The sequence below is a fragment of the Uloborus diversus genome, chromosome 2 (genome assembly GCF_026930045.1).
Source record: "Uloborus diversus isolate 005 chromosome 2, Udiv.v.3.1, whole genome shotgun sequence".
NCBI classification, from domain to species: domain Eukaryota; kingdom Metazoa; phylum Arthropoda; class Arachnida; order Araneae; family Uloboridae; genus Uloborus; species Uloborus diversus.
Window position 1 is genome coordinate 86,529,341 of NC_072732.1, and position 144,179 is coordinate 86,673,519.

Sequence of the window (144,179 nt, forward strand, 5' to 3'; positions counted from 1 at the left end):
GATCTGGGAAGCTGAAAATTAGCATCAGGTTAGTTTCAAAAACATCTCTACGCCTCTATAAAATTCCATCCCATTCGGGGATGATCAAGCGGGGACAGTTGTAAAAATCAGGTCAGTTGACGTAGAATCACTCTGATATAAACATTATGCACAATGCACATTCCACCCGCATCTTTTGTTATTGTCTAACAAACTTGTGTTTTTTTTTTTTTTCCTGTTTTTTTTTTTTTTTTTTTTTTTGAGCCAAATTTAATAAATTTGTTTATTTATAAAAGTTTGTTACTAAGTAGTGTATATGCAAATTCTACTGTAATTATGAACTCAATCTCTTACCTAATTGCAATCCTCTTCCTAAAGTATAGCATTGATTTATGATTATAATTAAGTCAAAAATAACCAAAGATGCATGTGAATTGTCACAATGTTATATCAGAGTGATTCTACATCAACAGACATAAATTTTTAAAACTGTCCCTGCTCGTTCATCCCCGAATGGAATGAAATTTTATAGAGGTGTAAAGATGTCTTTGAAACTAACCTATGCAAACTTTCAGCTTCCGAGATCCAAATCCTGAGGATCTAGGATCTAGAAAATGGCGGATCAGCTGTGTGAGAAGAATTGCCATGTTGTGGTCAAAGTTACAGAAAACTTTATTACAATGGAAAAATGCAATTTTGGGAGCTTAAAGTACATTTGGCTGTTGATTCGTTCTAGTATTTATGTGAGTTTGAGCTCATAAGATTTTGAGTAGCAACTCATGAAAAAACGATATTTTATACTGAAATCATCATTTTTGAGATCATTTAATTAAGTAATATGATCAGATCCCATGGTTTTCTCACATGAGTCTTAAACTACACCACATAGAGCATAATTACAGCTCTTGCTCAAAATTATTGGCTCAGGCGTTATAGAGTAATTGAACTAAAATTTTGATTATTGTTGTTTCAAATTATCAACTTTGAGACCGCGTAATTAAAAAAGTTAATTAGTTGCCATGGGTTTCTAACATGAACCTTAAACTATAACACTCGGACTATAACTACAGCTGCGTCCCAAAGTTGTTGACCTCTAAACTTGGCCATTTTTTGAAAATCATATACTTTGAGACCATTTAACTACTAAAGTCAAGAGACACGAAAGCTAGTTTATGGTTTTACTTAGTACTATACTGTAGTGAGTAGTTAATCATATATTTATTTCCAAAGGTTAATCACGGCTTTAGCAGATATCCGGACTTAAACAAGGCAAAAAATAGTTTAAAAAATTGCATTTTCAATTGACCTTTGCCGTCAAAGCCATGAGTGAGTCAACAAAATATTTATAGTAGAATGTACCTAGTATCAAGTAGTATCCTTATTTAAAGGAATCCGCTCGGTTCGCTCATTGCTTTTGAAGCAAAGCAATCATATATTTTGCTCTTTTTTTTCACGACCCTAAACTTTGACCTCCATTCGAGAGCCAACAAGTCAAATTAGAGAGGAAAGAAGCTTCACTTTTTCTTATCACAATACTAGTAAAATACCCTGAAAGTTTCAGGAAAATTGAAGGTGTCAACTATCAAGCCCCCATTCACTTCGTTTAGCTTTTAAAAAAATGACTCATAATCATTTCGACAAATGCCCGACGTGCATAAAAAACATGAATAAACTTACTGTTCACAAAAATTGCTGGTTATAATAGTCTGTTGGCACTCATAATCATTTTTATCAGAAGTTCTTTATAGGGCACTAAAGTATCTATGATTATTCGCGTTCCTGCCATGACGAGATCGTCATTCACTGTGAAACCAGATGGATCATTAGCCATCTTCGTTTGCCATTGTCAAGTTCGACTCAGAACGTTCATGTGGAAGTTTTTTGGTTATGTATCATTGATGTCGGTACCCTCATTGGTTTCGTCTTCTTTGTAATTTCAATCAGGAGTGCCCAACTAAAAGGGGGGAGCATGTCGCAGGCTGTGCCATTAAAATTTTAAAGACGTATGGTTTTTTTTTTTTGGGAGGGGTCTTGTGAGGGGGAGAGGGGTTTTGATCTTGGAGCGTCTTTGTATTACACGGGGGAAGCCCTTGATCCACAGGGAAAAGGGCACGCCAGCTATATTATAGTCTGAAATCTCTTTTCAGTAGGCAAGGGCATATGCTCGTATTTTGTCATTCGGTAAAATTCGGAGATTCAATCGACAAATTGTTAAACGTCCCCTCCCTAAAAATTAAGTTCGTGGTACTTCTGAATATGATAAAACTTTTTGAGTATATTGTAGTATTCGAGACCGAATCAAGTTAGTGTAACTTTAAACCATATTTTTCTCAAAATACAATGCGTGTGTGTTGTATTTTTCCTTTTTCTTTTTTTCAATAAGGGAAGCGCCACTTCTGTCACCAGTGAATACACATATGCATTACCTTTACATAAAAAGATGAACATTTTTATTGACGATTTGTAAAACTAAGAACTCGTTTCATAGCTTCCAACTTTGAAGGTCAATGAAGATTGATAAACGGACGCTACAAAACCAAGAAGTAAAAAATGGCAAAAATGGCCGGAAGGATTCCAACGTCTATTCCGGGCGGATCCTCATTCGTTTTCTTTTTAGGTCGGCTCATAATGGAAATCGAGACCTAATTCTCCAATATGTCTTCAAGCCGAACTATTAATCAGGTTTGGTTACAATATTCAGTCGTTCAAGTATGAGTTTTTTTTTAAAGCGATTAGAATTGCTTGTTCTCACATCATAACTGCGTAAATTACGTATAGTTCATGCAAGTAATTTTCTAATGTAAAATATCAACACAAAAAAGTAGTTACGATATTTTCTGATATTGAACTTATATTATTTTGGCCATTCTGAAATTTTATGGAACTTGAGTAGGGAAAAAGACCTTTCTTTAATGAGGGTTTGAATATTAAAAGAGAAAGTTCATAACAGAATTAATGAGGTACCATATAATAGGAGATATTCCGTGAAAACAAAGCTTTTCAGATAATTTTCGAAATTCAAATTCACAGCTAAAATTTTTGTTTTCCTGCTACGAACCTAACCCCATAACCAACTCGCTTAATTTTATCATGGTTTTCCCTTAATCAAGACAATTGTAAGTGAAGAAAGCAAAAAGTACGCATTATTCTGCGCCTTTACCCTACATACATGCGTATACCTATAAAGCATACATACGTAAATGCCCGGTAGCAGCACGTCGCAGATTCTTCAGAAAGCCTGCGAACTATTTCTTAGTAAGGGTTAAAAAGAACAGAAGGTGAGGGGAAAAAACTTAAAATTTCAGCGAACGAAGATTTGTACCTTATTTTCTGAGATTCAAATGTCTGCGGTACTACATAATTCACAGGTAGCATGTGTGTACAGGTAGCATGTGTGTGCTTATGATTTTTAGGTTTGACATCATTTTTTAAAAACATATTTTACATATTAGCTCAGTACTGATTTAGATTTAATGATAAATCGATTTATCTAACAGACTATTTTTGGGTTTTAAATAGTCCCGTTATTTCAAAGTTTTCGAGGGGGTGGGAGGCAAAGGGTATAAAATCAATGCGTTTTTATTTTTATTTTTCTTTTTAACAGTGACTATTTTTTTTAATGATCAATTTTTTTAAACACATGTAACTTGTTATCACTCTTAGAAGCATGAACAAAAAAGTTTTGAAATGAAAAATGGTAATTTAGGTGCATAATTATGGATCAGGAACCGGCGAAATGTAATGACCGGCGAAATTGTAATGTTTAGCTTAGGAATGCTTTAAAACAGTTTAAGGGGTGTTTAACAGTATCTAGAATTCGATATGTTTCTAAAAAAATTGAATACGTACATTTTTCTACAACGCGAAATTTAGACTTATTCGAAGAGTCTTGGAACGCATCCCTCGAGAGTCGATCCCTCCCGTAAGTCGATCCCTCCCGTAAGTCGAGACTCGACTGTACTTCATTAAAATTTATGCCCCCCCCCCCCCCCGCTTCCCTTCTGCGCGACGCCACTATCATCTTTGTGCTAAATTTTTTAAGAAATAAAATCAAAGAAATATCTTTAATAAAAGACGATTTTTATTAAACTTGGGAAAACTTTCTAATGTCCCCCTGCACCCCCGTGAATTTCCTTTACTGCAAATAATTAAAGGGCATAACCACAAAAAATAACCTAAATTCAGTCTGAATGTTCAGGAAAACAACTAGATATTCATGCAATCGATTGACAAGAAGAACAAAAAACATGCAGCACGCTGTACGAAAAGTTTGGGCATAATGCATGCACCCGATCTATTCTATTCTATTCAAGAGTCAGAACTGACCACAACTGTATTTATGTCGAGGACTGCATACTAGTGCCTTGCCTCCATTATTTTATATACCGATAGATGGCAGCACCATCACCGGATCGAACAGTTAATGAGAATTTAGAACTAGTCCAAGAGCTAATAGCTACCTGGTACTAGCACCCCCAGAGGTATCGTTTCACTTGGAGGACATTGAGACCACGAGCATATTTAACGTCGCCCAGTCCCCTTTAATGACGACGGTGGGTCTTCGACCAGCGGGGATCGAACCCGAGCCCCTCCGGCCCCGAGTCCAATGCCCTACCGATCAGGCTACCACGGCCCCATGCACCCGATCAAAAATCAAATTTGGAAGCATTGATCTGCCATTTTACAAGATACGAGTAATTAACAAATAACTAAGAAAGAAAATAAAATCTATTTACTTCTGGGTAAAATGACCTTTTCGACAAAAATGCACCTTATCGAGATCAATTTTCGTCGATTCACTACCTAACCCGCATTTCGAAGACTTCTATCAGGACATTTGCAAAACAATTCAAAACGATTAACGTTTCGTATCATTTTCCCATTAGGAGATTTTTTTACATTTTTATTTTTTTAAACGCGCCAAAGGGGCGATAAACTTTCATAATTGTAAATTTACTTCATGTAACATAACAGCTGAACTGACGGAACGAAACGAGTGTCTACAACTCTGTAATTATCTTAAGCGTTATCCATTGTTGAACGAGACGAAAATTACATGTATCCCAAGGAATTCAATGAAGTGAATTGATCGTTTCCTCCGAGTTTTAAGTTTTCGTTTCGGAATGTAAGAAGCCCGAACTTTCTATACGCCCATTTTCATAAAGCGAGATTTCCGCTAACCTTGGTTTTCCAAGTCTATTTGACCTACTAGATGCTGCAGGGGAGAGAGGTAACAATTTATTTCTCAATTATTTCTTCTCGGGGAATTCCCAATGAATGCAATATTTGTGGACAACCAAAAAATAATGGTTCTTATTGTTGTTATTGGTTTAATGCTGTAAACATTGTTTTCAGTTTCCAAATAATTGTTCCTTTTTTTAATTTGAAAAAAATTATTTAATTTCGACGACTATTATGAAACGCAACTCAAAAACTAATGGATTTTGTATGAAATTAGAACAACTAAGGTTGTTGATAAAATAGTAATTGAATGTTAATTCGCATGCTTTCTTGGTCAAGGGATTTCCCCTTTGATTGTAAACAGAGAACTATATCAGCGCCATCTATTGTTGAGTTATGGATTGAAACGAAAGAATTACATAAAATTTTGTCTCATTTAAATTTGAAGATAATTAACGCGAGTTTTTAAATGTTTTAATTCTATAGTTTTGTTTGAACTGTAAAGGATACTTTTTATGTTTAAATTCATATATTCAAGCTAGACCTTGAATTATCTTTATGCATTTATAAATAAAAAATCCGATTCTACTTGTTAGGTACAAATTTTCTGTACAAAATGCCCAACGAAAGATCGGTGCAAAAAAATTAAGCTGGCACTTGACGGTTCGTGACATTTCAAAATTTTCTACGGAGTGAGGCATGGGAAAATGCATGCAATGTTATCATATATTTTTAAAATAATTTTAAAAGAGAAACTAAAAGAAATAAAAAAAAATTAAAAATATTAATTTGAATTCTTAAATTTTGAATTCAAATTATGTTTTTCGCAATCACGAGTTGCGACAGGACCCTACTCATTGGTTACTACTCTACTCACTTGTTTCTAGACACGGCTCTTGTCCCTCCAATTCTACCCTCCTGTTGAACGGAGACATATGTGTATTAGTTGTGTATGTGTAGGCTTTTGTGTGTGCGTAGACCTGTGTGTATGCACGTTGGCGTGTGTCTATGTGTGTGAGTGCGTATGTGTATGAGCGTGCGTGTGTCTAGGACATGGACGCCACCGACCAGGATCGGCTACCGGAGGACGGAGCCGCGCCTGCAGGTGGCGGTGGTGGTTGAAAAAGGCACGGAACATCAAAGACGGTCAAATGAGAACAATAAGCAAGCAATCGTGATTGCTCAAAAATGCCTACAAATACTCAAATACATTTCACAAAGTTGGGGGAAGAGCAGTTATTCTCCTCTCCTGAAATAAAAAGGCCTGGCGAGAGCCTCACTTTTTGACATGCATTTTCTTAATGCAATGTAAATTCATTTCATTATCAGAAAAAAAAATCACTTACAAACATACTAACTCTTCTGCATAGTTTTAAACTTCACAATTTCACGTGTTAGAATTCTCTTAAGTTGGGCTTGTGGGCTATAACTTACTGTTTATTAGGGTTGGTCAATTTTAACTTTTCTTAAAAATTGAAGATGCTTGTGATGGGAAAAGTTATCAAATCTGTACTTCAGAGCCAGACTGACGTAAGTTCGAAAATTGCGATTTTCCGCTTATTATTTCATTGTATGAAGAAGCCGCATCGAGTGATGTGAGCGTAATTCTTTAAAAAAAATCGTTTTCAATTTTTTATCAGGGTTAAAAGATCGCGCTTCCCATCCTCCGCATGGGCCAGAAAAAAAGTTTTTCCTCTCTCTTGTAAAATTATCATAATGTGACTAACATTCTTCTGGCCCTAATGTACAGAAATGCTTTTAAAAAAATGTTTTGAAATCAGAATATATTTAGACCCTCAGCCAGGCCCTTAAAGTTTCTCCATATGTGTAAAAAAAGCATTTTACATATATGGAGATGTACGGTATTACATACATTTTTAAAAGTTTTATGATTTTTTTTTAATCGCCCGCCGGTAGTGAAAGTAGTAAAGTTCTCTTTGTTCACGAGAAAATATATTCTGATATCGTATAATATTTTAGCCTTCCGCCGGGCAGGAGAAATTTTCAAAAACTCGTAGATTCATTTGGTTCGTGATTCATCTCCTTGAAGGGAGGGGGGGGGGGGTCATCCTGCGCACAAGTGCCTCCCCTCTTAACACCTCAGTGATGCTATTGACCTTGATAGATTTATGTAATTTAAAATACTGGGGGAGTTTTCCCAAAGGAAATCATATTTATATTTTGCAAAAACTCATAAATACATGTTGAGTGTTATCTCCACCCCAGGAGGTTGAAACCCGGGTCAGACCCCCCCCCCCCTCCCGACCCTTAAAGACTCCACTGATAAATCTTAAATACGCTTTTCAAATGATTTTTTTTTTTTCAGTGCAAAATTTTAAAAACCACCCTGAAAAATATTTATTTTGCTCTTGAAAGAATATAATCAACTTTTTCTTTCTTTTTTATTTCCCAGATTTGAATGAAACGTTTCATTTTAATAAGAGAAGGAAGCAATCAAAATGGAAAGAAATGTTTCATCTGATGTCATAAAGCATAATGATCGCACTGGTTACCAAAGCATTAAAAATGATGAGGCAGAAATTGAAAAGAATACAGACTGCGAAAAACCATCAGATTCTATTCATTCCGCAAATTCAGCTAGGTTTCATCGTTGTATCGAATTAGTCAAATCGTTAAGGACAGAGCCGGTTATGTTCCTATTTATGTTCTCTTACATCCTTAATTCAACTTGCTTAACCAATATGATAATGGAAAAAGGTTGTTTGTATTATTTAAACTATTCCAAAGAGATTTGTGCCAATCTTTCCCATCACAAAAACGCAAGTGATGATGCAGAAATTCTAGCAAACAATTACAATCTTTATATAAATTTGCTGGCTCCCATCGGAGCTGTCATTGTAATATTCTTGGCTCCATGGAGTGATAAGCATGGAAGAAAACCACCCCTGATAGTAGCCTTGTTTGGGTACTTTATCTACGATGTCGGAATTATTCTTTGCACCATATATTTCAATTCCTTGATAGAATACATCATAGTTTCGAACTTGGCCATTCAGATAACAGGTGGCTTTATCTGTATTATGACCGTTATATATAGTTTGACATCAGAGACCTCATCTACAGAATTCAGATCGTTAAAGTATACTTTCCTACAAATTGCTTTTGGACTTGCCGTTACTCTTGGTGCCTTAGCTGGTGGGCAAATATACGATCATTACGGATATTTGGCAGTTTTTACAACGATGACAGTTGGACATCTTCTTGCTATTGCGTGGGTCATATTCTTCGTGCCAGAAACGCAAGGCCTTGAAAGTGGTTTGAACTGTTGTGAGAAATTTCGAGACTTGTGCTCATCCCAGAACTTCACTGATGGACTGAAGACATGTTTAAAATCCCGTGAGAACAAAGGCAGAACGCAGTTGTGGCTTTTGCTCCTTTCTGCTTGCACTATTGCCTTGACGTATGAAGGTAGGTTCTACAACATTTATGTTTCCCTATTTTAATTAATTTCATTGTTGTATTTACCCTATTAATGTTAGCTGCATGAATTTTACAGGTAGAACTAGAACATTTGTATGTTTAGGGAAAGAGAGTAGTAACTCCTCGTTATATCGCGCCTCAATTAATCGCTCATTCGGATATATCGTGCTTTACCTCTGTCCCCTGAAATTTAAACTTAATCTAGCTTCGTTCGAAAGTTGAGATAACCTGATTAAAGACATTATATTTCTCAGGAAAACTCTTTACTTTTTAACTATAGTGCCTAGAAAGAGTAGTGTGCCGATCGGCGGGGAAAAAGTGAGGTCAGATCTGAGGAAAATCCAGGTGGCGCTACACTCGAGTAGTACGTTATGCTCCTCAATCAGACTCGTTTTAAATCAGCGATTGCATGCTGATTTCGCAGTTTAAAAGCCCCGTTTTTCGGATTAAACTTATTTTTGCGCATAAGACAAATTCTGTAATAAGTGCTAATTGTTACATGGGTGTTCGTTTATTTTTTGAAGCATATAAAATTACCTTATTATAAAACTACCTTACTTCAATGAAAATAGTAGACTATAAGGGCCCATTCATTCAATACGTAAGGGTCCCGAGGGGGAGGGGGGTTGGAAAAGCCTCTACGTACCCTTACTTGGGGGAGGGTCAAACTCATTCTTACATAATATTTTCCAAATCGATATTTCACATTAGAAATTGCGCGGTCAAGTGATTTGGCAGAGATTATGTTCCATTTGCGTCTGGAAGGTAAGACACGTGTTAGGATAAGATGTTTTTTTATTTGTTTTACAAAGAATTTATAGTGTAAAATATAATAAAGAAGTCGCATTGCGTACTGCATGTTTTATTTGTAATTAATATTACATCAAAAAAAAAAAAAAAAAAAGTCGAAAAAACATTCAGTTTAGATTCTTTTCAGTAACTATTTCTTTACGCAAAAGGTTTAATTTAATAATGTGAATTTAATAACGATTCCAGTGATGTAACGATTCAAGATTTGTTATTTTATCATTTTGAAAAACAAAATGGAATCTTACATAAAAATGGGGGGGGGGGGGAATTCTTACGTACCCTTACATGGGGGAGGGGGGTCAAAAATTGCCAAAATTATCCTTACGTAATTAATGAATGGCCCTTAAGTATTCAATAACAGCGTGTCTCTTATTTCTCTACTAATAATAAAAATGAGTCTCTCTGTCTGGATTTCTGTCTGGATTTCTGTCCGGAATTCTGTCTGGATCCCTGTGATGCGCACAGCGCCTATACCGTTCGGCCGATTTTCATGAAATTTAGTACAAAGTTAGTTTGTAGCATGGGGGTGTGCACCTCGAAGCGATTTATCGAAAATTCGATTTTGTTTTTTTTATTTTTAAATTTTAAAAACAGTTTCCGAAGTTAACTGTAAAGGTTTCGAAAGTTTCGCCTTATTCTTAATTTCCTTAACTTTTAATTTGTTTGATAAATCCATTGATTTTTTCTTCAGACGGTAAGTTACTTGATGCATGTTTTTAATTTTTCCGCAACCATACTTCTTTGTAAATTTGCTATATTTCTTTTGTTTTTCAGAGCTCTCTGTGTCAACAAATATTTACGTTTCTTTTTACAAAAATTACAACTTAATTTTTCACTCAATACAAAACCTTGACATTTACAGTGTCTTAAAGATGAACCATCAGCAAAATATTCAGTTCGTTTCATTACAGGCAACACAAATTTGAATTCCTCTGATGTACCCATCCCATTGCACACGATTCTAGCATCAACGTCAATAAAAAGTTTTCTGACATCCGACACTGATTTAAGAACAGGATAATCTACTTTTACACCTTTGACTAAAATAGTAGCATTGATTTGTAAATTTTCTTCTACTTCAATAATGATCTTTTTATCGTCAATATTATTTTCCACATAATTTTCATTATATACAAAAACTACAATATTTGGAGATTTTTTAAATTTCATACAAACCCAATATTCGTTAGGCAAATTAATATGAACAATTTCATCTATAATAGATTTATACGTGGTTATTTCAGTTTCATCTGCGGAAAGATCAAGTCTTATTTTTTTCAAACAGGGAACATTTTTCTTAACTGCATAATTCCTGATGGACCTTTGCTTTGGTATTTTTTTAGTTAAGTATGTTGGCAGATTTGGGAAAATTGTCGGAATTGCCTCATCTTTCAAAAAAGGTCTTCCTCGAGGAATTAAAACTTCCTCACCATTTATAATATGCTTATAATGCGTTTCAATAAAATGTTTTTCGAAATGCAGAGCAAAAATTGAGCAATATTTATTAAAAACTTTATCTAACCTGGGAATTAACGAGTTCCACTTCTTTAGTTTTTCTTTATCTGCTGGAGCTTTAAAAAGCGAAACTTTTTCTTTGCATGTTTTGTATCCACTTTTGCACCCTGGTACGAAACAAGATGAAGCTTTACTTCTTCTAATATTAAACTTTGATGCCTCCATTAAAAGCCTTAAACGCTGTTTCATGAAATATTCACGAAATAAAGGTAAAAAAGAGAAACGCGGAACTAAATTGCAACAAAATCCCGCGTCTACTAATGTAAACACCGCGAAATTGAACGTACACCTCGACCGCACTGCCCTCTAGCGGTTTTCATACATTTTGTCTTCAAGAATCGAAGGGGAAAAAGCGCCGATCGGCACACTATTCTTTCTAGGCACTATATTTTTAACTCAAAAATAAACCACGGATATACTTCATTCTTCCGACTTCGCTACATTATTACACTCTTAATTCAAAAGAACGAAAGAATAATTCTTAAAAAGAGTGAAATCTATTGCGGGTGCATTCATTCTTTCTGAGTGCTAGCTTTATCGAAAAAAGACGCTTTACGAAAAAAACCAAGACTAAAACTTTTCCTTTATTGGCGTGAAATTCGGAAACACTCCCTTTGAAGAGCGAAAAATAAAAACATTCTTTAAAAGAAGGACTCAAAAACATTTTCATTGGTTCGATTCTGTCACGTGATTTTGTTTAGGGAGAATCTCCTATACCTCCACGTTCGGCTTAACTAACGTTGGTCGCGAATACCAAGTGAATGTTGCTATCTAAATGTCTTCATTTAATGAATTATAACAATATTCTTTGCCGAATGAGGTTTCTGAAGGAAATGCACAAAAACTGCATGGTAAGTGCGAAGAATTTTCTTTTTTATTAAAACTTGTAACTGTTAATATTTCTTGAACTGCTCGTATATCGTTACAAATCACCCACGTGCAATGTTACGGCGAACTTTTTGTAACTTTTTCTTCCATATTAATGAAACTTGCATCAACAATTTTGTTTCGGTCATCGAATCAAAAATATGACATTTGAAACAGTCGTTACCATCTTTGGTGTGTGTGTGTACTGTATATATATTTTAGGCAGGTTTTACAGACCCGACCATGCGCAAATCTATAGGTCGGATACCGAATCCGCTCCCGATGGTCGGAGCTCCAACCACTGCGTATATTTTAAATTAATCAAATATTGTTTTTGTGTATAATAAACTTTAAACAGTATCATAAACTTTGTATAATACACTCATTCATATGTGTAACGGGTCATTCATTAATTAAGTAAGGGTCCTGAGGGGGAGGGGGTGGAAAATTCTCTACATACCCTTGCTTGGAGAGGGGGGGGGGGGGGTAGATCCATTCTTACGTAATATTTTCTAAGCCGATATTTTATATTAGAAATCCGCGGCCAAGTGGCTTGGCAAATATTATATTTCGTTTGCTTCAGGAAGGTAAAAGTAAGTATTATAGGATGAGCTGTTTTTTACTTGTGTTTCAAACAATGAAACGTGTAAAATATAATAAAATAATCGCACTGTGTTTTGCATGTCTTATTTTTAATTATTATCGCATCATATACAAAAATTATTTGTCGGAAAAACATTCGGTCTAGAATCCTTACAGTAAACATTTCTTTACTCAAAAATGTTTAAAAAAAAAAAAAGATAGTTAATTTAAGAACGATCCTAGTGATGTAATATATGTTATTTTATTATTGTGAAGAAAAAAAAATCTTACGTAAGATGGGAGGGGAGTCTTACATACCCTTACATAGGGGGAAAGGAAGGTCAAAATTTGCCAAAATTGTCCTTACGTAATTAATGAATGGCCCCGAAGAAACAAAATTGAATTCAAACGTATCTTGTCACACTTTATGAGTGACTTTTAAAATTAATTTGGACTGATGTAACTTTTAAAACATTATTAATGTTAAAAGGCACACCGAGAATATCAATATAGTTATATAGTTTCAAAATTTTTAATCTATTTATTTGGAACTGTGTGGGTTTTTTAATTTTATTTCAATCTTTAGATTCGGAAATGTACGTAATATTGCACGTGGGTGATTTGTAACGATATACGAGTAGTTCAAGAAATATTACCAGTTAAAGTTTTAATACAACAGAAAATTCTTCGTACTACTTAAAGTACAGTTTTTGTGCATCCTCTTCTCTTCGGAAACACTAAAAACAGTTTTTTTTTTCATTTTTTTAACAAAAAACTAAATTTTCTTTTCCAAATGAAATAACAGTTTGGAAAACAGTTTTAAATTCAAATACACAGCATAAGCACATGAAAACACATTTAAAAAACAATTTCACCAAATGAGAGTGAAATGATTTTACCTATTTTATTCTAAAAAAGAGTGAAATAGCGGCTTTCCAAAACGGAAAGCAGCCACTCATTTAGGATATTAATTTAGTCTTAAAAAAGAGTGAAAAACACTTATCAAAAGGGAGTGAAATTAGCTTATCCAAAAGGAGTGAAAATAACCGCTCTGCAAAAGGAATGAAATTCACTCCTTTAAGGAAAGTGCGTTTTCGACACTGGAAAGGAGTGAAAATTTACTCAGTCTGAGTTAAAATCGCTGGAATTTTTTAAGAGAGTAGCTATAACGGTTTAAATTCTTATTTCACTGAAAAACCATTAGAACCTTTTAAATTGTTTTTTATGCTATTAAAAAGCAAATGGTAAGAAGATTTTCTTTGGTTGCTTTTATTCAAAAGTTCATCCTAATATAAGAATTAGCAGGGTTGGAAAATCTGTCCAAATTTTCACCTTCTGATACAATTGGCCAAATTCGCAATTTTTGCGCCAAAAATGCGATTTTAGTATCCAAAAAGATTCACTACAAAAAAAAAAAAGCAGTTGCATTCATTTTTTGTTATTAAAAGCTAAATATAAGCAAATAAGTAAAAGAGGGGGGGGGGGAATTCGTTATATTTCTTCTATTCGGCGAAAATTGCAGGCTGTGATTTAAGTTCCAATCCTATTGCATCCTGTACAATTTTGAATTTTTTTGAAAAATGGGAGTTACTTTAACCTATGTTACTTTAAATTGACTTATTTTATTTCTTATTTTTAATGAATATTTCATTTTTTGAGTGAAATTAAGATATAATTTAATAATGCGTGTAGAAAAAATGTCTTAGCAGTGCATAAAAATCTTTAAATTTATTATTTTTTTAACTGCATTTAAGAAGTATAATCTCTACTGTGTATACATGCATCTATTTCATTCAAAGTATGTTAGGAGACTCCTCGATTTCATTCTGACCATATTTTTATCTGTGAGATTGAACATATAGGTACAAGAACTAACTCAAAATATCTACATACGGACTTTATTGATGTCTGCCATCCACATTACAACGCGCAGAGTTGCGCTTCCACTGAAACAAAAAAGCAGTCGACTACCTGTCAACAGAAGGTATTATTTTATCTGGCGCCACCTGCCAGATAAATTTCTTTACATCAAAATTTACATAAATTACGATAAATAAAGAATTGAATAATTAAAAATACAAAACAGTTAAAAGTTCTTTTGTGATCAGTTTCACAACAAAGTATGAAAAAAAAGTATTTTATTTAGCACGTTATCTACTGCCTATCTGCACATATTTCTTTTTAAATTATTATAAAATATAGATTGTTTAACGCAGAATTTACCCGATACTACTGATGTTTGTTAAGAAAAGTTTCTGTGGTACCGTGTGGAATTCGAACTGATCAAAAGTAATCCATGAACATTGAGTGAAGTTAAATAAAATGTAAATATTTGGTCACGGCAGGTGAAATGTATGAATAAACGTACAAAGTAGCAACATGGGCTCCATATCCATATTTTTTTTTAAAGTTAAGCCAATGAAATGCTATTTCAAAATTGTGCTGATTAATGAAGTAAAAGATTTAAATCTATTGCATGAAAAGAATCAGTGAGCTTTCTTTTTATATAAATGTTGATTAATAATTTCTCCAACAATTGTAAAGTAAAATTTTGGGACACTTCAACCTCTTTTCAAGAGTTTTAAAAATCTTCAAGGGGCTGAAAAAAGAACTGAAAAAAGTATTCAAAGTTTGAATAATTTTATATATTTATTGATTGATTTTTTAAAAAGATTATGTTCGTCAGCTTGATTTAAATCATGATTAAAATCATGATTTAAATCAAGCGATTTTTTAAAAACAAATCATTAATTTAAATCAATTGATTTGAATTAAGCGAGAAAAGAAAGTCATCTTTAAAGAAAAAAAAATCAAATAATTAAAATCAGTAAATTTTATTTCTATAAATTAATTTTGTATTTTTTAAAAAATACAAAAAAATTGTAAATTTTTTAAAAGTTTTTCCCCCTTTTTTTGTTTTGTATATATATGTTAAATGTAATATATTAAAGGCATTTTTTAATTTAAATGCTATAGGTGTTGTCTGTGTCATGTAATGCTATAAATAAAAATATGATAAATGTTTGTAACAAAGTTCTATGAAACAACTAAACCAAGATACGGATTATGTATTATAGTTAATCATACATTTACCAAAAGTATTTCTTGCACACTTGTTTTACGTGACAATACTACCACCAAATTGGGTTTTAAAAATTACTATTTTTGCGCTTTTTGCTACAAATATTTCGTATTTGTTTCAAATTGTGCAGTGATCATGTACAGAATTAAACATTCTGTTACGAAACCGTGACACAAAACTGATCATTGAACTACAAAAACGGCATTTTTACTGATACCAAACATTTTTTTCTAATACAAAATTGACATTTTTGCTGATAGAAAGATGATACAGAAATGAATTTTTGCTCTTCCAACCCTGGGATAAGTTATACAGTGAAACCTCTGTATAACAATACTATCTATAACAATAAACCTGTCTTTAACGATATTTTCCTTGGTCCCTCCAGCAAAATGTCAGCATTTATAATCAAACTATCTGTAACGATAACCTGTTTATAACAATACTTTTTTAGCTCCCAACAGTATCGTTGTAGACAGGTTTAACTGTATTTATTGTAGACGCACTTATCAGTTTCTTGAATTAGTTCAATCCTTGGCTTTAACGACCTCGGTTACATCGCATTTTCTGATACATCGTGCATTTTTATTGTCCCCTGACAAGCGCGATGTAACGAGGTACTACTGAATTTAAATATGTTTAACTGAATATTTTAAAAACGTCCTCACAGCTGACGTTCACGTATCACTATTTCGAAGAATTAAATCATTTTTTTTTTTTTTTTTTTTGTATCTTGCTTATTGTACTCTCTACTCTTTTTGTAATGCAAAAACATGAGTATTTTAGGATTGTCAGGATATAAACTACTACTGTAAACTCTCGATTATCGGCGGTAGCGTTATCCGCCGGTCTTTTCACTTTTTTTTTTTATAGTATGTACTAATTTTATAGTTCCTAAATGTTTTTTAACTCGTTTTTAGCTTGTACTATATTTTTTTACGTTCTTTGTTAATTTTTTAGCTATAATTTATATGTATGTGTGAGTGTTATGCATATTTTTAAACTATTGTATGCACTAGTGTCGTTTTCTACGTATTATTCGAATTATCCGCTATTTTCGGTATCTGCGGATAATCTGGAGCTAACCGTACTTCTCGCTGGTTCATACGTGTTTCCTTCTACGCTAAATAATTTTCCTCTTTATTTCATTGTCTTACTTCTCACTTGTTTTTTTTTTAAAAATCATACACGTGATTTGTTATTATTATTTTTTGTTATTTTACAAAAATTGATGTTTGAGTTATGTTAAGTTTGTCACTGTAAGTTTTCTGTTTTGAATAAATACTGTCAGCCCCGCTTAATCGGGTAACGGGTAAATGAATAAATACCCCGCTTATACGAATAAAGCCTCCCGGAAACGAATATTTCCCAATAGACTCAATGTTAAGGATCCCCGCTTAATCGAATAATTTCCGCGGATAATCGAATAATATTGATCATCTTTCGCAAATATTTTTGCTGAGAAAAATTTTGAATAAATTGGAAAGAAATTAAAGTAAGAACAATTATTGACGTAAAAATATAAAGTAATATTTTTCGCCGACAATGGGCGAGAAAAACAACATTCATATTCCTTCAAAACATTTCCACCATCCTATCAAATCTCTTCTGCCCTTGCCATTGCAAAACAAAATGATACATAGCACAGTCGATAATTAAATTAAATAACACAATTAAAGATCGCCCAATCCAAAAAAAAGTGGACATGAGGATGAAAATTCAAATTTCATTCAATGTGGTTGAAATTTTGCATACACACTGTTAAAAGTATACTATTTCATATTTTATTGAAAAAAAATTTCATTTATGTCATTAACATTCTTATTTTAATTACTAAAGTGGAACTATATCAGTGCAAACTAGACTGCACCAAAACTGCTTATGTTGCATGGTCTATTACAGCTGAACAAATAATTCTAGAAATCTATAAAGTTTCACACATAATCTGACATTCATTAGCAACAGTTTTTTCCCGAAGAGAAATGTCTACTAATCTTCACTACAAAAGGTAAGCATATTTAATTATTCTTAATTATTGTGTCACACCCGCAACAAAAAAATGCATTTATATTTCCACAGAAAAATTTATTTGCCTAAAAGTTTTGAAACTTTGTATTCTAAAATAGTTTACCAAAGTACTTTGAATAACAAACAGAAAAAAAATTAATTAATGTTTTAATTGGAGTTATTAAGCGTTGCGGGTGTGACATGTTCCTGTTGCGGGTGTGACATTTAGTTAAAGTCACACCCGCAACATCTTTTTAAATTAAACACAAATGTAATTCTGGAATGCATGTAGATGACAGCACTAATGTTTTAACCTTTGACCTAACCTTTGGCCTTTGACTTATTTGTCTAGACACCAGTTAATTCAAAATTAGTATCTTTAGAGCATGTGCAGTTGATTTATTTAGCTTGGTATTCTATATTATTGGTTCTCCTAAGAAACATTTTTGTATTTTTTGATTTATAATTAAAGCAACTATTCAATAAGGTAAGATTTTTTTTTTTAAATAAAACTTTAAAAAACCAAAACAATATTTTATCTTTTTTAATATGTATAAAAATGTATAATTTTGCTTTCAGCATTTGACTTTTTCCCCCTTTACTTTTTAAAACAAATAATGTAATATTAGGGACAGATTATTTTTTACTTCAAATTCAAAATAAATATAAAGAAATAATAAAAATAGTAATGAAACTTTTATTAAAATATTTATTAAAAAAAACTTTGTATAAAATTCTGTCAGTTAAAGTTTTAAATGAATCAAAACTTAATGTTTTTAATTTCAATTGGGGTTAAAAAATTCAAAGAACTTCAAAAAAAAAAAAGACATGTTCAACAATATATTTTGGGACTTGTAGTGCTATATTTATTCACTTTACACATTTTTTTTTTTTTTTTTTTTTTTTTGCAGAAGAATGAACAGCATTGAAAGATTCCGAAATCATCGTAAAAAGATGAAAGAAAACTCGGCTAAATACTCGGAATATTTTCTAAAAGAAAGGGAAAGAAACAAAGCAAGAATAGAAATTACAAAGAAACTACTTTAAAAAATTACATCTGTGGCCATGAAAGAAAAGAAAATGTAGAGGCAAAACCAGAATGAGAGGCAGAGAAAGTGTAGAGAGAGAAAGAAATCTTCGACAAAAGGGGCCACACCATCTCCAGCTGTAGAAGCAGAGTCGATGGCAATTTTTTGAAGAGCTCAAACCTTTGGTAATGCAATCCATAGACAGGTACAATCTTCTGTTAATGTCATACAACCATAAAGACTACAATATTAAAATTGCATAGTCATACTTTGCAAGGACTCATAGATAAGGAGCTGTGGATGGTGTTGGTGCGGTAACAAATAAAAAATGTTGTCACTTGCCGTTACAGCGTAGAGCAACAGTCAATTCTGCATCGGATTTTGCCATTTGAGCAGAAAAGGCTCTTAAAAAAATCAGAGTACTTTATTCTGCGGAGAGCGACATCACAAAAGATGTTGCAAAAATGCTTCACGCACGCTGCTGTCTTGTACAAAGCTATACCAAACTTACAATCGGTACACCATGTTGTACCGATCGATATGGGTACAATTCAAGTGGCAGGCACTAACTGCAGAAAGTGCACTGAAGATAGTTTCATTGCTGCCTCAGTCGGAAACGATCTCCCTTGGTAATATAAATGCTATTGGAGATTTTGTAGAATTAGTTTTGTTTTCTACCTCAAAAAAAAAAAAAAAAGGTCATATCAAGCAAATAGATGGAGAAGACATACAAGTAGAATACTTGGAAAAAAAACCTTCAACATGTATACATCAGGCCCAATTAGTCAGACATATCATGGAAGAAACAGAACATTGTAATAAGAAAACTAACACCCCCTGAAATCATCAATTCTAGATTGGAAATGAGATTTATGTAAAAAAAATTTCCTTAGTTATTTGCAATTTCTCTTATTTATTACTGTGCTAATCATAAAATGTCTGATTGATAACTATTTGTGTATGTTGTTATTTTATTGGCCACACAAGTCACACCCGCAACGGGTTGTCACACCCGCAACGGCAACTTTGAATATTTTTTACAATGAAACTAATTGAGTGAGTATCTAAATTTTTGTATGGAATAATTAGTTAAGTATTACTGTCTAACATAAAAAAAAACCAGTTCGATCAGTTGATATAATTCACAGAGTTTTGAATGTTTTGATCGCAAGGTGAAAATGCATGTCCTTTTTATGTCACACCCGCAACGGGTAGAAATTAATTTTTTAAAAAATAAATAAAATATCAATCAACTTGCAAATTGGCATCAATGTACCTGCAAGTGATCTTTATTGAAAAATATAAAAATTGAAACCTATACTCTAAAATATTTTTGCTGATGACTAATTTAGTTAGTGTAAATGTCACACCCGCAACTTTGGATTGGGCGAGATACACATTTTTGACTATAATAATTTTTTTAATATTAAATGTAAAATACGGTAGACGAGGAGGGGAAAAAGGGAGTCAAAAAAGTGTTACTAAAAGGCTATGAGCAAGCAATCCACCAGGGTTCGAAAATATCGAAAATATCCAATATATATATATATATCCGATATTTTAATATATATTTGATATTTTCAATCAGCACAAACTAAAGTCCTCAAAATAGTAAATGCATCCTCAAATTACTCTTTATTTTCTTATATTATTATTACAATATGTAGACTTAAAATTAAGGTTTCTTTCATTACTTATATCTAATATTTCATTTTAAATTTTTATCAGTTTTTAGTGGAGTTGATTTAGCATTAGCTGTTTTACTCATTTTTCTTATGTTGCTACTTTTACAGTTATATGATTCAGAAATAAATAATATGCATTAGCCGGTGCACACTCATAAGACATTCTCTTTTTTTCTGAGCAATGTTTAATATTTAATTAGGCCCTTTTAAAATGAATTACAATTGTTGCATTGCTAATATATTTATGAACATGAAATAAAAAGGAATATTATGTTACTTTGTTATATTAATCATGTATTAATGAATCATAAAAATATTGTACATAACTTTTTGGTTGTTTTTAATAAAAAATAAACAAAATTACTATGATTAAAAATTTTTATATTGAAAATACTGTAGTTGAAAAAATAACTATTGAAAATATCAAAATGTTATGATATTTCAATGATATATATCGACTGATATATATCGGCGAACCCTGCGATCCACTGTTATGGAATTTTTCAAAAATTAATGTTCTGAAAAAAAGTGGCCAAAACAAAGATTTCATGACTCAAGCTGGAAGTTACTTTTATAATTTTCATACTAGCCTAGTCAATAAGGGTTTCGTGTCGCAACTAATTTAGGGAAAGCTGAATTTTTGCAGGATGTTAGCACATAAAGCAAACACTAAAAAAACACAAAGTCCTGACCCCCACCCCTTTTGCCTTTTTCCCCACCCCCTCCGAAACTTTTCAAGCGCAGTACTATTATTATACGTTTTTTGTGTCGCAACTAATTTAGGGAAAGCTGAATTTTTGCAGGATGTTAGCATACAAAATATACACTAAAAAAACACAAAGTCCCGACCCCCACCCCTCTTGTCTTTCTCCCCACCCCCTCCGAAACTTTTCAAGCGCAGTACTATGATTATATGTTTTTTGTGTCACAACTAATTTAGGGAAAGGTGAATTTTTGCAGGATGTTAGCACATAAAGTATACACTAAAAAAAACACAAAGTCCCAACCCCTCCCCCTCCTGCTCCCCCTCCCACCCCCCAACCTTTCCGAAACATTGCAAGAGCAATACTATGATCATACGCTTACATCTCAAAAATTAATGATGTTACCGAGGAGTTCCTTTTTTTATTCACTCCTAACAATATGAGACACCAGTGGTGCCCAATCTACGGCCCGCGAAGCTAATCCGCGTGGCCCGCTGTTTTGTGAAATCTTACAACTCGAAGAGTACGATTGATGACAATGTTCCAAATTTGTAGCCAAATATTTAGAAATTAGGTTACGAAAAACAGGTTGCATTTAACAAAAGAAGCATCAAGTAATGAAAAAGAAAATTTGTTTGCAATTTTCCTTCCTTTTTCGTATTTTCCCATGCCATTTAGAAAAAAGTAAAACATTTTGAAATTTTATGTGTGCTCCAGTCCGCGAGAACGATTTTAGTATGATCTTCTGCCCTTATGGAAAGAAAAAGATTGGGGACCACTGTTATAAACAAATTACTTTACATACACTTTTTTATGTAGATGACTCAGTTTCACTGTATTACTAACTTAATCACATACAGAAAACTCACCACAAAAAACAAAAAATAAATTCAACTAACAGCTTTTTATCATTACGAAGAAATGTTTGAACAAAACTTATAGATAATAATACAATGATGATCTGCAATAGTCATTTAGCTGAAATGGAGCATCAATGTAATTACGTTCACTTTAAGGTTTTACAACGAAAATGCACTATTTTGTAACAAAAGTTTATAGTTCGTTTGTGTCGCTGATAGTCTAAAAAATGTTTGGTCCAAAAATATTGTTACAGTGCATTCCACTACAGTGTCCACAAATAGACGTGCAATCGAACCCAGCTTTACGACAGCTACAGCTTTGTAACACACAATGTTTTACAACTGCAAGATTATTAGTAGGAGAAGTTCATTTGGAGCAGGGGTAATTGTCATGGACTTAGATGTCAGTCAGTTGCTTGAAGTATATTGTCAACCCCATTATTCTGCTGGAAGTTTAAAATCTAACCAAGTTTGAATAAAAGTTTGTTTACAAGCAAGTAATAGCAAAAATGTCTCTAAAGTCAAATTTTGATTAAGCAAAACTTGAACCAACTTCAGACGCCGCACGTCAACATCTTTTCAGGGTTTACCACCAGATTCAAACTTGGTTAGGTTTTAAACTTCCCTCAGAAGAGTCGGGTTGTCAATTTACTTCAAGCAACAGACTGATTCCTAAGCTCATGGCGATTACCTATGCTCTAAGAGAATTTTTCTGACTAATATCTTGCAATTGTAAAACATTATGAGTTACAAACTGTATCTGTCGTAAAACTTGGTTCAATTGCACGTCAATGTGTGGGCACTGTAGTGGAATGCACTAACAATATTTTCGGACCAAATCAACGAAATATTAGAAGATGACACCTTAAGACTAAAAAATAATAACCAAAAATAATATTAAACATTAATAATATCCGGTGCGAGGAAATAATCAGTTGAAATATACTACAGTGAAACCTGTGAAAGTTGACCACTTGCGGTGCACTATTTTAGTGGTCAACTTAAACAGGTGGTCAACTTATAGAGGTTAATTTATATGATATAGGACTAACTCTGAACCTGAAAAAAGTAGTCAACTTAGACAGGTGGTTAACTTACAAGGGTGGTGAACTTGACAGGTTTTACTGTATTCTTGATTTATTTAATGCAAGACTTAAATAGTTAGCCAAACATTGACCATTATTTTGTAGGCTACTATTGGCGATACGAACGAACTATAAACTTTTGTGACGAAAAATTGTACAATGGTAGTAAAACTTAAAGTGAACGTCATCATATTGTTGCTCTATTTTAACTAAACGACTGTCATAACATTATTAACTATAAACTTTGTCCAAACATTTCTTCCCAAGACGTATAGATAAAAAGCTATAATTTGTTGAAGTTACTTTTTGTAGTGAGTTTTCTGTATGTGATTAAGTTATTAAAATGGTGAAACTGATTTATCTACATAAAAAGTGTATGTAATATAATTGTTTTTAAGAGTGGTCCCCAACATTTTCTTCCCGAGGGCCGCAGATCATACTAAAATCGTTCTCGCGGGCTGAAGCACATATAAAATTTCAAAATATTTTACTCTTTTCTAAATGAAATGGGAAAATACGGAAAAGAAAAAAAAATGGAAATCAATAATTGTTGTTATCATTACTTGATGCTTGTTTTGTTAAATGCAACCTGTTTATCAGAAACTTATTTCTAAATATTTGGCTCGTAATTTGTAAGATTGTCATTAATCGGACTCTTCGAGTTGTAACATTTTAAAACAATGGGCCACACGGATCAGCTTCGCGGGCCCGGATGTGTCCCGCGTACCGTGGGCTGGCCACCACTAGTTTATAATATTGTTAGGAATTAAATAAAAAAAGGAACTCCACGGCAACATCATTAATTTTTGAGCTTTAAGCGTATAATCATAGTACTGCTCTTGCGATGTTTCTGAAGATTTGGGGGGGGGGGAGGAAGCAAGAGGGGTAGGGGTCTGGACTTTGTGTTTCTTAGTATGAAATTTAAGTACTAACATCCTGCAAAAAATCAGCTTTCTCTTAATTAGTTGCTACACTAAAAGTGTATAATCATAGTACTGCGCTTGCAAAGTTTCTGAGGGGGTGGGGGAGAAAGGGAAGAGGGGTGAGGGTCGGGACTTTGATTTTTTTTAGTGTATACTTTATGTGCTAACATCCTGCAAAAATTCAGCTTTCTCTTAATTAGTTGCGACCCGAAAATGTTTAATCATAGCACTGCTCTTGCAATGTTTCGGAGGGGGGTGGGGAGGAAAGCAAGAGGGCAAAAATTCAGCTTTCCCTAAATTAGTTGCGACAAAGCCAACTTTTTTACCTTCATTGACTGGACTATACTTGTAATATCCTATATATACACTAATTTTGAACTATTTTATTGTTTATTTAGCTTATTTCAAAAACTTTTTACCGATTGCATTAGTTATTTTCTTTATTTAGCTATTGATTTATGTATACGTATTGCGTTATAAAACAAATGTTGTCTATTTAAAAACGGAAAAAAAATTTCCCCGCTTAATCGAATAATATTTCCTGGAACCAACGATATTCGATTAAGCGGGGCCGACAGTATCCAAAATATTTTGAACGTATTTTCAATGTTGCAACGTGCTTCTTATGCCAATACTTTTCTCTGCCTTTAGCTTGATGCTTCAAGATTACCTCATAGTTTGTATAACGAATAAAAGTTTTGAGTTGAATGGTTACTAATAACGAAAAAGTAGCTACTAAGTTAGATGCTTCTTTTGAATATAGAAAACTAAGTATTTGTATTGAATTTTCATGTTTAGTTAACATGATGGAGTTTAACAATAATATGAAAATTTGTTCACAGAAATTGAATTAAATTTTAGGATAAAAGAGAAAAAAACGGCAGCGGAGACATTGTAGTATTAAAAAAACATCATGATCATTAATCGGCAGATTATTAAGAGTCGATTAATTGATAATCGGTCAATGCTTATCGGCGTTTGTCTAATATAATAAATAGTATATTTTATTCAAGTGTTTGCAGAGCAATTGTCCCTCTCGGAGCCTAAAGTGAGAGGTCACCCTGTTGTCCCAAGAGATTGGCGCCAAGGGAAAATCAATCTACTCCCGTAATCAAAATCAACAGCAAATAGCCTCCCGATCTTTGTTGCATACGACATGATTTTCAGTCTAGAATGGATTGAGATAATATTGTAGAAAATGTTTGCGTTTTTTTAATTTAAATTAATTTTAAATGAAAATCTCACTTGGCGACGGTTTCAGAATAGCAACCATACACGCACTAAAAACTGAGCAACTTTGCTTCCTACTACAAATCCTGTAATACTATTAGGAAAAAAAAACAGTTATCGATGATTCATAAGACTTTGAGGGTCTTAATGATAATTTTTAAAGTTCATTTTAATCAATTTTTATATTTTAAAGTGTGGATGTTTTAAAAACTTGTTCAATCTACGGACATTTAGTTCCAACTTCCTCATGCAGATGTCGCTGAAGTAAGAAATCTGAAAAATACCAGTGTCTGGCACTTTTCCTAATTAACTCTACCATAAATCACTTTAGCTTTCTCCCCTTTTTCCCAACGCGAGCCAGATAACGATGTTTCCCGAGGGCCCAGGGAATCGACCCCCCATCGAGAAGTGGTTGAATGCGTTCCTTTTGCTAATTTCAGCTTTTCACTGAGGCATTTCGCAATTTTTAATTCTGTCGGTCTGTATTTTGTTGTTGTGAATGCCATTCTCTAATAAAATGAAAAAAAAAAAAATAATAATAATAAAAGCGATTTTTTGGCTATTTTGAAACGAAAAACATTTATATATGTTTTTTTATTTTTATTTATGAGATAAATGAAAAATCATAGTGTATTCGACTATGTGTGAGCAAAAATTTTTAATTTACCTAAATCTGTCACGTTTGCTGTAATTGTATAGTTTGGTTTGAAGTTACCGGTTTATTAACGACTGCTTCGGTTTAGTCACTTAATAAGGAGGATTTCTTCTCTGGAAAAAGCAGGCTCCATCAAATATCTGTTGTTCGATCGACACTCAGAATAATTTCTGAAATTTCAACTTTTCATCATAGTTTTCCTAAACATTCTTGACTTAATATCTGAATAAGAAATAGTATATGATTTACACAAACACAAACATCGTATATGGGCGATAAAAGAGAAAAACGAAAGGTGAAAAAATGTGCAGACCAAATCCAAGAAGCTTTCCTGTTTTGAAAGTTTTAGGGTTGTGACTATTTTTCAAGAAAATGAGTAATCTCCTTTCAATAATGGTTTGGAAAAGGATTTGATACTGTTAAATTTAATCTTGTCCCCCTTTTCTTTTTCTTTTTTATTTTTCCTCATGCAAATTGATCACTAACTTAAATCTCTTCTAAATATTTAACATTTATGACTCCTTTTTGTTCAGTATTTCCGTAATAAATACCTACTCAGCACATAACTGTAAATTTTAGTTTTTACATTTCAAATCCAGTGCAGATTTTCGTGGATGGTATTCTTATTCATTTACTATATCTACATGACAGTGGCACTTACTCCCTGGAACCTGAGGGGGCCCGAGCCCCCCTCCCAATAAATCAAGAAAATTATTAGTTACATTATGTTTTCAAAACTCATAAATTTATCTTTTATTTTTCTTGTTTGAAGATAGTTTACCTTGTAAAATACATTCAGTAATGAGTTAAAACAAATAATTATTACGGTTGTGTAAGCAGGTTAACTGAAAACGAGTGGTGTGAATAATAATAGTGTTACAGTGCTGCGAGCACTGTAAACATTTGTCCCAGTGCGCGAACTTACGGGTCAAGTCTGTTGCCGGTGGGCAGCGCTGCGGCACACTCACCTAAGTGTTGCTGATCTGGGAAAAAATAGATGAGAGTTTGATATATTATATGGGAGGCGTGATAGTTTTGAACACTTTTGGGAATTGTGTTTAAAAGAAAACCTTCACAAAATGATGATCCTTCCCTTCCTCGGAATCGACGTATACCAAAGAAACATGAAAACAACGAAGGCAGCTCACCGCACACTTTCAAAATCCCAAAGGAATACAGTTGACTCCCGCTACTTACGCGATATGGCTATAACGTGATTTTTTCTCCTGTATTCAGACCTAACGCGAATTCCTCACCCGCAACACGAAAATTCTCGGAAGGGAATCGTGGTGTGTTCGTATCGGCTTTATTATTGGGTACTAAAAAAATGTTTTTTCCATGAATGGATCTTCATCCTTTCAGCATCGCTGAGAGTGGAATTTTTCTTTTCATTTTAAATGCGAGAGTTAATGAAATATAATGACACCTAAGAGCGCTGTTTCATCTAAAGTTTATGAAGATAAAAAGAGAAAGTTTCTGACAGTTAAAGAAAAGTTAGAGCTTCTGAAAAGCTGAAGCTCAACTAAAAAATGCGTTGAAGGTAGCACGAGAATTAGGTATGAGTGAATCTTCCATACATACAATTACAAGTTAAGAAAAGGAAATCCGTAAAAATTCACCGAGTAGTGTCTTAGTAAAATGAAAAATTTATGAAAATGGAAACTGCTCGTGTATTGTGCACAAATGTCAATAATGGATCGACTGTATAGTACAACTAAAGATGCATTTGCTTTTCTTACTATATATATACTGCATCCCTCGCGTAAGTCGGAACTCGACTGTACTACAAGGCAATATATATTGAGGTTTGTAAAATGGTGTAATTTTGCATTATTGGGCGATTTACATTAACTGGACGCACACAGGTCATTGCAGTTGAACAAGAGTGCTTGCTTTTATTAAGCAGAGGTGAAAGAGAGGAGAACATTTTGAAAAATCAACTAAGTTTTTCAAAACTGATCTAGACATTGATTGACTGCGTTTACACTTAAATATGTTAGCCGATATCATTAATGAAAAAACAACTGGCCTTAAAAAGCATGCGTAAATTAAATTACCTTTTTGCAAAAATACTGTGTGTATTTGTGTTTATTTTTTCCTTTTTTCAAAGCCAAAAAATATGTGTCGGGCTTGTCGAGTTTTCGTGGTTCTAATGTTGATTATATGACTTTAAAATGCTTTAAATAAATCTTTAAAACTCACTATTTTTCATCTCAAATTTAGAAAATTTCCTGCGGCATGCCCCCCCCCCCCCTCCCGACAGTTTTTAAGTCGGCATCTCTGGGAGTGCCTTCAATGCAAGTCAAGCGCCCTACCTTTTCCATGTCCAGCTACGGCACTGCATGACTCCCCATAAAATAGAACAAAAAAATGTCTCTTACTAAGACAAGTGACATGATCTAGTTGAACCAGAAAAATTTGTATACCAACTTTTGGATTGTTTTACTATGAAAATGCCATGTCACATACTGTTTGTTTTTTTAAATTATACACATCAGAAAATATGTAAATTGGCATTTTCAAGGCACAAAAATCGACCTTTATTTGGGAGGGGGGGCACCTCCGTGGGATTACATACCCCCTAAACCCCCCGGTGATGATTGGCACAGCCCCCTCCCCCCCAATAATTTTTGCAAGTCAGCGCCCATGCTACATGGGCATTGCGGAGTTAGGGGTGGGGCAAAGGGCTAAAACCTTCTATCTCCTCACACATACACCAGATCTGAACATACACCAGGTAATGTATAATAATTTATAAATATGGTAGGGTGGGAGGAGGGGTTCTCCTATGTAATCAAAACTTACAAAAGAGTAAACAGTCATCTGCAATGGTACGGAAAGGCTTGGAGGAAGTAAGGTGGAGGTATTTTTATCTGAAGTTATTACCTTCAAATTAAATCAATCAAATATAGATTACTTTGTTCCCAGGATGAGGGGGTTGTATCCCCCACGCCCCTCCCGCCGCCATTTAAGAGGTCAGCCGCCGTTTAACTTACAAAAGATTAGACCGAAATTCCGGAGATTCTAATTACTGCAACACTTTTCGAATTTAAGTCGGTGCTCAGAGAGAAATATATAAATATATATGCTATGTTTAGCGACATATTAATGTTGGAGGGGTGGGGGTTAGAGGGATGTAGCCCCTTCTCCAACTTGATAAAATTTAAAACAGATTCAGTCGTGATTTGTAATGACACGGAAAGGATGAGTTTACACTTTTATCGGCTGACTTTTCATCTTAAAGCTCACACATTCAAACTAGAAATGGGATTCCTTCGAACCATGCACTACGTAAGTTAGTTCTGTTTAGAACTACCTCTAAGGGATTGTACACAATGCAATGTGTAGTTTATGCAGTAAATATGCATCACACCTGTCAAGATAAATATATACATATCATACAAAGGGGAAAATGTTACATTTAACCAGAAAATAAAACAAAATAAGAAGACGGTTTATACTTCAATAAAAAGACGGTTCGTCGGATACAAAGTAAGTAGAAAAATATCATAATTATGAAATGGACTTACTTAATATTGACAATTGTTTCACATAAAATTTGAAGTGCGGAAAATGTTTCACTAAACTGGAATTGATAATTAAATGCTGCTCGAAATTCATTCACTTCAATATAAAAACGGTTCATTGGATATAAAATAAATATAAAATCAGAAACATAATTAACTTATTATTGACAATTTTTTACATGCAGTTTGTTAAGTAATGATAATAAAAAATGTTGCGATCACTATAAATAAACATTCATACACGAAATAAACGGCTACATTTTGTTGATGAGTGCCTCAAAGGGATTGTACACGAGGGACTCTGCAGTTTATGCAGTCAATATGCATCACAACTCACAAGATGAATATATATATCATACAAAGCGGAAATATAAAATAAAATCAGAACAAATATAAAATCAGAAACATAATTAACTTAATATTTACATTTTTTTGCATTCAATTTGATGACTAATGATAATGAAAAATGTTACGGTGACCTAGATAAACATTCGTACACGAAATAAATACAGATACACTTTGCTGAGGAGCGCCTCAAAAGGATTGTATACGAAGAATTCTTCAGTTTATGCAATTCGTATGAAAACAAACACCTTTTGCGCATCGTTTTGCGCGCAATCTAAGAGTTCTACAGTTTTTTTCTGTTATTTAGCAGAGCACTATTAAACTGTAGGAAAAAACAGTATATTACTATAAAAACAACAACTATTTTTTGCATTGTACATATCATACAAAGCGGGAAATGTTTCACTCAACTGGAATTGAAAATTAAATAATACTCGTAATCATTCATTCTCTTCAATAAAGAACGTTTCATCGAATATAAAGTAAGCATAAAATCAGAAACATAACTTAATTTTGACATTTTTTTTACCTGCAATTTGATGACTACTGATAATGAAAAATGTTGCAGTGACTATAAATAGACATTCATACTCGAAATAAACGGCTACATTTTGTTGATGAGGGCCTGAGAGGGATTGTACGCGAGGAACTCTGCAGTTTATGCAGTCAATATCACAGGTCACAAGCTGAATATATACATATCATACAAGGAGGAAAATGTTTCACTCAACTGGGATTGATAATTAAATAATACTCGAAATGCATTCTCTTAGAAACTGTTCATCGGATATAAAGTAAATATAAAATCATCAGGTACTGAATTTTAGCGATAAAAGTTCCTAGATTTGCAAGATATGTAATTGGCAGAAATTGGGCACATCAGCTGCCCATTATTTTCCTAGAACGTTTCTGAACCGTTTTTACAGTGTATAGGTGTGCAATTGTGAAATTTACTAGTGTATTTTTTTTAAAGCCTTGATAATCTCGACTTTTTTTTTTTTTTTTTTTTTTAATCTTTTCAAGAGATTCGCAGTTGCACTCTGGGCCGCCGATAGCTGAGGCGTGCCTCAAACCAATTTGGTCGCCGGGCCCGACTCCAGCCCTAAAACTGGCCAAATTTATACTGCTCCGATTCCGAGCCGGGCCCCCTCAAGGGACGGATCCCTAGTTTCAGATTAGGCTGGCATGGCCTCTCGTCGTTAGACGTATAGGGAAAATATAATAAAAAATGGGGAGATAAAGAGCAACTGAGATTTTTCTTGAATGCTAAGCATGTTAGTATGTTTCACATAAGACAGCACCTTTATTTTCAGAAAAAGAAAAAAAAACTAACTTCTTTGTTGTTTCATTGTTTGCTCAAAAAAACATTTTGGATTTAGAAGAAAAAAAAGAAAAAAAAAACACGATTACATTCCGAATGAATTTTGTTACTTTTTGGAAAAAAGTTACGTTTACGTGCTCTTTTGATCAAAACTGTTTTGAAATCAAACCTATAGCTTAATGATTTAATATCTATATCTCTGAATCTTTGATGATAACTGAACTTTAATGTCTTGTGTGTTAACCATTTTATCAGTTGTTATCTTTATTTATAGCAGGATCTTTATTCTATTTTTATTTTTTTCATCTACGAATCAACGATTTGAATAATTTACTCAGTTATTACGTTCACTCTCTTGTGGTCTTACCACTCCTCACTGTTCAATGGTATTTCATTAGTAAATTGTAACTGGGATTACTTTGCAAAAGTTTCCGCTTTCGAAAACTGCCCATTTGAAAAAAAAAAAAAAGCATATCATGTTGAAAAAAAATTTAATGACTCTTTTTTTGTTCTTTGGTTTTTAATTTAGCATGTTTCCTTTATTTAAAAGCAGTCAGCCTTTTTCGCTCGTCATTCATTTTTATTTATCTCCGAGACTTAATATTAACAGAAAAAGTTTTTTTTTAATATTAATAATGTAAAAAAAATAAACGTCAATCACTCAAGAAACCAGCCCTGAATAAACTTAAGTATAGCACTAAAATTCTTAGTCAAACTCCAATCTCTTTGCGACTTCTGGATAAACGCAACGACACTTTCTGAAAGTTTTGACAATTTGCTCCTCAACTACATCCTGAGAAATATTGAGAGAGCAAACCGGTCTTCGTCTTTGCATTTGCCTGAAGGGAGAGGGGTTCGGTTCCCGTGACAGCTATCAACGCCTAATTACTCCCCTCTGTGTGAAGCTGTTTAGAGAGGGACCTTTATTCCCCCCCCCCCCCTCCCTTTAAACCGAGTGAAATTCTGCGCCATCTACATTTGAAAGTTGGCAAATGAAGGTAGGAAAAACGGGCCTTAAGGATATTGAAAATGTACAAGTCATTAAACTCCAAAATTAGTTAATCGGGGAAAATATTTTTAAATGTAAACGCATGTTGTTTTGATGCAAAAAAGCGTCAGCGAGGAATGTGAAGGACATAAATAAAACTGCAGTAAATATACTGCTAGGGGTCCGAAGTAATGTTTAGAAAGATTCAGGGTTAGCTTCTTAAATGAATTTAAATTTGATTTTATTTTTGAAATAAAACACAAGTAAGCTGATCTTTGATACAAAACTTTTAAAACATACTGTACAGTCTAATGAAAATGTGACATGTTCTGTTAATGTTCCACTTCGTTCACCACGTAACATACAATCTCGAATTCCCTATTTCAACTTCAAAACATATAGTAAAAATTTATTAAACGAATAGTATATTTCTGTAAGTTATTCTTACTTATCAATATGTTTTTTTTAGTGTACACAAATATTGCTTACGTGTACGCCCACCATATGTACAAATGGGGCCCCACTACCTATTCTTTGATGTGGACTGTCTTCAGCTTGCTGGAAATGATTGTGTTCTTGGTATGCACGCCTCTGCTCATCAAGGTCTTCAAACTTAGTGATCCGCTAATTGGAATCATTGGAAGTGTATCTATAATAGGAAAAAATATTTTCTTGGCAGTAGCATTCCAGCTCTGGCTCTACTACATGAGTAAGTACTTTGATCACAATTTTCTGCTAAGAGGTCTTTTAAGTCGTTGGCGTAAGTGGTGCATACACTGTAGTAATTTTCAATGTGTTGGGTTGAATAGTACTTATGCTGGTTTCACACGGTCATGACAGAGATGAAGTCTCTGCCGGCGTCCTTCTGCCACTGCTGTTCTAGGACTTCCTTCAGAATTTTAGGTTTATGGAGATTATCAAACTTTGCTGGGCAGAGGCATTGTTGTCTTTATTTTCAGAAGAATAAGTAAAATGTTTATAACGGCATGAACATATTTTAGTATTGCTTACATTTAATTCACTCGAAATACTTTTGAACATTGTATATGTTGTTGAATATCATTATAACCTTTTTCTAGGTAACATTTTTGGATCTCTTAACGGCATGGGAAATTTAGCTGTGAGAGCACTTATTTCCAAATTAGTAGAGGAAGACGAATTAGGTAATTATGATGTTTTGTATCTTTAAAGCTTTAATCTCAACTAAGGATGCGCCAACTCATTGGCCATAATCGACCACTTTGCCGATTATTTATAATCGGCCAAATTTTGCCGATTAAGCAGCGGAAAAAATATTTTCTAAAATATTTTTTAAGCATACCTTCAACAAGAAACTATGATAATTACATTTGTTAACAATAAATAAATAAAGTTTTCTACAAACATTAGTATAGCAAGTAGTATGAAAGTGTACAGAGTAAAAACAAAACAAATAGTTTAGAAAATGTGTAAAAGTGAATGAAATATAAAAGGATCATTTAATTAGCTTTTGTTATGGTATACTCACTCCAGTTCTTGATGACACTTTTTTTTTTTCAGTTATTTTGTTGATAGCATCATACATTGCCAGACGTCCCGGTTTGATCGGGACAGTCCCGGATTTCAGACAAAATCCCGGTGTCCCGGTCGGTTTACTTGGCGTCCCGGAAAAAAAATTTATTTGATTATAGACTACCAAAAATGTTTTGAAATAATAACTGAGAAGGATTATTTAGAATAATTACTTTCTCTTTGTTTTCTCCCCACTGTATGAAAACTGAAAACTATAGAAGAGCGATATTCTGCTAATAAATTGTAATGCTGCATTCGTATTGTCTTGTCTCGCAAATTGCTATCATACGGTCGAGACCAGGGTTGCCCGACGTCCCGGATTTCAAGAAAAGTCCTGTATTTTGAAAAATTGTCCCACGTCCCGGAGAACTTCCATAAGGGACGTCTGAAGTCCCGTATTCTAGCTTATTACAATATTTTACCAAACGAGACATTATTTACGAGACATTATAATTAAGTAAAGCAAAAAATGTGAAAAATAAGAGCAAAAGGAAAATCATGTGGTAGCAAATGCAAAAATTATTTTCATTTCAATTTGGTTTTTGTTTTGGCATGAGCGGCAGACCAATGATTACTTCCTCTTTGCTCATTGACTAATGTTGGAAATATACCCCTGTGCATGCGTCGGCAATCGCAATGAAAACGATTTTTATGCTGTGATCGGCGACATTTTGTAAAGTTTAATGCTTTGATACGATTGAATTCCTCAGATTTTTCATGACGAAACGTTCTACGTCAGAAAACACTCCTTAAAAACACACCATATCCAGTAATTGCCCTCAACCTTAAAAAATATCCCCTCCCCGTCTCCCACTTTCACTCCTAGGAGCCTGTCCCGTATTTAGTGTTCTTAAATCTGGCAACCCTGGTCGAGTCCAATACTAGGCACTAAAGGGTGCAGCTTTAGCACCAGAAGAAACTTTGCTGCACACTACACCCTTTCGTGTGATACAATATTGAAGTAGCTCGTCTCGTAGCCGGCCGTTTATCTTTTTACCTTAAAAAAGTAAGGTCAAAGAAAACTTTGAAAGGAAGTTTGGCGGGCGTGCGTCCAGGAGACCCTATAGCACTTACAGCCTTGAAATTTTTGTACAAAATTACTTCGAGTCCCGGTGGTTTGCACCTAGGGTTTTGTTTTTTAAAGTTCGAATAAAAATTTTTGTAATTAATTTTTTAAGCTCAAATTTCGCATAAATCGCCTATTAGTGCCTATTAAAAGGATGAAAGATTAATAATACATATTAATATTATATATCCTTGAAAAGAATTGAATTTTCCGCTTCCTACGCAATTTGTTTAAATGCTCTTGCATAAATACGACGTGAGTTATTTGTATCTTTAGCTCGGACTTTTCTAAGCTTAGCTGAAATTTTGGCACTACTTTCTTCATTAAATCTACCAGTTCAAAGTGAAGAAATTGTCCCACAGTTTTCTTTTTAACACCACTGGAAAGAGCGCCATTTTTTACTCCAGATCTAACTCGACCAATGGTCGAAAAACTTAGCTTCTATCTCTAAAGAAAAAAAGTTACAAGCAGTTTTAATCAAGTTCGAAAAATCTCATTTCCATTCAAATTATTAATGTTTTATTTGGCGTTGCCATAGTTACGTCTTTTCGATTTGTTTGTTTATTCTTTCTTATTCACAAATTTTAAGGGTTTCGATCTTAACGGAAAATCTTAGGCTCAACTCAATTCAAGCCCCGAGCTAAAGAGCAAAATATAGTACTAGAGACCACGAATATGAAAGCGACTTTGCAAACATACACAACCGCAGTTTTGCAATGCTCAGTAGCCTCTTAGCCCTTATCGCTCTGCAAGTTGGAACAAATTTCTTTGAAACCCGAGGAAGGGCTGCTTTTTGTTCCAAAGGGAGCTCATAACGCCTTTTTAATCTGTTTCTTTTTAATTGACGATTCAAATCTTCTCGAATCAAATAAGACTGCGAGGCAATCTTCGGGAGTTGGTGAGCGTTAGCGAGTAGGGGCAGAGCCCCCTAGTGATATAATTAAAATGCACCAGTTGAGAGCGCATTTTCTTTGACAACGCATGATCTAATGATAGGGGTTTGATGAAGGAATCTACGGTTAAAGCTTTAGACATGTAAATATAATATCGAATTGAATTGTACCGATTTTTACAATAAGATAAAATCTAAAAAAGACTTTCTGAAAAAAGTCCTATTCAATGAAAAATACTTGTAATTATTGTTAATTTATCTTCCTCATTTTAATTGCTTCTTATTCTTATTTAAGTAATTTGTAAATATTATCTTGTAAAAAATGTAATGTTTAAATGTAATGTTGTTTAAACCACTACAAAAGTGCGTGATCACTACATGAGGCTTTATGCCCCGTTTCCTTATCGATTCCGAGTTTTACTCAAAAGTAGCAGATTTCAGTTTCTCTATCATGTCTGATCTTAATTATCTGAGTGATCATCATCATCATCACCCAGTTACGTCTCATCAATATGTTTCTTTGATGCGCTGTCATATACTTATCAACACAAATTATTGCTTTGTTTTCTAATTGAAATTTTCTAAAAAAAAATTAAAATAATAATAATAATAATTCATAATTAAAATGTATTAAAATAAGATCTTTGGATGAGGTTTTTAGAATTTGGCGAAGACTTTTAAAATTTGACTAATTTGTCGGCTAGCGATTTGAAAGCCCTAGCGTAGACCCTAAATGAGTAAATTTAACTTTGAGCATAAGTGTACACTTGCATTCAAGTTAGATATTGTAGAATATGTTTTATAATAAAACAATTAAAAGCTTGTTCAAAGCAGTAACGTAATAAAACCAGTTAACTTCCGACAATCACTATATCCTTACTTTTCACTCCAGAGTCCCTCGTACCTACCACTGTTTGTGTATTAACCACTTGGGTGGGACCCTGAAGACAGCTCTGATTTTTTGAACCAGACCAGAAACCGAGCAACCCCTGGTTCAGCACCCCACTATGCACACTTACAATAAAGTTTGCTACACAGGGTTGCCGAGAGCCAAGGTGAGTCCCTTGTCAATTTGATCGTCGGTCCCCCATCCTCTATGAAATAGTTAAAATTTATACTATGAAGAATTCCGAGCTGGGCCCTTCAAAAGGCCGGACCTCTAGTTTTCGACTAGGCTAACATAGTCTCTCTACGGCCCTGTATGCTACATCGGCGTAGTGAAGGCCAATTTTTTAATGTTGTTCTGTTTAGGTCTTCAATTTTCTAGAAATCCCATTACACTTGACATGTTTGTAAGATCGATTAGCGGCTTTATTTAACTGAGATTAGCTGACAAAAGATTTCTCTTTATTCTGGAAACGATGATCGAATATTTTTGTCTTCTGAACTGGGCTGTCCGAATGTTATCTTCTTCAGTTCTTGACTCTGAGTTGAACAAGTTGAGAATAAATAGAAATTGTATTATTTACTATAATATTATATTTGCCTATAATTGTTTTGAGATGATACTTTCAATTTAAATGTAGGTAAAGTGTTTTCGTTCCTGGCAACATGTGAAGCGATAGTTCCGCTAATGGCTGCTGCTATTATTGCGAAAATATTCAATGCAACCATCAAGAGTTTCCCTGGTACTTGTTATCTTGCTGCAACTGTGTTTTTGATGCTCCCTTTAAGTACCTTTATGTAAGTTTTGCAATCATGCTTATTTTTCCTCAACATTTAAAAATAAAGAGAAAATAATCCATAGTGATTAAACCTGAGAATTTCTGAGAATACTTTCAAAATTCGAGGGGCCCATGATCCAGAATGTTCGTTGAAAATTGGGGAAGGGATAAGTTGTAGAGGGTAAAGCAGAAAAAAAATGAGCAACTTCATTTTAAAATACTTTGCATCATGTTTCGTTGTTTATTTGTACCAAACTTGAAGGAAATTAGCCGAATGACAGGGATGACCACCTGGGGGGGGGAGGGGCATGGGGCAGACTGCGCCATTGAAATTTTCAGGGAGGGTGTTTAGAGAAGTATTTTGATTATTTGGGGGGGGGCTCATGCTGTAAGGAGGGGTGTTTGCGATATTTAGGGGGTGCGCCCTTGCTCTGAGGGGAGTGGACACCCCTGCGAATGATGTTGCATGTGCCACTTTTATCAAGTATATTCCATTAGCAAACTCCGCCCGCTTCCACAACAAAACATTTTGCTCTTTTAAGAAATGTATTACTACTGCTCAATAAAAGGACAAAAGTAAACGAAAGCAATTTTTAAAACAGTGTAAGATGTCATTAATCATGTAAAATGCATATTGGAAATTATATAAGAAATGATTTCGGAGAAAAGTGAACCAAAAATGTTATTGCCTTTACTCTGAACTCAGCCATTCAGCTTTGTGATTAAGAATTCCCATGTTCTTATACACTGCTCGACATTGAAAATGCAACACCAAGAAGGAGTGTTCAGAAATTTATGCAAATTTTATAGTAGACGTGCATCACTGAGTTATGTAAATGATGTGAAATGCACAGCTCTCCGACGCACCTGAAGTAAGATATAAGGGAAGGAACTGCAGAATGGGCAATATTCGGACCGTTATTTCTGAGTGGAGAATTATCGAAGAAATTTTGTTTTTGTCTTGGAGGATACGTGTAACACGAGAGAATGCCAGGAGACGTCAACGAAGGCACTTCCAGCAGATAGACTATTTTACGAGGGGTATGGTGATCGAACTGAGAAGGGGAGGTTGGTCCGTACGTAAAATCGCAGCTGATACCCACATGGATGCGAGCACGGTGCATTGGTTGTGCCGAAGATGGTTGGAACAACGCTTCCCTGGTCACCATACTCTCCTGACCTGTCACCAATCGAACATGTGTGGGATGTGATTGGACGCCGTTTGCAGACTCTGTACCTGCCTCGTTCAGAAGACGAACTGTGGCAAATGGCTGAAAGGGAATTAAGAGCCATCCCTTTGGACACCATCCGCACCCTTATTAACTCTATGCCTAGAAGTGTTTCTTCGTGTATCGCTGTCCGTGGTGGTCCTACATCCTACTGAGCCGACGCCGTTCTGGCTTTGTATTCTGCCTATCATTTTAAAGTTAAGATCATTTTTTATTCCTTGCTGACTCTGTCTTTTTTCCAAATTTCATCACTTTCTGACCACTCCTTCTTGGTGTTGCATTTTCAATGTCGAGCAGTGTATATGTATTCGAAACATAATTTAAAATTTCTGAAATTGCACTACATACGTAATTACAAAATGGCAAATATTTTTAGAACATTGCAATGGTGAAATATTCCCATATAAGTATAAAAAGAGCTTTTGACATGTTTTCTTCACAACTTGCCCTAAACTATTTAACTCCCCTGCGGAAAATATTAGTCACCGTTTCAATACACTTGTACATCGATATAGTTCATCACGTGTTTAACTCTCACCGCCACTTCACTTTGTGATTCTGTTAGTGTTCTGTAGATCCTAAATGTATTCTCCTCGGCAGAGACCGACAGAAATCGTAAAATCCTAAGAGCCAGAAGAATTTTTAAGCGCCAAACAAATTACTTCTCAGAGGTAAAAGAAAAATTCTCCATAACATGGGTTCTGAGTCATCCTTGTCTTGAATAAACTAATCACCACACCCGGGATTTGTCAAGGTGTCCCCGAACACACTTTATCAACCAGTTTGTATGTTTATTTTTCGGAAATGTACTTGATCATAATTTAACATCATTCATAAAGTCATAGTAATTTCATAAAATACAGTTATTATTTTTTTTAATTTTCTGTTTCAGATGGTTGTTTAGACGTCCGGCTTCTCAAAAGAAATCCTATAGTTAATTGTTTTTATTCACTATTGTTGGTGAAGGCTAACTTCGCAGCATAAGTAAAGGTGTGATTAAGCTCTCTGAAGCCTTTCCAATGCTGCCTACTCAGCTTTGCCCCAAATACAGACAAGATTTCTGTCAACAAACTGAATATGTTCCATTTAAAATATTTGTTTTTGGGAAGTATTTGTATTTTTCACAAAATAAATTGTTTTTAGTTCTGTATCTTGAAATTATACGTATGTCATTTTCTTATTGTTTTTTAAATAATCCACTATAATATTAAAATCTGTTCGCGTCCGTCTGTCTGTCTGTCTGAAGATCGATCTTCTCGAGAACCATTGCGAATCGGGAGTCAAACGAGATACCGATCAATTCGAAATTTTCCAAAGAAAACAATAGGACCAATCTCATAATTGTACGACTTTAATTAGCGGAGATATTAATTAAAACGTTAATTAACATAACGCTATATAGGAATTTTTATTTCTTTAATGTTGCCATTTTGCATATGGGTGAGCAAATAAAATTCTAATAATTGTGTCAAAAGAGATTTTTTTGGCTGCTGTCCAAATCTTAAAAAAAGATTTCCATCTAGAATTTCATTTTTAATTAGTTTAAAATTGGTTGCACTATTCGGACATTTATCGTCTGTCCTTTCTTATTTTTTCACATTCAACGTTCTTAACTCTTTTCAGCATATGAAAAATGTTTCTTTAGTAATGTTTATTGATTGAAGTGTAAGTTTATCATTCACCGGCCTCATATTTGGGTACATTTAGGATGTGCGACTAATTATGTTTATTTTGTTGGACTTTTTTCCATCACATGGATGAGTTTTCGAATTGTAATAAATCTCTTTTTCCTTCCTGTTTCGATTTTTGCAATACAGTTTGTATCGTTAAAAGAACATGTTAAATTAAGATTGTTTGGATTTCTTTAAGTAAAACAGAGTTGAACAAAAAAGATTGTTTTTAAGGATTTTAACTAAAGCTTAGTTGGAATCTGATGGCTTGATATTAAATTAATGCTTATTGGTATTTAATAAGTCTTGGTGCTTTAATTTCACGTAATCGACAAAAAAGTGTGTGTCATTTTATGTAAAAAGCTGATTGTAATTGTACATAAATATTTCAGATATATTCTATCAGATTTAATTCAGTTTATAGTGAGCACATATTATAGTTGAGAATGCATATATTTTCATCTTTTGTGCTAATTGAAAATACTCATAACTTGTATTATTGATAAATATGATTAACGTTAAAGAGGTTTTTGCCAAAAATATGCTCTACTGGTGTTTTGCAAACCTTGCATTACGCGTAATTATTTACTCCTTAGCGCTTTAGAAACTAATGTCAGAATAATACAAAAACATCAATTGAACAGCTCTTTCATTTTTTAAGTAGCCCGTGCAACGCCGGGCACGCAGGCTAGTAAGTTATTAATATTAGATTTATGAGAAGATGAAACGTACTGACATTGGATAGATAGTTTGTTTTAATACGATGTACTATTTTCCATTATAAATATTAGAATATGTATATTTTATTACCTCTCCGGAAATCAAGTGTATGCCTATACTTATGTAGTACCATAAACGCGGGCTACTTTGGCCAGAATTTTTCATTTTCACATCATTTTCTCAATAATTTTGTAACTATTCATATTTTCAAGCTGTGGAAACTTGTTTTACTCATCCAGCGGTCTCCTAATTTAATTTTTGAATAGTGATCAGTTTATTTCCAAGTATTTTTTACCCTTTATTAGTGTTTTTTATGTGGGCCAATGCTGCCCTTGCGTTTGGATTACTTTGGCCCAAAGTGGTTTTCTCTATTTAAAATCGTTGTAGAACTAATTAGAGTTAAAGAAATACGTGTGTTCTTGCGAAAAACTATTTAATTGAATGAAAAAATACATTTAAAAGAAGTTTGAGTCACACATATTTGTTGGAAAATTATTATTATTATTATAATTATTATTATTTAAATGTGTGTGTGCATACCTAGTTATTGTCTCAGAAATTACCGACGAAGGACAGTCATCTTTTCATCAGTTTTAGAGGATGAATAATTTTTCCAAGACAACACCATTCGTAAAACAAAGGATCCTAAATTTTCGGTCACTTCCAAAACCTTTTGGTGCACTCCATGCTCTTAACTTTCCCTCCTTCTTCTCTCGCATCAACAGCTATCTTTGGAAACCTGAGCTCATTTCATTCTACAATAATATAATTCAATAAACTTTCCAATACATTTAACAATATTGTAATATGTAGATGCATTTGGGTAAACCTTTTCCTAAACCTCCTGCAACTTTTAACTCCTCTTCATCTTCCGTAATTAAAGCCATGTAACTGAGCCTTGGTGAATTGAGTCTGCAATCTCTCTATTCACCCGTTGCCGAGAATTGCAGGTTTTTTTTTTTTTTTTTTTTTGAGCAATCACGATTGCTTATTGCTTTCATTTGACTATTTTTGACGTGCCTATCATTTTTCACACCACCACCCTCCGCAGCATCACCGTCGACCGGGTCCTCACGATGCTGCACCTCTAGCGAAAACAGTCTCCAGGTTTCGTCAATATCCGACACTTACACGCATACATACACGCACCTACACACATATACATATATACACCTACACACACATACATACACCTACAAACATACACAAACACATACACACACAAACACACACCCACACACAACACAGACTCACATACAACTACCCACACAATCATGCCTGCACACAGACACAAACACATATGCCTACACACATACACATACCCCCACACACATATACACATAACTACCCACACACTCATGCCTGCACACAGATACAAACACACATGCCTACACACACACATACCTCCCACACACAAACACACACGCTTACATATACACACACACTCGTGATTGCGAAAAACATAATTTGAATTCAAGATGACAAAATTCTCTTTTTTTTTTTTGTGTGTGTGTGTGTGTGTGTGTGTTTCTGTTTAGATTCTTAATTTTAGCTATTCTTTACTTTTCCAAATCTCTCTGGTGGATGTTTTTAGGTTTTTATGCTGGGTCACAGTAGGTCGTAATTTTTAAGAAAAGAGATATGTTCTCATTGTCATTTTTTTTTTTTTTGAACCTACGAAGATATGAGAAGTATAACTATACTACGGCATAGAACTATTAAATAGTGCTCGTAAATAGGTACTTAAAAAACTCTTAGCTGTTGTAGAACTGCTTTAACATGGAAAAGTTTGAGAGGTTATGAAGGCACATGTCAGGACAAGGAATGCAGAACCACTAGTGTTGCTTCTTGAGCAGAGCTATAGCTTGGTATACATAAGAGAGTGCTTGGGGATGCTCTCTAGCAGAATATGTCAAAATATGTTGAAAAAAATGCGCCCTGAAGGTTGACAGAGGACGTTGTATCGTTTTATCCTTTTGGGCCAAAGAAGGACCCTTAGGTCAAAGTAGCCCGCGTTTACGGTAGTCTAAAGTCGAAAACGTTTTTAGTCGTGATAAAGTATTCGCAGTGCTGGATTTACCTATATGCTAAACAAGATATCGTTTTGTTGGGGGCCTTCAAATCGGGAAAATTGCATGATGAGTTCCTTAAAAGGAAATGTAAAGTAGCGGAGTATGGGTCTGTTTTTAGCGCTCCCTTTCTGGTAATATTTTAGTGTAACTATTCCAGTCAACCAAAAATTATTTCTGAAGACAAAACCATATGACAATACAAGCAATTTAGAGAAATTGATACTCATATTGTAATACTTTGTTGTAAGTCACAAATTATTTTTGTTATTATAAAATGATAAAGTTTTTGTTATTAATATTTTAAATATTAATTGAAACCTATTAATATTCGGTGCAATATTGATTTATTTAACATAAAGCTTATTTTTATTTTAAATGTTTTCTACAATTATTCAAGTGCATATGAAATATATTTTTACACTCAAATAAAAAATGTTTTGCTAGAAAAATATTTTGTTTTTCGCTTAGCCCCATAAAAAAGCAAAATGAAAATTTTCAATTTTTTTTTTTTTAGTGTAAAAAATTTGTTACCAGAAAATAAAAATAATGTTTTCATGCAACTTTTATTTCAAAATAAATTATTCTTTCTTTACATACTGTAGTTTTCTTTTGTTCATTTTGAAAAAGGTAGACTATATTAGCGGTTTTACTTTGCCCCACGTTACCCCAACTCCAAGTGCTTGAAAGTTTAGAGATATATACTGACCTTGAACTTTAAAATTTCGATTAAATTCGAAAGAAAGAGGCATATCAAAATTGTCAAATTCAGCTTCTTGATATGCATAAAAAATGTAAAAATGATGGTTCTCAATTCTTAGTATCAGGGCCCGATTAAGATATCGGGGGCCCCTAGGCCAAATACTGTTTTGAGGCCCCCTGTATTCCAACGTTATAACTTTAGCCGTTGGTTGAAACAATTTTAGCCATTTGGGGGACCCTAAATATCGGGGGCCCTAGGCCGGGACCTAGTTGGTCTATACAGTAATCAGGCCCTGCTTAGTACCTTATTGCTTAAGATACATTTTTGTGACTCACACAGTTCATATTTTGCCTGATCCCGAATTCAGCATTTTGGAAGTTCTTTTGTTATTGCTTGATTTTACTGAATACTGTTTATCTGTTTAACACGAGAAGAATATGTTGCACTACCTCTGTTCCTTTTCATTTCCTGCACTACTTGTAATTGAAAAAAAAAAGGTTGATATGAGACATATTTGGTGATAGGTATTTTTTTTAACTTAAAATAAGTGTTTCTTACAAAAATAGAACAATTCAGTAAAACTACACAAAAAACGTAATAAAATGTCAAAACCTGGAAAGTGCAAATGAAGTGCTTTACATAATATCAATTGTTCTAAAGTCCTTGAAAGCAATTAAATATGTCTTTGAAACTCCTTAAAAAATTATTGGGATCTGGACAGGGCCGTAACCAGACTTTAATTTCGTAGGTGGTTTCACCAAACACATTTTTGAAACATTTATATGGTCTATCAAATTTGGTTTCATGTGTATTCTATTGATTTTTGTTACAATAGATTATCTAAATGGAGGGAGGGGATGTTCTTACAAAACGTCATATTGTTACATAATAAATGAATTTCTCAATAACTACCATAAACACACAATGAGTTTGTACAATTTTTCAGTCATATTAATTTCATATTTCACAAATAAAATTGAAATAATAACAACAATGTTATTTTTGTCATCAAAATATAAATAAATAAATAAATAATGGAAAGCATTTCTTTAGATAAAAAATTTCGGAGGGAGTTTTAACCCTATTAACCACCCCCTTACATACGGCCCTGGATCTAGAACTGAAAGTCGTCCCAATCGGAAGGAAAATGATCAAATCGGAAAATGTTTCATTTAAATATTAAAATCGCGAAAACACAATCAAAATGAAAATATTTTAAATGCCCGTAGTTACCCAAAAAGCCTCAATAATAAAAAGAAGTGCAAGAATTTCATTTCTTCATTCTCAAGCGAGGAATAGCCAAACATAATATTATCCAGCAATTACTTGACGCTATGTCGCGTGAAAAGCAAATAAAATGAATTTTCACTAACTTATAATTGCTTCTAGCGCTGTTTCTAGTCAAGTTAGCGGAATTGCGTTTTTGCGCGGTAAAACCGGGTAGAACGTGTTTCAAAGCATATTTTGCGAGCTTTCCAACCATACCAAGCTCAAAGCATTAAAATGCATTTTTCGCGTAGAAAAAGCGGTTTAAAAATGAATTAAAACTTAATGTTTCACGCTTCCAACAATGAATTTCAACAATAGAAAAGAGGTAAAATTAAAATTTTTGAGTTTCGCTAACTAAAAAACGTTTATAACTTTTTTCTAGTGGATTTAGGTTATTGAACCTTCGGCACCCTGACGATTTTTTCATTAGGAATATTTTTTTAAAACCTTTCCAACCATATCAAATTCGAAAAAATTGGACCATCCGTTCGCGTAGAAAGAGCCATTTACGACGAAAATGCGCTTTTAATTAATATCTCCGTTAATTAGCGTTCGATTTCATAAACAATTATTGATGACACTAAAACGCGACAATAGCTACTGAACAAAAAAAAAAAAAAAAAAAAAAAAAGAATGAAGAAAATCGGTTTACAAACAGAGGAGGAATCGGTACCGAAAGAAAACGGCTTGCCTATTAATATATAAAGATAAATATATTTTCGATAGTTTCTAGACTAAAGGTAGGTTATTCATGAAAAGCTTTGTAAATACCATATAAGGAAAGTTAAGTAGCATAATGTCTGAAAAATGAAAAAAGGCATTAAAATGTAACCTTTTTTTGGTGGACCCGAGGTAAACAAATGGTGAGAACGAAAGTTTTTTTCTTTTATTCCTAGGGTATTAATAAATTTCACAGAAATTTTGTTTGCTACATTAATCCGTTTTAATGATTTTTTCTGTATAACCGTTTACAAACCTAGCAATAAAACGTAACCGCTTCTTAGTTTTGCAATAAAAAACAATTTTTCCCCACCCCCTTTTTTTAATACTAATTTCACTTATAATGCGTATCACACAGATATCTTGAAGAAAAACACGCGTGTGTTTTTCCCCCTAAATATGTTTGTTAATAAAAAAAAAATATATGCTGGATAAACAAATAAAACTGCAATTTCTAATGTCAATGCACGAGCTACAAACAATTGCAGTTCTTTTATAGCGCAGTAAAAATTTTAGGATTCCTAGCAAATAACAATATGCAATTTTGTTTTATACAGCATAACAAGAACAAATCACTTTTCCTTAATTGCACTTTTATTGGAGACAAAACAGTTTGTATCTTTAGTGTCCATTGTAATTTCTGCTTTTAAAGGTTTTCCGCACTATGAAACAGAACAATTCAACATGGTGGGAAGGCATATTGACCTCCACAATTCTCTTTTCCAGGTTCATCCCAAATAACGATTCGCGTACCTGAGGAACAAAATGGCTCTCCGTCGACGTTTATAATTTTAGAATATGATATCTATTGTGAGCGGAGAATTAAAAAAATCCTTCGCTGGATTTTATTCATCCATACCTCACGTGTAGGGTATGTTTGCATACAAAAAGGAACATTGCCTCGTAACATGAATCAGAAAACCGGTCCAAGGTCTCCTCCGCATTCTTGTGCACCTTCGGATCTTGTTCTATTATTCTCTTCGATAGAATTATTGAAATGGTGTTTCGGTTCGTCCTTCATTTTTATATTCAGTAGCTCGCGTGTGGTGCGTTTCTTCTCGGTTTTTGTTCAACGTGCCGTTGAACTTGGTCACGAGAAGAAGCAAAAGCTCTTTGGAAATTCATGTTTTCTTGGGTTTTGCTGCATCATGTACTTGAGCAGTGTGAGAAAAAAATCATTACGCACATAATTATTTGGTGATACACAAATGGAGAAAAGTATATTGTAGAAGTTCGATTATCCGAGCCTGTTTTAACCAAAACTCTTGATCGACCGAAATTCCATTTTAAAGCCCTTTCTCTTTCTCACTCTTTCAATCCTTTTTTTTTCTAACGCTTAAATTTTATGTCCACCGAAATTCATTTTTAAAGCGTTCCTACTCCCTCCCCCCTCCCTAAGTCTGGATTGTATTATTAAAATTTTGCAAATACGTGTTTGATAAAAATACAGTCTGAGTAAAAACTTTAAGGCCAGTATAATTTTCTTTGAAAAAAGGAAAATGAAATTAAAGGGATTTCAATTTTATTGTATTATTACTTATTAATGTTCATTAGTAAGAAATAACGCAACAGACAGGATTTGTAAAGCATGCAATAACCAGAAAAGCAGTGGTTTATTCAAAGTTAGCATTTCAGCTTGAGTAAAAACTTTAAGGCCACTAGTATTTTTAAAAAACTGCAAGTACTTGTACTGCAATAAATGTCACCTCAGTTAACAAGATTGTGGAAACCCTTCCACTTGCAGTTTTGTGATTAATTTTATCAAAGTTTTTGTCCTATTTGTGACGATATCGTAAGGTAAAAAGTTAACTGTTCAAGAAAGAGGGCAGATTGAAGCTTTTTCTTCAACAAGGATAAGTAGGCGTACTATTGCGAAAAAATAGGAAGATGGAAGACTGAAGTCAACATTTTTGTTTGATTTAAATACATTAGGGTAAAAAGAAAACCCGGGAAAACTTAAAGCTTTGTCCTCGCGTCATGGAAAAAGAGTTTGGAAATTATTATTTTACCTGAAAAGTACTCAACCAGGAAACTTATTCAGACGATAGGTTTAAGTGTTTGTCAAAAACGATATACAACACAATTAGAAAGTGTGGAAATTTTATTAATGCTGCAAAATAGCTTAAACCTGATTTATTGAAAATGCACAATATAGAGCGTTTCAACTTCAGCTAGGAAATCATGGCCTGGGATAACCAATGAATACAAATAATTTTTTCTAACGAAAAGAAGTGGAGTTTGGATGGACCAAACGGACGGAAGTACTTTTGGCATGATTTACGAAAAGAAAAAGAAATATTCCACAAGCGTCAATGAGATGAAGGCTCTGTCAGAACTTGAGAGTGCTTTGCTTACAATGGTGTGTGCTCAGTTGCGTTTGTATCAGGTTAAATGAACTCACAAACATATCAAAATGTCCTCCCAAGTTATCTTTTACCAAATGTTGAATTTATTGCTGGAGAAAATTGAAAATATCAGCAAAACAATGCATCTATCCATCCGAGTAACAGTGCAAAAAATAGGCTCCAAGTAAACAATGTTGAAACTTTGAAATGACCAGCTAAGTCTCCAGACCTTAACCCAATAGAGAACTTATCTGGTGACTCAGCAAGAAGAGTTTATGCAAATGAGAGACATTTTACTTCATCAACAGAGCTGAAATCTACCATCGAAGATGAATGGTAAAAAATACATCCTGAACCTTGTCAAAAACTAGTTTCATTCATGAAAACAAGAATATTTGAAGTAATTTGAAGGAATGGCTCCCACACAAGCTTATAAATATTTGAATATTTGTCCCCATATGCTTTTTTCTATGTTGGCCTTAAAGATTTTACTCAGGTTCAAATATTGATCTGTAATATTTTCTGATAATAAAACACTTATAATTAAATTTTTTTGTCGTTTTTATTTGTATTTAAGGTTAATAATTATATCACTTATATGAATTTTTGATCCTAAGATTAAGGTGTGTCCAATTTCTCAAAAAAGTGCACTGGACTTAAAGTTTTTACTCAGACTGTACTTGTTTGTTGTTGTCATAGTAGTTTCATGTGGACAGGCCCGGATCTATAAGTTTTGGGACCCCCTACAATAAAATCTGCAAGGTCCCTCCACAGAGGCCAACCACAGAGGCTTATTAAAGTAAGAAATAACAACGTCAAAAAATACAAATTGCTGATTACTGCAGACACGCGTTTCGGCGTTACAAGGAACGCTTTTTTTAATGCAAAAAGTAATGAGCTTGTGGATGAAAAGACATCCGACATTTGCAACGTTAAAAGTCTTAGTGCTAGATTTTTGTATTATTCATTTATTTATTTATTTTTTTCAACTTGTTTCGTTGGGCTCCTTACAGACGTGTGGGGTTTGCGGGGTAGATCCGGGCCTGCATATGGAAAAATTGGAGCTTAGTCCTTGCATATCAGGCCACTCACCCAGCAACACTGCTTACAGCACTTTAAAAATTACAACAATAAAACATAAAGCATTTAAACGCACATTAAAAAGACAAGGTTAAAATTCCAGAATAAAAAATTTAAATCTGGAGGCAAATTGAAAAACCATGTGATCAAGGAAATCCAACATCACTTTGGTTCTCCAAAAAAAGCACAAAAACAACTCTTTTGTTATAATTTAGGGTCAAGTCCTCAACAGGCAGGTAGGTGAGATTTATTCATTTTTCCAGTTTTAATAGTAAAGCATGGACTGGAGTTCAAAATCTCTATTTTGGCAAGGTGATCTGCCAGGCAGTAATTGTCTTAAGCTAAAGTTGGCCACAGCCTCTTTGCACGTTTGTGACCCAAAGCTCTTCACCCATCTTTGATCGTCTCCTAGACTTTGTCTCTGAAATTAATACATAGTTCATCAAAATATGATGACACAATTGCATTAGATGCCAGATTGTAATGACAGTGATGAATCTACAGAAATAATGAATTGGCGAAATTGTGATTCAGATGATTCTTAATCTCATAACCTGAAAGATTAAGAAATAATTGACGGTATTGAAAGAATAGCTACCAGTTCACGTTTCATTGAAAAGGGGGTTCATTGAAACCCCGAAACACGTGTCTACAATTCAATTGCTTATTTGTGCTGTATCTACATTGTTTATTACTGTTACTTTGCTGCATAAAGGTATATATTCATTTCACAATATGCAATGTTTTAACTGATAATAGATTTAGTCTTAAAAGAAAATCAAAAGCGAAATGTCTGCTGACTGCTGCGGAATGTAACTTAAAAAAATTCTAATATTTTTTTCTTTTTTTCTGCTCTTCGATCTAGTAAATGTATTTTTTGCTCAGCAGTGTTATGCACGATTTTTGAAGTACAAATTTGTACAATTTCAGAAAAGGTAATATTTTTAGATGAAAATCTAATCAAAAATTTCTGCAATAATCTGAAACGTTTACAAGGGCATCATATACAAAATTGTAAGACGGGGGGGGGGGGGGACTCCAATATTTTCCCCATGGTTTAGCAGGATATTTTCCCCATGCGAATTGATTTCAGTGCTGCTTATTTATTAAAATTTGACATTTTTAATAACTTATTCATTAACAGCTGAGGAAGAAAAGGTTTTACATTTTTTCGAAGAAAAAAGTACTAAAAGCAAGGAAGTTCTAAATTCTAAGGAGGGTTTGAGCCCCCACTTGCCCCCCCCCCCCCATATGGGCGCCTTTGAGCGTTTATGTAGATTTCATGTCGATTTTTAGGTTTAGACACATTAAAAAGTCTCTCAAAATATTTTTACCGAACTTTATTTAGAGTTCAACATAATTATTGCTGTTCGTGTCTAAATGTTCATATATGAAATGAATTTGCAAAACTTATTTATTATTATTATTATTATCATTATTGGCAATCACGAATTGCTTATTATCCTCACTTGACCAAAGTTGATGTTGCTCTGACTTTTCAGATTGCCATGACGACGGTTATGCATTTTTAATACTTATTTAGAAAGCGAAATTTTTGTCGTCATAGTTATAAGCCGTCTGTGATTTGATTTTATTCATATTTTTTCAGAGCCTAACTCAAGCAGACTTTACATTAAAAAAGGGGGTTTTTAAGTAAAATTGCGTTGCTTTAAGGAAAAAAACACCTATACAGAGAACTTAAACATCAAAACTTCATCTAAATACAAAATTTACAGATTATTAATTCCCATCATCTAAGACTAATAAGAAATAAAAATAACGTTATACGTTGTAAATAATCTTTATTATAAGTGTGCTGGTGGATATCGGCCATAAAATTTTTATTACCGCAACCTAATCACCATTTCTTTTTTTTTTTTTTCTTTTTTTTTAATGGATATGCCTCGTATTGCCTATATTAGAAAATCACCAGTCATAATACAACAGGTGCAAATTTCTTAGCCATTTCCATTCCATTCCATTTGGAAAAACAAGAAACCCAACGAGTAGGGTCCTATCGCACTTCGTGATTGCGAAAAGCGTAATTTGAATTCAAGACGTCAAAATTTAAAAGTTTTTTTTTTCTTCTTCTTCTTGCTTGAATCAATCGATTTCCTTTTGGGAGTTAGAATAACTCTTGTTCATTTCTTCACAAGAAATAAGAAATGGAATGTAATAGCTAAAATTAGCATTGACTGTCACGACAAAACTGTAGACAACGGACATCCGCGAACAACAATGAAACTCGAAACGGACGAGAAAAGGTGATCTTGAACTACATTCTTCCATTTCAAAGGAAGACGAAAATTAAAAAAAAAGCATTTGACATCAAATTTGCAATTGCTGTTCATATTTGCACGCGAAAATCTTCCTCCTTTCACACTTTTCTCTCCTTTTTCGCATCAAATTATCGTCTTTTGTGTTCTGGTATATGGTTCACGAAGTACCTGTCACAATCCCGTCGAACATGTTTGTCTTTTAAAGGACAGAATGTCAAAACTCAGACATTCTAACCCGAGACAGGCGTTGCTTGATTCTTTTGTCACGCAAAACGCACCGACAGAAAAACATCAACACACAAGACTGAAATGTTTGTTGAAAAGTCTGCACAAACGACCATGAATATTGTAATAAATTCAAATTTTTATCGAAACCGTGCCGAGTTACATTAGAAATGGCGACTGCCTTAATGCTACTCCCAGATCAATAGTATATTTGATATTCTTTGAGTTAAAATATTATTTTTTTTCAGTAGGGTAAATGGGACTCGTGTTAAATAAAATGAGCTCGTTAACTATTTACTTTTTATGGCAAAGCAAAATGCCAAGCTGCATTAAGTATTAAGGGAAAGTGGGACGGATCGATGCAGGAAAAAATTCATTTAATTATTTTTTGTAGTTGAAACTGATCTAATCTTCAAATTTTTCGCTCAGTTGTGGCATAACTATTTTAGATTATAATAACCATTCAAAGAGTGAAGATAAGGTGACATTAAAAAAAAAATGGGAGCTTAAAAAAAAAAAAAAAAACGGTCCGCCATTGTGTGAAGATACAAAAAATATTTGTTTTAGTAGCCTCTCATATGAAAAATAATCTTTAAAACAGTCGCCGAAAGAAGAAAAACTAATTGATCACATGTTTTGTCAAAACTAATTTTTTAAAAAAACATTTCATCTAACGTAGGCAGTCACCTTAAGGGTTACATTGGTGCAGTTAGTGCGTCACTTTAATACAGATGCAATATATGTTTCAACATTATTTGAATCAAACATTAACTATAAGGAACAAGGTTAAAATTTATTAAATACATATGTGTGAATTACATATTTGAAATAAATACTACATCTTTTTCACAGCTAAATGAGCCTAATGTGAATCTACATTTCTTTCTTCCTGTCTAAAAATTTTGGATTCAAGTTCCTAAAGCAATACATAATTACAAGAACAGAAAATGTAGCCAATTCCAGTAGCATAAATACAGCTTCCCAGCTATAAATCTTAGCAATGTAACTGAAGGGCAGGCCAGAAATTGTTGCTCCAACTGAAAATAGATCAACCACGTTAAAGAGATGGATATACTTATTATATATATATATATATATATATATATATATATATATATATATATATATATATATATATATATATATATATATATATATATATATATGCACACAAAGGTAAATGCCAAAAGCTCACTGAATGAAAATTTAGTTATTAACCACGGCAATCGGTAGGGATGGTGCTGCTGTAGAGTCACACAGTCTCAATTACGCGGAATTACTACTAGAAGTAAGCCCATCATTTTGTAGATCAAGAGGTAGATTAATTACCCTTCCCCTTCTAAACTTTTGAAACATAATATAAATATACCTTTGTTGCTTTTCTCCAATAATATGCATTGAGTACGCATTCTTCCAATCCCATTCCCTCCCGAGAAAATTTTCAAATGACGGGCTTGATTACTAGATCATTATACAGCTGTTTTCTCCCATTTGACCGCAATTGATGTTCCTTTGATTTTTAGATCTGGGTTTCTGTTCACTAGCCTCCACGAGCGGGAACACTCACGCACACACGGACACACCACTTAATACACACACACACACGCCTACACACAGAGCTGCAACAAACCAGAAGCCGCAGAAGACCGCAGAGAACCAAGGCAGGCCTCCTGGCAGTTTGGTCCTCTCCCCCAACCCTCTTCCAGGACCTCATATCCCCTTAAAACCATTAAGAAGAGATAAAATGGAGGGAGTGAAAACTTTCATTCGTGAAGCTAAGACCCCAAGTCATGTGATAGATTTTAAAGCAAAGCATTCGAAGAAATCAGGTTTCTTTCATAAGTGTCACGAAAAACGTGTTAACCATTCGTCGCTGTTGAGTCATGGGACTTGGGATCTTTTGTCCCAGCTTTAGCTAAGCCAATGATTGGACTAGCTCCCTCCATTTACTTATTCCTGCTCTAAGCATAAAACTGCCGAGGCGATCCCCCTCAAGGAACGAGCTGCTAGTTTTGGACTGAGTTGATATGGCCACTCGTCGACCCTGCCTACATAAACACGTTACCACCCAAGAGGAAGGACATAGTATCGGAGGCCCGTAGCCCAGAGGACATGGACGCCACCCCATAAGAAGAGAGACATACTCGTGGAGATTTGTTGTGTGCTTGATGCTGTTTTTGTCTAAAGAGAATAATGTAAAGTCGAGAGTGTCGGGTAAAAACAAAGTCGATTCTGGAGGAAAGGAACCATTTGTAAAAGCAGGAAACACAACGACTAGAATCCTTTCACAACAAAGCTTAAATTATTATTTTTTTACTTATTTATTTAATTTTTGTCTGTGAGCTGATTCTTATAAGCATTAGATTCAGATATCTACTAGATAATTCTTGGGAAGAGAACTTACCATTTGCAGCTAGCGAAGCTATTGCGTTTGATGTCCCACTAAGATATGAAGGAGCACTTTCAGATGATGAAATGCCAAATATTGCAATGAGCCCATAGTAGCACAATCCCATTAATGTTCCAACCATGCTCAGCCACATCTTTTTAAAAAATCCAAACAGAAAAAAATAAAGAATACAGAGAACAGCAGATTATAATATGATGTGATAATTTTTTCTATTTCGAAACTTTTATTGATTAGCCCATTTTTTTTTTTTTTTTTTTAAATATATACATGACGTTTCGGTGCAGTGGTTACAAGCTTTCACGTGAGATAGAGTACAAGATGGTTCAGAATCAAACAGCATTTCAAGCTCGGAAATGCCTTCATCATACTGCAGAGGGTTTTCTACGTTAGTTCGGCAGTACAAAATCAGATTAGCTGCTGCTTAGCAGCGCAACTTCTAGATTTTTTTTCTGCAGAAAAAAAAAAAGATTTTCTTGAAACTTCAAAGCACGTGTAAGCCCCATTTTTAACCGACTTAAAGAAGGGAGGTTATGATTTCGTCTTGCGGCTTTCTATGTATGTTTTCTGATTATTCCAAGACTACTGGTCCGATTTGAAAAAAAAATTATGTTTGTAAAGGTATACTTTCCAGATGGTCCCATGGTAATTTGGTCTGGATCTGCTGAGGGGTCCTGGAGAAATCCAAGAAACTTTAAATTTCACACGTTGTGGCTACGTAATCCAGCTTACGCTACGCTACGGGCTGTCTACGTCACATTTCACGTGATTTTGCCGTGACCGGTGTATTTTTCACAGTTAAGGTTTTGTCTTCGTCTTGAACGATATTTAATTCTCGCGGCATATCGATGATTAATTTTCGCTACGCCGCCTGTTAATTTTTAATCATAGCTGTTACTACGTAGCAAGGCAGTAAATGAAATATATTTTGCTACTTTAATAGTTGAATCAGTTACCTAAGTTTTTTTTTCTAATAAAAATAACTTTATTTAGTCACATAAGTGTATTTTTTTTTTCAATATTTCAGTTTTTAAATATATTTAGTGTTCAATTTAAGGAGAATTGAATACACATCACCCCTCCCCGATGATTTAATTTATGTCCCTAAATAATATATTGTAACTGGTGTCTATTTTCTGAAATTTGTGCAGTATTTTAGGTAAACTATTTCACGATGTTGCCAGTTTAATTAGAAATAAGGGTTATACTAATTAGCAGGCTTCAAAAAAGGAAGAAGTTATGAACTCCTCGGATTTGATTTTTCTTCGTACAATGTTCTATAAATACTCGAAGACACCTGTACCGATTAGGAAAATAGGATTGATGAAATCGAAGGCATTCTTCAAATATCATACTCACATTCAAAGCGATTTGTAATAATTACTATATCGTCTCACTTAGAGAACTGGTTTTTATTATTTTTTTGTTTAGTGAATAGGGGGTGATCTGACTTAGGTTCCAAATCTTTGATTGACTCTATTTGTTCTTTAGAGAAATGTTATGGGTAAAAAACAAACATTTCATGGAAGTTTCCTCACAAACGATTAAATGTAAAACCTATTGTTTAAAAAAAATGCCATGAAACAAAGAGGTATGTACTTCCTTTACCCACAGTTAAAGAAAGAACTAAAGAACATTATTATTAAGAGTAATCATAATGAAAATTTTGAATTAAGTATTCTCTGAAGCAAACATAGTATTCATTCTAGTGGATTTTTTTTTTTTTTATCTTCATCTATAATGGGGCCATGTGAAGAAACATGCGACTTTTATCACGAGTTAGATGACACATATTGTTGTAAAACATAAATTAATTTACAATGTTACAATTTTACAATTTAAACTGTTACAATTTACAATTCACAATTTTGCAACTTATAATTTCTTTGTAGTTTGGGAAACCGTAAACCTTTAAATAGTTCTAACTAAATACTGAATCCTGCCTACTTTTCATCAGAAATAAGTTGTGTCAATTGTTGCATTTCGGCTAATGAACGTTCATCGTGAGGTTTAGTTAAAAGTTTAGAGCGTTCTAAATTAGATAGAGCTATTCCTTTAAGTCTTGACTCTGCTGAGAACTACGTATACTCGTCCTTTCGCAAAGTTCTTTTTTCCTAAATCTTTGACAGCTTTATCGAGGGTTGTGTGATACGTATTGTTGAGAAATATAAATTTCAATTTACAATGTTACAATTTTAAAATTTACAATTTTACAACTTACAATTTTAAACTTAATGTGATTTCTGTTGTTTTTTTAGTGTCTCGTGCATTTGCTTTCGGAAAGCAAACTTTGAATAAAGTCGAACTAATGATGAAGACAACTTTTTTCGTACATAGTTGCACATTTTAAAAAAGCCGTCCTTCACAGTCGTCGGAAGTTTCCGAAACGCTGTGGTCTATTTCTTTCTTTAGCGTGCTCATTCTAGCTGTTTTCAGACTCATGTGCTCGACACTATCTTACTCGAGATGCACGTAAGAAAGGCTTTTACGTCATGTACCACATACTCTATCCTACGTGCTTATTTTATGTTTACACCACTAAAAAGCAAAAAATAAATTACTTTTAAATTTAAAAAAAACGTCTTCAAAAAACACCTACGAACTAAAAAGTAAAAAACAACTGATTACATTTGCATACTATTGATTACCCAAACCTAGAAATGAAATTTATTTTTCAATTACAGTACAAAAATCAACTAAACTAAACACCCAATATAAAATAAACACTGATTTTAATTAGTATACGATGAATTACTTTAAATACCTAACTAATTATATACGATTTCTTAATTTTTAATAACCTTTTGAAGTCGGGGCCTCCTATAAACTATTTCCTAACGTAACTGAGTAGGTTTAGTTTTAAAGACTAATATCGCGTTCAGTTAAATTAGTGTTTAATTCAGAATTCGGTGGGTTGTCAGTTACGTTAGATAGTAGTTTATAGGAAGCCCCGACTTCAAAAGGTGATTAAAAATTAAGAAATCGTATATAATTAGTTAGGTATTTAGAATAATACATCGCATATTAATTAAAATCAGTGTTTATTTTATCGTGGATGTTTAGTTTCGTTGATTTTTGTACTGTACTTGAAAAATAAATTGCATTTCTAGGTTTGGTTGGGAAATAGTGTGCAAGTGTAATTAGTTATTTTTTTACTTTTTAGTTCGCAGGTGTTTTTTTTTGAAGGCTTTTTTTTTTTTTTTTAAATTTAAAAGTAATTTTTGAATCTTTGCTTAAATAACATAAATTTTATCACTCAAATATAAACTGTTCCATTGCATGGGCTGTCTTGAAAATTTTGTATTGTCGAATTCCCCGGTCTATCGCATTAAAAATGCATTTCCGACCAATGTTAGGTCACGAGAAGTTACTGTGACTTCCCAGAAGTTTTAATCATTCGGTAAATCTTGTCTGATGATTCGGCAAATTTGGGGACAATTTTAAAGTGCCCGAATGTCGCTTTTCATTAGATGTACTTAAGTGTTCATATTCGCATTTGATCATTCAGCAAAATTTAGAATTTCATTCGGCAAATTAAGAATTTCCGCCCTCCCAAAATTTTTGGATCGGGGCACCGCTGTTTAAGACCCTGCAATGCAGTATAATTTAAATTCATCTTGGTATACTGTATCTATTTTGAACGTTTGTAACCGCTGCACAGTGCGAGTGCGGCGCTCTTATACGGTGGTCGGGAAGTGTACAAAAGTCGTTCTTGACGGGATTTTCTAATGTATGTTGGTATAGTATAATAAAAATCTTTTTTTTTTTTTTTTGTACTTTTCTTTTAATAAGGTCTTAACAAAGAGTAAGTATTTTAAAAACGAGTAAGTATACGTTTTTTTTTTTCAGATTTTTTTTCAGCATTTGTATTTTTTTAAAAATTTGTGATTGGAAAATATTAGGTTTTTGGAGAATCACCTAGAACTATTCAAAGCAGTTTAAAGTAGGAAATATTTGTATATTTATGATGTATGATCGTTATTAAATCAAAATATTTCCAAAACTCAGAATGTTTTGGGTCAAAATTGAAAAATATTTATTTGAAGTTTTTTTTTTTTAAACGTTATTTAAAGATATAGACAAAAAAATGGATCTTACTCACCTTCTTTGATGCCTTCCATACTAAATTGAATATAAAAAAATTATTAAAATTGCCCATGTGTCCTCAACAAGAAGGAAGAGCGTACTAAACTAAACGTATTTCACTGATAGCGAAATGCGATCTGCCACTTGTTCAAACATGATTTCTATAATTTGTTTTTAAGATATCGGATTAAAAGCTCAAATTCCATTACCCTGAGGTCAGTATGAAAGGATTAATTAATAAAACAAGTTGCAAAAAAAGTCGCATTTTCCACTTTTGTCCATGGCAGGCCCGCGCCAAGCCTGATCGGCGCTGTCGTGCAAATGTATCTTGAGCGCCCTTTATGCAGTTCGGAGAAAATATAGTTAACACCTAGAGTGAGGTATTGCAAATGAATATGGTATGGAAAAAAGTACGTTTGTCATTTAATTTATTAAAAAAACAATGTTGAAATTTAATTTTGAATTACCGTGTACGTTTTTACTTCATATCTCGAAATTACTTTGAGTTCATTAGCTCCTCTGATATGCTAATGCGTTTTAAAAAAAGGAAATATTTTAAACATCAAATTTTATGCCGTTCTAAATGTCTCTCTAATTGATGAATAAATATTCAAACTTTATATGCCTGTGAAAACATAACAGAGTACTGATCATATTTCTAAACTGAAGTTAAAAGGATATTCCGCCTTAAAATAATAGTTCTAGAATACGGATACTGAACGAAAAAGGCATTGAATTTAACATCTAATGTAAAAACTGGGTCCAAAGCTCTTTTTTAATTTAATACAAAAACAGTTAAAGGAAAAGGGAGGAGGAGAATTGAGTAATTATGGTCAAGTCGTTATTTTGTGAAACTAAAAAATTAACCTAAATTATTGTTGATATAAATATTACGCACAAATAAACAATATATAGATGAGCTTACCGTATTTTTTATGTATGAGAACATGAAGCTGCCAAATTAATCACGAAAAATTGTTTAAAATCACAAAAAGACACATTGGTCAAATTATGATTCAACATATTGACCGCAAGAACCACAATGGGGAACAGTAAATTTCTTGCACCTCATATGCTCAACCTTGTGTACAATAGACATACCGAAATAGCATTTCCGGCTTCACATTAGGAAGAAAAATGCTATTGCATGCATTAATCAGCAACACTTGTTTTCATTGTAAAACATAGCGCTTTTGAATTGCATGTTTAGACACAAGGCAATGATATTTCCTTTTAGATAGGGAGACGGATTGCTTGTTTAAATGAGCAGCATAATTTCATCTCCACCATTTTAGAAAAAATTGAAAAGTTCAATTTTATGTTTTTGATTGGAGAAATTTCCCTTCTTAGGAGCGTTTTGAATTGGTTTAGCTCGACGCCTTTTTGACTCCAGGCGCCTTTTTGACTCCAGCGCCGTCGTGTTCCGCACGACCTTGCACATAGGGACGGCGCGCCCTTGGTCCATAGGCTGTCGCACTGTGCGCTGTGCTGAGACATCATGTACATTGTTGTAAATGACATTAAATTAAATTTTTCTGTTACTAGGTCACTGACATCGATTTTAAGTTATTATAATACAGAAATATATTATACTTACAGTTGAAGATGTAGTTGATAGATGGAATACAAATAGGTGATTGAATATGAGACTGCCAAGCATGAAGAGTAGACCGACAGATAGGCGTTGCGTTGGTTTAGATTGCAAGTTTTTCTATACAAAACAAACAGAAATAATAAATTCTGTTTTTCATATATTATTAGATCACAATATTGCGTTAGAATTTTTAAAGCTATACCAATTTGAAATCTCGTGTAAACAACCTATGACAATTTAGCTATAAGGTCCTACAGTTGTTTGTGATTCCTTAGTATACGTGAAGTAAGATTCGAAACCTGGTCCAGACTAGAACGAAATAGTTCATTTAAACTAGAAATTGAATTTTTATTTTAGATTACCTTGAAATTAAGAAGTAAACAAAATTGTTCGCAGACTTTTTTGGCTTTTAGACGAAATGCTTGAATTCCGTACATTGATGATACTGCTAATTATTTTGATTTGCGTAATGTTAAGTGAAAATCTTCAACTGAATGGAATTGAAATGAGTACTCTTTGCACTCTCTTTGTGAAAGCGTTTTTTAAAGCAAAATCATCTTTTTACTTATTTGTGATTAGAAAAGAAGTTATTAAGAGCTGAATTTTCTTCGCAACGTCATTTAAAAAAAAAATAATTTGTTCATGGTTCCCCTTTCCCATTCTGAAAATGCAGATCGTTAAAATCAAAACAAAAAAAAATAAATAAATAGCATCTATTTTTTAACATATAAATAAATATCAATGGGATCAAAGTTTCATTCCAAAGTTCTTCTTGGCAAAATGAATTACGTTAGAAATATCCTCAAAAGTTTTTAGGGGGTAGGCCGACAGATTGGAAGATATAACTTTCCCAATCTCAAAAGCCTGTTCTCAAATTGTTTAGCCATCTTTTTCTGAAATTAGTTAATTACTACTTTTTGACATTTGATTCAATGTTAAATAGAGCAACTTTAAATGCTTTTATTTAATGTTATTGTCTGATTTCGTGTTTATTAATACTGTTGTTCCTGTTCCCATTCCTAACTTTAATGAGAAATTAATCTAATAAGAACAAAAAAGAAATTTCTTTCTTTTACTTTCATCCATTTATTAGCCTCCCCCCCCCCCCTTATGTGTCCTTGTTTATCTTTATGTGCATTAACTAACAACTCGGAGTCGATAATTTTCCCTACGAATCCTTAACTTTGCCTGGACTATGGATTAAGAGTTGGAGTCGGACTGATTTGGGGATAAAGGAGTCGGAGGGGAAGGTCTTAATTTTTCAAGAGTCTGAGTTGGATCCAGAGACTCGTTTTCCCTCTGACTTCTCAGCTCTGTTTCTCACGAATCGCGTACACACGGCGCCACTGAAATTTGTAGAGCTTATACTAATTTTTTAAGGGCTTTTGTCTTATTTTGGGATGTTGCGTTCCTGGAGGGTACTCCGTAAAAATCGTGCGAGGCACCGTTTCCTTTATGGAAGTAATGAGTAACTTGCAGACATGTCTTTGCTTCTGAATGCTTTACAATTTTTAACGGTAACTTTCATCCAAACAATTCCAAAAAAGAAACGAATACACAATTTTATCTTTAACCACAGATTTGACGTGCTCATTTACCACGATGATGCACCAAGTTTCATTTAAACCACCAGAAAATTTAAAGCAGAGCCGTGAAAGTTCTCCCAGTTTGTTATTTGTATTATTATTTTTAAATAATAATTGCGCATTCAAATAAAAATATTTTGAATGTAATGGTCCAAATGATACAGTTTTCATTAATATTAGAACTTTCTGGTACCGTAAAGTGTAGCTGCTCGAACTCGAAATTTCATACTTTTCGCGAATTTTACACTGAATGCTTTGTTAAACCTAAAATGTGAATTGATAATCTTGTTTTTACCACTTTTCAGACGTTCTGCTACCACCTAAAGCCTTTTTTTTTATAAGCAACAATTTTAACTATTTATATATATATATATATATATATATATATATATTTTATATTTTTAAAAATTGGGTTCGAGTAGCCCCGCGCTGGGGCTGCTTGGTCCCACTCAGCGAATCCGTTAGAAAAAGCTGTAAAACAATTGGGATCGTCCATGATATGCTATGGCGCCCCAGACCATAACTCCGAGTGTTCGTCCACTGTGGCGTTCGATAATGCACTCCGGAATGTGCCGTTTACCGGCATAGCGCCTGACACGAATTCGGCCATCATGGTGCCAAAAATTGAAGCGGGATTCGTCAGAAAAGACGACCTGCTGCCAATCAGCATGCCAGCGCCTGTGCACATTGGCCCATTGTAGACGCAGGCGGCAATGGTCTTGCGTGAGAGGAATCCTGTATAAAGGAATCCTTGCGTGCAACCCACGCTGCAGCAGGCGTCTCCAAATTGATGAAGCACACAATGAAACACCTGTAGCTGTTGACCACTATGCTACCAATTGTCTAGAAGAAGCTGTGCGGTCCGTCAGCGCCATACGCACCTAATTTCTGTCATCGCAAGCTGACGTCACATTTCGGGGTTCACTCCCGGATTTCCGCGTTGTCCGACCCTCGTCCGTCCATTGCTTCCAAACACGCATGATTGTGCTACTGTTACGTTGCACACGAGCGGCTACTGCACGATTATAAAAGAATATCCTCTTGATTGATTTGGAAAGAGAGCAGGAAAGTGCACATCAGTCAGTATCTCGTTTTCAAATATGTTTTGCAGCTAATGATAACTTTAGTTGCTTTATTTCTCTGCATTTCTTCAAATTTTTTGTCATTTAATTTGACAAAAATAAGAAAAATTGCATTTATTATTTTCCATTTTCTGCATTAGAAATATTAAGGGGGAAAAAAACTTTTCCTGTTTTATGTTAAGAAAAATTTCGGGGGGGGGGGGGGGGGGGAGGGCGTCGAGCTTATATTAGTTACTGTGTTAATTATGTAGCTATAACCTTAACACACTGTTATTTTATTAAGAAATAGAATGCAAACATAAAATTATCTTGACCTTGTTTTGAGATGTTTCCATGAACTTACGTGCGAAAGCTTGTAGACACGAAAAGCATTTGTTTAGACAACTTGCAATCATAACCTCAATCAGAAAAAGGCGGGAATAGCAGAAACTTTGTTTCATGCTCCAACCTCTACCTAGTACTGCTGCCTGTCATGGAGAAAGTTTTTTAAGTTTATACATTCAGTTATATAGGGCCAAGGCGGATTTTAAACACTTTTTTCTCATGGGTTCAAGTAGCAACTGGTGGCTCAAGTAGCCCCACTTTACGGTACTGAAATTGTGTTTAAGTACCTATTTACGGGACAAACTGCTCTGCTCTGTGAAATTAAAACAGATATTTATAGGCGAGCGATTACTAGATGGCGAGTTTTGGATGTTCTCCCCCTAAAGCAGCGTTTTTTAATTTCTTTGATTAGTGGAATCCTTTTAAGTATTCACTTTTTTCACGGAACCCAGCCTTATCTTCAATAGTATAGTTTGAATTCAACATGAAAAAATGGCTTACTTGCAATCTAAACGAAAAATACCCCAAGCAAAACTTATTGTCATGAAAAAGTAATTTGAAAAATAAGTAAATAAAAAACAAATAAAATAAAGGTCATTTCAGTAAAAATTTTGCGTTCTTGTACTAACGTAGTCACAGGTCAAACATTGACAAAAATTGAATTTATATTCAGGGTTTCGTTGCATGGGAGCTCACGGGAACTCAGCTCCTGCCCTTTTCAATTTTATGTGATTTTTCTCACTTTGGACGGAATTCAAACTGTTTAAATATGTTCTAGGGACTAAACGCCTCTCCCATTTCTTTCGTTGGAAATGAAGCCATATTTATAATCCACCATTCGTTTTGATATTTCCTCTGGTTAATTCGGAAAATATTCATAGAAAGCTTCATTCAGAATTATTTTTTTAAATAGAACTTTGAAGTGACTATTTTGAATTCGGAAAAGCAACAAAAGAACCCGGAACCATCGATTGATCTCTATCATCACTTATTTATTTGAACCCAAGAGCCCCCTTCCCTCTCCGTAATTTTATTATTTTTTTTAATTGCAAGAACTCTTATTCACGCATCGGTAAGTGTCCTTTCTCATAGTTGTTTTTCAAAGTCAACAAAATCCTAACCTCAGGCCTGGTTTGTACTTCGCTGTTTATATATATGTTCAGTAGACACGTTTCCGGCTTATATTAAAGGCATTCAAACTATAAATGTCAAAATTATCGTGCTTGATAAGGTAAATTAGTGCACATGTGACTTCGACAACAAAGGGTTCTCACTGCTACGGATGCTAACAGATGGCAGCACTACTTTTGTGGGGAACAATAACTGAAAAATTTTATTATGTATATATTTTATTCTGTAGATCAGCGGTTCTCAACCTTTTCCCCCGTTGCGAACCCCTTCCAAACTCGGAAAGAAGTTGGCGAACCCGTTGGGTGCGAGGTAATAAGTTACAAGCAGCAAAAAAAAAAAAAAAAAAAAAAAAAAACGCGCGTTCACACAACAACACATACACAATAAAATTTGTGAGATGTTTTTTAGTTTGATGCTGCTGCATAGTTATAACAAGAACGGAAACACATTTGCAAAATATTGAATTACAAATATTGCAACAAACTAAAATGATCGCTAAAAAATGAATGCAAGACAGATTCACCAAAAAATAAACACAGTGATTATTCTGTGTGGAGCTTCAATCAACTTAGAAAAGTTATGAAATGGGATATTTGTGAAACAAAGAGGCTCAAAGTTTTGTTGAAATTTTTCTGGCCCTCGGGTACATTTATCTCTATTATCACTAAATGAGCAGTCAATTAAAGAATGATCTTTAAAATACCTTTCAGAGAACTCTCAGATTAACTAAATGAAATTTTTTCTTATAGTAAAATGAGAAAGATCTAGAGGTCTAAATCTTCTTGAAAAGGACTACGAGCCTAGCTGTTTGATAAAGATTTACTGTTTACATTAATCGTTTGATTGCTGAAGAATTTTCTTGTAATTATGCTATGGTAAACTACGTATACTGAAAAATAATAGAAGTGTCTATTTTCAACATACGCATTTACTCTTAATTTTTACACAAAATGTAATTTTTATCAAAACAAATATTGTTAAGCTCACTCACTACAAGACAAATTTTCTACACAAATTTCATAAACTCCTCTTTTACATATAGCGCAAATTAAATTGCATGGTTAAATTCCGTTTTTTTTTTTTTTTTTTTTTTTTTTGCTGCGTAAACCTCACACTGCCAAACTTTTACCCACGAAAATTTTTCTATAGTAATTAATTTTTCATACTTCCTGTGGTAGTTTTGGGTTGCTAGCCATTCTTTCCCTTTTTCGACAATAAAGCTCGAAGTAAATTGTAATCAATGTAGTGTGAAAATTATAGCAACTAAACAACAGCGTGATCACGCTTCTATGCATTTTTGACTCAACACAATAGAAGAGATATATAGCCTTTCGTCAGGCTCAAATGGTAAAGAAACTAAACATCAAAATCTTTTAGGCGCTTGCATATGCTCCATGTAATGTTTTCATCAAGTTTAATCAACCTTTCCGATCAAAAGCTTCTGAGGAAACGAACGCTTTCAAATTCTTTCATCTGAGGACATATTCATAACTAGACCTTTTTCCGCACGGCTTCAGAGCTATCACCTACCATTGTCAATGGAAGCGCTAAAACCGGCACTTTGCAATGACAGATTAAATTATTTAAATTTAAATTATGTCAGGAAGTTTGCAAATATTTTCAAGCTAACAGTATCAAATGTGCGAGAGACAAATAATTTAAAAAGGAGCAAAATTTACTTGAAACCACTTGAACAAGAAACTTCATCAGAAACAGGCATGTTAAAACTCCACCATTACAGTATTTTTTTTTTTTTTTTTTGCGAGCCCCTTGAAAAGCTCTCGCGAACCACCGGTTGGGAGCCGCTGCTGTAGATAAAGATAAAACATCTACATCTGCATAAGCATTGATTTTTCAATGGACAATATATCTGGGCACCAAAAAGATCCTCTTCCTCTACGGTTTCCTTGGGGAACCCCACCCTTTCGGTGTAAAATTTCTACATTTAAAAAAAAATGTATCTACTTTTCGAATTTTTGAAAAAAAAAAAGTATTGTAAAAAAATATTTTGAATACAGTCTGATAGTACAACCTAACATTATCTCAGCTCAGGAATTGCAAATTGAAATGTTTTGGAGAGCTTTGGATTCCATCGATCTGAGCTATTCGTTATGACTGGACCGCAAACCGTAATGGCCGACATTTTGTACACTTTCGTTAAATGCCTGATTCCTGCATTTGTTCTCATTTATTTTGATCGCAGAAAAGTTTCAAAAACTTTTCTGCGTCACAATTATTGTGCAATGAAAGTTTCACCTTCTATTTAATTTGGCTCGTGCAGGGAGGGGGGACAGAGGCAACTGCCACTTCCAAAAGTAAAAGGTTTTCTGAATTCAAAATCAACAATAAATCAAAAAATAATAGTGTTGATCTTTTCATGGGTTGAAAGAAGGAAGAATTGGCTTAATGCGTGCGTATTTTATATTTTTTTATGTTATTACTTCAGAAAAATTAAAATGGAACTTCGAAAATGAAAGTAGGGAGTCTACTGTGACCGTCCGTCTCGATTTTTGAGGCCATGTTCTGAACGTTTTAGAAGGTCATTTCATCAGTAATGACGTTAAAATCCACAACGTAGCCCCATTTTCCAAAAAGAAAGCTTTAAAGGCGCTGCTCTACCTTCGTAACTACCCCATTCCACTTTTTTTGTTCACTAGCCGCCAATGAAGAGTGTATATGTTATGCACTGTGGAGAATGTCAGCATTAACTGGTATTCACCGGAAATATTCAGTCTTTCTGTGTCTTTTCTACGCGAACGTTGACATTCATTGGCGAATGTTGACATTTACCAGCGTTCGATCTTTTATAGAAACATATATATTTTATTGGAACACTGTAAATTCAAGAAAAGCCAGAAGTCATTTTTCAAACAGTATTTCGTTTAAAGGTAGGAATCGAAATAAGCCGACTGATTCACAGTAAAAGTGTCCTCCATTCACATATATAATGCAAATGTATTTATTTGTTTGAGTTTTAAATTTACTGTTATAAAATATGAAAAGCAAAACAAGTAAGTAAGTACCTTTGCAGAAGACAACTGTCGTCTGACGAAGAAATCTGTAAAATACCCAGCAGCTATTCTACCAACAAAACCTCCAATTTCCACACTGCTGGTGAATGCGCTGGCTGAAAATTCACATAAAATTAATTTACCCTGTTATCACTATTACTCAAATAATTCATTGTTAAGCGTATAATACGTGGTCATTTTTCTTTTTAAATGGTTTCATATTACATTTAAAGAACACATGAGACCTATGGTCCGCAGATTGCGTATCGCTAGTTTACTGTTTCTTAAGTTTTTAAGCTGACTCTGTACATTGCGATTATCTGCCTACAACACCCTCATAGGGAAAGAAATCAGTTTCCATTTGCTTCTTAGTCTCTGGGGTTAATGTATACGGGATTTCATTCTCTTATTTGCTTTTTTAACTTTCACAAAGTTAAAAAAGCAATTTTTTTTATATCCAGTTACTCTCAGAAAGTAGTTGTGGACACAACGCGCAAAAATTTATCCCTCAATTCATTCAAAAAAAAAGGTTGATCTTCCACGGAAAAGGTTCTGCCACAACCTCAAGAGATTGGATTTAAGAACGCGATTGGAAGACACCGCCTCAAAGGAGACGAATTAAGAAAAGGCTCACAGGCCTGAGAAATCAACGTTAAAAGAAGCTTTATAAAAAGCATTACACGATTAAGAACCGGACACTTCAGACCAGGAATATGAAAAATCCATAAAGATAGAATAAGAACCTATCGTCCTTGCAACAATTGCCCAGACGCACCATTAACACCCTTTCACGAGTTTGATTTTCTTGCCGTTTTACGCCCCTGATTCTAATTGATGGATTCCCTCCCTTTGACCAAGAGCGACTCTACTCTGAGAACATTAAAAAGATGTCTTTTGGAATTCTTGCCATCTATGGTTTTATTTGATCTTCTGTGAACACGACACCACCACCAATTCAAAAGAAAGGGTTGGCTCTGAAGTTGAAACATTGAAATTCGGTTTCTTTTTAACAATTAACCCGACTGACTCTGTTATTTGATGGGGGAAAAGTTAAATAATACAAGTAACCATCGTATACCAGAAAGCTTTATTACTTACACAGGTAAGAACTCCTAAAATAAGGAGGGGGGCAACCTACGGCCCGCGGATCATACATGGATGTATTTCTCAACGCTCACATAACGTTCTCCCAGCCGCAACCACCTCCCCCCCCCCCACACACTAAATCACAGTCATTTTAACCTCTTTTTCACTTTACCTCTGCTGAATTTTCTTTTCTCTTCTTTATCCTTTGGCTTCCTTAATTCAGTGGCAAGGTAAGGGTCATGGGGATCACGACCATCCCCCCTTACCCTCCCATCTAAGCCGTCGACAATAGTATCCGTCCACATTGTCTTCACTCACTGTATGAATAAAATGTAAACGATTTCAGTCGTCTTTTCAATTCATTAATTATTTTTGAAAGCAAATTTTTGAAATTTCTTCTTTCATTGCTTATGAAATTAATTAGTAACGTTTATGCGTATTAGGAGCCCTATTCCTGTCCGATTTTGTGTTTTTTATTGACACCCAAGCATTTTAAGAAATTTGTCGTGCTTAAAACCGTAGGTTCGTTCGGGGAGGGGGCATTCTTTACCATGACCCCTCCCTAAAATGGTAGTCTATATCCGCCCCTGCTTTAATGCAGGTGAATAGTAACTTTGTTATAAATTTGAAGCCTAATATTCAGAATTTGGTTTCTGAAAAACTTCTCCATACTTAGCATTTATAAAAACAAGTATCAAATAATGATAAAAACAATTCTTCGTATGTAAATTTCTTTTGTTTTCCATGTTTCCCTATAGGGTTTCTTGGAAGAAATTTAACAATGACTACGGGATGCTGCTCACGAGAATAACGAAGGTTGATCACCGCTGCTTTAAAAGATAAAGCATCATCAGAACAACGACTTTACCTTGATATTGAGAGAGGTTTCTTTCTTCAATTAGATACATTTGTCCCCAATCCACTGTAGCTGTTTTCGCACAGAATGTGACTCCATAGGAAACGCTCACCAACCACAGGAAAGGATCGAATGCTAGGTCCATTACACCGATTTTGTTTTTAGTTTCTAAAATGCAGAAATGTAATTCATTTTCTGTTGAAGAACAATATCACTAAATTGAGTATAAATCCTGTACCTCAGAGCCAGACTAACAGAAGTCCAAAAATTGCGATTCTACATTTATTACAGCATTGTATATAGAATCCATTTCCGCATCAAGCCATATGATTGTAATTCAAAAACGAAAATCCTTTGCAACTATTTACCAGTGTTAAAAGAGCAGAATTCCATCCTTTGCATTCACCGCGCAAACGTTTATCCAATCTCCTGTAAAGTAGCGATTGTGTGACTTACTGAAAACTGGCTTTGAAGTACAGAATTCTAAAAAATTATCTCAAGAAAGGCTACCACCTTAAAGTTTTTATAAAAAATAGTTTGCGCCTCGTGAAAATCTAGAGCTACTAATTCTTTCTTTTACGTAGTAGGGGAATGTGGGGCAAAGTGAAAAGGTGAAATATTTACTCTGCGTTTAGCGCCACCTATTTAGTAATATTTTAACCCTTTAGTTCCATGTATTGCCTATACCAGTCAGGAAATAAATTCTGCCAAAGAGTAAAGCATTAGGTAATACAGGCAATTTTTAAAAAATTGATACTCTAATTGTAATTTTTGTTGTGAGTAAAAAATTATTTTTGATATTATAAAATGAAAAAGATATTTTTATTGACATTTTAAATATGAATTGAGAGCTTCTAATATGCGGTGCAATATTAATTTAGATAATATTAAACTTATTTGTATTTCAAATATTTTGCTCAAGTAGTCGAGTACATGCGGGGCAAAGTAGATGGGGCAGAGTGAAATAGCTTATTTCGTTTACTCAATCATTTACTAAAACACTTACAGATTCATTTACTAATTAATTCATTTACATTTCTTCATTTAGTAATTTACTTATTTATTCACCCATTCATTTATTTTCTTATTCATTCACTCTTTTACTCACTCATTTGCTTTTCTTCATATATTTATTAGTTAAATCATTTAATTATTAATTTATTGTTCCATTTCCTTCATTCAAAATTGTATTTACAGATTAATTTGATCAAAAATACTTTTTATAATCAAATAGAAAATATGTCATTGGAAAAATATTTCATTTTTAACATTGCCGCATGCAAAAATAAGTGAAAATTTTCCACTATTTTTTGACAGCTCAAAATTACTGGCAAGAATAAAAAAATAATGTATCAAGTTTTATTATAAAGTACAATGCTCTTTCGTTTTGTACTGTAATTTTCAAAACAAATTTCCAATTTATTCATTTTGAAAAAGCTCAGTTATCTTAGTCATTTCACTTTGCCCCACATTCCCATTTACACTTTTGTTCCTCATGAGGCAGGAAAATACATTGATTTTTGAATCTTTTGGAAAAGTATTATATTTTTCACAATTAAATAAAAATGTATCACATTTATTTTCAAAAGAATTGAAAGAATCATCATAATAGTCAGTAACTTATATTTTTCATGCTCAAAATTGAATAGTCAGATAGTTTAGATTTAGATAAAAAAAGTAAACAGTCATTCATATTTTCATCTTTCAATACCTATAAAAATGCTTTTACTAAAAATGCAAATTTTTTATTACTTGACTTTGATATTCGTAATATTATTTGAGACAAATATTTAATACAATGGAAGTTACCATACGTTTTTAACCATTGATAAATTTAACCATGTCTAAGTGGCTTTGATATTCCTAACAATACTTGAGTTAAATATTTAATACTGTGAAAGCATTTTAACCATACTTTCCTTCAAGTCAGGCGATGAAATCTTTGTTGGAATCGTTGTGGAATAATATTGTGTTGTAGCTTTTCCGAATAATAACCAGGATGAAAGAAGTATGCTCCCCAAGACGATTGAGACAACACCTAAACATAAAAAATATCAATATAATCAAACATATTAATACGTGTATTGTGATATTAGCAAACATTTTGTTAAAAATCGATCTGCACGGCACAATCAACATTTCTAAAGCACAAGTTTGACTTATTTTTGGAGCTAACTACTTTGCGAACTCATAAATAATTTTTCTTTAACTGAAAATGGCAGACATTGAATATAAAAATATTTCACTGCGTTAGGTTTGGGTTAATCCTACGTATACCGAGCGTTTAAGGCCTCCTACACTGCGATTAGTTGAATCAGCTTTTCTAAAAAGTTGCCTGTCAACTAGTTGGCTGTTGTTTATCGTTGTGTTAACACGGGGCAACTTAATTGAATCCAATTTTCTTCTTAATAAACCGAATCGATTCGAGCAGCTGCTGCACAACGCTGTTAAAACTGAACAGAGTTGACTCAACCAGCTTACTCGTGTGTGGAGCGAAAGCTTGGCAACGTCCCGATGAATTGAATTGACTAAAAAAGTTAACTCAACTCATTGGGATGAGAATGGTAGCAGCACATGTGCTGATTCAACTACGCTGCCTCGTGTGAAGGAAGCCTAAGATGGAGGCTAAAAGTTCGGAAAAAATCTGATATATCAGGATTATCTACAAATGTAAATATTAGGGGCTGGTTACTACATTTGCTTCACACATGACTAGACTTGCTAGACGTCCCGGTTTTTGGACAAATCCCGGTGTCCTGGCCGGTTTACTTTACGTCCCAGTAGAATATGAATTCGATTACATATGACCGAAAAAGTCTAAAAATAATTAACTTAAGGATTATTTAGGATAACTACTTTGTTATTTGCAACGTTGGCTAGTAAAATTAAAACCGGATTTGCTTGTAAGGATTTTTTTCAACACGAATCAAAGAAGAATTGCTAAAAAGGTCCTAGCTAATGAAAAGTACATGTCAACATTGTTAAAATTTATATTCATCATTCAAAGTATTTCTCCTTACTAAATTAATTCATAACATATATATTGTTGTTGTCGTGTGCCAATTGGGCTGGCAATTTGAGGTGCACTGCTTCAGGTTTCCAACTACACCGTAATTTGGTGTGAAATCCGTCCGACTTCTACAGTATACACATGCCAAAAGGACCTGTTTATAGGGTAGGAACTAGGCAACCATTCACAGCATAACAAAACATTCATACAAAGAAAGGACAGGAGAGAAAAGTACGTCCATGTTCGAGCCGGGATTCGAACCCAGACCTTCCTGTCGCGATCAGACTTCTCTGACCACTAGAGAAGGCAGGCGGCAATATAAATATTAACGTGTAGGAAATAAAATGTTTAAATTTATTTAGTTGTGTCATTTACATCATTCCTGGTTTAGGTTTACAAATAATTAGTAAAAATTTACTCATAGCGTTGAGAACGAACTATCCTCTAAAGCACTTAAAGCGAGCCAGGGTACCCTTCTGAAACCTCACTCACGACCTGGGGGGGGAGGGGGGAGAGAATTCCGGTGTCCCGGTTAAACATTTCAGAAATCTAGCAAGCCTACAAATGACGAATATACGCGAATATTTATATCTTCATCTCCAGCCAACCTATAGTCTGACTTTGATAAGATGACTTCCGATTGAATGAAGCTAAAACGACACCGTTTGTTAAAAGAGGTGAAGAAGGACGCTACACACGTTTATATTTCATTTTGTACATGTTCTGCTTTTTTGTTGTTTTCCAACATCTTTCTTTTTCTGCATGATGTTTATTCTTTGTTTATTCTGTCACTAAATGTGACAGATGATTCATTGCAAAATGTTTTTGAATAGGAAATTTATTGTTAATTTATTAATTAGCGGTTTCCTTTTGACACCAAAATGTATTTTATGGGTCTTTTTAGAAAAATCTATTGGTTACGGTTTTCTCTCGGAGGGAATCATGTAATGAACTTCGGCTTTGAGTTCCATTTTGCCTTCTTTGTTCTTGTAAATAGCTAATTTGCTATTTAAGCTGTCTGCTGTCCATTTTCGTTGCTTTTGCTAGATGTCTTTACATCTAGAAGATCGCATCTTTGAATTAAAAAAGGGGTTCTGGGAAACCCTGAAACACGTGCATTCTGTTATCTGGTTATTTGTGCTAAACAACGTTGGAGATTTCCTGTTAGAAATAAGTGTGCCTAACGTCACACATCTGTGAATAAGAATCAGAGTATTTATCTGACCACTAACAAACAACCAACAGCTCTTTGACTTTTTAAAATTTTACAAGAAAGAAAAAACTGACGGACTGATCTCTTTTTCAAAAAAAAAAAAAAAAATCGTGTTTTGACAGCAGTTTTCGATCTGATTGATCTGGATGCGTTCCAAATCGCTTTATGACGTGATACTCGTAGTACTCATCAAGAAGCATCAAATTACGGAAAAATGTAGCTCACGCGTTTAACTGATTTGATGCAAAACACTTAAATTTAAGTCCGCAAAACTATTTAGGTGACTCGGTTCCGAAAGACCGGGTTTTCGTAGTTTTTCGTAGTTGGTTGCGTTGTTAACAGTTGCTTTCTCAAAATCCCTTACTGGGTCGCGGGTCATAGAAGAGTCCTATCATATCTGTATATTAACGTGCTAACATGGACGGTATGCCACGAGACTGGGGATTCTGAGAAATTATTCTCCACCTTCTCCCCCCCCCCCCCCCGCCCGGAAAATCTTAAAAAAGTTCTGTCGCTGATAGCAAGGGTCAGCGGAAAGAAGAATGCCTCAGGCGTGGTTCCTAAAAGTTTTTAGCTTTATTATCTCATAGAGGACTGACTGTTTTCCCTGCATTAAAAGTCGCTAGCAGAAAAACAATTTCTACAGAGCTCAGTTTTCAATTTTCACTATTAGCTCACACTCTCCCTATGTATAATTTATATGTCTTGTTCAAATTTTTAGTCGTTGCAAAAAGACTTTTAATTCATCCACTCAAGGACATTTTTTAACTTGTAGTGGCACTTGATGTTAATGCTGTTTTTTCAAGCATTAATTCATTAAAATAAATAACTGAAGTAAAATTTTCTTTGTTAACTTAAGTAGAAATTAACTCTTTTTTTTTCGGTTTTCATTGAAAATTTTTCTTATAAGAATCTTGGCGAGAAAATTGGACGACTGACGATGCTCTTGAACATTTCAGGCTGCATTTAGTTCAAATATAAGTGGTGTAAGAAGAAGTTTAGCAGGTTAGATAAAATTAGATACAAGAAGCCTAGGTTTGAAATATAGAAGTTTCTCTGCATTGGCAAATCACTGGCAGAGAAACAACTTCTACAGAGTTCAATTTTTCTTGATAATTTTTATTCAAACGCTTTGGCAACAAAATTTGTCGACCCGAGATACGTACTACGATCATGAATTTTGCAGGCAGCATGGAGCTCAAATATAAACACGTGGTGTTAGTGTTCAGGTTGATAGATGAGATTGTATACGAGTAGCTTGCGTTCAAAATGTGAAGTACTGTGAGAGTGTGTGTTAAAAATTCTGAGTGATTTTACTCGTTTTTAAAGTAATTATTGCATGCTCAATCCATGTGCACTAAGTAGTCATCATTTTTACGCACTATTTGCACTTTCCAAAATTTCAAACCTTGGCCTTTAATTTCTATATTCGAGGATCAGGAACCATTATACGTCAGACGTAATATAAAGGATAAACTTTCTAAAACTAATTTTTGTACACAAAAAATATGATTTGAACGTGTGGCTGGTTGACCAGTGAAGTAGCCAAGGGTAGTTCATGCCCCACCTCCGTAAAGCAACAAATGTATATGAATGAAAACACTTGCAAAAGGCCTAAAATTGAGCTTTACGTCATTTAATTTCGAAAAATTTCACATGGACCCCCCCTCACCCAATGAAAAAATTTTCTATGTGCCACTGGGTGTGATCGTTCGTTTGTGCACATGGATCGAGCACACAGATATTGTCTTTGTGTAAATATCTGACCTAAAGAAATAACTGAAAACAGGACACTCAATGGAACTGGGAAGTAAAAATATGAGTAGAAGAGCATACTGATAAATTAAATATCTTATCTGGTCAATAGATATAATTTGTTTAAAGTAGCAGAAGAAAAAGTTAACAAAGTAAATTTACCTGAAACCATTACACAGGATCTCCAACCGAAATTTAAGATCATGTATGCTGATAAAAGGGGAGACAATGCTCCAGCAACATTGTAAGCAGAAGACAAAATGCTCCACAAGGTTCCAAACTGTGATGGTGCTGCTCTCTAGTTCCAGAAAACGCTGCTGTTATATAAAATAATAATTGCATCCATTTTTTGGAGTATAAGATAATACTTTTATCAAGTTACATCTATACTGATTAAAGTTTGACCAACGAAGTGAACTTCTCGTCAAAGTATTTACAATCAGAAAATTTATTCATAACCAGTTCGAGAATATTTAAAGTATATTTTAACGTTTTTTTTTTTTTTTAATGATTAATATTGACTATTCACTAAAATAAGAAGATTAATTTATAAAGATAATTTGAGAAAATGTTTGAAACCAAAGTAATTTTTTGAAAATAAAGTTCCAAAAAAGCAATTACAGACGATCTTTGATGATGTAAGGGAAAAGTTGAGGAGCTGTCTCCGGGAAATTTCTTGAAATAGAAGTCCAGAAAACACATTTGTAGGCGATCTTTGATCTCGCTAATGGAAAAATTGTGGTCCAAAACTCTTTCCCAGAATTTTTTTGAAATTTAAATTAAAGTAACAGGTTTTTTTTTAAAAATACCAAGCACTTTTCATAATGCACTCAAAAGGACAAAATAATTTTTCTGAGTCACAAAGGACAATTTAAAAATTCCTGTAGTTTTCGAAAATTCCAAGAAAATGACACCACAAACGAAGAAAAGTGCGGTTCAAGTCATGAAGAGAATTTCTTATCATTATCTAGCTTTCAATCATAACTTTGAGTGTCGGAACATGCATATTTTACTTATTGGGAAAGTTTGGTTCGAAATAACTAGAACCGCACATTTCTTCGTTTGTGATGTCATTTTCTTGGAATTTTCGAAAACTACAGGCATTTTTTAACTGTCCTTCCTGACCCAGAAAAGTTATTTTGTCCTTTTGAGTGCATTATGAAAAGTGCTTGGTATTAAAAAAAAAAAAAAAAAAATCTGTTATTTTATTTTTTTTAGTGTAAATGTATTTCAGAAATAGAATAATTTTACCATCACGAAAGTTCAAAAAATTCAGGCAACGGAAATGCTACCTGCATTTGTCGCACGCTGTTTCGCACGCAGGTAGCGTGCGACACGATCCTGAACTGACGTTAGGGACTGGTTGTTGATATGATGACTTTTAATTACTACCATGTATTTAATGACACTCCCAAGGTTATGACAAATCGATTGACGTAAGAATCACCAAAGTTGGCCAAAGTGTTTAGCCTCTACAACGCCAATAGGAAAAAACATACATATACATACATACATAAACTCACAAACACAATACTCTCCTTTGCGTCGCTCACGCGCAGACGTGTAAAAAGCGATACCCACAAATGTGAAGCATTGCCTTATGCATTAAAAAAAAGACAAAATACATGGGGGGGGGGGGGGGGTCGGGAATAAAGATGTTGTCCAAAAAAAACTGCTCCCCCCCCCCCCCCCCCCCCCCCCCCACAGGAACTTAGTCCTAAATCCGCCTATGTTTACAGGTAGGATCGTTTAAGTCTAGAAGAAATTTCCAGTTCATATTTAGAGCAATTTATATTTTTGACAGCGCTGATGCACAGCAAAATGAATTAAAACAAACAATGAATTAGGACGACATTACCAAACATTGTAAGCAGACAATCTAGTTTTCAGAGCTATTTAATTACTGTATAAATTTACAGTAATTATAAAATTTTATTTCTAGTGTGAAGCTATGAGCAAAAGTTTAAAGTCGTAAGGGGCCATTTATTAATTACGTAAAGATGATTTTTGCAATTTTTTCACCCCCCTCATATACGGGTACACGTATGATTTTTCAAACCCCTCCCCCCACTATTCCTACGTAAGATTCCATTTCGTTTTCAAAACAATAAAATAAAAAATCTTAATCATTAACGAATCTACATCACTGGAATCGCCATTAAATTCACTATTAAATTATTTTAAAAAACCTTTTTTTATGTAGAGAAATATTTACTAAAAAATAGGAATCTATGCATAATGTATTTAGACTTTTTTTTTTTTTTTTTGTATATGATGCGATACTAAATAAAAATAAAACATGTCATACATAGTGCGAATTTTTTTATCATATTTTACACTATTCATTCTTTGTAAAACAAGTAAAAACAGCTCAGCCTAATACGCATTTTACCCACCAGACGCTAATGAAATATGATGCCTGCCAAACCACTTAAACGTGCGATTTCTAATGTAAAATATCGATACTCGGAAAATATTATGCAAGAATGCGTTTGATCCCCCCTCTTCCAAAGTAAAGGTATGTAGAGATCAGCTCCCCCCCCCCCCTCGGGACCATCACGTAATTAATGATTGGCGCCTAACCACTGACAGCCTTTTCTGTATTATTTTCGTTATTCACAGTTTTAAAATTCTTACCTCTCTAAGTATCTTAGCACACGATGGCCAGCCGCATCCCTGTGCCAAACCGTTTAAGAACCAAAAGACGCAGAACAATGGCGTCGACGATGAAGATGAAAATAAGGTTGTGACTATTCCGGCTAGCAGCAAACCAGATGCGAACATGAGCTTCGGATTCACCTTGTCGGACATGACTCCTGCGAAAAACTTGCTAATGGCAAATGCCAAATTCTGACAACTAATTATTAGACCTGAAAAGAAAAAATAAATAAATAAATAAATGTCTCGGATGTTCCAACAGTTTTAATGCTTCAGCCCAGAAAAATGGCATTTTGAAGTGATGTTACACACATAATCAGCATTTTCAAGCATTATCAATTCACTGTTTCGCTAGTTACACCCTCTCTTATATATTATTTATGAATTGATTTATAAGTGCGTGTATGTAATCTCTGGACACTTCCAGCTTTAGATTTTTTCCTTAACGCTTGGAAAATACGTGAGGAGTTGTTCTGGAACTCAGATCGAGCGAACGAAAGCTTTTTAGTAACACGCTAGCACTTAGAGTTCCAACAACAGTTATAAGAAAAAATGATGTTTTGATCATCTTGTACCGTAGAAAAGAAAGATAGAAAAATGAGGGGGGGGGGGGGGACAAGAAATAAGCCAAGAGTTTCATGAAAATGTTAGTATTATTACTACTATTATTTACTTTTATTTATTTATTTATTTATTATTTATTTATTTATATTTATTTATTTATGGGTCATTCCATGCGAAATGAGCAAATCAGCTGTGGCTGACATGTCACAGATTTCAATGAAAATTTTTATTTAGGTAAACCATGCATATCTATGAGGAAATGCAAAGTATGAGAGTTTAAAAACTGTTTGTTGCTTTGTTATTGAAATTAGAAGTTGATGCTTACGCTAAGCCTAAATTTTCAGAGTTCATTGCTGCCAGTTTGTGACTCAATAACTCCATAAGTTATAAACGTACACTTAAAAAATAAATATTTCCGCATTCTATAAACAAATCTCTATTGAGAAAGAGCAAAGTAAAATTCACTCGGATCTTTTTTTGAGTCTGAGATATTAACAAAGATTGAAATTTTGCCAATTTACTTCAGATTTCAAATCACTCTTCTAGCTCTTTTAATGAAAAAATAACAGTAAAAATGATTCAGATTGAAAAACCATCTATAAGTAACTATCTGCTCTAATTTAGTAACTGTTTATGAATTTCTTGATGACGAAATTGTACTTAAAAAAATCGAAAATTTCCAAAAATTTCATTTTTTCCTCTTTTTTAGATGTTTTTTTGAAAATGAGGGAATGCTCTAAATTTGCTCAATGTTTTTTACATAATATATCAAAGTGTCTTTTAGATGCTACTAAATTTTAATCATTGGTATCAGCGTATTTTTGTTACTAGAGTAACTTGAACTAAGGTAAAATTTCATTAGTTATTTCTTTTTATTTTGTAAGTTTAGCAAAACTAACCATTTTTTTCGTGTTTCATTTTCTCAAAAGCATGTTTATGAAGTACATGCTGAAATGTACATTTTTTAAATTGAAATAAATGTCAATTTTACTTGCTTTTGTATCATTTAGTCGTTTATCAAGTTCTTTGAATTCTCGTTATTTCACATAAGGGTCAATCCATACAGGTTCCACACAGTATAAACTTCTCATTCATGTCCAAATATTTCTAAGTTATCAAATTAAAATAATTATTTTGAAAATTACAATATGTTTTTTCAGTATAATGTATTATATAGGGCACAATATACGTAATTTAAGAAGGTGCCATGAAGTTTTTACACTTTTTATTTCTGTTTTAGTGTGTAAATTGACTAGCGAAATTGCTTAATTTCAAAGACCTGTATCTTGTTTACAAACCAAATAAAAAAAAACAATATGTATAATATGTATAGTACTTGAATGGAATATTCAATTAGACAGGAAATTTTATTTTTAATTCAATCCTCTTTTGGTTTATAGGGGTCTAAAAATGTCATTTTCCCGAATTTTGAGGGGCTGTAATCTATAAAGGGTACACAAACACACAGCAACAGTTACATACTCTTTTTAGCATGGTTACAATGATTAGTTTTTGCCGTATTTCATTTTTGTGTTTCCGTTCCCTACGTGAGTTATCCCCATTTGAAATGAGTAAAATTTTTACATTTGGTCTTGAACTAACCTGTTGCCATTATTTTAATTATTAACGCACAGCTACGTAACTCAGCATGTAAGACTATCAACTTATGCACTTTAACATCAAAGCGTTAAATTAACTGTCATAAATGTAATTCAAATAGATTTTGGTCAAAATGCAAAGGTCTAAAAGTCCCATTTTTTACTACGAAAATCACTTTTGATGACCTCCAAAAAATCAAAGTTGAGAGAAAAAATAAAAGAGGTTTTAAACATCTTTCATATGCAGCTTTTAGGGATATGAATTTCAAAAAAATTAAAAATGGTCGAGCGCAACCATCCGTCGAACCTGTATGTATTGACCCATAAAACAGAAAGAAAATGCTATTTTTCTGAATTTTATTTTACGTTTGGAAATCAAAAACCAATTTCGAGTTTCTTCAAGCAAATAGTAGAAACACAGCTCCATATTCTAGAAAAATTTTAAAGTTGTCTGAATTTTCCCTCATTTGAATTTTTGTGTGTACGTGAAGGGGAAAATCATCATTTTACAAAATGTCGCTAAGCTTAAAACTGATTTTGAAGACAAATGAGTTAAAATACAACTTCAAAAGTAAGGTATTTCTTTTGTGACACTTAGCACATTATTGGGTATTAGTTTCATCAAAGCTAATGCATTCCTTAAAGATTGAGATTAAAAAATAAAATGCTTAATTATGAGAAAATTGAAATATTTTCAGTTTTTGAGACTCGATTAAAAGTTAACTATAATAACTTTGAAAATTTTACTGATATCAGATTGATTATCCTATTCCATAGATTGCAAAAACGTATAACTTTTATGTTTTCATTAAATAGTTAACAAGATACAAGCCTTCAAAAGTGCAACATTTTCCATTTATGAGAATGCTGATCAATTTGACCAATTTTCAATCACTTGTAACTATTTAAATAACAAATTTTAAGCAAAAATATTTTAGATATTTTTATATAGGCATAAAAGGAACCTGTATACCAAATTTCATCAAAATCTGTTACCATGCGGCCACTACTTTTTTGCGAATTTTGCTGATTTCGCATGGAATGACCCTTATTTATTTATTTATTTATTTTGTACAATCACACTTTTGGTAGAAAAATAAGGGGGGGGGGGGGGACAAGAAATAAGCCATGAGTTTCATGGAAATGTTAGTAATTATTATTATCATTTATTTCACTTATTTATTTATTTATTTTTTATTTTATTTTATTTTATTTATTGATTTTTTTTTTTTTTTTTTTTGTACAATCACACTTTTTGGTTATTGGTTATAATGTTATTTAAAATGCAATGATTTTAAACATTTTTTTGAAAAATAGAACATATATTTACAAATATATTTGCATTTATTTTTAGTCAGTGCAACGTTGGTAATTGTCACATGTTAACTGTGTCGTAACATTAGTTTATTCCAGTTAGGAAAAAGTTACCTCGGATGAAGATCAAAGCATGTGATAATCAAAGCAATTTTCAAAACTTGATATTCATATTGTGATAGTTTGTTAATAGAAAAAAAAATGTTGTAAAATGGTAAAATTCTTGTTATTAACACTTTAAATATTAATTGAGATTTACTAATATTCTGTGCAGTATTTATTTGTTTAATATTAATGTTATTTGCACTTTCAATGTTTCGTACTAATGGTCTAGTGCATGCTGGGCATAGTGGATGGAGCAAAGTGATGGTGTTTGTTTACTTACTCAATCATTTATTAAATCATTCATGTATACATTTATTAATAACATGGTTTACATTCTGTCATTCAAACAATTCACTTAATTATTCGCTAATTTTCTTATTCATTCACGATTTATTTTTTTTTCCTCATATATGTATCCTTATATATTATTTCTGTAGCCTGTTTTTGGTTTCTACGCGAGATTTTCCTCAATTCTTAATCGATTTCTTTGATTTACACCTTATTTTAAAGCTTATCGTGCAGGCTACTGACGAAAAATAGACCCACGGTCTAAAAATTGTTTTTTTCGGGCAAAAAACCTGTTTTAAAGAACCAGAATGAGGTTTTCGGTTAAATTTATATCTTTAACTTGCACTGTTACCGACAGAGCTGAATAGCTTGATCGGCAGAGCATTCGACTGGTAACCAGGAGAATGCGTGTTCGGGCCCACGTCCGGACAATCTGCATCAAAAAATTAGAAACATATCGCGCATTACATGAACAATGAGTAACATATATGAGGGAATACATGAGGTAGAAACGCTCCTAGCTGTTATGAAAACTTGATGCAACACGGAGCTAAATTGATTTAAAGCTTTGGCTCCGGGAAGAAAATTAAAGCATAGTGTAAGCGAAAATATAAATATCAGGTTTAAGATTTCAGACTACATTGGAATTGTTTTTTGTTTAGTAAAGTATAATAAATCGTATGTTGAAATATAGCTTCTTCTAATGAGTTTTTGACTCTTTGTACAAATAAAAAAATACTACCTCAATTTAAAGCGTAATATATATTTTTTTCTTATTTTTGCAAAAAAAACAAATAGCGTATCACATTTTTACTACATTTGAAAAGCTACGCTTAAAAAAGAACTTAGTTCAAATTATTTTGTATTTTAACCGTGCTGTTAAATGATGAACACGTGCTGCCATCTAAGTCATGACGGTTCAAACAGCCTGCGATAACAAATTGTAAATATTTTTAAAAATAAAAACAATTCTCAGCAAGAAAAAAAATTTAAAATTACCTGTGGGTTATTTTTTTTTTCGGTAGAGCGTTCGGCTATTAACTGTCTGAACTTCGGGCCAGTTCGGGCTGTCCGACATAATAGCAAATTTACAGTAAGATTACGCATTACATGTACTCATAACATACAACAGATAACACACGTAAAAACATAAATGCAGTGGGAATGCTATTTGGTGTTTCGACTCCTTTATGCAAGCTACAGTTATCATTCAGATAAGTTGACTGCTAATCGAAGGGTGTTCTTCCCCCTTTTTTTTTAAAGCTTTGACTCCGTCCAGACCATGGAGCATAATGTAAGCATAAAAAAAGTATTAGATATACCTCAAGGGAATCCTTTTTGTGCAGAAAAACATTTTCATTGTATGCTGAAATGTAGATTTTTCTAAAAGCAAGGTTCGAACTTTTGTACAAATAAAAAATACTACGCCAAATTAAAACTACGAGTTTCAACCAGTAAATCTTTAATTATTTATTCGAATACGATATAAAACATTAAAATAATTATCAACTTCATTAGTAAGAAATCATTTTCTACTCCTCTGCTTTCGGCTGAAAAAAAAAATACATTTTGTCTACGTTCGAAAAATTACACTTAAAAAACGGACTCAGTTCAACTGGTTTTGGTTTTGAATTTTAAGTGTTCGATTAAAAGAAAAACAAGAGCGGGCTTTTAAGCCGTACAGGTTAAAGAAGCCTGCTATGGGAAATTGTTGAATATTCAAAAATAAAAACACTTATTTTTTCAACCGAATTTATTACTTCTCTAGAATGTTTGTTTCAATCGCTACGTGAGATCTTCCTCATTCTTTAATCAAATTCCATGTTTTACGATTAATTTTAAATCGTATCATGCTGGCTAATGACAAAACATAGACGCATGATCTTATTATATTTTTTTCGGCGAAGAACTTTTTTACTGTGTTTTATTACGCATTCCTTCAATGACTAGCATTCGAAGAGGAAGGCACAGTTGCTAGGTTTGTTGGAGCGTCGTACTGTTAATCAGAATGGCGCCAGTTCGAATCCGTGCCATAAATATCTCTTTAATGTTTCTTTTTTTCCGTCAGATGCTCACATGGGCAGGACTGTATTTGCCACAACCTGTTTTTTCACATGCAAAATTACTGATTTTTCACGTGTCACTCAGCCACACTTTTAATGATATTTATATTTGCATTGAAAATACGTACAACCAAAAGGGGAGCGATGATCAAATTATCACAACGTTGTATTTAACGAGGTTTTGTTACTGATGTCTTCAAATTACATGCCTTCTCTTGTGCTCTTACTTTTTTCCGTTTACTTTTTTCGGTTTTTCTTTGGTTTTCTTCATTTCTTTCTTTTAAATTTTTAAAGAGCGAAATGCCTTATGAAACGATTCGAAGTACAGTGCGGAGTTCCGCACGGGTCGGCTAGTTTATTTATTTATTTATTTATTTATGTTCGTTTATTATTTCATTATCTTTCATTTATTCATTCTTTCTTTTATTTACTCATTTACTCATTCATTTGTAACAAAGCATTTTTAATAGTAGAATAGAAAGTATTTCATTAGAAATATTTTATATTTCCCCTTACTCCAGAAAAGTAAGTGAAATTTTTCTATCTTTTTCTTTAAGGCACAAATTTACCCTTACAAATAAAAAATAATGTTTCATTGCAAGTTTGTTTTTTGTAAAATATATTGTTCTTTTTTTTTTTTTTTTGTTTTTTTTTTTGTTTGTTTGTTTGCTGTAATTTTCAATCCGAATTTCAAATTTGTAAATTCGGAAAAAAGTAAGTTATCTTAACAATTCCACTTTACCCCACATTTCCCTACGTTGTACAAAATAATCAGAAATCTAGCATCCTTGATCTTTCAAAAAATATTTTACACATACAGTGGCTCCCAAAAGTCTTCGTACACCTACCACTTTCAACGAAATAGGCCCCAATCCATTGGTTAGAATTAATATTTCGGAATAGGTATTTAATTATAAGATCTATGATAAATTTTTAACAAAACTACATAAAAAGTTTTTTAAAAATATTAAAACTTAATTTTTTAAAAATCAAAAACCAAAAAGTGCCGGAAATTTTATCTCACAAAAGTCTTCGTACACTTCATAAAATGTCGATATATTATTGAATAATCTAACTTTTGATTAAGTTATTAATTAGTATAATATCATACAGTATTCATAACCCCTTTTAAACGCCTGGGAATAGATTTCATTCTTTTTCTTTCTTTTTTTTCCGTAATTTCAGAGTAAGTGTTCAACCACACTTCGAATCATACTGTTTCTAACTCTATTTTCGTTTTAAAGCCCTATTTTCGTAATCTAGCCTCCAGATATCTCTAAATACGTTACATTTAGTTAAAATCTGGAGATTGAGGGTTTTTTTTTCTAAATTTTAGGACAATTTTCGAGGCACTATACGCAAACGTTGAAAACCGTGTACTTCTTATCGTTAATTTTGATAAAAAACAAAGTTGTTTCCAATAACCAAATTTTTGGCTAAGAGTTCAAAATTGGTTTTAAAATATTTAAAGGAACAGCATGATTCATTATTTCATCAAAAAATTACAAACTACCAAATCCTGATGCTGATATGCACCCTCATACTAGAACATCTCCACCGTCCTGATTAACTGATCCAATTAAGTTCTTAAGAATAAGTTCCTAATTTTTCTTCTATTTACAGTTGTACAACAATTTAACAAAAAATGTTGAATAAATTTTTATCTGCAGGTAAGACGTTATTCTAAAACGTTTTTAGCTTATTTATCGTTGATTTTGCAGCGAAAAGCGTAAGCTTTCTGTTTTTCGCGCGACCAAGAAAATTTCTGCGGGAAGAGGTCCATTTATTCTAGCTGATCAGAGAACTTGGCGGACAATTTTAGGCGAAAATTTAATGTAAAATGTTTCATTTATCTCTGTAGAAACTTTTACAGCATTCAAATGTGTATTTTTCATAAATTTTTTACCTTTAAATCTCCGATCACGTTTTTTCAACTTTGCCGGTTGACCTTTTCTTACCTTGTTTTCGGTCCGATTCCTTTCTTTAAAGCATTTTATCAAGCACTTTACTATACATACAAATAAATTAACTAATTTAGAGACATTTCAAACCAATTTACCACTACTGTGGGAAAAAAATTCAAATTTTGAATGGTGTTTGCGGTTTTTTACGAATACCAGCCATTTTACAGTAATAAGCACAATATTAAGGAATAAATAAACAAAAAATTAAAGGCAAATGACTTATGAGGGTCAACACAATGCAAAAATTTTAATAAAACGGCATATGATCATTTTAATCGTGAATTTATTCGAAAATATTTGAGTGTACGATGACTTTTGTGGCGTGTTATTTCTCTGTCTCTTCGTTTTCTGACCCATTTCAAAAAGAAGATCCTTCAATATTTTGAAAAAACCAATGGGTTGTATTTAGAATGACATAGGAATGACGTGATAAAATATTGGACTTCATATTCGAATTCAGTTTCGCGTTATTTTGGTTTTACTAAAAAATTTCAAAGTGTACGAACACTTTTGGGAGCCACTGTATGTTGTAAACCTTACTGTAGTTGCGAAATCCCTTAAATATTGCTTAAATCAGCGATTAATGTCGCGAAACTTTTTTTTTTCATATCAGAGAATAAATTAATGAATAAAAAGAGAACATTTTAATCATTGGAAAATCGGTGAAAAATAAGCATATTTAAAAGCCTAAACACACGACGTCCGATTTTGACTATGTAAAAACTAGATTGCTTCAATAACTAAAGTTGTCAGGTGAAAAATGTGACTAAAAATGTCCTTCTCATAAGAAAGAAAATAAAGTCTCTTGGCGAGATTTTGTTCATCAGTTTAGTCCCTATTACGATGAATAGATTAAGGTTTAATTTGATAAGCTGTGGTAGTAGATCAATTAAAATAAAAATTGCACATGCTACCGCGCATTTTGTTGATCATTTATTTAACACTAGTGGTACCCGCACGGCTTTGCTCGTAATAGAAAAATTAAAAGGTCTTTTGGTTCGCCTCTATATTTACAAATAATGTATGGTGAAATTTCTCGCCAATTGGCTTGTACCCATGTTACGGTTCCATGTTATGATAATTTCGTATCTCGCCATTTGGCTTGTGCCCATGTTACGGTTCCACGTTATGATAATTTCGTATCTCGCCATTTGACTTATGTCCATGTTACGGTTCCACGTTATGATAATTTCGTAATTTACTCGTCCATCTTATGATAGTTTTGTTCTTAAAATTGGAATAGAAAAAGAACAAACGAATTTCCGAAAAATCGCTTCGAGGTGCACACCCGCAAGCTACAAACTAACTTTGTGCCAAATTTCATGAAAATCGGCCGAACGGTCTAGGCGCTATGCTTGTCAGAAATCCAGACATCCATACATCCTCCGGACATCCAGACAGAGAGACTTTCAGCTTTATTATTAGTAAAGATGACAAAATCGGATCCTTTGCGAGGAAAAATATGAGCATGAAATCGCTACATTGAAATTGAACTGATTTGATTATTCAAACAATTACTGGATCAAACAACAGCCAATAAGTATCAGTTAAATATAAGATATACCAATCACTTACAGTGGCTCCCAAAAGTGTTCGTACACTTTGAAATTTTTTAGTAAAACCAAAATAACGCGAAACTGAATTCGAATATGAAGTCCAATATTTTATCACATCATTCGTATGTCATTCTAAATAAAACCCTGTAGTTTTTTCAAAATATTGAAGGATCTTCTTTTTGAAATGGGTCAAAAAATGAAGAGACAGAGAAATAACATGCCACAAAAGTCATCGTACACTCAAATTTTTTCGAATAAATTAGAGATTAAAATTATCATATGTCGTTTTTTTATTTTGTTTTGCATTGTGTTGACCTTTAAAGGTCATTTGGCTTTAATTTTTTGTTTATTTATTCCTTAATATTGTGCGTTTTACTTAAAAATGGCTGGTATTCGTAAAAAACCACAAACACCATTCGAAAGTTGAATTTTTTCCTCACAGTAACGGTAAACTGGTTTGAAATGTCTTTAAACTAGTTAATTTATTCCATTCTGTAGCAAAGTGCTTGATAAAGTGCTTAAAAGAAAAGAATCGGACAGAAAACAAGGCAAGAGAAGGTCAACTGGCAAAGTTAACAAAGCGTGATCAGAGTTTTACAGTTTAAGAAATTGTGAAAAATGCGCAAGTTCTCTGATTAACTGGATTACATCGGACCTCTTCCCGCAGAAATTTTCTTGGACGTGCGAAAAGCAGAAAGCTTACGCTTTTCGTCGCAATATCAATGATAAATGAGCGCAAAACGTTTTGGAATTACGTCTTACTTACAGATAAAAATGAATTCAGCATTTTTGGTTAAATTATCGTATAATTGTTAAATAGAAGAAAAAATGAGGAATTTAATTTTAAGAACTTAGTTGGATCAGTCAATCAGGACGGTGAAAGTGTTCTTGTGTGAGGGTGCATATCAGCATCAGGATTTGGTAGTTTGGAATTTTTTGATAAAATAATGAATCACGCTGTTCATTTAAATATTTTAAAAACCAATTTTAAACTCTTAGCCAAAAATTTGGTTATCGGAAACAATTTTGTTCTTTATCAAGATAACGATAAGAAGCGCACGGTTTTCAAAGTTTACGTCTAGTACCTCAAAAATTGTCCTAAAATTTAGAAAATACCCCTTTAATCTCCAGATCTGAACTTAATGTAACATATTTAGAGATATCTGGAGGCTAGATTACGAAAATACGGCTTTGAAACGAAAATAGAGCTAGAAACAGTAAGACTCGAAGAGTGGTTGAACACTTACTCAGAAATTACGCAAAAAAAAAGAAAGAAAAAAGAATGAATTCTATTCCCATACGTTTAAAAGGTGTTGTTAATATTGCATGATATTCTACCTAATAATAACTTAATAAAAAGTAAGATTATTCAATAATATATGGACATTTTTTTAAAGTGTACGAAGACTTTTGTGAGATAAAATTTCCAGCACTTTTGGTGTTTTATTTTTAAAAAAATAAGTTTTAATATTAAAAAAAAAAAATCATGTATTTTTGTTGAAAATTGATCATAGATTTTATAATTTAATACCTGTTCCGAAATATTAATTTTAACCAATGGATAAGATCCTATTTCATCGAAAGTCGTAGGTGTACGAACACTTTTGGGAGCAACTGTATATTGCTAATACCATGTAACAATAGAAAAATATAGCTTGCACAAAACGTTAATTTTATTATCTAATTAGTAATACCCCCCATAAGTAATATAAATGGTTATTTCTATCAATGATTATGCCACTAATGCTTTAAATTGTATTTTGCGCATGAAATATGTTAAAGCTGTTAGACGTCCATCTTGCAAACAGGAAAAAAAAAATGTTGAGAAAATGACTACATTTTGGCAGAATCGTATTCGCAACACCAACGAACTATAGGGGGCACTGCAGTCACTGTCTAATGGCGGACGAAAAAACTAGAACAAACGCATGTGGTAACGAAGAAAATGCTAAAAGTGTTGTGATTTTTGTACGTATGTATGATTTTTTCGCTTTATTCTTTTTAAATTAATTTTCAAAGTCTTGTGGATATTCTGGCCCACGTAGAAAGAAATGAGAATTCAAGAAGCATTACTAAACGTCAAAGATTAATGCAAACTACGTAGTTCGTAGTTCTAAGCAGCTATTTCCACGATGTTGAATTCGATATTTATCAATTCTTGATAAAACTAAATAATAATTGTGACCTGACAAGAATAACAATTAATGCTAAAAAATTCAATATGACATTACTAATTATTATCGAAAGAAGATGATTTTTTTTTTGCCTTGCTTGGCTAGCTCTTATTGTTTTGCATTTGTAGCTGAGTAATTTCTCTCGAATTCCCGAATCGATTAATTTAAACTTTTTCTGTTTCGATTTTTCTAATTTCTGAATTACGATTTAATTATGTCATGCTATGCAAATCATCAACAAAATTCTCACGGATATTCGCAACTCCAGCGCTCGAATACGCTACCTTGCGGTGATTTACAGAACTGCCGAAGAAACTAAAACATTGCCACGTTGCGTTCCACGTGTGTCTGTTGACGTAAACACAGGCAGTTTGTTCTGAGTATTTAGTAACGCAATCGATGTGTCTTAGTTTGCTTTCAGCTACAGAAATTAATTCATCCCTCAGTAGTATTCTCGAGCTTCTCAAAATAATGATAGTTTTCCTTATTTCCTTCTAAAATATGAGTTGATTTAGAAATGGTGAAAGCGAAAACTCTGGATTAACTAACTTGGATAACGTTATACAAAGTAAAATTTTTTATTGTTTTGTATGAATTTGTAAGAATATGAGTTTTTTTTAATCTTAAATTAATTAAACTAACCATATTTTACAGCAGCATTTAGTTGGAATGGACAGTATGCAAAATATTTTCTTGAATATATTATCGTAGAACAAAATGAAAAATGTTTAACCGAGAAAGAATTTACTTTATTCCTTTTATTCTCAGCTGAAAGGTTTCACCAAATTTGTTTAGGGTTATAGTTTTAGTATTGTGCGAGCAAAGTAGCCTTGGCGAGATTTCGCGTTTTTAGTTAAACCATTTTTAATTTTTATCATGAGTGGAATAAAATGGTAGTAAGATTACAGAATTCGATAAGTAAAAAGAAATAATAGTCAATCAACTGAAAAGAAAACTAGCACCATATATCCGTAAGAATTTTGTAGATGATTTGCATAACATGACATAATTAAATCGTAACTCAGAAATTATAAACATCGAAACAGAAAAATTTTAAATTAACCGATTCGGGAATTCGAAAGAAATAACTCAGCTACAAATGCAAAACAATAAAGGCTTGCCAAGCAAAGCAAAGAAGTATCATCTTCTTTTGGTAATAATTTGTAATGTCATATTAAATTTTCTAGCATTAATTGTTATTCTTGTCAGGCCACAATTATTATTTAGTTTTATCAAGAATTGATAAATATCGAATTCAACATCGTGAAAATGGCTGCTTGGAACTATGAACTACGTAGTTTGCATTAATGTTTGACGTTTAGTAATGCTTCTTGAATTCTCATTTCTTTCTACGTGGGTCAGAATATCAACAAGGGTTTGAAAATTAATTTAAAAAGAATAAAGCGAAAAAATCATACATACGAACAAAAATCACAACACTTTTAGCATTTTCTTCGTTACCACGTGCGTTTGTTTAAGTTTTTTCATCCGCCATTAGACAGTGACTGCAGTGCCCCCTATAGTTCGTTGGAGTTGCGAATATGGTGGTAGTTTTCTTTTCAGTTGATTGACCATTATTTCTTTTTACTTATCGAATTCTGTAATCTTACTACCATTTTATTCCACTCATGATAAAAATTAAAAATGGTTTAACTAAAAACGCGAAATCTCGCCAAGGCTACTTTGCTCGCACAATACTAAAACTATAACCCTAAACAAATTTGGCGAAACCTTTCAGCTGAGAATAAAAGGAATAAAGTAAATTCTTTCTCGGTGAAACATTTTTCATTTTGTTCTACGATAATATATTCAAGAAAATATTTTGCATACTGTCCATTCCAACTAAATGCTGCTGTAAAATATGGTTAGTTTAATTAATTTAAGATTAAAAAGAAACCCATATTCTTACAAATTCATACAAAACAATAAAATTTTTTACCTTGTATAACGTTATCCAAGTTTGTTAATCCAGAATTTTCGCTTTCACCATTTCTCAATCAACTCATATTTTAGAAGGAAATAATGAAAACTAACATTATTTTGAGAAGCTCGAGAATACTACTAAGGGACGAATTAATTTCCGTAGCTGAAAGCAAACTAAGACACATCGATTGCGTTAATAAATACTCAGAACAAACTGCCTGTGTTTACGTCAGCAGACATACGTGGAACGCAACGTGGCAATGTTTTAGTTTTCCCGGCAGATTTATAAATCACCGCAAGGTAGCGTATTCGAGCGCTGGAGTTGCGAATTATTATCGTGATTGCCATGATACTGTTTGACCATCGATTACATGAAAAGGCTAATATCCGGTTTATAGGCGGAAATGGACGTATCTATTATTTTATGGGGATTTTAATTGGTTTCTTTTAGATGTGCACTTTTGCCTCTCTATTATTTAGCCTTAGTTTTGTAAAAATGAAAATTTGCTCACAGCAACATTTTTTAAATCTCAAGTATATTCGTTCTATATTCTCACAGCAAAAATTAATTCATTTATTTATTCACAACAAAGTTTTGAACTTGCCATTTTGCTTTTACGTTCCTGAACAAAATGAAATTATTGTATTTTCTTTTTGTTGATTCCATGGTAACTATTTTTGTTTCCCTTTATTTTATTTTTGATAATGCAATAAAAGAATAAGGCACTAATGACATTATAAAGCTCGTGCATAAAAGTCCCATCCTTATTTTCCCTTCTCCCCTGCTAGATTAATTCAGATGGAATCGTCTTTACTTGGCAGATTGCCGATGTTGAATACAAACTGAAATTCCAACGATGAATTACTTTATCAGGACTGCATTAATCAATGCGGAGTGCTGGAATCCAATAAGATCACCTTTTCTTCATAAAAAGACATTTATTTTGCTAAAACTACAAGAAAACTACAGAGTCAAAAATATCCAGGCTCCAGGCATTACAGCGCCTTTTTCAAACTCCAATTAATTTCAATTTAATTTTACAGTGTTCTGACAATTTCACGTGCATCACAATTTTCATTCACTGGGAACTCTCTTCACTTCAGTTCCCAACAGCCGAATTACATACAATCCGTGGTCAAACAGTAGCTACACACGGTTATCACGTATTATCAGACCCGTAGTTTAGGGGAGTTGGGATCCATTTGAAAAATTAGCGTTCTTTAGCATATAGGAGGGGAGCGGTTTTTGTTGTATTACGAAAAAATTTGCATTGAGTGTAATTCTTGAGAGCAATAAATTATTCATTTGAAGCCTATTATATTTTCTTCCAAAATCAAGGTCACATTGCCATTCAGTTGGAATCACTGACTAAAATGCATAATGTTTTATAAAAAGAAAAATGATCTTTTGAATCTTGTATCTGCATGTGATGTATTGAAAGGTAATAAATGATTGGAAAATGATATGAAAAATTTGTTTTTTTCAGATGTTATTGGAAATCATAAAATTGACTTTAGACTAGCACTTATTAAAGATTTACGAGTTGAGTTTTCACTTCAATACATAACTGAAAACCATCTCAATAAAAAGCTCAATAAAATTTTCAAATACTGAAATGAATAAGGGAGGGGGCCCAATGCGGGTAAACCGTTATATGCCCCCCCCCCCATGCTGTGTAAGTGGCGATGCCTACTTATGTCGTGTTTACATAAACACCCGCGAGTTTTAATCAGTCCCAGCGAAGCAGCAAAGAAGCGACATGGGGCAACCAGGCTTAAAATTAAAACGAGCTGATGTGTGCATCACATGACTTCCTTTTACTCCAATTTAATGTCATTTTCTCATTATTGGCAGTTTTAATGTGATTCAAAAGTTTGCTCTCTAAATATCACCAACACTTGCGACAAAACTTGTCGACCAAAAGACTGGCGATATATCGCCAAATGTACGCCAAATTATAACACCACTTGAGTTTACATCGAAATTAACAATGATTTCTCCCCCAAAAAGGGGCAAAAGATCCCTTTTGGAGCATCCGAATGCAACCCAAAAAGAAGGTGCACAACTACACCCACTAGGAGTCTACGTACAGATTTAAACTTTCTAGAACATTCTGTTCTTGAGTTATGCGATACTCAAAAATCACACATACGCACATAAGCACATGCATACGTACATACAGACGTCACGAGAAAACTCGTTGTAATTAACTCGGGGATCGTCAAAATGGATATTTCGGATGTCTGTACGTTCCTAGATCCACGTGTGGTCGGTTGAAAAAAAATCTCAACATTCATTCGGGGGTGAGAAAAATGGAAATTAAGGCCGATTTTTGAGTGAAAATTTTTTCGCGAATACAATACTTCCTTTTTTGTAAAAGGAAGTAAAAATGATACATTTCTTAAAAAATTCCTAGTTGAAAAATTTCTAGTTGAAGACCAACTTATTTTTTTGACTGTCAATAATGTTAAGTTATTCTGACATCATCGACCTATAAACTACGATAGTCATTTTGTTTTTTCTTTTTTAAATTTACGGTTATAATTATTGAAATAAAACACGTGCCTTCGGGCAAAGCGGGTATAGAATTTAATCATTTATTTATTTATAATTTCTTGACGCGTGCTGACTTAGATTTTCTATTTCAATAGGATAAGTATAAGTTTAGAAAGTTATTTTTTAGAATGGCTATTAATAAGTCTATTAATTTAATCAGTTATTTCTTTCTATTTTATAAACAAATGTGCTGACTTTAAATTGGATAAGCACAACTGTTTTATTTATTTTTTAATGACAGGTAGCTAGTCAACTATTTTAATCATTTATAACTTTATAGTTGATTGGCAAATGCACCAAATCACAATTAGTTAAACTTACCCGCTTTGGGCTACCTTTTAGGGCAAATCGGGTTTTTAAAATGTTTGTAAAGTTTGATAATAAATAAATATTGGGTTTGAAATAATACAAAAATCACCTGTTATTTTGAAGTTAGGAAATAAAACCGAAATTGTTGCGATAAAAATCCAAAAACTACAATTTTCGAGCTTTCTTTGAAAACCTACCAGCTTTGGACCACCCTCCCCTATTGTTTTAAATAATGAAATTATAATTTCTCAACGTGCATTTAAACTTCTACGGTAAGAGATGTTCTACTGTACTTAGAATAGAAAGAAAAAGTACGAGTAAGTTCAAATTTTGTGCACCTTTAGTTTTATGTTAGGGCTGTCCATAAATGATATCAAACTTTTTTCAACATTTTTGACCCTTCCCTCCTTGCTTTTGTCACGCTATTTTTCATTGTATATTTAAAAAAAAATTGACTTGATGTCACACGTCTTCTTACCCCTTCGCCCCTTCGAATTAACACTTGTGTTATCGACTTCTAGCATTTGAACTTGTTTTTTTTTTTTTTTTTTTTTTTTTTTTTTTTTTTGTAAACCACGGAAGAAATTACAGAAAACTTTTTTGACGCCTAATACAAAAAATATAAATGCGTGTAATAATGTAGTAAAATAATTTCAAGAAATTTGCTATTAAAAGATAAGGAAGCAAGGTTTAAAGTTCAAGTTAAAGGAATAAGAAAATCCGCTCTCGAATAAAAAATAAATAAATAAACAAATGAATAAATAAATTTAAAAAACAAAACGATTTAAGAACATCCGAATTACATTGAAATCGATTTCATGTACTCCATTAGTTTACCTTTAAGAAAACATGTTAAATTTTTCTAGGTTCAAACAACTGCTTTTCCTTATCTATTTAGTCAGAAAGGAGTTAGCTAAAAGGATAAGCGGTACAACAATAAAATCTGTCAATAACAATAATAAAAAAAACTCTCACCAGCACTGCTTTTATCCATTCCTTCTTCTATAAGCTTAGGCATAGCATAAGTCACGCTTTTTCTACTGAAGCTATAACATGCGTAGCACACAAAAAGAATAATATATATAATTTCCATTTTTTCCTCCTTGCTGTTCTTTTAGCACAAAATATAAGATTCAAATACTAGTCATTCACGATATAAAACACATTGATAATGCTAAATATGTAGAAAACCATCGATTCTTTCACTCATAAAAAAAAAAAAGTTTCACTACTCCTCAACATATGAGTAGCTGGACAATCTGCGTAACCTTCAAAGACAACAGGATGTTGATTTGGAGTACAAATAAAATAATGTTGGTTTTTGAGTGCCTGCTCCGTTTGGCTGATTAAAGACGGAGCACTTCAAGAACAATAGCGGTCCAAGTCCCTTTTCCAACTTCATAAAACTGAATATTTCGAATTTCATAGCTACTTAAAGATGTAACAAAAAACTATCATAACTGAAGGGTAAGTCGGAGACTCAGTAATGCAGATAACAATTCTTTCCGTTTATCTGAAGATAAATGCTTTTGGAAATGTGTGAAGAAACTCGACACTACGCACACACACTAACTTTTGTTATTTATTCTTCGGGTATGTGTCTTGCATTTGTGTTATCGTTTAACAAGGAAGTCCAAAGCGCAGCTCCCGTGTCACGTGCGGCAACTTTATATGTGGCTTATTCAATCAACTGTGTCATGTTAAACGTTATTACGTTATTTAATCTCTCAGTTTTTTTTTTTATTTTTTTTTTTTAATTTTTTTTTTTTTTTTAATTTTTTTTTTTTTTTTTTTTTTTTTTGCAAGTTTGAAACACTACGTTGAGAAATGCAAAAAAACTCCAGCAAATTATTTTTGAGCTTAAAAATTATTTCGAAATTAGAATATCTCGTTTTCTTAAACTTCAGCGAGGCAATCGCTTCGTTATTTCTAAATTCGTTTGTGAGGAGTTCCCAAGAGCAATGGTGAACACCCCTCTCCCTCCCAAATACCCAAAGACTCCCCAAGGGGGAGCCCTCCGCCTCCAAAAAGAGAGAGAAGTTCCCGTAAAAAACAACCCCTCTAAAAATATCAATGGCTAGTATAAAAGGCAAATCTTTGTTTACAAGATCAGAAATAACATAAATGAACAAAACAGCAACAAACCATATTTAAAGGCACGTTTAACTTTTCTTTTTGGGGGGGAGGGGGGGTAGAGTCGATTGATTGACAAATTATGCACGTTTCAAGAGCCTTACAGCAAAAATATTTGGGTAGTTATCAGGGACACCCACAAACTTAAATTTTCGGGAAGGGAAAAATTCTCAATTTGCCGAATGAAATTGCAGTTTTACCGAATGAGGAAATACTGTATCATGCGTACATAACATATAAAGAGAAAAAACTTTTGGCAACATCAAAAAGGAAAAAAAAAACAGTTTAAAAATAAAATAAACTGGAGAAGGAATCCCGATGTTGCAATAGTGTATCCAAAACTGTCGAACCAGCGAAATTTGTCGAATTAGGAATTTTTGGTAGTTCACAGTATTACGGGGGGTCATAACCCCTTTTGGATCCATGCTTGGGTGCAAAACTTGAATTAGCCGTCCTTAGAAGTTGTTCTCCGGCTTGCTCCCGCCCCCAGATCCGGCATTGGCAATAACAATAGCACCTGGTATTGTTGCGTAAAATTTTAAGCAACACAGATTTTTATTTATTTTTTTTTATATATATTTTTGTATTCATGTTACTCTACTGTATTTTTTTATGATAGTTTTGTTTTGAAAATTTTCCACTTCCTAGTCAAGTGTGCCAGGGCAAGCGCAAAGAGTTAAGTGCCGTAAACAGGGGCTACTTTGGCCTAGGCTCCTTCTTCGGTTCAAATACAACGCTCGACAAAAAAAAAAAAAAAAAAAAAAAAAGATATAACGTTCTCTGTAACCCTTCAGGAAGCAATTCATAATATTAAAATCTGTTCGCGTCCGTCTGTCCATCTGAAGATAAATCTTCTCGAATATCGCTGCAAGTCGAGAGTCAAACGAGATACCGATCAATTCGAAATTTTCGAAGGAAAACAATAGGACCAATTTCGTATTTGTACGACTTTAATAAGCGGAGATATTAATTAAAATGTTAATTAACGATATGTTATTCGGGAATTTTTATTTCTTTCCTGTTGTCATTTTGCATATGAGTGAGCAAATAATAAAATTCTAATAATTGTTTTAAATGGAATTTTTTTGGCTGCTGTCCAAATCCTAAAACAATTCTTCCATCTATATTTTTATTTTAAAATTTTTAGTTAAGTTTAATTTCTCTTTTATTAAGATATGTAAATCCTAAAACTACTCTTTAAAGCCTTTTTTTTTTTCGTTTAGAAATTTATTGTTAATTTGCAACTCCATAACTCGAATGCGCTGCCCTGCGGTGATTAACAATACTAAAGAAAAAGGTAAAACATTCCCTTCCACGTGTTTTCTTTGGGGTAAATTACAGGTTTCAGACAGTTTGTGGTGTAATGTAATTTCAGAAGAATAGAAAAGAAAGCTTCCCACAAAGACGATGAAAAATTACTGTCATTCATTGAGCGTCAAAGTTAGTTATAAATTACAGCATTTGTTTATTTTACCTTTTTCATTCGCCATTAAACATGGCTGCAGCGCCCCTTATAGTTTATTGGAGTTGCGAATTAGCTTCGTTTCTCTTTTATTCTAAGCAATAATTTTTATTTCTTTATGTTGCCATTTCACATTTATGTTAAATAAAATTTTAGCAATTGTTTCAGTCGTACTGACGTCATCAAAACTACCAACCGGATTAATTGGTTGCTCTATTCGGACATAACCTTTATTTATCGTGTGCCCTTTTTTAATTTTTTACAGCCAACGTTCTTAACTACTTTCTGCATATGAAAAACATTTCTTTAGTTTAATTTATTTATTGTAGTGTAAGTTTATCATTGCCAGCTTCATAGTTGAGTAAATTTAAGATTTGCGACTAATTATGTTTATTTTGTTGGATTTTTCCCTTCACATGGGTGAGTTTTCGAATTATAATAACTCTCTTTTTCCTTCCTGTTTAGTTAAAAGAACACGTTAAATTAAGATTGTCTGGATTTCTTTAATGAAAAAAGAGTTGAACAAAAAAATTACTTTAAATGATTGTATCTGATGTCTCGGTATTAAATTAATGCTTACTGATATTCATTAAGTCTTAATGCTTTAGTTTCACGTAATCAATCTTAACGCGTTTGAAACTAATGTCAGAGTACTACAAAAACATCAACTACTGGACATCCCGTTCAATATTTTAGGTAGCACGTGCAACGCCGGGCACGCAGCTAGTTTTCAAATATATTTTGACAAAATCCGTTAGAGAGCAGCCTTAAGGACTCAGTAATGTGTACTAAGCAGCTTGATAGCTCTCCACCAGGAGCAACACAACTGGTTTTGTGTACCTTGTACTAACATGTGTTTTTATAACCTCTCACACTTTTAAATGTAGAAAGAGTTCTATATTAGCTAAGAGTTTGTTGTCTATTTATGAACACTATACAATACTTTACGTAGTATCATAGTTGTACTTGTCCTTTCTGTTAAGGGTTTTATTTAAAAATTTCACAGTAACAACATAAGTTCTAACCTAAAAATTACAACCTACTTCGGCCTAGCATGAAAATTTGAAAAAATCTGCCAGAGAGATTTGGAAAAAAAAAAAAAAAAGCTAAAAGTAAAACAGGAAAACCCAAAAAAAGGGGGAAAAAAAAGAAAAAAAAAACAGTAATTCTCTGCAACAGATTAAAAAAGCGATTACAGACTCAAATACATAGGTCTCAGTTACATGTTTTTATTATGGAAGATGAAGATGAACTAAAAATTTCAGGAGGTTTAAAAAACGTTGACCCAGTTGCATCTACTTCAAACAAATGTTGTTAAATTTGTTCGAAAGTTTACGGAAATATGATGCTGTAGAATGGAATGGGCTCAGATTTCCAGGAATAGCTGTTGATGTGAGAGAAGAATGAACTAATGTTGAGAGCATGGAACGCATCTAAAAGTTTTGGAAGTAACCGAAAATTTAGGATCCTTTGTTTTACGAATGGTGTTACCCTAGAAAAATTATTCAACCTCCAAAACTGATGAAAAGATGACTGCTCTCCGTTGATAATTTCTGAGACAAAAAACTGTAGGTAGTATGCAGACAAATTTAAAAAGAAAATTAAATTTTTCTTAAAACAAGTATGTGTGACTCAAACTTCCTGCAAAAAAAAAGTATTTTTCTTTCAAATAATAGTTTTTCCTATAAACACGCGTCTTTCTTTGGATCTAGTTAGTTGTTGATAATGATGATGTCGTGTCCATAGATTGTGCCAAATATTGTCGAAGGTCCGAAGGACCGCAGCAGCCAGCTTTGGTGCGTCAGGACTGAAGAGGGTCTCCTGCTGAGATCTCTGTCTGGTAACAAGCCGAGTTTCAAGATCGCTGCGGTAATGCTTGGGCATTCAAAGATGTGTCTTCGTGTGAGTTGAGTCTCTGGGTTCTCTAGTTAGTTCTACAATGATTTTAAATAGCTAACACCACTAGGGCCAAAGTAACCGAAACATTGGGGTAACATTGTCCCAAATAAAAAACAATTAAGAAGGGTAGTAATTCTTTGAAACAAAATGATCAGTATTCAAAAATTAAATTGAGAGAACTCTAGATGTGTAAAAAAGGTTTCCACAGCTTGTAAATATGAAAAGTTACAAAATTATTGAGAAAAGATGAGAAAAGTTCCAAAATGCGGGCGAAAATAATTTGCGTTTATGGCACTTCCTAGGGTAAAAAAATCAGTTACTAACTTCATTCCTAGATAGAAATCAAACGCATTTTCTTTTTAAAAAATAAATAATGATTTAAAAAATTATACATTTTGTTTTACTTTTGTTGAGCATTTTCTCCTTCGTCAGTAGACCGGATATACCAACAATGGGGATCGCATGAAACTTGCGGGTCTCTAGTTTCTGGCACTTAGATTATTCAGCAAATATCTAAAGAATTCATGTTCTGCCTATATGACCGTTTTTTTGTTTTGTTAGAAATTAAACTCTGAGCAGTTACATAAAACAACCCAAATAGTGAAGATATTATAAACTTAGACCATTATTGTTCTGAAAGTTCGTGTTTTATCAGCTTCCCCACTCTCCTATGCATCCAATTATCTTGAAATCACGATTTTCGGAAAAGTAAGCAAGAATATTGTTGATAATTCGGAAATCAGATAAAAGAGAACTTCTTTTATTCGTTTTAAAAATAGATATACAAATATATCTCTACTTATCACGAAAATACCAAAAAAGTCGTCAAATATTAAATTCCTAAATGGTTCGGTAGCGCTATCAACTTGTTGTTGACTTTTCAGAATCCAGAAACTTTTATAAACTGAATAGATGTTGTCTATAGATAATATGTACCACTCGTGTAGAACGTGTTTTTAAACATTATCAACGAAAGTACATTGACTCTACTAACATTTGTCATTTTCAAAACATTTTGGTTTAACCCATTAAATGGTTTATATGGGATGGAGAGCAATTACCCCCTCACTTCAAAAAGTAAAAATCCTTTCCCTTCTTTTTTTCTAAGCTCAAAATTAATAGTCGATCGAAAAATGACAATGTTCGATTCACATGTTTAGAGAAAAGGAATTGACAGTTGTTTTGACGAAAATTGACAATAAGTTTGTGTTTTATACTAATTTCATGTTAATATTTCACAAAAATTGACCTTGAATTGAGAAAAGAAGGAGTCTACAGTCTCCATTCGCCCCAATGTTTGAGGATGTGTCCCGAATTATTTGTAGAAGGTCATTTAATCAATAATGACGTAAAAATCCAAACATATTGCGAAATTTTCCAAAAAAAAAAAAAAAAAAAAAAGTGGGAGGAGGGAGCGGCTTTAGGGGATTTTCCCCAAACCCCTCTCCCTCACATTTGCCCCTTTAACCCCTTCTCCACTCCCACCTCCTTTTTTTCGGTGGACAGCCGCCTATGCTATGCAGGGGAAAGTGGGGCAAAGTGAAATAGTTAAGATAACTAACATTTTTAAAAATAAACAAATGGGATACTTGTTTTGAAAACTATAGTACATAAAACTTGCATTGAAGCGTTATTTTAAATTTTTGGTATCAAATTTGTACATTCAATTTAAAGTAGAAAATTCTACCTTTATTTTCCTCACGTGACAAAGAGAAAAATAAAATATTTTTCCAATGAATTATTTTCTATTCAATTTACAAAAATATTTTTGATCAAACGAATGAGTAACTAAGATAATGAATGAATAAATGAATAGAAAATGAAACAATAAACAAATAAATTAACTTATTAATATATGAGAAAAAATAAATAAGTGAATAAAATAGTGAATGAATGAATAAGTAGGGGAATTATGAAATGAAGAAATGTAAATAGATTATTTTATGATGAACGATATTTTTTATTAACAAAATGAATAAATAAAAGAATGAATGAATAAATTAAAAGGAAATGAAACAATAAACGAATAAAAAAAATAAAGAAGTTAATAAACGAGAAAAAATAAATCAGTTAATAAAATAGTGAATGAATAAGAAAATATGTGAATGAATAAATAAATAAGTTAATTTTTAAATTAAGGAATTTAAATTAAATAACTAATAAATGAATACGTAAATGATTTGATAAAGGATTGAATAAGGGAACGAAATGAACTATTTCACTTGCTCCATCTACTTTGCCTCGTATGCACTTGAGTAATTGTACAAGGCATTTAAAATATAAATAAGCTTAATATTAAATAAATAAATACTGCCGGTGTCAATTAATAGGGGAAAGTTGCCGTCAATGAACCGGTTCCATGACTGGACTTCGAAGATGCTTTCCCCACCGAAGTTTTCTCAGGCACGAAATCAGTTTTAGCGTATTCTTTTGTCTCAAAACAATCCAATGAAGAATCATCAAGGAGCTTGAATCAATACATCATATTGCAGAACGTCCAAATAGGATTTATACTGTTCACTTACTAATTATTGACACTTACATTTTGCTTTTACATGCTTTGAATATTACTGAACAACTAAATGGGAACACTGACTTGAAAGAGTACATTTTCAAGTACAATTCCCACCATTCTAAGTTTCATCATGAATCGTCACAGCAGTGACAATTATGAAAACATTCAAAATGACGCAGTTATCATATTTTCAACTTAAAAACTTGAGTAGTCGATTCAGTATCATTTGTTAAAGTACATTTTAATACCGCTTCAAGTACCTACGTTTGTTGTTCGAGAAAATACAAGAATAAGTGAAATAAAGCCAATTGATAACTGAGGGCATGCAACGTGCTACAGCAAAATCCTTGCTATCAAGTAAAACCTTTGTGGATCAAATTTTTTGAACTTGGATGAAACAAGACTCCCGTTTGTTTAAAAGAGGCCCCATGAAATGTTAGCTAAAAAGAGTAAGTAGAAAATATCAAGTGGTGAGTGAGGTCTGGTGAAAACAGCTGTGTTGTGTGAGTCCTGAGGGGTTTTTATGTTTCTTTTGTGATAAAAAACAATTTAAAAAAAATTCTCTTTCTGAACAACTTGCTATTATTTGTAGTATATGTTTATCTCCTATAATAACCATTTATATTTTACGGTTTGATTTTCTTATTTGAGAATGTGGTCCATCGATGGAAACTCAATGGTCCATCCATAGCAACTGGTTCCCATGAATGGAGCACATGCTAAAATATTTCTTTTAAATTTTTATTCTTTATTGAATACAGTTAGCATGAAAGTGAATATTTTTATTAAAGAAGAAATATACTGAGTAATTATTCCTGTCGTCAATATAAAGTTTGAGTCTGAACTACTTCCTAAAAAGGGTCGAAAGTGTTACGAGGTTCATTGACGGCAACCTTCCTCTATTTAAATTGTTAACAGGACGAAGTTGAACATTTCATAGTAACAAAAGTAGTATTTTACTAACAACATCAAAATTGATACTCAGATTGTAATATCTGAGTATCAATTTTTGAAAATTGCTTGGAATACCATATTCTTTAATATTCAATGGTAACTTTTTCCTGACTGGAATAGATTGCACTTCTTGCAACAAGGTTAAAATATTACCAGATAGGAGGCTCAAAAAGCAGAGTAAATATTTCACCATTGCACTTTACCCCCCCCCCCCCCTTCCCGCTATTTCCCTTTGCTTCATATTCCCCTACTCTAGGGTACTCTATATGAAGTGTCCATGAATGTAATGTTTTTGCAGGAACAACACTTCCTATAAACTAATCAGGTTCTTGAAAAAAAAGGCAATTCGCATTGTCTAGTTCGACTCCATAAAATGTTTTTTTTTTTTAAAGTCAATAGATTTTTCTGGATTTCTTGCTTGTGATACACACTTAAACGGCAGATTGACCGAATTTTAATAATTATTTTAAAATTGGGAGAAAATTTCAACAGGATGTCACAATATGACAAAACTCTAGTAAATTTTAGCGATTAACTTGGTATTAGAGATGGATAGAATGAATGAGGTATCAATTTTGACTGTCGATACTTTTTAAACATCGATGCTTTGATTGAAACATTTTACATTATTGTTTTGGCCCCATTGTTGCGATTTTGCATTTGCATCAAAAAAGTAAAAGAACAAATCTTACAGGCTAATTCCGTAACAAACTTTTACTCCCCCCCCCCCCCACACGAAAGAGTTAAGAGAGCCCCAATGGGAGATCATTGTAATCTCCCAAAAATGTCCTTATTCTGCAACTTTTGTCAGACGATTTGAAAAATTTTGGAGAAAATTTCAATATTGCAAATTTTTATCTCCGAAAGTCCCCTTTCATTAGATATAGGGGAATGTGGGGCAAAGTGAAATAGCGGGGCAAAGTGAAGTGATGAAATATTTACTCTGCTTTTAGCGCCATCTATCTGGTAATATTTTTACTATGTTGTAGCACATATAGTCTATTCCAGTCCGGAAAAAAATACCGCATATGATAATACAGGCAATTTTCAAAAATTGATACTCATATATTGTAATATTTTGTCGTAAGTCAAAAAATATTTATGGTATTATTCAATGATTAAGTTCTTGTTATTAGCATTTTAAATATTAATTGGCACTTTCTTATATTCGATAATGCATTTAGTTACTTAAAATTACGCTTGTTTGTAATTTAAATATTTTACTCAATTAGTCAAGTACTTGAGGGGCAAAGTGAAATAATTAATTTTGTTTAGTCAACTCAATCACTTACTTAATCACTCACGTTTTAATTTATTAATTAATTCATTTACTTTCCTTTAATTAGCAATTCACTCATTTATTCATTCATTCACTTATTATTTATTCATTCACTCTTACTCAATCTATTTTTCTTGATACATATTAATTAATTAATTAATGTAAATATTCGTTTATTGTTTCAGTATCTTTTCATTTTTTTTTTATTAACACGCTTTTATTAGCTTCACCTGTATGTATGTATGTATATATGTATGTATCTTGCAACGAAACCTTGCAGCTCAAATTTCGCCCACTTCCTGCGATCGGATTCTTTTGAAATTTGTCACGCGACCTCAAACCCGATGACAATGCAATATTTTATAATCAAATTAACTAATTAACTCTTTTAATTGTTAGTTTCCTCCAATTTTAATCAAAATTTTGGCATAAATCCAACAATGAAAAAGGAAAAATTTAAAAAAAAATACATTAAAAAATGCTCGCAAAAATTATTTAAAATATCTACAAAAACCTTTAATTTTTCTGCATCAGACAAAATTTGTTCCAATGTTCCAAGGTAATTAGAACATGAAATATAATTGTTTTTAACTAATTTCATGCCAAAATTTTGGTGAGCGTTCAATTGGAAATTCATTGCTGATCAGACCATTGTTGAACAAAACTTTTATTCAAATGCATCTCAAATTTTCAAAGTAATATAAATATGATTTCCGCAAACATACATCGATGACTCACAGTAGCTTCCCATCGGGGTGCCATTGTCTTAACTTTAAGATATTACCTCGCACTCGTTTTATAAATAATTTCGTCAATTCAGGATAAATATTTCAACTGTGGGACTAAAAAACAGAAAAATAAAATAATAGTTAAAAAACTAAAAAAACACGCTTTCGTAGCAAAATGAACTAAAAAGTGAAAATTAATCTTTGGATGATAGTAGTTGACCTATCACTTAATTTTAATATAATACAAAAAAGCGTGGGGGCTTCTTATCAGTTGTCTTGAATTTCTTCCATTTGTTGACCATGCAAAAATGTAAATAGACAGCACCCCACGGTTTTTTTGCACTACATTAAAATTAAGTGATCGGTCAACTACTATCATCCAAAGATTATTTTTCACTTTTTAGTTCAATTTGCTACGAAAGCGTATTTTTTTAGTTTTTTAAACTATTATTTTATTTTTTTTATTCAGCCTTTTATTTACTGATTCATTTGATCAAAAATATTTTTTATACTCGAATAGAAAGTATTTTATTTTTTACGTTGCCCCTTAAAAATGAAAAGTGAAAATTTTCCACTTTTTTTTTGAAGGCGCAAATTTACTGCCAAAAAAAAAAAAAACTCTTTCAATGCAAGTTTTATGAGAAATACAATGTTCATCCGTCATGTATTGTAATTTTCAATACAAATTTCCAATTAGTTCATTTTGAAAAAACTCAGTCATATTAACTATTTTACTTTGTCCCACTTTCCCCTACTTATGTGCGCATACCCCTATTTTATCATTCGGCAAAATTTGGAGTTACATATGGCAAATTGAGAATTTCCGCCCTCCCAAAAATGTGAGTTCAGAACGCCCCTTACTATCGTCAGGACCTGATTATCGCACAGGCCGACTTGGCCTAAGTCTGGGGTTCCATCTTCCTAAGGGGCCCCAGGATCATGCATAGCATTACATCTATATAAAATATATGTATTTTTTCATTAATAAAAAATTGTAACTTGCTAATTGGAACAAAATTTCCTTAAAGACGAGTTTTTATTCATTCTGCCAGTAACGAATTTACCGTGTCACAATTATGAGGGAATTCATAAATACACAAGTTTAGTGATTTACATAATTCTGTTATGGACAAAAAGGTCCCCAAAAATACATTCTGATGGGCCTCAAACCTGTAAATCAACCACTGCATTTCTCTATAGAGTCTTCAGAGCCAGAGGGCCTCCAAATTATTGTGGGTCTAGGGCACAACTTTTAGTTGGTCGGGCCCTAATTATCTTACGGTAAAAAAAAAAAAAGCAAAAAATGAAATGGTCTCTGGAAGAAGGGCATACAGGTATGTTACTCTTGATCTTCATGAATATTTAGCCCTTCCTGTCCTAGAAGAAGGGCATATGTCACAAATAAAAAAAAATGTAACATATGCCCTTCTTCTAGGTACCCTTTAAATTTTAAAAAAAAAAATGCTTTTCTATTGTGAGGTTTCTTTTGTGCAATGCTCACTCAAAAACTTTCAAAAAGTGCTGATTCATCAGGAAAAAAAGATGGTACTTGACCTTCTACGGGTATCGAAGAACAAAAAAATGAACGATTCGCGCCGTAAAAGTAAAAGCACTTCACTCCAATCTCCGCTCCTCGGAAAAGTCTCGGTTATTGACGTTTCGGAACGAGTGCACTTGTCGGACTTGTCAGTGCGCTTGATTGAAAAGATTCAGCGTAGAGGTGGATTGACGCATGCGCGAGGAGCTGTTGAGGATGAAGCCATTTTCTTCAGTTCGGGTAGCAGAGGTGCAGAACATTGATGACTTGACGTTTGGATTGTCAAGTCATGAGCGCCTTTTCCCTTTCCTTGAATTTTTAATGAATAATTATTTTAGTCTTTCATGCTGAAAATCTTTTGCCAGTTGATCGAGTGCAATATTTTTGTGTTTTCAGACCAGGCTCATTTTTGATATTCTTAATACGGCGTTTCAGTTTTTTATGGAATGAAAATTTGCAGAAAGTTATCGGATTCGCTTTGAAAAATTTGATGCTTTTGTTCGCGAATACCTCCTTGCTTTCCCGATCAAGGCATAATAATTGTTCGCTGTTCTTTTTGACTATAATTTTTAACTTCGAAATACCATTATTAATTGGATTAGTACAGTTTCGTTTCCGATATATGAGCTCTGGTATATATGAGGCAGCTTGACATTTTTAAAAATTACTTAATATAAATTTGCTTTTTGACTTTTAACCTCTATTTCGATTTAATTTCTTTTTGTTATTTTTTTACGTATTCGAACTGTTATAGCAATGTACGTTTTTGGAGATCATCGTGCTAAATTGCAATTTATTATCATTTCAACTTAACTCGTTAAAAAATACTGTCCAATACAATCTGCTGAAATTTTTAACTAAAAGAGAATGGAACGACAAATTATTCAAGAGTTTATCGATATATACCGCAGCGAACCTTCTTTGTGGAAGGTTAGGTCTGCTCATTACAATAACAAAACTGTCAAAAATTTGGCCTATCGCAGGATGATGGCTAAGCTCAGAGAACTATATCCGGCAGCAGACATAGAAATGGTCAAGAAAAAAATCAATGCGCTTAGAACGAACTATAGAAAAGAGTTGAGAAAAGTGGAAGCGTCAAAACAAAGAAATATCCAAACTGGAGCACCTGTTTACGTTCCATCACTGTGGTACTACGATCTGTTTCATTTCATCGCGGATCAAGAAAACGAAGCTGCTGATGACGTGGCAGATGGTATTGATGTCCAGGAGCTCTTGAGAGTCGATTTGGATGAAAATATCTGCTTTGAAAATGAAGACAGCGATGCAAGTTATGAAGAAGTGGTGAGTTTGTTAAATATCTTATGAATACAACAAGGGCTCCGGCAGGGCGGGAGGGGGGCATTTGCCTCCACTTCGGTGTAATTAAAGAAATAATATTATTCTGATGTTTTTTAATTGAATCAGTCAGTGGTTAATTGAATCAACCACATTAATGAATCAAATCGTCGAAAACAGAACAAAATCAAGCTTTGTTAAATTATTCGTTTTATTGAATCAGCCGCTTTATAGAATCAATACTGTATAGAGCAAACATGATTCATATAAGCTGTGATCATTGTAGTAAAAAATGAAACAATTATTTTTCAAAACAAAATAAATTAAATTCATAAAAAACAACCTACAAAGTTACTACCTCACGAAAAAATATTAAAGTTATGTTTATGTCTATGAGTGCTGGCAGGGAAGTGCACTTTCACCCTCGGCTTTTAAAAAGATAATTTAAGCAATTTTAAAAAGTAAACTTCTTTAGCTTTTTAATAATATTTTTTTTAATAATAAAATTTTTAAATAAGTGAAATTAAATTCATTCTACGCAAAGAAAAAATTTCAGCTTTCGATTACAAAGGATTAAATAAAATTAATTAATTTTAAAAAATTATAAAAATTTAAAAACTATACAACTAATAATATTTGTTTTAGTTCTTCACGTGCTGGTACCCCCCCCCCCTCCCCGCATGTGATTCTGCTGGGGCCCATGATGTACAAGCATATACTGACAGTCCGATTATGACACCCAGAAGCTTCAGTTTCGTCCTTGTTATGGACTCATCAGACTGGAAAATCAATAACCGGGCTGAGGTGGATCAGGTTGCCCTGAAATTGATAGCTAAAACTAAGTTAGCGCACCAAGGACAGTCCGCAGTTAATGGTGTTGCTCAACTCTTAAAACACAGGCAAAAGCTTTTGGTAACAAGCTATGAACTACCGTCCTGAAACCAGGTCTAAGACAGAACTACAAGCATATACCGATAGCCCGGTTTTGACATGCAGCGACTGCAATTTCGTCCTTGTTATGATGGGTTCTTCAGTCAAGACGAAGCATTCTAGACTGATGAGTCTTTAACAAGGACGAAACTGCAGTCTCTGAATGTCATAACCGGGCTGGCGTTATTTGCTTGGGACTTAGCCCTGGCTTCAGAGCAGTTCATTACAACTTATCATCTTTCCTGTAGTTTCAATTCGTTTAATACTAGTGTTTGATTAAAAAAAAAAAAAAAATAGCTGGTCGTGTCCCATCATTTCCGCTGCAGACAATTGCTCCGGAACCTTCTGTATAGGCACTTGATACTATTTGAAAATAATTTTCATTTCTCTTTAAAATATACGTGTCAGCAAAAAAGATAAATCATCATTGTTATTCCTGTTTAGGAACAAATTAAATAAAACAATAATTTAAAAATAATCTAATAATCGCGCTCGTGTAGCAAAATGAACTAAAAAGTTAAAAATAATATTTGAGTGTAAAATATATTCAGCAGCGAGAGGAAAGCTTACACAGCTGAGTATAACTTTTTTAAAAAAATAGCTTAAAGTAATAAGAATAAAATAATGGCCAAACAGTTAACTTTAATGTAAAAAAAAAAAAGCGGCGGGAGAAAATACATTTGGCCATTTACATTTTTGCAAGGATTCTGCATCACTGCAAAACGCTTACGTCTAAGCTAGCGATGAAAAATCTATGACATATGATGTGAAGCCCCCCTCTCCCCCCCCCACACACACGCTTCTTCTTCTTCTTTTTTTTTTTTTTTTTGAAAATTTAAAGAAGTGGATCAATGCAAAAATTAAATGAGGAGGGGTGGGGAGAGCATGGATATAAAAAGTTTGGAAACCACCCCATTAACAATTTCTAAAGCTGTGGCAAGTATATTTTTGCCCTACCCACATTTGCAAAAGCAGCAAATTCATCAGTTTTAAATATATGTGATAATTTAAAGATCTCTGAATCAAATGATGTCTTTTTGAGATTGAGAGAAGTGCATTCATTCTCTGCCATATGCATGATTTCTTAAATTCTTGACACATTCCCCCGAATCACAAAGGGGAGCTACCAAGTTAAATCATTATTTCTTCTATAGGTGGGAAAAAAATCTGTGGTATTAATTTTTTGAGTGAATCTGAATGCAATGTACCTTGAACTTTGTGCTTTGTACCGTTGAATTTCTTAAGTCAAGTGTATATTTTAAGTTTCAGATATTTTTAAAACATTTTCAAAAAAGTTAGGTTTTACAATTCAATGGAGATGTGATTTTGAGTAATTAAACTTCGAATTAAAAGCGTTTTAGTTCCGTGAAAGAAGAAAGAGATTTGAAAATTAATTTGAAGTTTGTGTGGTTGAGTGTAAACATTTACCAATATTTAAAAAATAAATAAATAAATAAATAAATAAATAGCCTTTCTTATGGCAATATAAGTTCGGAAGTGGGGACGGAGAATATTCGGTATTTTCATTTTATAGAAAAGGAAAACAGGTGGCGTGCTCTTTTTGATCAGAGGCGTTTGTTCTTGACTTCGAGGTTGGGTGGTTGAGGTGGTTTTGAAATTAAAAAAAAACAATTGTTGAGCCCAACTTAAGTAATTGCTAGGTTGAAAAAGATTTTTCCCACGCCGGGAATCGAACCCGGGCCTCCTGGGTGAGAGCCAGGTATCCTAACCACTAGACCACGTGGGAATTGAGAAGACTAGTAAAAATATTAAAAAATTTTAATGTTTTCAAAAAAACTATATATTAGCTTAGTAAAATTATAGTGAAAATAAGCAATATTTTGGTTCGCACACTAGCATTTTTTTTTTTTCAATTTATCTCGCAAAATTCGATGTGCTGTTCTGAGAATAAAAAAGGTATTTTCTTTCATCCTGTATTTACTTTACACGATAATTCAAAAACTCTGGAGCTCTGTCAGTGACGATAAACGAAATTTCATAGAATTACATGAATTGCAAGATTGATTAATCATTTATAATGAAAACTTATTAGTCGGAAACTGAAATATAGACGTTAGGAATGCATCAATATACTGTTGACAAACCGTACTGCCATCTAGTGGTATCCTTTAGACATTTTTTCCAATATCTTGAAATTGAAATCTCTACAATAGAGTTCGCGTCAAAAGCGCCCCAAATCCCAAACTTGAATTTTAGGGAGGGAGAAAATTTTCAATTTATCAAATAAAATTTCAAATTCCACCAAATGACAAAATATGAGCAATCACACTTTACATGCATTCATTACATCTAATTAGAAAAGACATTAGGCATCACATTATAGCAAAAACAAAATAGGTATTAAGATAAGAGACTGCCCATAAATGCACTTTTTTTCAACATTTTTGACCTCCCTTCCTCCCTTTGCTACACTGTGCAACACTTTACCTTCTCTTCCCCTCGCCTTCACACTATTTTTCTTAAACATATTTTTATTTGAAAAAAAAAAATGATATCGTATTTCTTGCTACCTCCCCACATATCCCCCTAATCCCAAACTCACACTTGCGCGTGCCCCCCGCTCCTCAAAATATGATATCATTTGAGGACTGCCCCTTATTTTAAATTGCAAAATTCAAAGGAAAATACCATCAACTATATAATTAAAAAAAAAAAAAAAAAACATTGGAATTGGGAACAAACAGCGCTAAAATTCATTTCTGTATATGGGGACAATGTTCCAAAAGCTACCTACCCATTGAAATAAAGACGCCAGTTCCTCAAAATCCACAACGGCTTAGACCAGTGGTACCCAACCCTTTTCTCAAATTGAAATCGTTCTCGCTGGCCGGAGCACATAAAAAAATTCAAAATATTTCATTATAATCTTAATAGCATGTAAAAATGTGGAAAAGGAAAGAAAATTACAAACCAATTATTGTTTTTTTTTCAATAACTTGATGCTTTATCTTATTAAAGGCATGCTTTTCAGAAACCAATCCTGAATATTTGACTCCAAATTTGACATTGTCACTAATCGTTTTTTCGAGTTGCAACAATGAACAAAACAACGAGCCACCCGAATCAGCTTTGTGGACCGGATATGATCAGCGGGCCGTAGGGGAAGCCCTGGTGTAGAACATTCTTAAAAAACGATAAATTGTAAATTTTATGTCCGATTACATTAAACACAACAGTAACGATAAGTAACTAAAAAAAAAAAAAAAAAAAAATAGAACGAAATCAAAAGAGGGAAATTAAGTCCCCCATATTCCGAGAAGCATAAAAAGAGCTGAAGAATTTTATTTCTCTACATTTGAGCAAAAATGGAAACGATTCAAATATCGAACTTGAAATTGATTTCCCTTACTTAAAATGCTTCTAACTTTTTTCTTCGTTAATTAAGGCCCTTCGTTATTTTTTACAGTTGTTAAAAATTGTTCTAAGGTTTAAGGGAATATTTTTTCCTCGCTTTCCAATGAAACTAAAATCCATGATGCGGTAATTATTTCGAGTAGAAAAATTCATTTTTGGGTTCTGAAATTAAATTTTGAATAAAAAAATGACAATTCATCTATTTTTATTCTTTATTTATTTATTTATTTATTTTTGGAATTGTCTATAAACTTACCCAGCACTAACCAACACAAACTGAAAATTTCAACGGAATATCGGTGTCTCACTTTCAGAGTTCGCCCTAAAAATATAAAAAGATTACGATGATGCCTGCCGGAATTTTGCAGTTCACAACCAAACACCAATTTTCACAGCGACTCACGCTGCATCCCAAACCACTTAAAAAGATGATTCTATCTGCTCTCTTTCTCTCTACTATCAGGGGGCACAGTCAACGCCCGTTCATATATCTTCTCCGGTTATGAAGTTATATATATTACAATAGGCGCCGCTTAATGTGATCACGGGTAATGTTATCATTCGCTTAATGTTATCAGAATCACGAAGTCCCGGAACACTTGTATGTTAAAAAAATCGGATATTGTAATCAGCGTCTTCGTTTATTGTTATCACTTTTTCATAAACTTTAAATTTTCCCCCGTTTTTGTTCCTCAATTAACAGAAATACATAGGCAAACCCTGATGACACTAACTTTCTGTGTAGCATTTTTTGATTTTCAATAGCAGTTCAAAATTTTTCTAGGAATGAAACTACAAAAAGTTCGCCTCAAGTGACCACAGACTCCCCATAAGAAAACTTTCTTTTGCACCTAAAAAAAAAAAATCAGTTGCTGGACATGTTGCAGGCATTGATGTAGGACCACCATTGTTGCCATTATTTTGTGAACTATTAAAGAATTGTGTCGAGATTGAAGACAAAGCGAAGTTAAACTAAAATTTAAACAACAAGCAAAACCATGCTGGAAAAGAAGAATGTGCTTTGAAACTGGTTTACGAATATCAGGGAAAATGATCATATTTTACTTCACCTATTACTATGAGATAAAAATTGCATAATTTAGCTTTAACTTTTTATAATTCAGACATTTCCATTCTGTTAATTTAATAATTTATAATTTAAAACTGCGTTCAGTTGAGTCATTGTGATTTTAATTTGAGGTTGCCAAAATAAATGCACCTTAAGTGGAAAAAAATCATTATTTTGTGTCTCCTGAATTCTTTTCGGTTATTGTTATCAGTCGGTTATTGTTATCAAATTGTATTTGTCCCAAAGTGATCACATTAAGCGGCACCTACTGTATATCATGCTAGAGGAAATAAGGCAAGAGCGGATCTAAATTTTTGTAAGGGGGGGGTCAAATTTCATTGGTCAGTTAAGTGAAAGAAAAACAAAATATAATTTGAACTTTCTTCAAAATATCTTTGTAACCTATAACTTTGTAATGAATTCTAATAGAAAATGTTATCAAGAAAAATATGCATAGCAATTTATTCATTGCATAGTATGCTGTTGATATTTGAGTTATTTAAGCTGTTCAACTAAATAAAATTACACATTTTAACATTTAACGTGCCGAGAAAATTTCGTTTCAATGAAAGCAACAAAGGCACAACATTGTTGCATTAAAATTTTGTACAACAAAGTACAGCGTTTCAAAGTTTGTATTGTAAAAGGGTCCTGGTAAACGCATGGACGTACTGTGCCGAAGTCCAGGAACCACTATTTTTTCAAAGTTACATTATATGTAATAGAATTTGCATTAAATAGACTTCAAGAGACAAGTCTAACAAGACTAAGTAAAAAGTGATTACACATTGATTACCTACACTAATTCTTCAGGGCTAAAAATTGACTTTCAACTTAATAATAAGTAAATAAGACTTAATAATAAGCAAAGGAAATGTAAAATAATAATAATAAAGACTTTTCATCACAGGGGGGAGGGTGTCAGCTGACCCTTTGACCTTCCCCTGAATCCACCCTTGAAATAAGGCAATAAGCTATATACATACCCGCTGAATTGTTGCGCGTTTGGATGTTTTATTTTAGCTTTTTTAATTCCATCTTTTTGTTCAGGTGATAGTTAAGGGATCTATTTTTGAGATCAATAACTTTTATATGCGGACTTATGCCAACTTTTATAGACGGAACTCCATGAGACATTGTCCTGAGTCGAGACCAGTTTTATGGGAAAGGAGTGTTTATTTTTTTCCAGTGAAACAGAACCGGAACTGCGGTTTTTTAGCACCAACTCCCCCCTCCCCCCGAGCCTGGTTAGGTAGGTAGATGAAAATCCCTTAGTCTCTAGTTCATTGCATATGATATGATAAAATTAGATTAAAGTATACAACAATTTTATCATGAAAATTCATTATTGTGGAATATTTAGTTTCAGGCATCCAGACCGAACAGCCCCGAAAACAGAGAGTTGAAAATGTACCAGGCCCCTAGCCAACATAGTATGAACCATGATTCATCGAGCTTCAAGCGGAAAAGAGTTGCCGTCTACAAACCGGAAGAGGAATACGGCGGAAAACCGGAAATCATTTTAGATGACCACGATGTCTTCGGAAAATATGTGGCTTCTAAACTGCGCAAAATGGAAAAACCGATGCAGATGTTCTCCGAGAGGCTGATATCGGAGATTCTGTATCGGGGACAGATGGGGATGTTGGGTCCTGGTACTTCTGTACAAGAACCTGAAGTTCCAGTTCTTGCTGATAGCGTTGGTTGTACGAGTCAAAAACTGTAATAGACAAAGTCCAATAAAAATATAATATGTAACAATCAACTTTAACCACGATTAATCGTAAATTTAAAACCAAGTCAAATATTAAATCATCAAAAATAGCTTGGTACAAGCCCAGACTAAAAACCTTAAAAAACAAAAATAGTTGTTTTTTATATATAGTTTGTCTGTGTATAATTCTCATTTTGGTGATCAGTCTTACTTGCTTCTGCTACAAACACTTGTTTTCAAATGTGTCTCCCACCAACTTTTATATAAATAAATGATTTTTGTGGCAACATATGCTTCTTAAATAATGTAATTCATTTTGAACAGCGGAAATTTATACCTGATATAGAGTGATCTCTTGCTTTCGAAAACTTTTTAATATACTTTTATAGATATGAAGATTCAGTACATTCACATTTTGGAGAAAATGGTGTACCTTAATACTTATTTTGGACACAATTTCCAAAATCCTATTTTCATATTATAATTTATATTTTATGGTGACAGTGTCTTCTACTAATATTGTTTTACCCTTCTATTTTATTTTTTTTTCCAAATCAAACCCAGCAATTTTTAAGACAAAAAAGGTAATTTAAAAATGTATGTAAAGTAACTCAATGTACGCTTTTAGCATTGTATCTTGAGTAGAGATGTAAAATTTCCGGAAATTTTGAAGTGGTGGAAAAAACCGGTTTTTTACCGGGTTTTTTTTCGGGAAAATTTGGAAAAAATGGAAATTTTGATTTCTTTATGAATAAAATTAGGGTTTCTTAATAGCTCTGTGTTTCTTGGAACATATAAAGGGTTAAGCATTAAAAAATATATGCTATCCACACATCTTTTTTTTTCTGCTTTACAGAAAGACACATAAAGGTAAGATTAATTAGAAAAAAAAACCTTTTTGTTTTATAACTGAGAGCTTTCATGGTCAAACATCAGAAACAAGTCCAGTCGTCATTTAACCATTAATATTGGGTAATGTGTGTCTAATCATAAAAATTGCATTTTATATTTTAGATTGCCTTTGAAACTTGAAATATTAATTGAAATTTTCGACTTTCAAACATGATCTTTTTTTGAAAGAAAAATAATACAATGTTACGGTCTGAAAATAAAAGCTATTGAGTTTTAATTTTTTCCAACCCAATCTATGTCCAAATCAAAACTAAATTGTTTTTTCTTTAGCTGAACCAAAACTTAAACTGGAGTTTCAGTTTATTCATATGGCCGTGCTAAGCACAGTAGTAAAAGTAGTCATTCCAGTACTTTTGAACAAAACTGAGTTATTAGAATCAAGTTGTTCTCTGTCTCGTATTTTACATAATAAATAAAATATTTTAGAGTCATTTGATCAAGAACTTAAAAAAAGAAAAAAAAAAGAAATCTGAATCAAATATATGGGAGAGCCAAATTTTAAAACACTATCTCAGCTTAAGCCCAACTTCAAATTCCACTTTTTTGCTTCGCACGGCAGTATACAGGGTGTGGCAAAAAAAAAAAAAAATATCGGACGAAAATTGTATCATCGAATGGAAGAAAGGTAATTTCATTTTAATAAGTGCCTAATTTATTTTTGTCTCTCACTTTGTTAGAAAATAGTTTACAATATATTTCCTAGTTTATGTATTGTTTTTCGGTTTTCTTACAATTTTAAATAAAATACCTGCTATTTTAAGTTGTTTAAAAAAGTAGAACGACAGTTCGTTTGCTTGTTGTGCCCCGGCAAACAGTATTTGAAACGGTATGTCGTTTCGAGTGGCTTGGAAATGATCGTCGATGTCCGGAAAGCCGACAAAATGAACAATGAACATTTGAGTTAATCGTCAGGTCATCCAAAAGTGAGTTCAATGAAATCCTTAGGTTTACACGAGAGAAATCGTTCGTGAGATGAGGAATTTGTGACTGATTAGAGCGACTAAGGGCAAAAACAACTCAAAAAGATGTTTTACGAGTTCCAAAAAGTTCAGGCATTTGTATGACTCCAAAGATGCCAAAAACGTTTGAGACAGGCCACAAGGCCATGCTGAAAGAGATAGTATTCATCCAGAGCTCTTATCCCCCAGAACAATAAGAATTGGTCTGTAGCCAAGTTTCTTAAAAAATGTTAAATATCGTCAAAATCCGAAGTCAGGCTTGGTCTGTGGTGGAATCAGCACAAGCGAAAAAAAAATCTAGTTTTTTGTGAATGAGGGCCGTAAAATGAATCAAAAAGTGAACCAGAAGGACATTTTAGAAGTTATTGTGCTTCTGTGGGCCTAAGAGCACTTCAGCAATGTAAACTTTACATTTTCCTTGAACTCCACACCGATTCATATGAGCAAAAAAACAAGAGTGTTGCAATGCGCATTTTTTTAACATATTATCTTTTGAGTGGACGCTCTACTCGCTAGACCTCAATCCCATTTATTACACTGCATGGCCTATTTAGGTGTCAAAGATCTACACTAAACTACACGTACTCTCTAAACCAATTGCTTTATAGGGAATAGGATTGATTAAAGGACTTGTGGCCCTTGAATGAAAAATTCAATCAGCAGTTGCATCTCTGTATTACTGCAAAAGGCTGCTAGTTTGAAACCAATTAAATTTATTGATTGCTAAAGGTCTACTCATATTATTATTTTTTGTGTTTTGTTAATTTATTCATTTTTAATAAAGTTTCATCGAAAATTGCTTGCCCGAGTATTTTTGCTGCACCCTGTACATTTGATTCGCCCAGTCACCAGAAACATAGTTTTGTGGTTGATGCTATGCTTGTTTGTTTCATGAATAAGGAAAATAAATTCTTTACTAGGGTTTTTGTTTTAAGCTTTTTTGAAAGGAATATTATTAAACGTTTTTTGATCTATATGCAAATTATATTATCATGCAAAAACTTGCATTAAGGTTCGACAGTATTTTAACACAAAACGGGGGGGGGGGGGGGGGGGGGGGGGGGGGGGGGGGGGGGGATTGCATCAGAATTTAAGTGGGAAAAATTTCTAATCACTTTTTGCTGAAAATTTCAATTAAAACCCTGAAAAGTTGAAAACATTTTTTTTTTTTTCAATTTTTCCGAAGTGGAAATTTATTCTTTCGGAAAAAAACGTTTTTTTTTCCGTTTTTTTCGGAAATTTTCCGTTTTTTTTCCGACTGTTTTCATCTCTAATCTTGAGCCATGTTTAATCCTTTTTACATAGCAGATGCAACATGAAATTATAAATTTTTTAATTACGTTTAATCAGATTAATAGGTACAGCAATCACATGAAATCCTTACAAATGTTAGCCCATTCCAGAACCATTAGATGTTCCAGAAACCCTCTACCTTCATGAAAATTCTCCAAAGGGCTTAAAATTTCGAGATATACTTGGTCAAATTCCTATTCAGAGATTGAACACTATAAATTAGTTAACAAATGAAAAACTTTAGAAATAGTTCTATCATTTCTTTACATGGTGTAATATTTCTGGGTTATTATGGTTCAAAAATTTTAAATTGCTGTTTAAGGGCTCTATGTGATGTATTTCGACAGGCCTGTAATTTAACACCTGAATTTGATATTTACGTGTAAGTGGGAGTGATTTTTGTCATTTTTGATATAGTTTGCGTTGCGCATACATAATTTTAACTCCACTCCCTGGAGAAAGTCAAAATTTGTAGCTCGAACTGCTACATATTCTATCTTTGTGCAGGCTCAACGTACACTGCCTTTTGCTGGCTCAAGGGCACACAACCTTAGACTGGCTGAAATTGCACCACATAATGCATCCAAAAAGAAAAATTGAGGTTTTACACCTAATTTATTCAAGATGTTCAAATGTAAACACTATTACACATAAGTAAAGAAATTTTTACAAAGTTGATATTGTAAAAAATTCTTAAATTCATTTCTCAAACCATTGAGGAAATCGAATGTAAAAAAAAAAAAAAAATACTTTAAGAGTCTAGATGTCTTGAAGTTGAAAAATCAATTCATTGTAGACCTTGTTCTCAATGCAAGGTAAATGTACTTTCACCTGATGCCAAAAGCAAAAGCAGAAATAACTCTAGAGACGTTTACACTGGTAAGGGGCATTAGAAAAGGCAAATTGACTCGGTACATCACCTTCTCCTATTTATTATTAGTATACTTTGATTTGCTCTTAGTTAATGTTGTATACTAATACACCAATGAAGCCATTGGTGTATTACTCTAACATTAAAAATTAGTCAACTCAGCAGACGCTCTTAAGAGAGAGAGAGAACAAAATAAATAAGAAATTATGTGCATTGAAGAATTAATGTACATAAAATACATCATTATGTTTTCAGCTTTGAACAATCTCCTTCTTCTTTAAGCTTCTCTTATTCTCAGTTGAAATACATTAATTTTGTTTTGTATTGTACTTTTATTCAGTACGAGTAGTGACGGGCGACCTAGCCATTTCCAAAGGTATCATGACGAACATGAAGGGCTAAAGAACAGATCGCTTCCAAGCAAAGTGAGTGATAGGGGTTGCTGAACGGGACACTAGATTTTTTATGTTCCTTAAAATAGCTTTTGAATTTCGCATTTCTCTCATTTGAGTGTCAGGCCTTGAACATATTGTAGCATGCCAATTCATAGTGAAGCAAATCACGGATATTTTAATTTAGCTCTCTCTTCAACAAAAATGACTTTATTTATTGATTTATTTTTCTTGTGCAATAACTTGAAGATGGAAGAATATTTTCCAATGTAGAGATATGAGAGTTTAACTTGTACATTTAGAATAGATGTCAATAGACGGCAGCACTAAAAAAGTGAACGGAAAAATACTCGTGCTGCCATCTTTGGCAGCATTTTCATGTTGCATCGAAATTTGTCACATTCGGAGCGTCTACTCTGTGGTCTAACTCAGGGGTTCTCAAAGTGGGTGCCACGAAGAGTCTTTGATATCAATTTTTCATTCATATTAATAATATACTAGGGTACCATGAGAAAATTCTAATTCTCCAAACGGTGCTGCGAGTCGGAAAAAATTGAGAACTCCTGGTCTAGAATTATTATGCACTACATTTGAATCTGGAAGCAAAATATCTTTTACATTTCAATTAAATTAAATACTAAACCCTGTATAATTTCATCGATATGCTATAAAATGAACGGTATTAATTAGGAACATTGGCATAATGATTATAACACAAGGACAAGGGTATTGAATAAACCTTTGTCTCATTTGAGTTTTTATAAATTTATTTATGTTTTAACCATAAAATATTTTGTAATTGAGAAAATCATAGCTTCATAACATTCGAGTTTTATTGAAGAATTCAAATACTAGGGGAGGGTGGCCCAAAGCGGGTAGACCTTCGTATGCCTCTCATGATGATGTGTAAGCGGTGATACAAACGTATGTCGTGTTTTCTCGAACATCCCCGAGTTTTAATCAGTCCCAGCGAAACAGCAGTGAAGTAATGTAGTTTTGTAGCTTGTGATTAGTCGAAGACCAGCATATATATATATATATATATATATATATATATATATATATATATATATATATATATATATATATATATATATATTTGATTATCAATAATATTACGTTATTCTGACACCACCCACCTACAAACTACGATGGTCATTTCGTTTGTTTCTTTTTTAAATTTAAGGTTATAATTATTGAAATAGAAAACGTGCTTTCGGGAAAATCGGGCATAGGATTTAATCATATTTTTATTTATAATTTCTTGACACATGCGTTGACTTAGATTTTCTATTTCAATAGGATAAGTATAACTTTAGAAAGTTATTTTTTTAGACGGCAATTAATTAATCTATTAATTTAATCAGCTATTTCTTTATGCTTTATAAGCAAATGCGCTGACTTTAAATTGGATAAGTACAACGTTTTTACATTTTTTCTTATAATGGCAGGTAGCTAGTCAATTATTTGAATCATTTATAACTTCATATTTGATTGGTAACTTTACCAAATCACAGTTAGTTAAGGTTTACCCGCTTTGTGCCCCCTGGTAGGGCAAAGCGGGTTTTTCAAGTCTTTTTAATGTTTGATAATAAATAAATATTGGGTTTGAAATAATACAAAAATCACTTTTTATTTTGATGTTCAAGAACCGTGCTAGGAAATAAAACCGAAATTATTGCGATAAAAATCCAAAACCCACAATTTTCGAGCGTTCATCGAAAACCTACCCGCTTCGGGCCACCCTCCTCTATTTCTTAGTGATTTTCAAAGCAGTTGCTGTTTTGTTTTTAAAATCATGATGCAGTTGTGATAGCATTTTGATACTACAAGGTTTTGCCAAGAAGCTACCATTGTGATTTCTTTCATTTTGCATTTTTTTACAAGCTGAAAAATAAATCTATTACTTCGCAAATTGCTTCCTGGATCAAAATGACTCCTAGAATTAATGGACGAATCGCGAAATTACGTTCCTTTGAATAAAAATATATTGCACCGCTCTGGCCTCGGTTACCAGTATTACTTCTTACCAAACCAAAAAGCCTTTATTCAAATAGTGTTTTGTGTGTTCTGTGTTCTTTTTGTTGCTCTTTTTAAAAAACATTTACTAAAATTGATCACGTCATTTTTCGCTCTCTCGGTGTTTCTTCTCACTTCCTCATTTTTTTTCTTCTTTTTTTCATGAAAACTTGGAAATTGTCGATAGCAAAAATTATTCAAAAAAAAAAAAAAAATACTTTAAACTTTTTTTACATAAATAACTGTTAAAAAAAATCTTTATGCTATTGAGAAGTCAATTGATCAATAATAAATAAAATAGTTTTAAAAAGTTATCCCCTTGGGAGAGTCCTGAATATATTTCTTGCATGCATTTATTTATTTTATTTTATCCATTTACGTATTTGTTTCTACATTTGATCATGAATGCGATTTAACCATCATATTACTATGTTCACGTTCGTTCAAAGTTGTTGAAATCATAGGCATCTCGTACCGAGGGGCAATGGGGGCGACTCCACCCCCCCTCATTTTCAAAAGTAAAGGAGCCTCGCCCCCTCACTTTTCAGAGTTAAAAATTAATGATCAATTGGAAAATAATTTTCATAGGGTGGATTGATATATTTCACGAAAGTAAAAACTATAAATTCCAAACAAAAGGACTTTTCTCATCTTATTTCATAAAAATGGAACTTTGAATTAGAACGGGAAAGTCTACGGTCGCCATCTGTCCCGATTTTTGAGTCCTTATTCCACAATTTTTGAAGATCATAAAATCTGTAATGTTTACAGTCTTGAATATAGCCCAATTTTACGAAAAATAAATAATTAAATAAATATTTTCAGGGGCCACGCTCCCTAACCCCACACACTTCATTTGACCTCGTTTTTAGTGCACCAGCCGCCTGATATTAAGATATTATATTGGGAAGCTTGACAAGCGGCAGAACTTTTTTTTTTATTTGGCACTATTTAGTTAACCATCTTTAAATTTTCCATTATAATCAACTTTAATCGGTATTTATGAAGAACTGCATTTAATAATTAGTTGTTCAACATGTGTTTGAAAGTTCTCTTGAATTTGTATTTTATCCATTTTGCTTCATTAGCAGGGCAAAACAGGTAACCTTTCAATCTTTGTGACAAAACACTTCTATGTTATAAAAAATAGAATGAATGGTGTCACAGCAGTCAATGAAATCGTTGAAATGTCATGACGTGAAAAAATCTGAATTTCTTCATCGATGTTTAAAATTTCAAGCAAAAGCTGAATTGTATCTAATGTCTTACGTTGCAATAGATTGATATATGACTGGAGTAGCACTGTTATGCAAAGGTATTGTATATAGATAATATTTCTACATTTATTTAGAAATTCATTTCAAACTAGCCTTCGGAAAAAATTGAGGCGCATCTAATGTCGTAGCATTAAATCTGTTTTTTTTTTTTTTTTTTTCCAAAATTCAATATTTACGGAAAATATTTATAATTTATAAAATGGTGACGGAAACTTGTTTTTAAAATTTATTAATGAAATATTGTTTCAAATCTTGTTTCATTTTAACAAAATCGGCAAGGCCGAAAAAAAAATTACAGCCCTGAATATATTGTAATTATGAGTATGAACATACTATTCCACCGACACCTGCTAGATATTAAGGATGTGGTATGCGCAGCGAGCTCGTGAACGAGCACTAACACTAGTAGGGCATGGTAGCCTACTAGTGTTTTAAAACTCAACAAAAATTGCTGAGCACCTTGTAATAATGAGAATTGCCCCTCGTAATCCTTATAATCAATGTGATTATTTGCAAAACCCTAGATTGGGCTCAAATAAGTTCGAAGTTCTAGGCAAGATAAACCATACCAAGCTCATGTTAGTAATAATTCTTAGAATTTATTACTTTTTTTGTAATTGCAACTATTGTGGTTAGTCAATTATTAATCTTAAAAATGATAAAGTAAAAAACCGTGATGATAAATACTAAAATTAAATCAGTGAGAAGCAAAGGGACGTAAGTGAACATTTTCAAGTTTTGAGTAAAACACGTTTAAAGATAAGGTCCGAGTTAGGCTTTCATTGAAATTTTTTTCTAAATCATGCTGTACAGGAGCACCTACCAGGGCTGCTAATTCTTCTTCCTGCCCCAAGACAAAGGAGAGGTTCCCCTACCATTTGTAATGGTTATCTCTAATTCTTTTATTCTGGCACTTACATCCCTTTGCTTTTCACTGCCTCAATTGCTCTTTCAATAAATTTTTTTTTAGAAAATTTCTTTAAAATATGTATATGTAGACACCACACTACTTCTTTTTATAACTATTAAATAACTCATGTTTTTGAATAACTCAAAAAGAAAAAAAGGAAAAGGGTGCGTGTACTCGTGTAAGCGCGTTAGAAGCAAAGTAATACCGCTGCGGGAAAGTAAAGGGCAGTATTTTTTTTTTCCTTTTGCATATTTAACATCTGTTGCTTGAGCTTTATTGCACAAGCTTGCTTCCGTCGGAAATAAAGCTCTAAAAAAAGCGATATTCTTCGAATATCTCAAAAACTCAGTTCTGCTGATATTGCCCTTTATCTCCTCACGACAGACTACTTCTTAAATGAATAGCTTTAAAGACATTTTCCTAAACATATAAAAGTATCGTAAACATTAAGAATTGAGTATTTTTCCGTCATAAGTATGTCACCAGGCTCATTTTAAACCTTGGCGATCATTTGTTTATTGCCACTATGTTTTGTTGAAGTTGCGTAGAAATTGTTTCATCTGCATTCTTTTCATGAGCATTTAAAACAAAATCCCAAAAACCCAAGTTCTCTATTAAAAATCCAAGATTCTTTGGGTGAAAACCCAAGTTTCTCTGCTTGTGATAGCTACAAATCCTTAAAGTTACTGCGAAATAAAATTTAATTTTTGTTGTTTTTTAAAGTATTTCTTTATTTTGAAAAATTTTTGCTATTTACAATTTCCAAGTTTTCATGGAAAAAAAAATGAGGAAGTGAAAAGAAACATCGAGAGCGAAAAAAGACGTGATCGATTTTAGTAAATGTTTTTAAAAAAGAGCAACAATTATTTAAATTTTTTTTATTATTTAAATTTTTTTATTTATTTTTTAATTTTTATATTAAGAGCACCAATTATTCAATAACGCTGCATGATGCCCTTTTATCTGAGACTCTTCATTAAATACGAAATTGTTTGCTCCTGTTACGTTTACTTCCGTAACTGGAAAAAGAAGTTCGTTCCACTTGTTTAACTACTTTTAAAATTAAAGTTTCGATTGTTTAAAAAATCCGTCATAGCTTTCCAGCGATGGTTGGGTTTTTAGGTTTTTGTAATTGATTACTATGTGTTTCGTAGCGTTAATTCCGGAAACGATTTTCATTCAGGATTTTTTTTTTTTTTTTTACAAAATTCGAAACTTACAAAAATTAGGAAGAATAATAAAATGGTGACTTATACTTGTTTTCAACTTTGATGGATTGTTTTATTTATTTTATTTTTTTATTTTTTTGCTTAGTTATTGGTTTGTTCTTTTCATCAAATCATCATTCTCTCCCGAATTTTAATCAACTGGGACCGGAAAAATGTTTCTTAAATAGCTGCGTCTCTTAACGGTGACCGTACTGTATATCATCGTCTCAGAGCAACGGTAGGATATCTCAGTGTTATTCCTGGGATTAGATATCCTACTGTTGCTCTGAGGCGAGGATATATCTGTACCTCAGAGCCAGACCAGCAATAGTCCAAAAATTGCGATTTTCCGTTTATTAGTGCATTGTATGTAGAATCCTCTTCCTCATCGAGCCACGTGAACGTAATTCTCAACAACAAAAGAAAAAAAAATCCTTCGCACTAATTTACCAGTGTTACAAAGGCGCGCGTCCCATCTTTTGTATGAGCCAGACTAACGTTTTCCCTCTCTCCTGTAAATTAGTGATTACGTCAGTCTGACTCTGAGATACTGATATTGAATCTACACAACGAAAGGAACTCATTTCTCAACTTTTTCATCCATGAAGCGAATATTAACTTGCAATTTTATAATGCATTTTTTTTTCGATACCTTTTTCATTAATTGCTGTATCGATACTACATTTCCACGCTGTATCGATATCGGCAACGTTCATTCAAGTGTCGGAAGGAAGGTGCTGTCGAAGTCAGTGGCGATACAATGGGAGGATCATGGGGGTCATGACCCCATCTAAACCGTAGTCAATATTATGCATCCACATTGCGCCCAAACACTTAATGAATAAGATGCAAGCGATTTCAATAATCTTTTTAGTTCATTAATTGTTTTTAAAAGTAAATGTTTGAAATACTATATTTTTTCACGGCTTGTGAAATTAGCTATGTTTATGCCCCACGAAGTGTAGGGTGGTTCAAAAAAACTTTTTTTCAGCTGCAATCAAAGACACGCGCTATTTTTTTTACACTTATTAATAGTATTATGCTGTAAAAGTTTTAGCTTCTTATTCAAATTTTAAGACGGTGCTCAATGACCCCCAAATTTAACATCAGCCGTAGCATAGAAAATGCCACAAATTGAGAAATATTTAATTTCCCCAGCTGTTTTTTTGTAAATAATTGTTTAAGTGCAATGTATATGCATATTTCTAGTGTATATTATAATATGTAGCATTGTTTTTTCAGTTCGATGCATTTTTTTCAACCCCCTCCCCATACTCTTGAAGTTTGGGGGAGGGGCTTGAGCACCCTCTTTCAGTTGAAATAGGAAGCTAAAATTCTTCCAGTATATTTCTGTCCACAAGCCTACAAATATTGAGGGGTGTCTCGGTATCTAGGAGAAACTTTTTTTTTACATGTGTTTTTGAACCACCCTTAATGAGGTGCCTTTTCCTAGCCGATTTGAGGTTTTCATTGACTTTCAGAAATGTTTCGCACCCGAAACCGTAGGTTTGTTTTAATCTAAAGATCAGGGTTAGGAACATTCCTCAACAAAAAGCCCCCCCCCCCTCCTCCCTTTAATGGTATACTTTATCTTCCCCTGAACGAAACGACACTTATCACACGGTGCGGAAATTCAAGTTCCTGTGCTGCAGACACTTTGCACTCCGACATTGTTGGTGAAAACTAAATGAAACCTTTGTTCTTGTTGTTGTGTGCCAGCTAAGCTGGCAATTTAGGGTGTGCTGCTGCACTTTTCCAGCTGTACCGTAATTTAGTGTGAAATCCGACTTCTACAGTACACACCTGCCATAAGGACCCGTTTATAGGGTAGGCAACCATTCACAGCATAACAGCACATTCACTCAAAGAAAGGACAGGAAAGAGGAAGTACGTCCATGCCCCAGCCGGGATTCGAATCCAGACCTGTCGCAGTCAGACTTCTGACCACTGGACAAGGCAGGCGGCGAATGAACCTTCAATGAACCTTTTCTAAATTAAAACGACTTCCTCAAATAGTCAAACGATAACATCGTCCATGATTCAGTCTTAGGATTTTACGTATTTTTTTCAATCGTTGTTTCTCAGCTTTTGTTGCAGTCTTTTTCCCTTTAATACTTAAAATACACACAGTTTAGCAAATAATATTAATAATAATAGTTAACATCACCGCTTGGATGCATTAAAAATATCAAATTCTTTGTAATTTAAACGTTCGTACAATTTTCAGGGACGCTCCAAACTTAAATTTTTGGAAGGACGTCAATTCTCAATTTGCAGAATGAAGCTTCAAATTTCGTCGAATAATGCTAGTTTTGCCAAATGTAGTTCCGAATTTCGCCAAATGATTATAAAGTCTGAATAGAAGTCTCCAAGTATTGAAGAAACGTCAGACAAAATTTGCCAAACGAGAAAATTTTTTGACAGTGACCTCCCGTGATCTTTCATCGGGGAGCCTCTGACTGTACTAAAAAGAGTTAATCACTTTAAGCTCTGCGCATAACCTAAATTTCTATTCCGAATTCGATTTTTATCAATTCCAAGCTTAACTTCAAATGAAATAGCCAATAACACCGGCTACACGTGGTTGGGTGATGATATCGGCGACAGCGGTGCAACATAATATAGCTGTAGATCGCAAATGTAAATAACTCAATCACATAATGTGCTTTGTAAAAGGCTCTAATTTTACATTATTAAAATCAGTCTCTATTTAAAGAACACTATTTACGTTTGAAATGCTAGCATTAAATACATTCAAATATATGCTCATATGTTTTACTTTTTCAATATTTACTTCATCATGTCATATTTCATTTTCTTTAGATCATAAAGAAGAAAGTGTTTATTTTAATCTTTTAAGCTGCTTAAAAGATACAAGATACCGGGAAATTGTTCTATATTTTGCATGATTAGTGTTGCATGGCATCAGATGCAAAAGTAGAAACGACAGATTGAAAAAGAAAAGCGGTAAAAAACATTGATTGTTTCCTTTTAAAGTGGTGGGATTCGTTTAGTAGATGGTGTTTACTTTTTCTGCGGATTTTCAAAGACACTTGTAAAATTTGGCAATAGCTGTCTAGACCCTCAAAACAGTCAAACTTTTATTACTATTCTTCAGTTCGAATTCATGCGTAAAGTTGTCACATTTTTTCAGGTTCGGAAAGTTTTCTTTTTCTTATACCGAACATAGAAGTGTATAATATTCCTATAGAAAAGGAAAGTTTCTGAGTTTCCAATGTAGTTCTTTTTATGCTACTGTAAAAGCACCTACTTTCCCGAGTTCGACGTAGTCGTGAAAATTGAAGCCTTGCGAATTTTCTTTTCTTTTTTTTTTTTTTTTTTCGACTCTCTGCTCTGTTTGTATAAAATTCGCTAAATTTTTTGCTCGCGTAATTGCCGATATCTTCATCTTCGCGAAAATTACAACTCGCGAAAGTTTGTGCTTTTACAGTATTCAAAATGCCTTTTCCAAGAAAAAATTACCTCATGAACTCTGTAGTAGGTTTGGGCGAAATCGAACATGTATCACCAAAATCTGATCTTGGTGAAAGAATTAGATTTTCATGTAATAATTCTAAGGAGTCACTCTTAAAGATTGGAAGTTGGGAAAGAAAAATTAACTCGACTAGCAAGATTCTATTATAATTGGACTACTGTACTACAGTTGGGGCAAACCTAACTTGAAATAGCCGTAATGCTGAGACTAGGATCTGCGCAGCTTTCACAGTGCTGCCAGGTTAGGTTTGCCCCAACTATAGACGGTGTTACTAATGCATTTGATTTTTTTTTTTACATTTTGTATATTTCTTTCTTTTTTCTTTCTTTCTTTTTTTTTTGAACAAAAGATTGTTTATTGATTTTGCTTAGCGATACTTTCGTTCGCTTTGTTCTAGTCGAATAGCAAGTCACATTATTGCTTTATGCGGTGAGTCGACCTTACATAAAACAAATGTCGTTAGATACGGTAATTAGAAATGATTATTCTTTAAATTATATCTAACTTAATAAGTTCTGATACCAAATACATTTAAATGAATTAATTTAGAATACGTTTTTTCTTTTCGTTTTGTCTGATCTAAAACAAGAAGGTTGTTTTTAATATTACAATTTTTTTAACAGTAGTTTATGCTTTTTAATTACAATTGCGCATCTTTCTTACTAAAAAGATAATTTATTTTTCAATGCTTGCTTCATGTTTTTTGGCAGCGGTTTCCACACTTTTTTTTTGACGCAACACGCCTTTTTCAATTAAGGCACCTTTAACCGAGTAAAAGTATGATGGCTATTCATAACTTACGGATAAAAATTAACATGTCTTGTTTACCTGCATGGCATGACCCTTATTTGTATTGAAAGAGCACTGTGAAATGTTTAAAAAAAGTTTTGTATCTTGAGATGTTATTTATTTGTGAAGTTATTGCGATACTTGTGTTAAGGTCTCTTAGCTTCCCATAGTGAACAGTTAAAGGATCACTGTTTTACGATATTTTTTTTTAAACATTGCGATTTATTAGTATTACTTCATGACACAACCCTAGTAAGTTAATTGTATGCATGCGAGGACAGTTATGACCCTACCTCCCGCTCCGAAAGAATTTTTGTCTTATTTGAACTCTCATGATCATCAGAAGTCAGTATTAAGAATCAAGTGGTATTCCAACTACAAAATTGAATGAAGCAAATCTTCGTAAAGCAAGCCTTATGGGCCATGACCTCTGCATAGACCGGGTCAATAATCAAAAGGCTAATATTGCTATCAATACCATCAACAAAGGGCTAAGTGAAAGGTAAATGAACAGGCGATCCGTCATGGAAGCTAACACTGCTAGCACATCCTGTTTATCAAAGCATTTCGACCTTGTATTGTTATTCTACCATTTTGCGTTCCTTAAGCATGCGAATAAAGCATTTCAAGGCAAGTGGGTGTATATGAAGAACGCAAGACATCTAACGAATTCGTTCTTTTCTTTCATTTGAAGCAGTTACTTTTATTTTAGACTCTCCATTACTGCCTGGGATATATCTTCTAAAACCTTGGGTTTGGTAAAATTTCCATCTATGCCAAGGACCTGGGATTGGTTCCGTTTTGCATATATTACCTTCCGGGTCTATTAAGACCAGTTCATGGGGTTTTCCGGTAATCTGTTTGATCTGGTATATTCTGAATAACTGATTATATATAACTAAAGAAACTCCTTAATTAAATTCCTCTAAAGGCCAGTTTGAGGCGTTACAAGGATCATATAGCACTTTTAGTATATGTTTTGGCATGCATTACAAATTCCAATAGTTGTATAGCGCTGAGAATGCCAACTCTCACTATAAATGTTTCAAACAAGAACTAATACTAAACTAAAAAAATTCCTACCCTGATTGTCGACCTCATTTTGAGATGAATCTCGCGGGTCAGAACGCATACTAAATTTAAATACATTCAGTGATGTTCCCATCAATTTTTCTGAGGGTATACTCCCAGTAATCCACTATGCACAATATGTGTATGCGATTATAAGGCGTTCAAAGAGCGTTGATTTAATAAGTGCTAAGAAAAATATAGAAATAAAGTTACTAGTGGATTAATGTGGCTAACATAAATATATTATTTTTGTGTTAGGAAAATTTAAAAATGCGATGATAGAATCTGAATTATAAATGAAAAATTTTGAAGCTTGAGGGTGTACGCTACAAATCTAAAAAATGTTTGAGAGTATACGACGTATATGGAGGGCTCATATCGGCGTATATACCCTATGGGAGCATCACTGAATACATTTTAGTTTTTTCTACATAGATAACATGGGAAAACATGGAAAAAGAGAGTCAACCACAACTACTTAGTTCATTTTAATTTTTTCTATATAGATAACATGGGAAAGCACGAACAAATAAAGATAATCACAAGTACTAAGTGCATTTTAGTTTATTCTGTGTGAATAGCATGGGAAAACACGGAAGAAGAAAGATAAACACAACAACAAAGTTATACTAGTCGGAAAAAATAATTAAGATCGAAAATCTTTTTAAAAGCCTGTTTTATATGCTAAATTTTATTACAAGTACTTTTACACTTTATCTGCTAGCAAATAGAAACAAGCAACAGATAAAATTCTTGAGTCATTCAGCTTTCTCTTATTGTCTGCCATTAATGAAATTGTTACCAATCATATCAATAAAGGTTTACAATCACATTGAAATTTAATAAAAAAGAATTATAATTCCACTTACGTGCCACTTGAAAGTTCCAAACAAATTTCATCGTATCCAGAAGAATTCTTTCGCCCGATTGATACAATATTTTAAGTGTGCGAGTAAGTTTTCAACATACCGAAGTTGCGAAAGAATACTATTTTTTTCGGTTTTAAACTAATATCTTCTGTAATTAAAGTTCTACTAAGATAAAACCTAGCTAACCGCGCTCTATATGAACTCAGCTTTCCAGAAAAAAAAAGAAGAAAAAAAAAGAGAAAATTATCAAAATAAGTTCCAATTAAGAGTTACGATGTCTCAGACAGACACAAGGATACAAAAACCCGTCAAACTTATAAACCCCTTCCTATTTGCGTTTTGGGTAAAAGAATCTAACACATATGCACATTTAAAACGAAAAAAATGGATGAGCTTGCTACAGAATACAATTTTATTATTTTTCAAAAACTTTGCTTCGGAAACAGACGTTTAGCAGACAAACGTTTATTTAACACAATAATTTTTAAAAGTAATAAATTTTGATGATTAGATCAAATGAGTACAAAAACAAAGAGTTATTATTTCCTGCGGGTTGTTTTTCCCAAAACTGATAAACAAAAAAAAATTTTAATGAAAAAATATTAACTACAATCCATGGAAAAGAGACATCCCCTGAATATAAGCCCTAGCATATCTTTTATAGCAAAATTTAATGTAAGACTGGATCTTATTTTCGGGGAAACACTGTAGTAATTGAGAGATACGTAGATGCCTTAGCGAGAAGATATGCACAAACAGTAAAATCAAGTTTATGAAGTTCAAAAACTTCGAGGAATTCCCAAGGATCGGTTTGTTTGTCGCTGAGACATCCGCATGAGCTACAAATGTTGTCAAGGGCCATTAGGTTAATTTCTTTTGGACCGGTTTCGCTAAAATCTGACAGCTCTAGTTATTTTCTAATATCATTATTAATAAACTCATCTAAATCAAACGTTTTAAATTCAAAAGGTAACACCACTTATTAATTTAATTTTCTAAATCGCGGAAGTAAGTCAAATATTATTTATTTGTTGTTAATTTTAATTCTTCTTTTTTAACTAAACGAAATGCATTTTCTCGGAAATGCGGAACTCTAATAACCTCGGGGAAAGAAAATTTGTAGTCGATAAACTGCAATGTTTTTTTCCCAACATATTTTAATATGAACTATTACATAGAAATAATTATAATGTAACCAATAGAGTTTAAATTGTAGTATGATAATACTTTAATTTGTTTTTAAAACATTACGTTTAGAGTATACACTAAAAATTCTTTGTGTAGTATGAGCAAAAGAAAGAGAAAGTCTGAATTAATAATATAGATGAAAGAATACTCCAAAGTAGATTTTACGTTCATAACAGAATATTTGAGTCAATGGCCTGCATTATTTATAATTTATATGCTGAAATGCATGTGGAGGAGGTTATTCTTACAGTGAAAAAACTTATCTGCGAAGGAGTTATGACCACAACTTTACCGAAAGCCATTAGAAAAAGAATTTTCAGGGTATTATTACGACGTTGTTGATTTAAATGTTTTTTTTTTTTTGCAGAGACGGTTAGCCAGAATAGCTGCAAATTTAATTTCGAGTTCATTATGCTCAGGGTCTGATTATTGAATAGGCCAACTATGCCGTGGCATACGAACCCCGAGAGACTCCCAACTGATTAAAATTGTTTAAGTTCTCGTTTCTTATTAAGGAAAAGAAAGACAAATTAGGTACTCTCTTTTGTTTCCCTTTTCTTCTGTTTACTTAAGGTGTGGTGTTCTGCACTCAACAAACATATTAAGCGAGTGGTTGAGCACTGTAGCACGCCTGAAATCGGCACTCCTGGTTACCCGTGAATATTTGTGTTAAAAGGTTTGACTACAAAGTAGAGCCCCGAAAAGTTGCTAGACCTAGTTGTTCCTCAATATCTCAACTAGGCCCTGATTATGCTTCACTGAGAATCCTACAGCTTGACTAATTTAGTACTTGGTCAGTATTGGTCAAATCCTGGCAAGAAAATGAAGCCATAGTATATAGCAATCACTGGCATATGATGATATCCTTAGTGTTCCATAGGAGAAGTTTGCGCTCAGCTTGTTCAGTTGAATATAAGAGCACAATATAATTGGTCGTTGAATTACCACTAAAGTACTACATAAGTACTGTTTATCCGACTCTTTTTTCTCAAACATATCTCTTTCTTGCCCTCCCTGCATTATCATAATCATCTCCATGCAAAACAATGACCTACATTTCCATAAGAAGCTTTGCTAATTCACAATTTCATTAAAAAAACTAGCTATTATTTGTTCATCAACTTTTTTGCGGATAATTTAGCAAATATGAAGAGTAGAAGGGAGGACAAATTTTATCTTTGTTAAATGGAATGCACCGTTACTTTGAAGCTCAACTGAAAGATAAAAATGTGCGATTTTTACACCAGAAGACACAGTAAAGTAATTTTAGATAAACAATGCTTATTTTTATGTGTAAGATCAAAAATATGAATGATTGAGAGTATTTCCGTTCAAAACAGGTTAAGAGAAAAGGAAATTAAAATACAAAAATAATAATTCATCAGAACCGAATCCAGTTACGAAATGGCGATCATTGCTATCGCTACAATCTGAGCGTCATAAACTGTGAAGCAAACGGTTCGAAATCTTCCTTCTATCGAAGTTTCACCTATGACCTGATGTCATTCATTTCAACGTCTCCCTTCGAAGCTTCATTATGATTTTCTCTTCATTCGTTTGTTTATTGGTAAAGTCTGGAGAAGCAAAACATTATTATTGGAGAGTGGAAAGTTTTCCTTGTGAGAAGATTTAGTATTTTTTTACAGAAGCACTTCCTGAAAGCTCATTAAATCGTGATTGATTAAATAAACACAATAATTATTGAGTAAGATTTGACTACATAAATTAGAATCTTTGGTAAAGATCATTAGCTATTATTTTTGCTAATCATAACTTTCTTGAAAGAAAATAAACAACATTCAAAAATAATTAGAACCGTAATTATCAGGCATAAAGGAACTGCATTCACTGAAGCAGTTTCGTAGCATATACACAGATCATTAAGGTTTATGTACAGTTCAAACCTGTCATTTCAGAAAAAAGGCAGGGGTGCCCACAGGGACGGGGGGGGGTTATAGCGTAAATTTATATGGATCGAAATTTGGGGGGGGGGGTCATTTTATTTATTTATTTATTTGTTCAATTTAGTTATTGATTAATTTTCCATTTAAATTATTTATTTTATTTCATTCTGTTTACATTTTATTTCATTTATTTATTTAGTTTGGGCGTAGCAGAGAACTTTTCTTATAAAACAATAAAAAAAAATAATAATTAAAAATAAATAAATAAGCTAGGAATATTTAAAAATAAATAAATAAAATAAAAAAGAGGGCTAAAAAATAAAATAGGGAGAGAAGTTCGAGAAAAAATTGTGGAGGGGGGGGGGGACTTACGCCATTGAGCTTAGGTGGGATGGGCACTCCTGGAAAGAGGGGCATGCCATGTCTACCTGAACTTAGAAAAACTGTCAAAGTATTATTACATTGAAAGATATCACTAACAAGTTAAGGTTAGATTTATTTCTAAAGAGCGTTAAAACAAATAAGATCGCAACTGAACTCTCTCAGCTAGAGAAAAGCTATGAGTTAAAAATGTTCTAAAAGCATGAAAAGTTGGACTGACAAGGGCCCCGCCTTGGTTTTCGGCAACCCTGTGAAGACATCGATCGATGGTTCGAGGGTTTGACTCAGTCTTGAACCGGCTGGTGAATAATGTTAATTAATAAGTTAGAAATGTGACCTAACCCCTCTTTTAAAGCAACAGCGTTTCACCTTTTCTTTGCATTGAAAAGTGTAAAGTCATGAATAGTCTTCGTTTCGTTTGGAGGTACTGTTGTTGGGTCAAACCTAACCTGGCAGCGTTGTGATGCTGTGATAAGGCTTTCACACTGCTGCCAAGTTAGGTTTTCCCCAACTATAGATACTTTGTTCAGGGAATCATTTCCTGACGATTCGTTATCGTGACCTACCCTTGATTTTTTCTGGAAGTCTCCATTGCAGTAGAGTTTTGGCAGGGGTGCCCCCCTAAGATCAACGGCACCCCCTAAATATCGCAAAGGCCCCCCAAAAAGCAACAGCCCCCCTCTAAAAATAAAAAATACCCTTAAAAACACCCTCCTCCCTAAAAATTTCAATAACCCAGTCTGCACCATGACCCCCCCCCCCCCAGGTGAGCACCCTTGGTTTTGAGTTTCAGCTAAGCTTGTACTATGCCTCGGAGTCTTTACCTTCTTGACATCGGTCAAAATTTTGAACTTTATTATTAGTCGCTTAAAATGGATGCAGTTTCCTCATAATTCAGTGCGGTTCAAAATACTAGATTCTTAAAGTTAATCCTGGAATATCTACTGTACGAACAGAAATATAGATCCATACTAGATCTTCCGAAGAACATTGTACCGGTCTATGCCATGCCTGTTATAGTTTTGGCCATTCATCTCTTGAGCTTCCATCTTGCATAGACAAGAGAGTCTGGCAATCCTTTTCATGAACTTCCAGCGTGTTATGAAATTATGCGATAGACAAGAGAATCTGGCATGGCATTTCTTGAGCTTTCAGCGTACATAGGCAAGCAGATCAAACATATACTTATTTCAAAACAAATAATTAATAAATAATATTTTACACTTGGTACTTGATATTACAAACTCTCAGGAGCCACAAAATATGTTTTTTAAATCGATGTTTCACAAAATCGAATAGCAGTTTTTCAGTATAAAAGATTCTTCATGCTTGGGAAGCTGTTCGTACGTGAGTGTTCGTTAATTAGAGGCTCGTAAAATCGAACGTTGACTGCATCTCAAAATTGTGTGCGTGTTTGTGCGTGAAAACTTTCCCAACAACTAATGAACAATTACAATATTTTATGAAGTCAATGTTTTATACGTCATTTTCCATCTTACAGATTTAATAATAACATTATATTTACCGCCTTTTCTCTGGAAAACGATAATGCAACGGGATGTTGGTTTCACTCCAATAGAAATTTGTTTATTTTACAATCTTATTGAAAACTGTAAGGTTGTTTATTTTGCAATGGCCCTTTGGAAGAAGTCAACGACATCATTGAAAAAGGGAATAAGCAGCTTCTGTTGATCCGAGGGATATGAGCACCAAATGGTAGAAGTCTGTAAGTCTGTCTTGGCTCGTGGTGGTATTCTTTTTAGTCTGACACCTATCCTTCGACCTTCCCGGTAGGGCTTGAGAGGCGCTACCAGTAGCAATCTACCGCCGGTATATAGCCCTCCAGGTCACTGGTACACGCAATCCTCACCGCCCCATCAAGGCAGGAATACCGTCGGGATGTTTTTTAATCAATCATCTCCGTCCTTCATAACCTCCAACTTATATCAAAGCTTCACGATGTCCATTTTCAGCGGATACCATCCCACGTAGACGTATTTGGAAACGAGCAAGCGGATCGCTTAGTCAAGGAGGGCTGTAGACACTCTCCACCTCTGCCCTTAGGGGAGACTGTTGTACATTGGACCACTTCTAAAACTTTTTTGTTTTTAAAAAAAAGAATGTGTGATTTTTATGGTTTTCAGTTATTAAAACTTAACTTCAAGCCATTCTGCATAAGTAAAAAAATATTTCGGATTACAAAAAAATATTTTTGTATTTTTGTATATTTTTTCACAAATTTTATGTAATTTGGTCCATGGTACATGATGCTCGTGTACCTTCAGACAGACCTCTTGTACTTGCTTAGCTGCATAACTTACGTTGTATTCAAGTTTATTAGATCCACTCTCATTCAACTTAATGCCTAATAACAGGATTAGAAACAACAACACAATGACCCTTTTGATGACAGTCAACGCGCAGTAAAATCATATCTTTATCCCGAAAAATTCTTTAAAAAGTGTAAAAAATTTTGCTGTGCTCATGAACCTCACTCTATCCAATTTCAAAACATCGCTCCTAAAGCAAATAATAACATTTTCATAGGATTTCTAATAACTTTTTTTTTTCTTGAAACAAGGAAGAAAAACAGGACAGTAATAATTCTTTTCAAAAAAGAAAATTAGAATTTCAAATCTACGTATCTAATGAATTATTGAACTTTTCAGATAAATTTCTACCGCAAAACTTTTTTAATATCAGGAAAAAAAAATAAAAAAACAAACTAGTTTGGCCAATTCCTTTTATAAACAAAAGTATGAAATTTACACAATCTACTTTTAAAAATTGAAGTATATTTTTTAGAGTATATATATATTTTTTTAAATGTTCTTATTATATCTAGAAATAGTAAAAATAATCAACTGACTAAGAAAACACTCAAGTTCAAAAACGTAAACAACAATTGAGCATTACAAAAAATTTTATTTAGCAAGCTTGTATTTGTGTTTTAACGCATCACCTGTTTTTCATTCAGCAACTTGAAACGCTTTTCAGCAACTTGAGTTGAATATATAACAAGCAAATGAAACACATAAATAAATAAATAAAGGAAAAGAGAGAGAGGGAAGAAAATACAATGAAGGAAAATGTTACACCAAATTGTAAACCAGTCATTAAATCAATGTAAACATATTGAGACATTACATTTTGATTGATATTATTTATTATTTATACTAAATACACAGGGGAATAATTTTAAAGAAAATTTCTGGTGAGTTATATTTTTTAGCTGTTTTAGAGTAAAATAGCTATTGCTGATATAGATCTGTAGTTATTTTCTACCATGTCAGGTTTTTCTCTCTACACTTTACGTAAATTTGACCACTTTCTGCAGGAGCACGCGTATTACAAGAAGCCTTACTGCTCTCCTATTGGCTGATATAAACCTTTTTAAGTTGAAACCAAATGTTGTTTTTTTCCTTTTTCCAAAATAGTATTCATACTATTTGAGAAGTTTAAATTCATTCATTGTTATGGCAAAAAAAAAAAAAAAATAAATAAATAAATAAATAAATAAATAAATAAGTAAATCAGAAAGGAATGTAATATAATTTCATGTTTATCAGAAAAACAAAAAGGTATCTTTTTATTGAGTATGCAACGTATGCAATTACTGCTCACCTAAAAAAGCCTTCTTTGTCCTATATTTTAAGAAATCTTATATTTTTTGTGAATGGGTCGCATTGAGCCCTATGTAGTTTAAAAACTTGAGATGATGGACTAAATCTGAGATCATTTTTAGACACGGGGACCAAAAGTTAATCAGAAACAAGTCATAGATCTGAGTCAGCCGAATCACTGTTCCCCAGCGTTATTGTTATTCATTAAAAATGATCAGTCACGCAATGAAACATTTTGTTTTAGGAATCTGACCTTTTTAAAAATAAATTAAAAACATAAATATTGGGGTAGTAAAAGTATTTTCTGGCTTCATCCTTTTTTTGCTTATTCTATCAATTTCAGTGACTAACACTAGTACATTTAACTGAAGGAAACAGCCTCTTTCTGGAGGGAAAACCAAATTTTCTGATTCAAATAAATTAGAACAGATAGTATTTAAGCAAATCTACCCTTAGAAAGTGAATCAAGCAGAAGTAGTTTTTAGCAGAAATTAAGGTAACGTAAGGGCTGGGCTGTTTGTTAATTTTTAGGCAATATAGTTTAGATATAATTATTAAGGTTTGAAAAAATTGTTTTGACACTTAATTTGTCTTAAACACGTTTATTTCACAAATACTCAGTTTTATTTTTCTTCTCATTGTTGGTAAAGAAGTTATGATTTGGTGTAAAAAACAATAACCAAAAAAAAACCTTGATCTGATTTTGACAGATTAAAGATTTTCAAGCAATGATACTTGCAAAAAAAAAAAATAATAATAATAATAATAATACAGTCCAGTCCCGACTTACGCGGGGGATGCGTTCGAAGACTCCTCGCGTAAGTCGGAATTTCGCGTTGTGGAAAAATATATGCATACAAATTTTTTAAGGCATACCAAATACTTATAAACACCCCTCAAACTGCTCTAAAGCATTCCTCAACTATACTCTACAGTTTCTTGCATAAAGAACTGAACTTTTACTGTATTTAAAAAAATAAAAAACTGTAATTCAACATGAAATACTTTAAGATGAACAAAATGAATGACGAATGGGAATGAGAGACGTAAAATTAAAATGAAAAACTATAATATTACAGTAGATACAGTAACAATGTTTAAAAGTCAAAAAATGAAGATAGTGATGATTTATGCCCCATGATCAGATCGTTATTCTTATCTAATTATACATTTTTAAATACGTTTGCTTCGCCTTTACAACGTTTCAATTTGTGGCAACATCTCCTCTTTCTGATCTTTTTATTAATCCACAATACAAGAGCAGCTTCCATTTTCAAAATATTTACTTTTCAAGACTGCTCTGCAAGCTTCAATATTGAAACTAAGTTCTGAACTTTTACGAATATCTTTTAATTTTGACTTTTAATTGTACGTATGGAAGATTCACTCATACTTTTTCTCGCGCTACCGTCGGAGTTATGTAGTTGTTCAAGCATATCGAGAATTTTAGCGTTTTTTTATTTTTTTATCTCAGACACCTTCTTTTTCTTTTCATCTTCACAAACTTTAGATGAAGGTGACACTAAGGTGCCATTTATATTTCAAAAACTTTTATTTTTAAAATGAAAAAATAAATAAATGAAAGATCCTGAGTGGTTATTTAATGCACTAGATTAATTTGGTGTGGGAACTTTGGCTGTCAGTGATGCTGAAAGGGATGCAATAACATTCACGAAATCAGTATTTAGTCGCCAATAACGAAACTGATACTTCCTTCCAAAATAATTCGTGCTGTGAGCAAAAAATTCGCGTTAGTTCTAAAATTCGTTACTCGTGAAAAATTCGCGTTATAGCCATTTCGCGTAAGTCGGATCGCGTTGTAGCGGGAGTCGACTGTAATAACTAAAAATTAATTTGAATTTTGACATCTGGAATTCAAATTATGTTTTTCGCAATTACGAGTGTGTGTGTATGTAGGCGCATGTGTATGTAGGCGCATGTGTTTGTGTCTGTGTGCAGGTATGAGTGTGTGGGTAGTTGTGTGTATGAGTATTTGTGGTAGGTGGGGAATGTGTATGCGTTTATAGGCATATGTGTTTGTGTCTGTGTGCAGGCATGAGTGTGTGGGTAGTTGTGTGTAGGTGTGTGTGTATGTGTAGGTGTCTGTATGTATACGTGTGTGTGTATGTGCTTGTGTATGTGTGTAGGTGTATGTGTTTGTTTGTACGTGCGTGTATGTATGCGTGTAAGTGTAGGATATTGACGCAACCTGGAGATGGCTTTCGCTAGAGGAGTAGCATCGTGAGGAGCTGATCGACAGTGATGCTGCAGAGGGTGCTGGCGGGAAAATAAAATTATATCACATCAAAACAGTCAAATAAAAGCAATAAGCAATCGTGATTGCTCAAAAAAAAAAAAAAAAAACATTCTATAATGCAATAAATGTTGAATGTTTGCTTGTTAGGAGAATAAAAACATGTTGACGTGTTTCATTTTTCCACTAGCTGTGAAATACCAAATTTTTTCAATATTTCATCAACAGCTTCAAAACATGTAAAACAATCCTTTCTTTAAAGAGAAACGTCAAATCCTTCACAGAAAGCAACATGTTTTTTCCAAGGAATGCGAAAAGACTTAGAATAACAATAAAAGGAAAGAGAGAAAAGCACAATCAGATCGTTTTGTAATAAAGAATTATGTGTGAGAAAAATACACACTGGAAACTTGAAGAATTTTGAATTTACTGGAATTTCTCCAAACAAAGGTCAGTAAATTAATTTCGTTCGATCAATATCGCACACGTAGAATGAAGGGGGTGCATCTATAATAATAATGTATTTTGAGATGTACCCCTTTAATTCTACATGTGAAATGGGCAAGTAATTTCTTCCAAGGGAAGAGGCGGCATTATGCAAGTAATTTCGTCTAAGTGGTAAGAGAAATGGACATCCTATAAATATTATTATTGCTATCCAAAACTTAAACATTTCCTACGGAAACAACTTTTCATGTTTTCGAGATGAAAAAAAAAAGGTTAATGTCATTGAACTGCCTCTCATTTCATTTGAATGCAACTCATTCTTTACATTTCACACCCAAAACCGAAGCACCCGCAAACCAGTGCTTCACATTTTATGCTCGAGTCCTGTGAAATTCTCGAAAGCTGCATGAGTACAAGCAACCTTTTGTCACATCATTAAAAGCCGATGGTTCGATACCTGCTTAGTAGCCATGAATACATTATTAAATAGCTATGAATACACTATTAAATAGCAATGAGATCATTATAAAATTGCTGTAAAAGTCATTATAAGTAGCTTTAAAAGCACTATTTAAGCTTTCTAATCGTGCAGCTAAAAATAGAAGTGTCTGTTTTGAAGCATATATTGCATCACTGAGCTGTATATTAATTTGTGTTATAAATGCGTTGAATTTCTCCAGTTACCTGCTTCGATGTTTTCTGAAAATTGTGAAAGAAAAAAAATGATTCATGTAGATTTTTTAAAACAGGAGATGATCATTATAACATTAACCTCAATTCAAATTTGGGTTTCTTTGCATTAAAATTTCTTCGGGTGTAGTTTATGATGTTTCTAATTTTAAATTAAATTCATTCTGCTCTAAATATGAATACTCATTTCTAAAACATAGAAATAAGCCTTGAGAAACATTTTCCAGGACAAAGGTGTTGCTGTATTTAGGTTTCTTCCTTTGAAGGGTATTTACAAGAAATGGTAAGTGCTGTTTACAGGAAGCTAACTTTCTTGTTTATTAAGGTTTGCCTTAAGACATTGAAGAAGAGCAAATATTCTTTCAGCGATGCAATACATGCTTCAGAACAGACAGTTCTATTTTTAGCTGCACGATTAGAAAGCTTTAATAGTGCTGTTATAGCTACTTATGATAGCTTTGACAGCAGTCATAAAATAATTTCATAGCTATTTAATAGTGTATTCATAGCTACTTAATAATGTGTTCATAGCTACTAATTATGCGTTTCATAGTTAGATTCATCAATTCTTTAAATGACATCCATAACAGTCGGCGATCAAATTTAGACTCTTTGATTCAAATTGATTGCATCGATTACAATTTAACGTAATCACAATTTTAATAGTCATTTTGATTTTCATGTAACCGTGTTTTTATTGCTGTCTGTGTTCGCAATGGGAAGAGAAAAAAAAACGACTTTTTAGAATTAAATGCTTCTTCTTAATTTGATAGCGTCAGCCTAACTTTAAGGAATGAAAAGAATGCAAAGAAATGTATAGTTTTTGCACTTTCCAGTGTTTTTCTTATTTTATTAACGAATTCATTACATTAACCAAGAACCAAGAAATCTACAAATAAGATACCGTAATGCTGTCTCACATTTAAAATGATTTTATTGAATGTTTATGTACTTTAAACAATTCATATCTATTCAAAATATTCGGGTAAAACATACATTGATTGAATTCTTTTTGGATTTTTATTCAATATTGTCACTTCTCCCTTAACTGTTTTTCAAAGCCCTTTCCTTCATTCTTAAAATTAAAGAATATAAACGAGTCGCATATTTTCTTGTAGAAAATACCTTCTTCCCTTAAATTCTTAACTGGGTCCGTGACCGAGGGAAGGTTAAGCAACTCTTCACAACATGATCTCTTGTCGTCTGATGGGTCTCACAAGAACGCAGACAATGGATAATTCTCTATATTCGAACAATGGATTATCATAATGCGGATGGACATACAACAAAATATAGCAAGGGAGAAACGATAGAGCTCGAGTTTGGATTCGAAAAGTCCTAAAAAAGATTATCTTGGTCGGAATTGTTCTGTTCAGGGCAAATGTCAACCAAATGTCTGCTGGGATTACATCGTGTTATTTGTCTCCTATTTATATCCATAGCGGTATGCTTGATAGGTGCCTTTTCTTTTACAAGTTCGTTTGTGTTTTCGTCCTCTTCTTTTTTGGGATACTGACTCTGGGGTGGAAGTAGTGCTCACTGATGATCATATAAAAAAAGGCTGTACTACACCAAAGTGCGTCCTGATGGGTGGTCACTGGAGGTTACCGTAACCTTCCAAAAATTTCCTTAATAGGCTAATTTTGTCGGACGATTAGGCAAAATTATCATCATTCGGCGAAATTTGGGGTTCCATTTTACAAAATTTGGAGTTCCATTCAACAAATTTGGGCACCCTTGACTACACCATGAGCAGAATTCGTTTTCTTTTCTCTTTTGTTGCTGTTATAAAGTGGAGCTATCGGAATGGTTCTTCAACTTTCTCTCTTTCTTTCTTTCTTTTTTTTTTTTTTTTTTTTTTTGAGATATTAATACATGTAGCTCACAGAAACTCTCCGTCGCATTTGGACCTCGATTGTTCAAACGCTTTGCATTTTTAGCACTTGTTAAAACTAAGAATATTTGCTTTATATTTGTTGCAATATAATATCATTTAATGTATCTGCAAGAACATTATAAATCGAATGGCTCAGTGTAAATTTTATTTTTATGGTTCTTTACCATTACTTAAAATATAGCTTTAGAAATAACAATTATAAAGTCATTAAATTTCTGTGGAAAACTTCTATTGAATGGAGAAATTATATTCTCTTATTAGTAGTAAAAAATCATCCGAATTTAAAATAATTATAAAAATTATATGATTTCAAGAACAATTGTGCTATTTTTTAATTCAACGGCCTATCGGATGATGTGCTTTAAACTATATTCATGACCCATTGAGCGTGAAGACATTAAAATGAGTTAAAAAGTAAATGTATGATTCTTTATGATGTAATAACCATTTCAAATATAATATAAAAAATCAAATTTACTAAGTTTTTCCAGTAAGAAGGTCCCTTTGCTTCAAAGTTTTAGACCTATATAAATAAATTCTGAAGAAAATTTCCAATGAAAAACTATGTTGCAACACAGAAATAATAGTAAACTCCCTTATTCGTTCCCGCCTAGCCAGCAGGCCCAACGAGAGGCCATGTCAGTCTAGTCTTAGGGCAGGAATTAAAATGGAGGGAGCAAGTTCAATCATTGCCTTAGCAAAAGCTGACCCAACGACCTCAAGTCTCGTGACTCAACAACAACGAATGGTTGGCCCGTTTTGCGTGAAACAAGCGAAAGAAACCGGATTTCTTCCAATGCTTTACTTCAAAGTCAATCACGTGACTTGGGGTCTTGGTTTCATGAATGAAAGTCTTCATTCCCTCCATTTTACCTCTTCTCAATGAGGCTAGTCAGAAACTAGGGTCTAGATCCTTGTAAGGACCCGGCTAGGGATCAGAGCAGTAGAGTATAAGTTCAACAAGTTTCAAGGGGGAGGGGGAGCCAGAGACCAAGGGATCCACTTTGGCTCTCAGCGGTCCTGCTAACAAGCACAGAAAACTAAGATTGACAAATACCGCAATAATGAAGAATGCAAGACACAAACTGTGGAACAATAAACAACAAATAATAACTAAATATATATTGAGTTGAGAACCTCGGTGAACGAGCGGTATTGCTCAGCAATTGCTTGCAAGCAAAGAGGGCGGGTTCGATTCCCGCTTGCTTCCCGGGGTGTTCTGATTTTTCCTTGTATCGTAATAAATATGAATTGTGCTATCTGTCCTTTGTTTCTGAGTAAAAGTCGGACTTCCACCTAAATGGGGCTCAGTCAAACGGAAGCCGCT

The 144,179-nt window shown here is 33.2% G+C and overlaps 3 protein-coding genes and 1 non-coding gene across 5 annotated transcripts; 2 read left to right on the forward strand and 2 right to left on the reverse strand.

Annotated features, from left to right (window-relative positions):
• The first annotated feature begins 4,985 nt into the window (after positions 1–4,985).
• On the forward strand, positions 4,986–39,359 carry LOC129217152 (proton-coupled folate transporter-like). Of its 2 annotated transcripts, XM_054851411.1 has the most exons (6): positions 4,987–5,209; positions 7,574–8,589; positions 32,285–32,524; positions 32,895–32,978; positions 36,851–37,007; positions 39,110–39,359. In XM_054851411.1, exons 2-6 carry the CDS (start codon positions 7,620–7,622, stop codon positions 39,153–39,155), a joined length of 1,497 nt encoding a protein of 498 aa, XP_054707386.1. In that variant the 5' UTR covers positions 4,987–5,209; positions 7,574–7,619; the 3' UTR covers positions 39,156–39,359. The 2 variants fall into 2 exon arrangements, with proteins under 2 accessions (XP_054707387.1, XP_054707386.1); XM_054851412.1 differs by lacking the exon at positions 32,895–32,978 and having other exon boundaries at positions 4,986–5,209.
• A 12,725-nt stretch (positions 39,360–52,084) lies between these two features.
• Positions 52,085–94,915, reverse strand: LOC129217153 (glucose-6-phosphate exchanger SLC37A4-like). Its single transcript, XM_054851413.1, has 9 exons — positions 94,487–94,915; positions 77,076–77,308; positions 74,601–74,736; positions 70,376–70,498; positions 68,473–68,628; positions 66,531–66,634; positions 59,388–59,501; positions 53,702–53,840; positions 52,085–52,334 (listed from the first exon to the last, which is right to left on the reverse strand). Exons 1-9 carry the CDS (start codon positions 94,602–94,604, stop codon positions 52,171–52,173), a joined length of 1,287 nt encoding a protein of 428 aa, XP_054707388.1. The 5' UTR covers positions 94,605–94,915; the 3' UTR covers positions 52,085–52,170.
• An 11,970-nt stretch (positions 94,916–106,885) lies between these two features.
• On the forward strand, positions 106,886–114,676 carry LOC129217322 (uncharacterized). The gene is made up of 2 exons (XM_054851603.1): positions 106,886–107,317; positions 114,052–114,676. The coding sequence occupies exons 1-2, from the start codon at positions 106,886–106,888 to the stop codon at positions 114,412–114,414; spliced, it is 795 nt and encodes a 264-aa protein (XP_054707578.1). The 3' UTR covers positions 114,415–114,676.
• On the reverse strand, positions 109,920–109,991 carry Trnae-cuc (transfer RNA glutamic acid (anticodon CUC)). Its single transcript has one exon. It is a non-coding gene; the product is annotated as a tRNA-Glu (tRNA).
• Positions 114,677–144,179: the final 29,503 nt, after the last annotated feature.

Bases quoted from the DNA above. Each gene is read 5' to 3' on its own strand.
- LOC129217152 (XM_054851411.1), top strand. From the start codon at position 7,620: ATGGAAAGAAATGTTTCATCTGATGTCATAAAGCATAATGATCGCACT. The intron at 8,590-32,284 runs GTAGGTTCTACA...TGTTTTTTTTAG, and splicing joins TATTGCCTTGACGTATGAAG to TGTACACAAATATTGCTTAC. The intron at 32,979-36,850 runs GTAATTATGATG...ATTTAAATGTAG, and splicing joins AGTAGAGGAAGACGAATTAG to GTAAAGTGTTTTCGTTCCTG.
- LOC129217322 (XM_054851603.1), top strand. From the start codon at position 106,886: ATGGAACGACAAATTATTCAAGAGTTTATCGATATATACCGCAGCGAA. The intron at 107,318-114,051 runs GTGGTGAGTTTG...TGGAATATTTAG, and splicing joins GCGATGCAAGTTATGAAGAA to TTTCAGGCATCCAGACCGAA.
- LOC129217153 (XM_054851413.1), bottom strand. From the start codon at position 94,604: ATGGAAATTATATATATTATTCTTTTTGTGTGCTACGCATGTTATAGC. The intron at 68,629-70,375 runs GTATGGTTAAAA...TCTGCATTTTAG, and splicing joins ATCGCCTGACTTGAAGGAAA to AAACTAAAAACAAAATCGGT. The intron at 53,841-59,387 runs GTAAGTATAATA...TTTTTTAAAAAG, and splicing joins TATCAACTACATCTTCAACT to ATGTGGCTGAGCATGGTTGG.